The following is a 144179-nucleotide window of genomic DNA, read 5'->3' on the forward strand; positions in this document are numbered from 1 at the left end:
TAGTGACCGATTCTTCTGTCGTTTACTTCACCTTTATGCATAAAATGCTTATATAGCTCTTTATTTTTTCAGTTTGAGATATTAGTTTTTTATTTCCACACAAGAAGTATAAGGCTTTCTCACACACAGCCTCCATCCTAAACACACACATAGGCAAACTTCCTGACTGTCATCCCTCCTACTATGGTGAAATTGGGGTTAGATCAATATTCGGTGGTTACATTACCAAGACTGTGTAAACACTATTGACCACTGGACCGTGCAGCACACTAAGAGTAGGTTTCCTTTCCTCTACAACTTTTCCCTAGAGTTAATAATAGAAGAGTCTTTACATTTTCTTAGCTTTCTCTATTCTTATCAGTAATCCTTAAATTCTTCCCCCATGTGCATAAATCTTCTCTTAATATTTTCAAACACATTAAGCTCTCTGTCAATTAATCTTCTTAGTGATAGTCTCTCTCAAGCCTTTTGATGTTGTCTTGTTGCTTACCTACTGCAGTGGGAAAAAGACGTACTCAAAATTTAAAATAAGGTTTTGATGATGCTGAGAACTGCAATTCAGGAATGAGGAAGTGGTGATTACCAGCCAGTAGTTGGGCACTTACAAATCCAGGTTCCTTAACCCATCAAGATCACAGTTCTTTTTACACACGAGTACAGTGTAAAACTCTCTCCAAAAATTGCTTCATGGTCAGCAAGAGTGTCAACCTGTGACACTCAGGTAAGAGCAAATGAGATATAATGTCATAAAACAACAGGTGGGAGAATGGACCTTAGAGACATAAGTTACTTCAAAAGGCAGTGAATTAGTTACCCTTTGCTGTGTAACAAACCACCCCATAATTTTAAAATAATTAATGATCTAACAACAAGAATTATCTCACAGTCTCTGGGGGTCAAGAATTCAGGAGCAGCTTAGCTGGGTCATTCTGGTTCAAGGTTTCTCTCAAGGCTGCCATCAGGATGTCAGCAGAGTCTGTAGCCATCTGAAGGGTTGACTAGAGCTGGAGGATTTGATTTCGAGACAGGCCATTCACATGGCTATTGGTAGGAAATTTCAATTTCTCACCACGTGGGCTTCTCCTGAGGCTGCTCCATCACCCTCACAACCAGGCAACTGAATTCCACCAGAGAGAGAAATCCAGGAGAGAGAGAGAAAGGAGGCTGCAACACCTTTTTATGACCTAGGTTCTGAAGACACTTGATATCATCACTTCCACCTTTTTCCCATTCGTTAGAAATGAGTCACTAAGTCCAGCTCACAATCAAGTAAGGGAATTCATCTCTATCTCTTGAAGGAAGGAGTTTCAAAGAATCTATGGACAATGTTTTAAAAACGCCACATGCTATTTGAAAGATGTTGCAGTGATTTTCCGGTAAAATATTAAGAATGCATAATTTTGTTGTTTTTAACTTTCTTCCTTTCTAACCCTTGACTAACCCAGATAGGGCTAATCTTATAATCAGGGGTTAATTTTACCATCGTTTTTGTCTTCTCCTCTCACTATCCTCTTAGAGATTCTCTTCTCCTCTATCTTCTATGGGATCCTTTGTTTCCTTGATCCTATGACTTTCCTTTCTCGTTGTCCTCCCTCTTCTGAAAGAATGCATACCTTAGTAGCTTCATGAAAAAGAGTGAATAGGGGATAAAATTTGTGAAAACATGATCATCTAGCTTCCAGATATTTTTCAGAAGTTCAGTGCCATTTGATTTTGGATTCTTGGTCTATTATTTCTCTCTGGAAAACTTTAGGATCTTCTTATCCCCATTGTTCCAAAATTGCACCATGATGCATCTCACTGTGGCTCTGTGTCCTTCTACTGTGCTGATCACCTGATAAACTCTTCAATCTAGAAATCCATCTTCCATTTGGTGAAAACATTGAATTATTTCTTTGATGATTTCTTATCCTATTCTATCCATTTTCCCTGCTTTCTGCTAGGCTCTTATTAGTAGGATGTTAGATCTCCTAGACTAGTTCTCTCTCTCTCTCTCTGTTTTTTTTTAACTTTTCTCTCTTTTCCATCTCTTTATATTAATATTTTACATCTTGGGAGATTTCCTCAAGTTTATCTTCCAAACCTTCTATTGCATTTTTAATTTCTGCTATCATGTTAATTTTCAAGAACTCTTTTGTCCTTTAAATGTTTTTAAATACAATTCTATTCTCATTTCATACATGTCATGTCTCCTGTTACATCTCTAAACTCATTATTGGTCATTTTTTTAAAGTTTTCTTAAAAGTACATAGTGTCTGTTTCCTCCAAGTAACTTTTTCCATTTGTTTTGGCCTCTCTCTCATACTTTTTTCAAATCTCTGGAGCTCCTTGGTTATCCACCCATATTGGATAAAATATGAACTTTAGTGGAGCTTGTAGATTATGGGCTTCAACATAGAATAATAAATTGAGGGACTTATTATATTACTTTTTATCTTAATAAACACTTTACTTTAGAATAGCTTTAGATTTATAGACCCGGCAAACCATTAATTTGTTTTCTCCTCTTCTGCATCGTTTTATGAGGATTCATTGGGAGTGGGGTACAGATTGGAGTAAGGAATTTTTTTCCAAAGATTCCAACTTGGTGATTTTGCAGCTAGGATTTCAAGTCCATCAAAGTACATTATTTCTTCTCCAGTTTCACTTTGTCTCAGCCCTGCTGGACTGGTCTAGACCTGGCTTTGACATCTAGTTTCAGAGTTAAATACCCTACTTTCTGACTCTCTCAAGAGTTGGATAGCAACTGAGTTAGAGAGTTGGGAAAGGCAGGCAGCTATGGGAAGGATCCTTAACAGCTTGGCTTCTGGACAGTCTTCTGCCTTATGGGGCTGTGACAGGGGAGTGTTAATAGTTTCTGCTGGTCTTTCCTGGAGCCAGATACCTCCCGTGAAACACAGGGAGCATCTGCAAGGTGAGGCCTGTTTGCTTGGATGCTCTCCTGAGTCTGTCCTTGTACGGTGCAGAATGTTTTGTGGTGGTGGCTCTTCTGGACCCAGGCTTCAGTCTGCAAGCAGGCGGGCTGGCAGTGGGCAGGATAATATCCACGGGCAGCTGGTGGGCTTTGCTTTGGGCCCCAAGCACATTCTCTGTTTAAGGGAAAGGGGTCTGTGATCTCCTTGGCTCTGGGTGTGAACGGGCAATGGGTGTGAATGCTTATGGCCTCTGCTGGATGTGCTTTTTCAATGAGATCATTCCAGAATTACATTCCTGTGAAATATTTCACTAGGATAAATCTAGGATGTGAAGCTAGATTTGTGTGAGAGCCCTGGCACTAAAACTCAGGGCTCAGAGAGGGGCAGGAATGATAACTGAGACAAGCAGCTCTTCTTTAGAAGGAAGGGAAGGCAGAAGGAGAGAGAAAATGGTTGTTAATTTCGCATCTTAAACTGGTGAACCGTAAGCACCCCAGGAAGTCAGAACTGCCACTCAGACCGTGGAGAGGGCAGCTGTGATGTTAGTTGCCCCAGCTGCCTGCCACCCCCGAGCAGTATGGCAAGTTGGGGAATTTAAACGTGAACCTCGAAATGTGTCATTTTATTGAGGTCTCTTCTCTTGGGCAGTCATATTTGCTAGATATGACCCTTCTGACCTACTGCTTGAAGAATGTGAGCCTGAATGCCAGCATTCTGGGAGCCAGGTTGGGGAAAATAAAATTCAATATGTATATTTTAACTTTTATTTCACTTTGTTCAATATAGTATTCCTGCCTTCAACTATCCTGTTGTCTCAGATCAGAATTTTTTGAAAAACTCTATCTAGAGATTAAAACCCCCAGTTTTGCTAAGGTAGGGAGAAGCAGTTGCCCAGCTGCTTGGAATGGCAGCAGAGATCTGAGGGACCAGTTCTTCTTAAGCAAGCTTTCAACCGATCCTGCTTTTAACTCTGCTGCCAGACCCATTTCCAGAGGTGACTGTTGCTGCTAAATCCTGACCCTTTTGTACAGATTGTACGGTACAAATCATATTGCTTCTTATCTTTCTCCAGTTCTGGCTTGGGAGTCAGATTTCTCAGGCCTGGTAGTACAGTCACCGCTTACCACCTGCTTTCCAACTTCCAAAAAAAGTGTTGCCTTTTCCTCTCCTGTTCTCTGGTTGCTTTATGACATGAAAAAAGATCCTTTTATTTTGTTTGCTTGTGGTTGAATATGTACTTTCAAACCAACAATTTAAACCAGAAGTACCTCTTTGGGTAGACTTTCACGGCCAATGATCGCATTTATCAAGCACTCCTTAAGCAAGTATAAATTATTGAATCTCAAATTGGAGTGGGGATATAGAGAATGTGCAGTAAAGGTTTACATTTTTAGAAAATAAAATGCCTATTTTATAGAGAGAGATTCAGCACACATCTGCAGGGAGAGTTAGGCAGCTTCTAGCTGGGATAAATGTGCCTATGAGGCTGGAAGGGTTGTGGAATTTTGTTGGTATGTACAGTGGCAAGCAGATTTAAAGTTAAAGCATGTGGACTCAAAGTTAGTCTTCTTAGGTTGCATAGGAATTGAATAGAAAGCAGTTGTCTCATCAAGAGTTCTTGAGCAGAGCTGGGAGCTGAGAAAGGGGTTAGGATTGTTTTGATTTTTTAAGAGGAAAAACATCTGTTTTTTATTTTATGCACTGCCCTCTTTCCAAGTGCTTTTAAGTATCTTTAAAGATGCCTAGACACATGATGATCTGGTCTCCATGAAATAAACTATGGTTTAATGAATCCCCTATGTATCCATTTACTTGCTTGGCCATTGAAATGTTGCCCCACAGCTTGACCATGTCTCAGACTTGAGTTCATTCAAGTTGCTATTTTTGAATAGACTATGCGATTTGAGAATACCGTGAAGCAAGCCAAACAACAGTTGATTTTCCATCTGCCTCTGATTATCTGAGGTACTGCTTCCCAAACTGCATTCTGTAGAACATCAGTAACTCAAGTTGCTAGTGGATACGCCATGAAAAAAAACTTTTGGCTTTTAAATTTTGTTTCTCTATGATATGCAAGAAAAATATTAAATATATTTATATAACTGTTTTTCTTATGCTATAAACTGCCCTTAAGAAACGGAGTGCCATACACAAAAGACAAACAAATAACATAAAAAATCACGTGATTGACGAACACGTGGTTTTCAAGTCTAGAAATGATAGTGTATTTACCAAAACACAATCTCTGGTTACTGATATGTTATCATGGTCATGTACCCTGTGTCTTAAAATTTCAAAAAGTACTTGTGATACTTAAACTCTTTTTTCTTCTTAATGAAATAATAAATATATTTAATCTTTCTCACTAGTTTTTATCAGTTTTGTTGTTGTTTTGTGGCGTTTACAAGATAATTTTTTTTAAGTCTTCAGAAGTCATAAAATCATTCTGGGAAGAGAAAACACAAAATTTTAATATGATACAAACAGGTATCTGATCAAGTGCTACAGTGGGTTTGAGAGGTGAAGTCATGAGTTCAGAGAAGGAAGAGGTTGCTGTGGACTGACGGAGTTGGGGAATGCATTGAGGGGGAAGTATGATTTGAAATGGGGCTTGAAAGTTGGAAGATATTGTGTGATGGGAGATAGTCCTCCCTGGGTCTCTCATGCTTTTGCATGTCTTACTAGTATGCCAGGAATGCAAGACTCTGACTGCTTTTTACCAGGTCATTTCTCAGGGTTGTGTTTGCAGCAACCTGCCTTGAGAGAAAAAATCTCTCTCTCTTAGACAGAAAGCAGGCTTCATTACTACTTGCTATAAAATGGTGGTGCCCTAAGCTCAGTGTTCTCTCCAGCAACACAACACACACCGTGTGCAGGTATCCATCTTAGCTTTCTGTGTTGTTCCCCCTAGGACTTGGGGGCAAGGGGAACCAATGCAAACACAATGCTCATGCAGTCTGTTCTGCTGTGATTAATATAGATTTTGGTCACTGGCCCAGAAATTTCATCTCTTCTGCTAGCCTCCATGATACAGTAACAGGCTAACTATTAGCTTGTAAGTAGGATAAAATCAAATCCCAGTCAAGACATTGGGACAATGACTGAAAAGAGAACCAGTTGAGTGAAGAGGTAAGACTGAGCCTTTCACGCTGTTTAATGGGTGTGGTAGGATGTCAAAAGCCTGATTAACTCAGAGATTATATTTATATTGGGGAATATTAAAAAGTAAGGGTAGACAGGTGGGAGGGAGTGGAGGACAGGTAGATTTTAAAAGCTTTAAATGACGACGCTATGGACTGAATATCTGTGACTTTTCAAAATTCATATGTTGAATTGGTTTGTGTTGATCCACAATGAATGTCAAAATAAAACATCTGTGGATATTGAGCTCTTTGTGCCACTCACTGTTTAATACATGAGAAAAGGTGACCAGACACTGCGAACATACTGGGAAGAGTTCTGAGGAAGTTAGTCTCCATAGCAGTATTGGTTTGAATTAGATAGATTCTTAAGCTGCCACTGTTAAAAAAAATAAAAAAATAACATTGAAAACAACAATCACCATGCCCACAAAAGAAGTTGAATTCAAGAAAAGAACGCTCCAGAGAAAGAAGCTATTGCGGAGAAACCCTGAAATGGCACATCGGGGTGGGGCGGGGAGAATTCTTTAAGACAATGCTGATTACCATGTTCTAGAGCAGCACTGTTCAATAGGAACGTAACTCAAGGGACCTTCGTTGGGAGGCTCTGGGTATCCTGGGAGTTTATTACAGTTTTAGCAGGTTGACTTTTCAGTCCCTCCCTGATGAGTGGGATCCAACTCACTAGGAAGCCTTAAACTATTTCCTCTTTTGTGAAAATTCCTCCAAATATTCCTAGGCAGAATTTATTTTCTCTTTTCTCAAAACACCTTGCTTATGTTTCTAATTATCATGTATTTTATTCCCCTTCCTATAATGGTTAACTGTTTACTTATTTGCCTACCAATTCCTTGAGAGTTCCTTAAGAGTGTTATCTTATTTCTCTCCTTTTCTCCAATCCAGTTAGCCTACTGCCTTAACATAATAAAAATATATTATGTTTATTGAGCATTTTCCTGGCATTATCTCAATTGTGAGCAAAAATCATCTGGGTAAATAATATGATTACTCTACATTTTACAAATGCTGAAACCGAGATTTGGAGAGATGTTTAAGCTCATATCCTTAGTAGAGGCTGAGCCAGAACAACAACCCAGTACTGTAGACTGAATGTTTGTGTCCCTCCAAAATCCATATGTTGAAACCTAATCCCCAATGTGATGGTGTTTGGAGGTTGGGCCTTTGGGAGGTGATTAGGTCATGAGAGCAGAGCCCTCATGAATGGGATTAGTGCCCTTATGAAAGAGACCCCAGCTCTCTTGCCCCTTCCACCATGTAGGACACAGTGAGAAGATAGCCATCTGTGAACCAGGAAGTGGGCTGTCACCAGACACTGAATGTGCTGGTGCCTTGACCTTGGAGTTCCCAGCCTCCAGCACTGTGAGAAAGAAGTTTCAATTGCTCATACACCACCCATTTGTCTCCAGTGACTGAGCTCTTAATCATGATATTGTAAAGACTCCCACATACAGTAGTTATTCTCAGTATATGTTTGGATGTTTCTTGAATGACTGAAAATAAACATATTAAGATGTTGATGGTGAACATGAAGGCATAGGTTAAATGGAGCCCAAAACTTGACAAAGGGAATCACTGAAAAGTGAGCTTCAGAGTTTTAAAAGCAATCTGTGACTTTTGAATATACAACTTCATTTCTCACCACTATCAATTATTTTATCAAACCAAGTTTTCTTAAGTTAATATTCTCCTAGCAAAAAAAACTATCAAAAATGTACTTGAGGCACCATAAGAGAACTCATGTACACACACACACACACTCACACACACACACTCAGATACTTCCTATCTGACTTTAATTCCACAATAACATATTTCATTAGGTCTTAGGCATCGTTCCCCTAGTTCCAGGGCTATGGCCATCTACGGTCGAAAAGGGAGCATCACTTCTTTTTGAAGTCAGCATGTTCTTGCCTTCTGTTGATTATCCCTGAGGGCCAATGGTCTAACGCAGTTAGAATCATCTGATTCAGGTATTGTAGGGAACGTGTAAGGTGGTTATTCAGTTCATTCAGAGTAAAAGCCAAAGTCCTTACACTGGCCCAAAAGTCTTACATGATCTGCCCCTGCCTCCTTACCTCTCTGACCTCATGGCCTACTTTTGTCCCTTAGCTCACTACCCTCAGGTCACACTGTCTAAGCTCTCACCCCTTCAAGTCTTTGCTAAAATTCACTCTTCAATGAGAGAAACAGCCCTCCAATCTCCAGCATTTCTAATACATCTTAGAAAGTTCTTTTTTTTCTTTCCTTCTTAGAATTCTTGTTCCCCTTACATGTCCAATTATTTACTTATTTATTATCCTTACTGTTTATTATCTCTCTTTCCCCTAGAATGCAAGCTCCAAAAGGTCAGGGTCTTTGCTGTTTGGTTTACCGATGTATCCCAAGTACCTAAAATATGCCCGAAACAAAGCAGGCACTCAATAAATATTTGTTGGTTTAAGTGAATGATATAATAATGAAATCTTATAAGTCAAAAGGAAAAAGACAGAAAACCCAAATATTAAAAATAGGCAAAAGGCTTGGATAGGTACTTCATAAAAGAGGGTATCCAATATCCTAGCAAATATATATGCTTACATATATGACTACTAAACATATGAAAAGGTGCCAAAGCCTTTAATGATGGGGGAAATGCTAGTTAAAACCACAATGATAGAGTTACCATCTGCTCCTGCAATCCCACTCCTGGGCATATATCCAGAGAAAGCTTTAATTCGAAAAGATACATGCACTCCAATGTTCATAGCAGCACTATTTACAATAGCAAAGACATGGAAGCAACATAAATGTCCATCAACAGATAAATGGATAAAGAAGATGTGGTGTATATATATATATATATATATATATATATATATATATATATATACACAATGTAATATTACTCAGCCATAAAAAAGAATGAAATAATGTCGTTTGCAGCAACATGGATGGACTTAGAGATTATCATACTGAGTGAGATAAGCCAGACAGGGAAAGGCAAATATATGATATCACTTATATGTGGAATCTATAATATGACACAAATGAACTTATTTATAAAACAGAAAGAGACTCACAGACAGAAAACAAACTTATGGTTACCAAAGGGGATAGTGGGGTGGGGGGGAGAGATAAATTAGGAGTTTGGAATTAATATATATATACACACTATAAAATACACTATACACTATGAAATGAAAAGAAAAAAAAACATAATGAGAAATACCATTACTTACTCACCTGAGTGACAGAAGTAAATAATTGGAAATATCGAGTGTTGCAAAAGTGAGAAGCACTGAAAACTCTCACAGCAGTGTAAATGGGTACAACCATAAGGGCAAATATTTCACAATATCTAGCAAACTGGTATATGTACATGCCCTCGTGTTTCATCTGTTCCTAGGAGCACACCCTGAAAAAAAACCAGCACGTGTATACCAGAATATAAGTACATGAATATTCACTCCAGCATTGCTCATAAGAGCCAGAAACTAGGAAAAACTCAAATACCCATCAGCAGTTAAATGGATAACTAGATTGTGGATATTCATGCAGTGGAATACTATACAGCAAGCAAAATAAATAAGTTGTTCTAGACACAATATGGATGAATCTCTCAAACAAAATCAAACAAGAACGTGATAAAAACAATTCTTAGAAGATAATTTCATTCATAGAAAAGTTCAAAAACAGACAAAACTAGACATTAACAGTTTAGAAATGCACATGCACATGTAGGTGGTAAAACTATAAATAAAAGTAAGGAAATGACCAACACCCCGACTTCTACAGGGAGAAAGTTGGAATTGTGAAGGGGCACATGGGCCAGGATTTGGGGGTGCTAGAAATGTACTATTTCTTTCCCCTCTGTGATGGTTACGTAGACGTTTGCTTTGTAATTATTCTTTGTATATAAATGTTTCATATACTCCTCTCTATGTTTGATTTCTCACAATTTTTAAATGACAATAAATTGCCTGATCTTGTAGAATTTTTCTTTCACTTGGAAGTTTTTATGTTCTCTTCCTATGACAAAGGGTCTTGACAGACCATATCCCTTTTTTTTTTTTTTTTTTTCTTTTTTTGGCCGTGCCATGGGGCTGGCGGGATCTTAGTTCCCCAACCAGTGATCGAACCTGTGCCCCCTGCAGTGGAAGCGCAGAGTCCTAACCATTGGACCACCAGGGAAGTCCCCATATCCCTTTTTTGATATATGTGCCTTTCCTTAGATAAGAATATAATATAATCAATCCCACAGTCCTTACATTGAAATTTATAAGAGATATTTCATAATTAGGTAATGAAGAGGAAGAGACAAAATAAGACAACTAAAGGCTTAGCTTTCAGGGCAGGCCCAGTGTTGGACACACGGTAGGCACACAGTGGGAGTTTGCTGCAGACAAGGTAGGCAGTGGCAGCTGTTGCTGGGTTGACTCAGACAGGGAGCCTTTCTTCATCTTCTATCGTAGGAAGAGTTGTTTACAGTAGGCCACCTGGTAGATAAGATGCAAGATATTGCAAAATTTGGGGATTCCCAGATGTTTTTCAACCAGAGACATTTGCGTATGAGGCTAGTTCTATTTTCAGATGCTTTCCTCAGGACTTTCTTCTTTAATCAGTTTACGGAGCATTGACTACTGTCCACGGCTTTGGATGGAGCAAAGAGAACATGCCTAATCTTACGCTCTGTAAATTGTATCACCTTGCCAGTACTCAATACATATGGAATCATCTCTTAGAACAATATGGCTCTTTTTCAGCAAATACTAATAGCAGATGCTGTGTCTGAATCTCTTCTAAGGTTAAGGCTTTAGAGCAGCATAAAGCCAGGGTGATTACGAAGAATCATTTGGTAAGCCAGCAAAAAACTATACATTGAGTATAAAAATGTTTTTTGAGCCCACGACATGGTCTGTTTGGGGCCAGGGTCAGAGGAGTGATGTATCCTGCGAAATAGTGGTGACCGTGTTCCCACCATGAAATAACTGTGCTGTGTCCTGATCTCACTGTGTTTGTTCAAAGTGGTCTTAGCTATCAGTAGTTGCCAAGTTTCTGAAGGACATGAAAATTCCTGGGGGTCACTAAGGACATCTGTATCTTTTCTGCTCACAAGGGCACATGGGTTTCAAAGGGGAAAAAAATCTAACCCAGTAATAAAAACAGCCAAGTGGCCACTTTGAACTACATGATCCAGAGAGGAGCAGTCCCCTAGCTTCAGTTCTACCATGTGACCTTGGCCTAGCAATGTGACTTCTCTAACCTTCGATTCCTTAGTTAAGTGTGAGTGATATGTTTCATGGGTATTCCACAAACTCCTGAAAATAAAATGAAGTGAAAGATGCAAAACCTCTTTATTGACTGTAAAGCCCTACACCAGTAGTAAGGGTTCTTTTTAATCATTTCTAATTATACTCTTAATATTTATTATTTATTATTTTAAAATCCAAAGATCAAAAGTGCATGAGGTTCAAAAGAATCCCCTGACCCATTATTATTCCTCAGAATTGACCAAATCTGAAAATTTTGTGCCTATCTTTATATACTTTATGAATGTGTGCATATATATGTGTGCATGTGTGTGTGTATTTTTTTTAACAAAAAAGGAATCATATCCTACTAATCAGTAGAATATTATGCAGTAATTTTTCAGGAGGTAAATTGTTATGTATATTTACATGGAACTATGATATTTTATATGAAAAATGTGCAGAGCCACATTTATAGTATGAGATAATGTTTGTCTAGACATGGAGTATACAGCTTCCTCTGGGAAGAACATATTGCAAAGGAATGAGGTGATTTCACTTTTTCTTTCACACATTTCTCCATCATCATTTTTTATCTTAAGCATATATACTTTCACAATAATATTAAAGACTGTGCAAGAGAAAGTGGAGCATAAGTCAATAAAATGGAACATGAGACTATTGAAGACAGTATTATACATAAGTATAAATGGTAGGCCAGAAAAAAAAATTTTGAAGAGAAGAATATACTAAAGAAATTTTAAAATAAAGGAAGCAAAAATGAAAGTAAGCAGGATATGATTTTCAAAATTATTCATTAGGGAATAGAAAAGAACTGATCATGCAGTTTCTCTGCCAACTTTCTTGCAATATATGACTCTCAATAACAGGATATTCAGCTCTACTGACCAGTACTTTTTAATGGCCCCTATGCAACAAAGGGCAAATATAAGCAGGAGCAAGCATCTGCCAAAAGAGGAAGAAGGGCTAAATATGATCTGTGCTCAGTTGTTTTACAAAGTTTTCATAAGTCATTTTTTTAAATGCACAGAACAGCCATAATTTGGAAGATGGACAGGAATGTCAATCTAAGATCCCCTGAAAAGTCCTGGCATTATCAAGCAACAGAATTTTATCTATAGATATTTTTGTTCTCAAAAAAATCCTTGCATCCTTTCCATCAACAAATCCTGTCAAAGTCTACCTTGAATCTATCTTCTTTTTCTGTCTTCATCACCATCAACCAGGTTCAAGTTCACTCCCACCTATTTCCCCTGCAGTAGCCTCCTGATTAATCTCTCCGTTGCCACCCTGGCTCTCCCTCTTCCCCCTGCCATTCCTTTTCCCACAAGAAAAGCAGATCAATCTTCTGAGATGTTCATAGGATGAAAACCAAAATCCTTTGCATGACTTCGAGGGGCTGTACGAGCTGTCCCTTTCACATTTTCTCCAGTCACCTTTAAGGCTTCTGACTGTACTAAGATCTTCCTCACCTCAGTCTTTGTACATACTGTTCTGCAAACTGAAATGCTCTTCTCTGACTCTACAGATTTCAGTTTCTCACAGACCTCCCCAATCCCCTCCTCCTCAATCTAAATCAGCTCACAATTTGTATTTCTATATTTATTTGTATGGTGTAGGCTTTACCTGACTTCCCCAGTCCGTTGAAGCTGTGTAATGACCATATGTGGGTTCATAATACTATCCTTTCTACCTTTGTGTATATTTGAAATTTACCACAATAAACAGCTTTAAAAATTTCCTTCTGATCCTACAAACTAAATACAGGTTATGCCTGCAATTATCATAGTTTTTCAAATTTTGTTTTAAAAAAAATGTACTTCCCTTTTCATGATGATTTTTTTTGTATTTTGTTTTAGTAGCCATAAAATGCCAGTATTTTAAAGTTCCAAACAATGTGCTGTCTGCATGAAAGTGAATTTGAAATTAACATCAGATACCCTAAAAGCAAGGTCTGAAGTTCAATTGTTCTTTTGCTGTTTTTGCTGCTAAATTCTTTTATTTGAAAGCAGCATTATTTTTCAGTGAAAAAGACCCTAGGCTAGGGATATAAAAATTCTGATTTAGTTCCAGCTTGTCACTTTGAGTGAACCATTTAACCTTGCTTCCTTTTTTTTTTATAATATAATAAAGAGATAAAGTTCTAAATTTTTATTTGATTTAATATGCTATGTTTCCATAATTTGGAAGACCAAAAAAAAAAAAGAGTCATAAACAATACCAATGTTTATTTTTTTTAATGAATCAATAACTCAAAAGAACTTTTTTCCTATTCATAAGGTCATACGTCTGGAGTGCTGTTGATATCAGATGAATCTACAAAGCCAAGAACAGGAACCACTGCATCTTCTTTGGAAGATCTGATACTTCGATTCTTCTCTTTTCTGTTCACATATTTGTGCAAAATGCTGTAGTACTGTTCCTTTGGATTGAAAGTATATAGTGATGAAATTTGCTGCCAGTCTTTTATGCTTGGAGTGTTGTATTCCTTTGGATGTGAACACTCAAAGAAACACTTGATATTTTCTTTTGCCAGTTCGGTTGCGTGTTCTGTGGCTTGACTTTTAAGGATCCGCTGCTCCTGTTCCAAATAGATTTTCCAAAATTTCAGCTGCAGGAAGCTAACTGGAGATAGGCATCGGGTGATGGATGTGAAAATCAGGAGGACAATGATAACAACTGCTATCAAGGCCCAGCCCAACACCTTAGGAAAACACAACAAAGTAGCAATTTAGTCACATTTTTTTCTTAGAAATTTTTAAATCCTCAGATAAAGTTTGAACTACTCAGAGTTACGATGATGAACAAGCAACAGTTTTAGGTCTTAATCCCTTAAGAGAAAGAAGTGGCAGTAACCTCTCGAACCCCTCAGTACAAGTGCTCATTTGACAAGACAGTCATTTTCCAAGGCATGTCAGGGGCCCAAGGAGGAGTTTATATGTCGAATCCCTGGAACTCAAAACGTGGAATTTCAGAAAATCCAATGAAACAAACATTCATTTCCAAGAACCTCTTAGCTTTACAAGCCCAGAAGTAGTGTGGGGTGATGGCTTTAGAGCCAGGCAGACCCATTTTAACTGTAACAATTCTGACTGGACAAACAACTTGACCTGGACTCGGTGTATTCGCTGTAAAGACAAAAGAGAATAATAAAGGAAGTAAAGGACCCAGCACAGTGACTGGTACAGAGTGGATGCCTGACACTATACGAGTGCCCAAGTGCCTTTCTCCCTTTCATTAGTTATCCTCAATATTTTGTAATAACCTATAAGGGAAGAGACTCTTCAGAAGAATACACACACACGTGTAACTGAATCTCTGTGCTGTACACCTGAAACTAACACGATATTGTAAATCAACTGTACTTCAATTTAAAAAAGAAAAGAAAAGCAAAAGCACCGAGATAGAAAGGAAGGAAGGAAGGGGGTTAGGGGAAAGGAAGAAGAAAGAAAGGAAGGAAAGGAAGGAGGGAGGGAAGAAAGAAAGAAAGAAGGAAAGAAAGAAAGAAAGAGAGAGGAAGGGAGGGAGGGAGGAGGAAGGAAGGAATGCCTATCGGCTCATGAGAAGCCAACAACCATTCTAGTTAGTCTTCGGATGTCGTATGTCTGGAGAAAGGGCACGCATTTCTACCTCCCCCATTCATCCCCGTAGAAGCCCGTCCCTCTCCGATCCCCACAGCGCGTCCAGCGCGGGCGCCCGACCTGCGACTGGGCCTTGAGATCCTGCTGCAGGTCCTGCACGTCGGGCGCCTGGACCTGATGACAGGGCACCAGCGGCAGCTGGGCCGCGCAGCCGGGGCTGCGGCCGAAGCACAGGCGCCGCGCCACGAAGGCGCTCCCGCTAGCGGCGCACTCGTAGAAGGAGCCCCCGAGCAGCGCCACGGCCACCCAGGTGAGCGGCGCGACCGCAGCGACAGCGCTGAGCTGCGCGCACACCAGGGCCCCGCGCAGCGCTGCGCCGCAGTCAGTGCGCGCGCCCGGCGCGCAGCAGCCGGTCAGCAGGCGCCAGGTGCGCGCGCTCAGCACGTAGCCCAGGAGGAAGAGCGCCAGCGCCGGCACCAGCAGGAAGACCAGGCCGTAGGGCAGGTTCCAGGCGGCGCTGCACGGGCACTGGAACACCGCGGTGGAGAAGATGCGCTCCCCGCCCGCCGTCAGCAGGCTCACCAGGCCGTAACCCAGCGCATTGCGGTGCTTGAGGAGCAGGTCCAGCACCGCCCGAAACTTCTCCATGGGTCTCCTACCCCAGGGCGCCGTGGACGGGCCCGTGTGCTTCTGCCTCTTCGCTGCCCGGCTCCTCGAATGATCTGGGGAGGGTCTGGGGTCGGGTTTTCCCTGCTCTGCTAAGCCGCGCCTTCCAAAAAAGAAAGAGGTCTTCTGTGGGCTTCCTGAGCTTTCGCTTTCTTATTTCAACCAGATTAGGTATGGCAGACTCAAACACACACACCACTGACCTCCCCAGTACCCATCCCTTTCCAGAAGCGGAGGTACTGGTGACCCTTAGCCCTCAATTCAGGAACTCTGAGGGAAGATAGGCCCTGTTCCATTGTGTTTTGTTTCCTCCTAACTGACAAGGGAACTTTCCTTCCCCTTAATGACCCTATGCAGTCACCAAATGAAAAGAATACTTTTTACTTGGGTAAACGGGGAAAAACACCAGCTTTTTCTCCATGGCAGCCACCCTGGCTCCTAAACCCACTCCCAGGCAGACCAAACAATTACAAAAAACGAAACAAAACCAAAAAACGAAACAAAACTGATTATTTAGAGGAAACATTATTCAAGGGCAAATTTCCAGTTTCTCTTTCATAAACTAAATCGTGGCAAAGCCCCGCTCAAATTCCAGTACGTCCATGACGTCTGTCTCCTTTCTGTTCCCCTTCTGGACAGAACTGCCACTGTCCTCTCCTCTGCCTGGTCTCCTGCAGGACATTAGCCTGAATAGACGGTATTGACTTCTGCCTCTTTTTTTTTTTTTTCCTCGCAGGTGGGTCCTAACACTGGCAGTACGTGGAGAAAATTGTCGAATCCTTACTCAGTGACCACCAAGTTGATCAGCAGAGGAGAGCGGTACATAGTTGCTCAAAAAACACTAGTTGAACCAAAAAATTTCAATCTGCAGCCACACCTAGCTAACAGTATTTCCTCTACTTTCGGTGTTCTCAAAGCAGCATTTCTCGGACACAAGGTAAAACCACTTCTGTGAAACTGAGCCTTACTCCGTGCGGCTCTAGAGTGAGGTGAGGTGTACTTGAAAGAACATGGGCGTGAAGTCAGGTGCATTGTGTGTGTGTATGTGTGTGTTTAATAAGTTAGCTCCCCCTAGACTCATCATGCTCATTTGTAAAAGCAGAATATAGTGCTCACTTTTCAAGATTGTTGAGACAAGTAAATTGCGTAGCATCTGTAAAGCACTTTTACACACAGGGTGTGCCTATTAATGAATGCTCAGTGTGAGGGATTACCTCTCACCTTGCAACTTCAGGAGGAGACAACAGACAACTGTGTTGTACATTATTTAAGAATCCAAATGAATGCTCTATTTTAGATCAAGGATTGTATTCAGTGACTCAATGATCCTCCACGACCTTCAGAGGATCCGTGTGCCCTTAGCTGTCCATTTCACTTCAAGGAGGGTGTCTGGATACAGAGTCTGTGGGGGCAGGTCGCAGTCAACTGGTTGCCACTCAAGCCCATCCCCTAGGTTTGCCTTATTTATCTGGGAAGAACAGGTAGCCCACAGAGCCGAATGAACTGTTAGAGATGGGGCAGGAAACATGTTACTCTTTTCTTAGTTCAACTTGCCTCCTGAGCTCCCTCCCACCACCAGTGCCTGGCACAAAACCACCTGGCACTGGGATGAATAGCTGCTCTCTCTGTGTGAGTGTTCAGAAGCTGTCCTCAGATCAAGGTCCTTTCTGTCATGCTAGACAGTTGGGGCCCTCTTCTCTGGAGCTGGACCAGGTACTGCCAGGCTTCCTGTAAACTTGCATCAAAGTTGCATGTTTGAGGCAAATCACTTCTGCTATGACTATCATCTCTGTAAGCCCACATCTGCAAAAAATCTTCCTTCCCTTTTCCTGTGGGTGACCCTCTGCCACCCTACTCCTCTGAGGTGTTGCCTCCTTTTCCACGCTTTCCACATAACCGTCATGAACAAATTCCACTATATCACAACCTTTGTGCAGATGGCTTTATCCAAATCTCCCTTAATTGTAACCTAACTCAAACATACCCTTCCATTCTCTTGCATGAGATTTATTTATTCTCCCACATTTCTCAGAACAAGAGGGAGGGCTGGCATTCCCCCACTACTACATCCAAACCTGGGCTTTTTCCATCACTTCTAACAGTTTATTCTCCATCAGGGCTCAAGCTGTTCAGCATGACCTCCTCCGTCACCTCAGTCCTGCTATCTGTTTTCATTCCCTTCATTTATTAAGACATTTGCATCTGGCGACAGCCTTCCTCTTCTTCCTGGCCGCTGTCAAGGATTTGGTTTCATTTGTATTTAGTTACTATCCTGACTAGAGTAATTCGTTTGTTAACCAATTTATTAATTAGTTCATTTGTTCATTCAGTCATTCATTTAAAGGTTTAATAAGCACCCAGAATATGCTAGGTACCTATAAAAGTGCCTGGTGTTATTGGGTACAACAAGGAACAAGACCAAGAGATGCCCTGCTTTCATTGAGCTTATGTTCTAGTGGAGAGGATATAGACGATGAGGGGGAATGTCCTCAGGTTATGCAGATAATTAAAATACAATCATGTGGTACAGAGTGTCCTGAGAAAGCCTCTATGAGGAGAGGACATTTAAGCAGAAGCGGGAATGACAAAGGCTCTGGGTGTAAAGGAGCTTAGTATTCTGCGGTTAGAAAGACAGCCGGAGTGACGAGAGCATTGAGAGTGAGAAGGAAGGTGGCGCATCACGAGGGCAGAGCTGCAGGTGGAAGGTCAGGTTTAGGGGCTTTATAGACCAGAGTATGCGGTTTATGATCCTGCCCCCAGAAACTCATTACAGACTGAGCTGCATCCTCACCTACTATCCTGTCAGCTTGTGTCTCTAAACACCACCTCCTGGGGATGCCACCACTGTGCTCCCCCCGATCACAGATCTCCCAGATAAGACGGTCCTTCTGTACTTATTCCAGGTTTCCATAACTATTAGAGTCCAGCTGCGGCCCGCCAGCCGGAATTTCCTCCCAGCCCCTGATTTGAGTCTAGCGCCCGGACACCCACCCCTACCACCTCTGGAGCAGTGGGTGGTTCTAGTTCTGGGTCTATTGAAGATTGTCCAGCCCTTTATACCCGGCTCTGTTCTGAGAGGACATTGCTCAGAAGTTCAGCCCTTAGTGCAAATAGAGTAACATAGTCATTCAAGAAGAGTCAAGAATTTTCTCTGAGAGTACACTAAATAATATTTGGAAGAACTTTACACTTTTGAAAACCTATAATTTTTTTTTTTTTTGAAAACCTATAATTTAACACCAGTTTACTTTAGCTTTTAAGAAATGAGTGAGAGACTCTCATGTTAAACACAGCGAAAAACCAATGGTTATGGGTTTGGTTTTGTTTTGTTGAACTGTAGTACTTTGTTTCTCAACACTGTTATTATCGGTGTCAGAAATGGGTTTCAGAAACCACAAAACATTTCTTGGAAAAGAAAGCAAGAGAAAGTCTTGAAAGGAAGTGTACATTCACACTGTGAATCTGAAAGTTCCTTGCAGTCATCCTCAAGTGAGCTGGGTGTCAAACATTAGTCTCTGTAGTTCTCATGAGAACTTAGACTAGTTGTATGGTCCTGCTTGGAATACAACTGCTAGATTCCAGCGGTCAATCCTGGTCCCAGGACCCACGAGAGTAAAATCAAATTAAGGTTCATATATCTTTTAAGTATCTGCAATATGCAAGGCACAACTTTGGATGCCAAAATAACACGTAAATTTAGAACATCTGACATTCTGAATCTTAAGAGTATACCTTTCTGCATGCTGTAATTTGTGGAATATACTGTTTATGTTAAGTAATGTATTTGAGAGTCTGGGACCTGTTAATATAATAAGATTTTTGAATGTTTATAAAAGTTCTTCCTCTGGAAGTATAAAGCGGAAAGAAGGAAAGTTCAGACTTTTCCTTAGCACAGCAGTGTCATTTGCTAAGTGGTAGTCCCATAACATTTCAAGTAACCTTTTAATAGATTAGTTTCCCCTTTTCTGAGCATGAATTTCCTAAACCTATCACAAAATTTTAAGTATTCCGTGATTCCCACCCCCCAAATTTTTTTTCTTATGGTAGATGATTATTTTAACTCTGAGAACCTAGATGTGGCCTGTCTTTGTTGTCACCACCATCATCATCATCTGATACCATAAAAGGCTATTAAAGGTCCTAGTTTTCCTTCCATGGTTCTTAAGACCTGTATCTATTAGGAATCTTGATAAACACACATTAGGGCTTCCCTGGTAGCGCAGTGGTTGAGAATCTGCCTGCCAATGCAGGGGACACGGGTTCGAGCCCTGGTCTGGGAAGATCCCACGTGCCGCGGATCAGCTGCGCCCGTGAGCCACAACTACTGAGCCTGCGCGTCTGGAGCCTGTGCTCCGCAACAAGAGAGGCCGCGATAGTGAGAGGCCTCGCATGGCGATGAAGAGTGGCCCCTGCTTGCCGCAACTAGCGAAAGCCCTCGCACAGAAACGAAGACCCAACACAGCCAAAAGTAAATAAATAAATAAATTTATTAAAAAAAAAAAAAAACACGCATGAAATTGTGTTTTCCCATCGATTCAGATAGTCATTTTAGAGGTGATTTTAACATGGGATAGAGCTTCACTGCCAATGACCATTTATACTTTGCTTCATCACAAGCCTAGTTCCCCTGAACTCAAATTTCGTTTGCTAGTTTATGAACTATGACCAAAGATTTGGATTTCCAAAGATAATAATAATGAATAACAAATAAGATTAAAGGATTAGGATAAAGAAAATGAAAATAACTTAATAGGAGAAAATTTGTGTTTCTTCAAATTATAAACGTGACTATTGCAAAATCTCAAAAATTTAAATCAACTCATTGGCGAAGTTAAACTGTTGTGAAAGATCTTCCCTAAAAGAATAAATCACATGAAATATGCTGCATATTTAAAACATTCACAATCAGATAAGGTTCAGTTGTAGAGAACTATATATATAAATTATGGGCATCTACGCAATAGAATACAAAGCAGATCCGTATGACTGAGGTCGATCTGTATGTGCTGGTATGGTTGAAAAGACAGAGTAGACATGGTCATTGAAAAAGGCAAGCAAAAACACTGCATGTTACGCAATCCATTTGTGTAAAAATAAAGCAAAACATTTTAAGATATATATATATATATACAGTATTTGATTTTTTCACATGCATATGTTATTTCTACAATTAAAAAAAACTAATATAAAATGCCTTGATGTAATGAGAAAGTCTAAGGAGCAACTCTGGGAAGAGGCTTTTTCAGTCTCTTCTTTCTCTTTCTTTGCACACAGGGCTCATATCAAGGGCTGCTCCCTGAACCTAGAATCCTAATAACTCACCTCTTGTTGCCGAAAGTAATAAATCTTAGCGAGAAACTGTGTTTAAAGACTATGGAAGATAAAGAACCGTTTGAGAACTGAAAGGTGTCAAAAATCAATAGGAGGATAAGTGGAAAAGATGGGATCGGGATCTGGTGGCGTCTGCCCAAGGCCTGGGGGATACAGGATGGAAAGAGCCACCTGCCTCTTTCAGACAAGGCTCCAGCTGTGCTCTGTAGAGTCTTCTGTGTGCCCACTGTTGGAATAGAAACAAGGCCGAGGGGAAAGGTGGGTGGAGAGGAAAGGAGGTGGGTGAGAGGCTGAAACTCACTAATCTTCCCAAAAGAAACAAACCGAAAGTCCAAACCGGTCATGACATGGAGCTCACGGTCCAGAATATCTGGGTAGTGTGTGATAGTCTCCACATCGGGTCTTCATGTGGCCCCTCTTGGTCCCCAGACTATGAATTAACAGTAATAGATTAATCCGTTTGCCACAGACAATGCCTAGTGGAGGAACAGGGCCAGGACAACCACAGGAAACACTCCTTCCTGAAAGGGAAAAATGGACGTGAGCGGCAGGCACTGACTGACCTGTTACAATTCTGAATTACTCCTGGGCAAACACCACAGAGGTCCCTACCCTGGTGACTGCAAAACGTTCTTTGATTCTCATGACTTGACCCTCTGGAAGGTCTTCTGTTATCTTCCTTGGCTCGATACTACTTAATGCGCATTTGCCCTTCTTGGTGGCTGAGTAGTTTTCTTCATCCATGTGCTACTTGTACAACGTTGAAAGACCACAGGTGCAGTTGGGATTACGATTCCTTTGACTGTAAATGTCTCTCAGATTTTCATAAGCTTCTTGTCTTTTTTATTCAGTAAACTATATTTGCTCATACCTATACTCAGTTGTTTTCAAAACATGGTTCTCAGATCTGCTATATCCTTTTGCTTTCTTGCTCCATTCTCTCTCTAGGTAAAGATATAGGTATAGGTATAGGTATAGGTATAGGTATAGGTATAGGTATAGGTATAGGTATAGGTATAGGTATAGATATAATCTGTCTCTCTCTTGCCATTACAGGTACCCTGAGTAAACATTAGACTACAGTTTTCTGTAGAAAAATTGTACTTTGATCTTTGTCCTGGCTCTTTATCCAATTGAATATCTTAATTTTACCTTTGCCTTGAAGTTCCTTAATTCACTGAGAGGTATTACCAATAGGTGTGGAGACCATACTTTTAATTTGGCCTTTCCATGGGTTTATTTTAATGGACTTTGTCTTTTGAGGTTTCCTCAATTTCCTTCTTAGTGTTTGGAGTCTAAACTCATCAGGTTTTCCAGTTTTGTGAAATATCTCTATTCCTGTTCATTTCTGCTTACAAATCAACCAGTTCCTTTTTTAGCTTATAAAGCCTTGCCAAGACATAGCCAGTAGCAACCAACACACACTAGAAACATTGTTTTCCAATCTTTCTCCCTAGAGTCACATTTTTTGAAGCTACATAATCTTCCTTCCAAGTTAAGGCATGAGTCAGTTTTATCAACAACCACATAAGAAGAAATGCCATCTCTCCAGCCTCCATGATCAGTTTCCGTGCTTTCCATCCACCACTGGACTGCTAAGCTATTGCCACATATTTTAGGAAAGGAAGTGAAATGTCTTTAAAGATTCTAGTAATAAAATACAGAAAAATAGTTCTCTCCCTTTGGTTGCTGCCCACAGCTAAAGTACAAAGAAAATCCCTCCCTCAAGTAATTCACGTATGTGTGAGTATGGGAAGATGGTGGAGAAATGGGACAAGTAGTGAGGAAGACCAAAGGAGATTTTTATTATGGATTGCCCTGTTCCGGTATCAATATCTGGTCAGAACTAGTCACAAGGCTCTACCTAACTGCAAGGGAAAGAAGAAGTATGGTCCTCTCCCAGGACTTTGAGGAAAAGAGAACTGGACATGGGACGTGTCTACCATGTCTTCTATGACCATTCTTTTTTTTTTTTTTTCTGTGACCATTCTTTTTCAATTCCCCCATCCATCCCTTGACCTTTTTTAGCCTCATATTTGTTTTCTTATTTCATATGATAGTTTTATAGTCTTTTATTTGCTGCTTACTATGTCTTTCAATTTCCCCAACTAGATTATCCATTTCATGAGGGCAAGGACCATGTTTGATTTAATCCCTTTTTGGTCACACAGGTCTTAGCATAGTACCCAGGACATTATAGGTGTTCAATAAATATTTGTGGGACTAATGAGTGAATCAGTGAATGAATGAATGAATGAATAAGAAGCAGACTTGGATATTCTCTGTTCTTACCGCAGAGTCAACACCATGCCTGCTTTCTTCAGCTCAGAACTTGAGCCCTTCTGGGCATGCCACCCAGCTCAGAATAACGTAAAGCATCTTGAATTGCCAACCTTGTGATAGACAGTAGGTAAGTCTATCCAGACAAGAATAGGGCAATACCAGGGAGAGGACAAGGCCATCGGGCTGGTCCCGGTACAGCTGTAGGGCCACCTGGACACCCATTCCCACCCACTTTCATCAGCGTCACCAAACCACAGTGGGGGATGTTTGCTAGGGCCACAGGCCTTGGCAGAGCGGGGACTGTCCCGTGACTTCCTCCTGGCCTCCTTCCTGCCCGGCATAGCTTGTTTACTCAGCAGAGTTGTCTGGAATGTAGTGCTCAACTTCCCCACTATCTGCCCCATTTCTCGACCATCTTCCCATACCCATACATAACTGAATTACTTAGGGGAGAGATTTTTCTTTGTACTTTAGCTGTAGACAGCAACCAAAGGGAAATAACTGTTTTTCTATATTTTATTATTAGCTTCCATAAAGAGGTTTCACTTCCTTTCTTGGAAGCAATGAACTGAGCCTGAGTAGGTTTTGTTGACACCTAGACTCAGACTATTTGTGACTCTACTTTGGTATGCTACCTGACCTCCCCCAGTAGGGCTAGGCACCTGCAGTACTTCCCTTATTAAGTTAATCTAAGTTTGACTATTTATTACACTCTTCTGGCTCTCCTCCTAACTTGATGACTTCATCTGAGTCTCCTTCCCAGGCTCCTTCGCCTTCCAACCATTAATATTGGTGCTCACTAAAGTTCAATCCTTTCCACATAAACTTCTGAATAATCTCCTCTTGGTGCCACCACTGACTACCTGTGTGACCTTGGGCAAGCCAGTTGGCCTCTCTGTGCCTCAATTCTCTCATCTGTAAAATGAAAATAATATTACCTTGCCTGAGTGGGTTGTTGTTTAGATAGTGAGATGTTACAAGTAACATTCTTAGCACAATGCCTGGCACATAGTAAATGCTCAAAAAACGTTGTCAGTTATCCTTATTCTCCTTTCCCTTGGCTTTGACAGCCACCTGTATGTTACCATTTCCAAATTTTCATTTCCCGCTCCTCCTTTTCCTAAGTTCTAGATAGGCATTTCTGATTGCCTAGCGGATATTTTCACTTATATGTCCAGCAGTCACCTCAAACCCAGAACAGAACTCACTTTTCCCTAAAACTTATTTCTCCTCCAGAGTTTTGATGTCAGTTAAGGGTATCAGTCTTTCAAGCTAGAAAACTCAGGGTCAGCTGTGGATGCCACAATCCATCTTCTGTGCAGCTCAATTCTTCCTGAGGACCATTTCTCAAATTGGACCTCTCCATCCGCACTGAAAGTGGACAGACCCTTATTACCTCATCCCACTCTCTTTCTGCCACACAGTCATGAAAAAGGAATCTGAATATACCCTAGAAACTGTTATGCACATGTGAACAGGGAAGAAACATCTCATAGTAGTATTGTTTGCATTCTGCGAAAACTGGTTAAAAATGAAAGAACAAATATCCAACAACAGCAGACAAGATAAACTGTGAAATATTCAAACAATAGAATACTGTACAGCAATGTAAATAAATACTACTATAGCAACAATCAACAACAAGGATGACTCTTAAAAACATAATGTTGAGCAATAGAAATCAAACACAATATATTCAGTATGAGTCCATTCATAAAAAGTTCAGAAACAGACAAAACTAAACTTTACTTTCTGAGGATGTATACATAAGCGACAAAACTCTAGAGAAAAAGAAGTGATTAAGAATCACAAGAAAAGTGGTAATTGTCTTGGGGCCTTGACTGGGAGCTGTCTCAACCTTTGTCATACAATTTTTGTATTAAAAAATAAAGTGAGATAGTGTAAAGAACCCAGCACAGTACTTAGAACATTTTAGTTTCACAATTACACTTTGTAAAAGATTTTTCAACAGTGGTGACTCAGAGATGTGCTAGAGGGCGCTAAGGCACCATATTATAGGCTACTGTGCTCTATGGGGCCTTAACACTTAACTTGCTCTTCTAACCAAGAACCAAAGAAAGAACTGGAAGTTTAGTAAGCAAACTATCAGCCATCTTTATTTAATGAAATAAATTAATATAATTCAAAAATTTAAGTCTATAACTCACTTGAAATTATTCTGGGGAAGAACAGTCCAACAGCCAGACTGATGGCATTGTAAACCTTATTTCCCAACCTAGGGTTGATCCAACTAACAGTAGAAAAGTCAAAACAGGCAGTGATGATTTAGGTGATGCCCTCACCCACACTACAGTGAAGAAATGCCAAGCAAGGTGTTTCCTCAACTGCAAAGTGGGAGGGTTAGACTAGATCATCTTCAGGGTGCTTCTTAACTCTAACATTCTATAATACACAATTCTAGCTTATTAAACAGTCATGGTCTCCAAAAATACAAACACTCAACCAAGAAGTGACAAAATTCAATCAAATGTGAAAAACAAAGAATTTTTAAAATGTGCCGAAACAGAAGACAGAAGTTCCATTTTTTTCTTCCATGTAATGCTGGAGTTTAAAAAGTCAATGAGTGACAAACGACTGGATGTCTGAAAGATGTATTGTTTATGAAAGAAATATTCTGTAGCCTCTTCTGTATCTCCACACCTGTTAATAACTATTTCAGCCAAATCTTTGTCTTCTTTAGAAGAGGGTGATAAGTGGGCTTATTTTGTAGAAAGTATGAGCTGGCCAACAAAAAAACACTAGTTTTACAATGACTTCATTAATTTCAACCACCTGAAAAACCACAAACATCTATGACTAAGGGCAAAGTCCAGAAAACAATACTAAATTAAAGATGGATATGAATAAATTAGTAAATAATTTGTTTTTACCTTTATGACGCTCTTCTGTTTTGAAAACGTCAAAATAACTCACAGTTTGAGTGCAGGATGAGACTAGAAACTAAAAACAGAAGTCTGATTTTGCTCTAATGGTGTATCTTACACTCTGTAAGCTGTCCTGAAGGATCCTAAACTCTGACGGAGTTGTAGTAATTTCTAAATTACAGGGATGTCCTTTAGTCTATCTTATTTTAAAAAATCTATTTTGACAAGAAAAATTTGCTTACTCTCTTCAGTTTCACAAGATTAAAGTTAAAAAATTGCTATATCAAAATAGGTTTGATATAACTATGCTGATAACTCAATTAATAGTTTAAATGATTATAATGTGGCATTTTGAACATTCCAAATAATTAAAGGCAAATGTTGGACTTCCCTGGTGGCACAGTGGTTAAGAATCCGCCTGCCAACGCAGGGGACACGGATTCGATCCCTGGTCCGGGAAGATCTCACATGCCGCGGAGCAACTAAGCCCGTGAGCCACAACTACTGAGCCTGCAATCTAGATCCCACAAGTCACAACTACTGAGCCCACGTGCTGCAACTACTGAAGCCCGTGCGCCTAGAGCCCACGCTCCGCAACAAGAGAAGCCACCGCAGTGAGAAGCCCTTGCCAGAGTCTTTTTGAGGAAGTCTGGTGTATTCCGGGGTGCCAAGGTGTGACTCTCCACGTGTGTAGGTGTGGCTGTAAAGCCAGCTGAATAAGCCACCCTCCCAGCCACACTGCCTGCCCACATTCCCTGCACCCACGCTGCACTGTCCTGTGTTCTTTAGGAAGTCAGCTGTGCTGGCGTAGCCTTGCTTGCTGGATTGCACTCAAAAGGCATCCTCATGGGTAACTGCTGAAGCTTAGCAACAGTCTGTTGATAACTGGTGGTTTACAACATCCCACACAAATGGTGTGTTATTTTAAGTTGTGCTTTGGCATCTGGGCTTTCTATCCCACAGGGGACCGCCACATGTGTAACAGCCATATAGCAGCTGTATGTGTATCTTGTTAACATCTGTCTTTTTTATGTACCCTGTCCTGAACATTGATTTTTTTAGGGCTACCACATAGCCCAGAGGTGACAATGTTGAAACAGCTCTAGGATCTAGTGTGTGGGAGGTGAGTGATGTCAGCTCATTGTAAGAGCTGGAGCTTTGTATGTTAAGGTCTTTTGGGGCCACAGTCTTCTGTGCTCCATTCATGTATTCAGTCAGTCAATTCATCAAGTATTTTTTGAATACCATGTATGTGCCAGGTACTGTGTAAGAACCATGTGCATACAATAAGCAAGAGAGTGTAGTCCAAGGAATGTAGCCCCCAAGGAGTGTAGTCCAGTGGGGAAGACAGGTGGAGTAGCGACTTTTATAATCTCTTTATATCTCCTAAGTGGGTAGGTATTGCCCTACCCAAGGGCAATATTCAGTAATAGCAATGTTTTAAATTGTTATTGCAATTTATATTCAACTTTGATAAAAAGTTCTGTGACTTCATCTTTCAAAATAATCACATTTTCCTCTCTTCAATTCTTTTTGTATTAAGAAGAGAGCTTTAAATATGGACTATATAAAGGGCTCCAAGAATTCTCCTCAGAGCTCTAATAAATGGCATGGGTCCATCCTTCCGTCAGTAAAACAAATTCCTTAGAGAGTGGGGTGAAGGAGCTAAGAAATCAAGAGTATCTGCCCAGAAACGCAATAAATGGGAATTTCTTTTATTTTACCGGTTGTCTCTTATCCTGGACAAAATTTTAGAAGTGGTAAATAATAAATGCTGAAAAATGGAGAAAAAGGAAAAGTAGGGAAAATTGACAAGATGTTCCCTTCAGACAGAAAGGTATTTCCAGTACCGTTGTTACTATTTCTTTGAAAGAAAAAGAAGGTACCTAAACCACCGAAAACTTTTTTGTTCAGAAAATAATTCCTAAATATATACTAAAATCACTTTTCATTGTTTAATTTGGAAAGTGATGGGCTGACTGAAATGTTTTTAGAAGCTCTTGCTTTAAGAAAATCTACCTTAAACCAAAGCCTCAAAGGCCCCTCCCAAATCATTTGTGTTTCCTTTGAGATTCACCACGAAAATCATATGATTCTTCTACAGCACAGACTTCCCAATAAAACATGGAAAAGAAGCAGCACTTTTACTTTTCCCATGTGGAAGGTATTCCAACTGCCTGGATTACTCAAAATGCTCATACAATTGGTGTTGTTTTAAAAAATTAAGTGGAGGGGGAAGAAAGGAGCACCTCCTCTGCACCCCCGTTTACCTTCCCAGTTTTGTTTCCCACCACCATTCCATTACACACCCTACACTCCAGCCACACGTCTAGGTGAAGTCCCTGAAACAGGCAGGCTGAAAATAGAAATGGCAGGAAGATTTGGACAATTTTCTGTTTATTAAGGGACAGTCAGGTGATTGGGTCAGAGCCAAGTCAGGCAATCTGCTCTTCTACAGTAAATGAGACTCAGAGACACAGTATCCTGAGGGCCCCTTGATTAATCATCTTTTGACCAACATGCTCCCACAAAATAGACACTCCTTTGGTCACATGTTTTGCCTATGAGCTGGGCCTTAAATATTCCCCCTCTGGACTTAGTCAAGGGAGCTGATTATCTCCTATCTAGACTATTCCCCACAGAACTTATCACTACTTGACCTAGTGTATTTTTGTTGAGTTTGTTGCTCTTTGCCCCTCCCATCCACCCACTCACTCATATCATAAACTACATGAGGACCAGGTTTTGTGTTGTTGTTGTTCTCTACCAAATCTCCAGTTCCTAAAACAGTACCTGGCACATAGTAGGTGCTCAATAAACACACGTTACTGTCATTCTTGTTATTTGTCAGCTCACCTGAACAGTGATGTGGGGCTTCTAGTTAAACATATTGGATTCAATATATGAATTATTTCTGATCCTTCCTGAAACTCTACTAAATCCACTAAAGGGATTTTAAAAATGAAAAAGAGAATGGGAGTGGGGACATCAGTAGAGCCTATTCTGACCACCCTATTTAAAATTACACCCTCCCCTTCTCAATCTCCTTATCCCATCTTTCCCTTCCCTTCATAGCACCTATTAGCTTTTAATAGATTATATAATTTACTTATGAATTATGCTAATTCGTCAGACCCATCCCTAGAATGTAAGCACCAAGAAGGCAGGATCTTAATTTTTTTATTCACTAATGTAGTATTCCAAGCACCAGAACAGTGCCTCGCACTTAGTGGGTACTCAAAAAATATTTTCAGAATGAATGAATGGAGAATAGAACAAGACCATGGAAGCTGAGAGTAGATGGTTGAATGGTAACTAAACAGGAGGCTGAAATACAAGCCAGCAAGAAAATGGGATTGCAGTTGACAGAAACAAGCCAGTTCACTCAGCAGAACCACAAGGATGTTCAGGAATTGGCAGTAGGTGCCTGTGAGAGTGGGAATGCATGCGAGTGGAAAATGGAACCACAGCAAGCAGAATGCACCTGGACTCCAGCAGAAGATGAGGCTTCGACTCCCTGGAGAGACTGAGAAGAGGGATTCTGGTTTAAAGACACAGCACAACGGAGTGGAGGCACTGTAATTAGAGGATAGGTGTCTACTTACGAAACAGTGAGACTTTTAGCCCCTTTCTCCACTTGACTTTGAGAACACAAGCAGTTAGACCTATTAAACAACTCCCTTCTCCAGCATCCCTCCGCTGAACTAAGCAGGGAGATGACAGACTTTCTCCGGTTAAAATTTCTGTCCAAGAGAAAACTCGGTAACAGACTTCTCAATGGCTACACTACAAACTGGAGAGTCATAGAGCCATGCCTTCACATCTCTGAGGAAAAGTTATTTCCAGACTAAAATTGTTGGCAAAATGATCAATCAAGTGGAGAGAATAAACTTTTTTTTTTCAGAAATGGAAGGAGGCAAGATTTTACTCCCCATGCGTCCTTTCTTGGGATTCTTGGGGAGGGTATGCTCCATCAAAAAGAGACACTGATGAAGCAAAAGGAAAGCATGGGGTCCAGGAAACAAAAGATTCACACAGAAAAGTGGTATAGAGAATCCTTAGAATGATGGAGAAAGGAGATTTGAAGACAACCATCATGCAAGGATGGCCCCAAGAACAAAAAGAACTGCCAAATTACACAGATGTGATTGGACAGAGGGAGGAGATTCATACTTACATTGGAAAGTTTGGGGATAAAATGAGGTTGCTTGACAACTAAGGAAATGAAGAAAATAATCATTAACTCTGGGGAAACCAAAGTTGTTTATGAAAGTAAGAAAGTACATTTTATGGCTAGCTTTTGAGTCATACTTACATAGTTTTAACATATAAATACTGAATAGTGACTTAGCCAAAAATTATGATAGCCCTGTTAGAAGGAAGGCGGTGAATGAAACAGGTATGAAGAAAGGGGAGATGGAAAAAAGAGATAAATCCTCTTTTCATTGGTAGGAAGTTTTAGACCTTAACATAAACAAGGATGTAATAGACCCAAGGGCTAAGATAGTCAGAAATTGGTTACTTCTGGGAAGCACGAATCAAGAGTGAAAAGGGAGAGGGCAGGAGGTTTTTCAAAATATGAGCCTTCTAGTACTGTTTTACTTTTCCAATCATGTATGTTTATAACTTACACAAAACAAAAACAAAAAAGAAACCCCCAAACAAAGAGAAACTGCACAGCCAAGAAAAAGAACAGGAAAGTCATAATGTAACTTTATCAACTTTTATTCTTCACATGGCAACTACATCTTGCTTAATAGAGTTTGAACCTATCAAAATTGATGACTACAATTGAAATATTTAGACCATGTGTTGGAATGCATGATTTCCTTGTCAGTACTTCACTGATGTTACATAGCGTAAAGCATGTATCTAGCTGAAACATTGCTGGCAAAATGGTTCATCTTTGCCAGTAGGCTAAATAAGCTGCAGAAACTGACCTCTTCTCAACGCGAGCCTGAAGAGGAAAAATCAAGCCAATGGGCTTTGCCAACAGAAATGAAGTAAGCACAAGAATAAGCAGATAAAAGCCCCCTTTGCTTGAGTCTGTTTCCTCACCTGCAGATTTTGGAGGCTCCATCAGATCATCTCAAGTTCCTGTTTTTAGCGCTAAACTTCAAGTTAGACCTTCACACACATCCCCAGCCCCTTTTATTTCCTGAATTAATCTAAGACACAGACGACCATGTCCTAGTTTTCCTAGAACAGTCTTGGGATCTGTTACTTGCTTCTCCTTTAACTCTCAAAAGTGCCCAGTTAATCTTGTTTTATATTTCTAAGGAAAAACATGCATTTACTTTCTAACTTAAAAATATAACATTTCATGACTTGCTTTCTCTTAAAAATCTGGAGAAATTTCCAATTCCTTTGTGGTGGTTTGTGAACTACCAAGAATTTTTTAAAAGCAGATTAAGGTGTAATATAAATTTTTCCTCTAAAAAATTATTGTGTGCATAATATCCTTTTAAAACTATTCTCTAGTAACCCTGGAACATTTGGTACTTCCTAAAAACTATGACTAAAATCTTTGTGGAAGAATTAAGTGATATAATAGATTCTATTTATTAAAACAGTCTGAGAATTGAGAATGTCTTCCACTTGACTTTAACAATTATAACAATGATCTCAATACTGTTCTCTCAGCAAATGATAGGTCTCATCCATCATCATGGCTGTTAAGAGGCTAATCAGTTATCCACTAGGGAATATGGCCCTCCCACTGCACAGACAAGCTCTATTTGCTAATGATTCCCAAATTTTCTTTAAGATGAGGACTAACGTCCTGCCAATCCCCCAGACAAAAGCTCCCATGTTATCCAATGAACTTGAAACACTCCCTTCACAGTGAGCAGCACTGAACAGATTCCATAATTAATTACTCAGTTTCAAGAGAGACTTAACATTGCTTGCTTTTCTGGAAGATACAAAGAATTCCTTAGTTTTATTCAAATATGAACTATCCCTGATATAAAACATGTCTCATTATGAAGAGCAGTGATTTGTCTCAGCATTCTTTTTCCTTACTTAACCACTTAAGTCACTGACTGTGGAAATTTTTAAAATTGAAATAAATACAAGGTCCACTTAGAAGGAAAATAAACCCATCAAATAATTTTGTTTTAAAGGTATGCGATTACCATATTTTTAAAAGCTGCTTTGAAAATGAGCTAATGTGTTATACTAGGATCATGCTATGGGGACTAATTTATTGTCTGCCCTCACCTAGTGAAAACAAAAGGAAAGCTGGATTTGGCGCTCGCTTGCACTTTTCATCTTTATGAGAAAGTATGCCTGAGTTTTTGGGTCTGAGATCAGGTTTGCCTGGTAGCCTCAAAGAGCAATTTACCTTTTTTTTCAAAATTTGCTTTTGATCATTTCAGACAATTCATCCTTTCTGAATGAGAAAGACTAGAAGAGAGGAATGTCGAATGAGGTTAAGTAAACGGAGAATCTGTCACATAAAGCAAGTTTAAAGCCCCGTAACAGCATCCATGCAGGACAAACGGAAGCATTATTCTTTTGAAAACATTATTCTTTTAAACAGTGTGTAATGACATCCTCCCCAGAGACTTCTTCCATAAAAGAAAAAAAAATACTTCCTCAGAAGTCATCTTCTAGATTCCCAGCATAATGAGTGAAGCACAGTGAAAAGTCAGACTTGTGTTTTTTTATGTAAGAAGGTTCAAAATTAGAACTGCAAAAAGGGGCTCATAAGTTTCTGAATGTTTTTGTTTTCTGTCACTTACCGGTATTTCCATGAACCAAAAGGACAAGTGAAAGGAAAAGATTGCCATTATTACCTTAGACCTGTATCAGGGAATGTGTTCTCATTACAAACTGGAGCCAAACATATTTTCTGTTTTCAAGGGAGAAATACATAAAAGTCAAATATGCTAAATGTACGATAATTCACTCTTAAGTTCCTTTTAAGTATATCATTTTCTTATGCTGAAATATCAATCTGTGGAATGTGTTTCCAGTACTCTGTGCTGCTGTTACCTCCTGAGGACTTAACTGAAAATAAATATGAAAATTTTATGTTTTAAAAGTTTGGTATTACTTAAATATCAGAATTTGGTTTTGTTTTAAATGTTCAAAATATGTTTAAAAAACAAAAAGGTAAATAAGCAGAGAAATTACTTCTTTCAATTCCAACTCTACGTTGTTTAATTAACGCATGTTCAAATAAACAGTTTTTCTTAAAAGATTTCAAAATTGTTGAATACATGTTGAATGTAAAGGAAAAAAGAAGAAAGACACTATAGAAAAATCACAATTATGATGTTTATTTAGCAAAATAAATTGAAGAAAGTTTTCTATTAAAAAAAGTAAGAATCATATCCAAATTTTAGCTTCCCCATCTTCTTTGGTACTGAAATCAATGTTCAGCATATATTTATTTTGAAGTTAGTCATTGGGTCTATAACAGTTTTCCATAGAAGGAAAATAGAAAATTAAGTTACCTGTAATTGTCTCGTTTATTGAATAACCAATGGGTGTGTAAAAGCAGTCAATTATGTGTATGCTGAAACCAACATCATCAAGGAAATTCATTCATAGATATATGTTTTCCACTGGAAACATATCTCAAATTTTTCAATAATCTTCTACCATCACTTTACTATGTTATCTGAATAGTAACCCAATGTACAGATGCTGTTATTCACTTAACTCATGAATTACTCTCTAAGGAAGGTGACACCACCACACCAGGACTTATTAACATTTATTTTCAACATGACTACACCATTAAAAAATTTTTTCTGTATTTCTTAGAATTGTGTGCTTCAGTCTTTTCATAAAATAGTATCTGGAGATCGCTAATAGCATTAAATTAATATTAATAAAATCCAATTCTATCTAAGTCTTTTTCTCTTAAGAAGAAATATTACTTAAAACCAGACATTTTGTTCTTTTGAGAGTAGTATTATATGGACGGCTAATTCAGCCAAGCCACTTCCAGAAACACCATGTGACAACCAAGCTACTCTTATTCCTTTGATAAATTCTTTGCCTTTACCCATACTGATTTCTCCACGTCCCTGCTTTCTTGTGTGAAAGTACCTTCCCCTTAATTTGTTAAAAGAATCTGAGAAAAAAAATCCAGTAACAAACGGGGGCAATGATATTTTTTTTTTGCACAGACTTGTGACCACAAAATGATCAAGCAATTTATAGCTTCAGTGCTAACACTGGGATTGGGAACAAGAAGAGTACAACCATAATAAAATACAGCTATCTATTAGAAGGACTGCATAAAGACATCTTTGGCCATGTAGGCTCTGGGCCCTCTGGAAATAAGTCAGTTGCATTGCCAACATGACAAAGAAAATAGCGATGTTCAGAATCAGGAACAGCCTGGTATACGAAGCAGACAGTGCTGGGGCTCTGCTGCGAGTTGTCGTCACCATCCGAGCCTGTCCAAACCGGCCTTTCATCAAATCACCATTTTTGTGTTTCTCATATGTTACATCTGCAAAATCTAAAAGGTCTTTCATTTCTTCATCTTCATCTATGGGCAGCTCTTTCTGTGCCAAAATCTGAGCTTTCTGTCGAATCTTCTTCTCATTGACTTCAATCTGTGCAAAAATATCAGGGACGGCATCCACAAATTTATAGCGCTTGCCTCCCCTTCGGTTTTTCTTGGACTTGCTTTGCTGCTGCTGCTGCTGCTGTGATATGGCAAAAATCCTGTCGATGGCCTCCTCGGTCTGTCTCTTATCTGAAAATCTCAGCAGGCGCTCAGCAGTCTTCCTAAAGCTGGCTGTGTTCCGGACTCGGGACAGGATCTGCTTCTCCAGCAGCTGGAACACTGGCTTAAAATGCTGCAGGTTCTGTTCCACAATAGCGGCGTAGTCCTTCACCTCAGGGACCACGGTGCTCTTGACGGCTGAACTCCGGTCAAACAGAATTTTCTGACGGTCGGCAATGACCTGTGCCAAGGCCAACTGTTCTGTAGTCTCACCTGTCCACAGGTAAGTGGCGTAGGCATGCTCGCTGGTGGCTATGAACACATCCAGTTGCTGAGAGTCTCCGTGGATGCTGAAGCTCTGGACATCTACGGAGGGCCCTATGAAGAGGTAAGCTGCCCTGGTGATGGGACTTCGGAGGTGTGTGGTGACATTCACATAGTTGGTCCCGTTGTAGGGATAGCCCCGAGGGTATGTCACTGAAGCAAAGGTTCCTTTCTCACTGTAGCCGGTATCATCCATCCAGTACATTTTATAGAGACCATCTCGCTGCCTGATGAAAGCCCCATGGACCCCATCTACCACTGTCTCCTCAAAAGAAAAATCCACATTGTGGAAGAAGCTTGCTGCCGTCTCCAAGGGGCTGTCCTCTCCCAGGTGTATCTGATCCACAAGGAGGAGAAGCTGTGGATGCAGGAGCATCAGATTCCTCTGAACGTTCTTCAGACGGAGCTGGGGGTTATAAGCGCCCACACCCTCTCCTCGGATGAAAACCACCCCATTTTTCTCCACTGCAGCAACCACTCTCCCCTGACAGCTAGCTGCCAGGTCATGCTTGTATTTAGACCATTTTGATGAACAGTCTTCTGTGACCTGACCTTCCCAGGGAGAAAAGCAGCTCTTGGACACAGCTGGGGAAAACATCAAAACATTGTTGAAGAAGGTATACTTTGGCCCATAGAGAGCTTCAGTAATGAAAGGCACACCGTTGGGAGCAAAAGTAAAGGAGTTTTGATCAGGATGTTCATGGCCTGCGTTAAAATTTCTCCAGCCTTTGATCCAGTCTTTGTATTTGTTTCTGTGGACAATGTCATATATTGCACGTCCCCCAAGTTTTCCTGACTTGAAGGAAAGGAAAGATCTATTGATTTCTGCAGGCAGTGCACTTCCATAAGTCACAACACCCCAGTCTTCAAAATAATGCAATGCTGGGGTGCCAAAATCTGGAGGGGGGACAGATTTCAAGCTGGCATCATACCTGAAAGAATCAATTTTTTAAAATTAAATGGTTTTCCGATAGAAGTGAAAGGAACACAGCAGAGCTGCGAGGCCACACGGCAACGTGGCTGGAGGAAACAACGTAAAAACGCCACCCAGAGCGCTGGCAGCGTAGACTGTATTAGGGGCATTTCTGAAAACGCCCACGTATAATCAGCATGTGTAGGGGCATGCCCTTGGTGAATGGGAGAGGAGTGGGTCTTTGCAACTGTGAAGGGTTTGAGCCGGAAATGACAGCTACTGATAGTCACTACGTGGACCCTCTTCACTTAATGATTTCAGAACTGCCACCCAAATGACTGGGGCTCATAGAATTAAGCAGCTCATCCAAACCTCTAGTTGAGGGTCTCCTATTCTAGGAAACCACACGGTAAGATTTGGACTCTAGCAATCCTTGAGTGCTGAGAAAGCACTGTTCTGCAAACAACTGATATTATTGAAAGTTTGGTAGAGTACTTTTTTCCCCCTCTAAAAAAATAAATTTAAATAGAGTCAAATTTCACATATTAGATAAAATTTATTGCCAATACCATATCTAAGAATATGAATGGATGAAATTCAGGAAATGATCTAACAGTGGAGGGTTTATGATCATGCCACCCGCTGCCTAGCCCGATTCCAAGGTTTGGTTTTGTTTTAATCTGCAGATGATGTCATGCTTTTTTTGATATGTTTCTTATTTTAATTTATGATGTTTATCAAAGTAAGATAATAATTCACATTAAACTTTCACCATGATTAAGAACACAGGTTTTGATTCAGGAAGGCTCCAAAAATAATAATGAAGATGACTGTTCACTTTTGGTGATCTGAGACAACAGCCTTGACAGGTTCATATGATTTGCTGCTCAAGGGAAGAAAGGCTCTAAGATACTTTTTCTCTAAAGTGAATCAGTCACCTATGGTAGAGTTAATCTTATTGATATTTATTTGATTTGAGCTGTTTTGTCTTTTGTTCTGGAGTCTCAGTTACGGACATCAGCAATTGTCTCTCTGCTTCAGTCTAGTACAGTGTTGGCTTAATTATGATGATTTAACAAATCCAGAAACGAGTGGAACTGGCCATCCTCCTCTCAGGTTTTGGTCAGTTTTCATATTCACATAAAGGCACTTTCTGAATCAACTTAGACTTAGCATTAATCTGACTCCTATAATCAGCTTTATAGAACGCTCTTGTTTATTTACGGGTAAGTGAAAAACACTATTAAGTAATTACTTCAAATACCTAAAAGGAGCCAAGAATGGTTGCATGTTAATATATGCAGTTCATCTGTGAAGATAGTTTTTAAAAATGCTGGTTAAATTATGACAGTTACCACTTTACTAACGTTTTTTTTCCCTTCTTAATTGTTTAATTTTTTTTTTTGTAAATGAAAAGAAGCAATCAAACCACGGAAGCTTACTTTGGAGTTGAATGCAAATTTCAATAGCTTGAAAAGACATCAGGGATTAATGATTAACCAGTTCCCTGTAATTTTTATTTTAATTTATTGGATGCCAAAAATGTATTTGGCAGTACTTTAAAAAGGAGACCCTGGCTTCTCCTTCTAGGCTTAAAAGATTAAGGCAAAAAAATTACATGGTTCTTTTATTATCAAAGTAAAACTGTCAAATACTGTCAACCACTTTTAAGTAGTTTTGAAAATTTAGCAACAGCTTTGCTATTAGAAGATTATAATGCTCCATTTACCAAAACAAAACATTTTACTACTTTTTTTTTTTTGGTGTGATTATCAGAATAACTCAGTCTAAATTTCGTGGTTTTTCTCTTTATATGATTTCAAAAATGATGTAAACCAAAACATGCATATCTAGGAAATAGTGTGAGCCTAGGATTCTAATACACGAAAAGCAAAAACTGCAAACAGTAATTAGATCTTAAATGGAAGGAAATGTTTCTAACAGAATTTCAAAACTGTGATATGAATTTAATTGAAGCTGCGAGTATGTAGGTGGCATGGAGAAAGTGTTAAAAAGTAGATTAGTTTTTCTTTTTTAATGCAAAAAAATTAGCACACTATACCCCTGGGTACAATTTCTCTTTAAAGCCAGTACAAGGTAGCATACCAGAGAAATTCTGTGTGAAGCGTACACCAGCGCTGCCCTTTGGAAGGCGTCCCTGGACCTTCCATCACACGGTTCCTTCTGATCTGGTCAGCCAACCAGTTACCACTGCCGTTACGCATGACAAATTTATCCAGGAACACTAATTGGCTTTCTGGACCATAAAACCAGTTGTAATTTGAGTCTGCAATAGCCACAGTTCTTTGAAACCCTGGGGAAAGAAGTTTGACAGAATTAAGATAAGTTTAAAACTGCCTACTTCCATAAAGGCCCAAAGAATGATTCTCAATCCTGGTTCCAAATTAGACTCAATTGTGTACCTTGGATAAAAATAAGGAAGAAAAATCCACCATGCCCTCGCTCTACCCCAGGCCAGTTAATCAGAATCCTTCTAAAAGTCTTCCACAAACTTGTGTGCAAGTCTGTCATGTGGCAACTTGTCTTTGGTAATGGAAACAACTATTAAGGCTTACGTTTGTTGCCTACCTTCCTCATTTTCTAATGTCCACGCTACGTGCAAATATAATTGCATGGATACATGGGAGATCTATCCTCTTGTGCATGGTGAGTCCCTGAACCTGGAATCAGCACTAGCTTTCCCACCAACTCATCCCACATCCCAGACCAAGATAATAACATAAGGTGCTTCAATTTGGCATCCAATACAGCAGAAATTATAAGGTTTAGGGGAGAAACTGAGTTTCTATAGGAAGAAAATGAAACAATTCCAGAGAAGGTCCTGCCTGTATGTACTATCAGAAGTTGAAGAAAAGAGAGAAAATGTAAAGATCATACTGGAAGAGGTCAGAAAAACAAAACTAGGTAAGACCAGATAATGCTCCAGGCATTCTTGAAAAAGAAGAATGGGAGAAAATTCTGGGTCAGACAGGATTAATCGTTACTACAATAGCCATTATAGAGAAAATAAAAAAGAAATGTTGTTGAGAACAGACTGACTTAACACAGAATCCCTTCTAAAAATGCCTGCATGACCATATTTATATGATTTACAGCTAATGTTTTTGATTCTAGCAGTTTAGTAAACTCTCGTCCAAGTAAATCTTACTATAAAATGTGATTTTCTGAATCTTCTACTAACCTGTATCTTAAAAGCAGATGGGCTGTTTTATTACTCTGAATCCCCTGCCTATTATAGTGCCTGGCACATAAATGTTCAATAAAGGTTGTTTTACTAATTGACACAAATACATGATTTCTCCTCTTAGAGGTGCTCATATTGTCTTTTCCACTTTAGGAAGTAGCCACATACATAGTTCACAGCAAACCCAAGCCCTGATGTGGCTGGCTGTTAGAACTCAGATCAAATTACAAAGCACTGAGACCTCTTAAAGGCCCTTGCTTTAGATGGCCTTTGTTTACCAAGATAAACTAAAGATAAAAGAGGCCTCTCCCACATGCTTAAGGATAACCAAAACAATAGGGTTCCGCATGTGAGTCTAAACTAAATCTTAACATGGTTCTTTTGCTCTGCAGTATTTTTTTGATAACTAATCCAATAATGGAGATTCTATCCAATCCATGTGTATATAACCAGAGCAAAAAGATTTAAAAACTGGATTGTTTGCTGTAGGTCTAGGATCATTCAACTAAAAAATTGCATTTCACTGAGGGAAAACCCACCCTGATGAAAATTTACCTCCTAAACCTTTTCTAACACGATAGTCCTGTTTAGAAATAAGGAGAGTTATAGGCTGTCCTAGAAATGAATAAACTCTTTATATATATATGTGTGTGTGCGTGCGTGTGTGTGTGTGTGTGTGTGAGCCAGTTCTCTTAAAAGGCTAAGCTACCTAGCAACAAGAAATTAGAAGTTTCATAGAAATTCATTTTTTTCTTTTTTTAAAAAAAATTTTCAGCCATGTTGCGTGGCATGTGGGTCTTAGTTCCCCAACCAGGGACTGAACCCACGCCCCCTGTAGTGGTAGAGCGGAGTCTTAACCACTGAACCACCGGGGAAGTCCCAGAAATTCATTTTTTGGTTTGCTTTCTATACCTTATACCATTTATTTCCATAAAATATTTTGAGTATTAACACATTATTGACCAGGGGATTTCTGCAGAAACTAACGCCTGTGCCTGTAATACGTCTCTGGTCAAAAATGTGTTAAGAGAATACTAAACCCCCAATTTAAATATGTAGATGTAATCTTTCTTTTGAATCATGTTTGTATAGTTTGGAACAAAAAATTTAAAACTAAAAAAGTAAAATAGGATCAATTAGGGATCACACATAAAGGAAAATTAATATGTAATCATAAGTATTTTTGTTTTGTTTAGATTCATGAAAATGAGTTTGTATATGTGCCCAAGTTTGTACACATACAAAAATAAAAGTACTGTGGAGGCTACACATTATATTTGATCTGTTAAGCTCTAAGCTTTATAATACCTAAATCACAAATCTTCACATTAACTCTCCAAATATTCCTGGCAATATACAACTCTTGAATTATTCTTTGATTAAAAAAAAATCCCTTTAACCTCAATATGGCTCAAATCCCACGTTTCTTTTCTTGGTCTAGTCCATCTTCATAATCAGAAAAAATTACAGTAGTTTAATGTTTTCCCACTTCTAAGTCCTCACTGTACCTGGCAGGATGGTTCTATACATAAATGCAAAGTGTTGTTTAAGCCATGGGTGGCCAAAGTGGTTGATGTCAAAGTGCCTCTGAACAAGAAACATATACTGGAAGAGTGATCTAGTGGTGTAGCTGCCATATGCAACTCCTTCATAGAGGGAGCCGTCTGTCACCTCTCGGAGCAAGACAAGAGACTTCTCCATGATGGTCAGAACTTGTTTGGTCCATAAGTAAGCTTCTTGAAGATACCCTGAAAGATGGAAACAATGACTAAGGCTGTAACAAACTAAAAACAAAAATATGGCCAAATAAAACCCTCTGAGTTATCTGACCAGTTTATACTGCAAATTGCATTTTGTAAAACTCTCACTTATCAACATTATAAATAACATCCTGCTAGCCCAGGTTTATGATGAGTCCATGATCTAAGTTAAGAAGTTCTTGAATACAGGTCATTTATTAATTAAAGACAAACCTTTCAATAAGTATCAGCCATTTCATAATCTTTAATAAACTGAAACCACACCACATCTAAGATTACAAATTGCACATACTTTATGTCTGCAAGAAAGGATCTGTACATTGAGACTTCTACTCAGTTTTTCTAGAAAACACTGTTTGAAAATATTTTTGAAGTTTTCCGCTTCACAAAAACTGTCACCATTATTTTACAGAATTTTTAATGAGCTGCAAATACTATAAATGCTAAATGAATAGTCTCCAACGCGTCCTGTTCTTAGAAGACAATACCTCACCCTTTACGTGGTTTTAGATTCCACAGCATTGGAAAAGGCAGCACAGTGGGGTGGAGAGACCATTGGAGTGGCAATCTAAAGGTGACAAAAATCAACTGGGAGTCCCTAATCTGCCAAAAATGAGCCACATGATTTTGTTCAAGCACTTCTTCAACCTGCCACATTTTTCAATTTCCCCAGCTGAAAATTAAAGGTCTAAAATTTTTTCTAAAATCCTTTTGACTCGGAAATGCTATCTTCCTATAATTCTTGTGAGACCAGCGTTTAGGCAACAGTAACAATTCCTCACATTTCATAACATTTATAATTTACACAGCACCGAACATAATCTTACTTAATCCTTTTAACAACTCAATTATGCATTATTACCCCAAAATTACAGAAAGGTTGACTTGTCCTCTGGCACATGACTAAAGAACTTCGATCTGAACCTAGGTCTTTAGATTTAAGGTTTGTTTTGTTTGCTTGTATTTAAAATACACAACCCCTAAGGATAAAATTAAGCCCACTGCCTCCTAATGAGTGGCCTTTTGTTGTATCACTCCCATAGACGTGTGTGTGATCATTCATGCTGAACCCTCTACCACAGTCTACTAGGTGTGCTGGGTATGGGGGCTTCCAGAGGCCCAGGTACCTCCAGGTACCTCCCAGCCTAAATCCAAGGTTCCAGGCTAAGTAAGACCAACCTCTCATCCCATGGGGGTGCAGCACCATTCTCAGGCTCTGCTGTGCAGAGGTTACTGTTAATTGTACACTGGCTCCTTCTCCCATCCAGCTCCACACCTGACCTGCCAGCCTTCTGGATAGTTTTCAATTTCCATTAGTCATTAGAGTTTAAAATCCCAATCATCCTCATCTTTTTTCTCTCTGTATCCTCCATCTCCAATCAGATACCAATGTGACTGATGTTTACAATTAGAACTGCTACTCACTGCTCCCCAGATATTACCTGATTTTCCTTATAAAAACCCTATTCATGAGACGAGGCAATGTCTACCTTTGTAAACTTCAAATCTGTCAATACGAGGTACCAATATCGTTGTTACTGATGCTCTGCCCTGTATTTTTTTCCATCATCCATACACCTTGCCTGGAATGTTCATTATTTTCAGTTATCCATATCCTACCCATCCTTCAAAGTTCCATGAACCATCTCAAACTCACCTAAAGAAACTTGTTCTCCTGAATTCAAACTTAATACACTCGTTTGATATGTAATCATAACTTCACTATCCCCCTTATTTCATTCCGTGGTAATATTATAAATATGGTGTAGTCATTTAAACATTTCACACCTGTCTTCCTTCCAACTGATTTGTAAACTGCATACGTGTGATCCTGCGGGCCCTGTATCCTAAGCCTTAGACAGGGTTAGCAGAACAGATGAAAAATCCTAACTCTCTCACTGCTGAAATTTCATTTGAGTCCAGTAGGAGCTACACCTGACTAAGCTACCTCAGTCAGTATCTACAAGGCTGCTCTGAGAACATGAAATTATTGGCACAGCGTGGCCGAGGTAGCTCCTAAAGTTAGAGCAAAGCTGGGGCTGTAAGTCTAATTATTAACTGAGATGTGCAGGACCAGAGATTTCACTCCTTCTTTTGTCCCATCTTCCTAGAAATGTGTGAGCTGCTTATGGAATGGCTCTGGGAGAGTGCATCCCAGAGCAACCCATAACTTTACTCAGAAAACAAAGGCATGTGAAAACTCCTGCCAGAAGAAAATTCAAATTTTGACCCAATTCGAGCCAGTATTGTAGGTGCCTGCTTAATATCTGGAACAATTTTATCGACTGTGAAGAATGAAGAAATAAGCTCTATTCCTGTTGGTAAAGAACTAAACATTTATCTAAGGAAATAAAACTGTACTAGACTAAAACTCAAAGCCCCAAGCTGCAATCCAGTTCACTCCAAGGTTCTTTCCACCAATTCATGATGCTGTCTTTCCACAGGCCTGTGGATTTATAAATGGTTTGATGGTAGGTGTTCACATGGCTTACCTCTTGACTTTTAAAATTTCATTTGTTTTTGTGAGAGTGGGGGGGCAAAGGGAGCTAGCATGAAAATTGACCCTCTTAATCAAGCTTTCCTTGAGTTACTAAAATTGAATTTCTATTCTGAGAGAGGTAACAAAATATAGTGGAAAGATAATGAAGTTTGAGTTTGGCTAGAACTGGGTCCAAATCCCAGCTACCTTATATGGTTGATGTGAGAATTAAATAAAATATGGACAAGGATTAGCACATGCCATATGCTCAATTAATTGTAGTTTCTTTTCTTCTAAGACCTAATTAAAAGTGATGGTTCATATGACAAGGGAGAAAGCTAGGCTTGGGTAAAATCTGATGCTGGATAATGTGCAAAATGCTTACTAATTCTTATGGGGAATATAATCAAGAGTTAAACTCTTTTAGATTTGCCAGTTACGAGTATATATTTAATTCTAATAACTCACTGTGATCTTAGGGTTGTTTTTCTTAAACATAATCTTATTTAGTCATTTATAGACTTCCACAGGAGTTGTAATTAAGTCAGAATTACAAGAACAAAGAAAATGCAGTATTAGCAATTACGTAATACAATAAGGTAAAGCAGCTATACGATCCACAAAAGGCAATTCCAAATTTGACCTGAATGATGTAGACTGATTGTTTTAAAGTCTTCAGAGGGACAAAAAAAGTAGTGCTGTAATGATACACACCTGTGTATGAGGACTATTCAGTTCATATAATAAACCATCTGTTCAGCTTTCAAAAACTCTATCCAGGCTGGCTGCCTTCACTGTCAAAAATCTTTGGAAAAAGGAAGAGTCACCACTGATCCTGTGCTGTAAGGATATGGCTTGGGACAATCAAACGTCATACTCAAGTAACCTTCAGGCTAATATAACAAGCAGAAATGAGGAAAGAGATGTCTCTCCGCTCTTCAAGAGGTGTCCCAGATGTTACTTCATCTTATGGGCTTAGTTAGGATCCAAGCATGAACATAGACTTAGACTAGTTATATAAATGCTTTGCTCACAACATGGTAACTACAACTGATGTTAGCTCAGGCATCCCCTCGGTGTGTCCATACGCACCTTGATTCATCAGGACTAGGCTTCCGGTGAGCAAGGCCATGCAGTTGGTGGGCTGATGATTGTGCAGGTATTGAAATCCCCATCCTCTCCTGTATGAAGTTTCATACATATATCCCGAGGCATTGGCAATCACTTCAAGAAACCTCTCCTGTTGTGTCTTGCTCAGGTAGTTGTACAAGAAGTCATAGGCAGTGGCAAAACCAACGAGGGAGTGAGCAAGCGGGACTTCATCCCAAGGAGCATCTTTCACCAACCTATAAAGGAAAAGAAGCCCATGCAAATGAGTGCCACCAGGCTCACAGCCCTCATCACACTTTTAAAGTGTCTATTTCTCAGAACTAAAGGACACAAGTGAAGATACAATCTAAAAGGTTTAATGACACAAAAGATAGATTTCCCTCCACATAAGACACAAGCATAAAGTCTGTCTAATGTGACAATTACAGAGTTAACACTTTTCTCTCTCCAGCTTCTGGCAACATCAAGATGTTGCGATTTTTTTACTTTTGACTTTTTTCTTTACTCTTCATGAGAGGTAGAAGAATATATTCAAAGAGATAGAAAGCACATAACATGTCGTGGCAGAGCAAAATTCTCTGGAGTACCCGTTAACTAGTGCTTGCCCTCCCCTTTCTACCTGCAGTAGGGTCTCAGTTCTGTTCTATGGCTGCTGTGCTGAAACTGTCCAACATGTACGTATATCCTATCTTATTTCCCACGGGCTGGTCAAGCTGAAGGTACCACGGTGTACAGTTTGGGACCTCTCAATCTAGACAGACCCACTTGGTCAATGCCATGATGAGGAGAGTGGCTAAAACGCTGGTGTAAGGGAGTAAAATGAGCTGATTCCAACTCAGATTTCTGTGTCTCATTTTTTCTCATAGAATGAACTGCACTGCCTTTAAGGTTCTTCAAGTACTTTTCAGGGAAGTCTATAAAAGCTGATCTGTGAAGTATTAAAACTGTCATTTTCTAGGAAACCAAATTTCTGCTTGACTTGCTATATAATTCTGCAAGTACATGAATAGAGTGTGGCCTGCGTTACACAGGAAGCTAAAAAGGATCTTTCACAATCACAGTTCTAGGGAATTATCCAGAAAACCCTCCCTATCTGTTCAGGATGTATTTGAGTAATCTCTAAAAGAGGGAAACAAATGAAGGGTGTGCTGTACTTGCGGGAGGTGGAAGAAAGCTCTCAATTAGGGATTAAACTAAAGCTTAACATTTCTATGCCAGAGCCTCTTTTTGGCAAACTAGTGAAGCCTCAGCCTCTTTCTCACTGTTTTAAAATTCATAACATATAATACATAGGGGTACCAGGAAAGGTATTACTTTGAAATATAACTATCAGTACAGATATTTTTAAAAATTGTGATATATGTGCTTCTTTATTAAGGCATTAAAATACAAGATTTAATGGCAGGGATAGTAACTAAGATAATGTATAAGTAGTGATGAGCATAAATAATATTTTGAGATGTACACAGTAACTGAATGTGACATGAAAATATCTGTGACAAAGTTACAGGTTCTCCTGATATTGCTATAGTCAGTTATCCAGATTTATGATTTAGAAGAGATGCTAAAATTTCAGTTAGAGTTAGTGAAAATTAAGATGCAATATTTCTCCCATACAAACCCCACAGACCCTAGGTTAAGAATACTTAAAATGTTCTGAGAGACTACCTCTTCTAGACTGTGCTCCTCTTTCAGGAGTTTATATTAAAGACCTGATCTTCTTAGTAAGGCCTTCTCTGCTCACTCTGTCAGAACTTCAGCATTACTCCCCAACTCACAGTATTTCATTTGCCTTCCTCACTTTTTTGTCCTCTTAGCGTTTAAGTATGTATATGTATATGCATATGTATATGTATATGTTTACATACATGTATCCCTAAGTATGTATATGTATATGCATATGTATATGTATATGTTTACATATATGTATCCCCTACTAGAATTGAAGTTCTACAAGGGCAGGGTTATCTTTTCTTCTCTGTTGTATTCACTATTGGATCCCCAATCCTACAACAGTGTCTGGCACACAGGAGACTTTCAATAAATATTTTGGGGAAGAAAGAAAAAAATGAAGGAACAAGCCTATAAAACTAGGCTACACTGTTGACAATGAATATGTGATGATTAAGAAATCAGGAATTTGGAAGAATCCCTTGGTATTTAACAATAACTTCAGTGTTTGGTTAGCTGTGCTAGTGATACAGCCTGGTGCTAAAATGACTAAAATTGATGAGCTTCTTAACCAGTTGGCCACAGACAAAGCTGCCTTGCCAGTCAGCTGGTCAATGTGTGTACTGGTTGTAAACAGACTATGAAGAGTGTGAATTAATTCCCTACTTCTAGGAAAAAAAACAACTCAGACTGCAAGCTCACTGCCAGGGAGTTAGAAACACAATCTTCACTGACTTATAGTGATTGGGGAGGCAGGCAGAGACTCCAAGGCATTTTTTCCCCAGCCCTGTGTCTCTGCACCATGTCACCTATAAATGACAGCACATACACGTAACCACGATAAAGCTGGCATCAATGAGCTGCTACCATCTACTGAGCCCTGACACGTCTGATACACCAATGAACTTATTTTTTATAGATAAAAGAACATTTAATATAATTGTTCTTCAGGAAATATTACTACGCAATTTGTGAGAAAATTTCCAAGTTCCCACGTATAGTTGCTTACTCCAAGCAGTTTCCAATTCAACAAAATCCTAGCACACTGATTAAAAAAAAAAAAAAAAGAGTTCCTGGTACCATCAGGTGCATCACTATATCATTATGAAATCTGATCTGTAATAGCTACATTTCTAAGAGGTTACCTAGATTCTTTACCAATACATTCTTACCCAGCTTCATCTTCAGATACAGAGAGTAATTATGGAGGAGACTATATTTTACTGTCATGGAAACCAAAGGAAATTTGCTTCTAGCTCATGAATAGCAGCAAAGGAACTATCGTAGTCAATGTGATCCTAACTAGCCGTTACTAAAACTACTAAAGAAGCATGTTAAGTGGTGAATCACAAAAAAAGATACAGGTATATTACTTTAAAATGTATATCTCAGAAATAACTAATTTTCTTGTCAACTGCATTATTATGAACTTTCATCAAATCTTTAACTGTGGTCATTTTTAAGTCTTTTGTCATTTACAGACAGTTCTGGGTGTACTCTGATGCTTTTGCAAATATGTTCTTATAAAAGGGTTTCATCTTCAAGAAATTCATGGAAAAGACTCTGACAAGTACAGGTTTCTGGTAACTGACTGTACTGCTGAACTGAACGAATAAGCATTTTCAGAACTCTAATGAAAAACTGATGAACTCATAAAAGTGCTAACAAAAGATCAAGACGAAAAAAAAATTAATTACATGGGACTGAGTGAACTGATGAGGATGAGTATAATTTTTGTGACTTTCTGTCTGAATTATTAAAAAAAAAATCCCACAAGGACTCAGAGGCAAAGAATATACAAATCAATTTTCACTGCAAAGTAAAGGAGCTGTTACAGTGGAGGATTACTGGACTGAATGTCAATATTATGACATAGTATGAATGTGTTTCATGTTTGGTAATTGCAATCATTGTTGCTTTTGTTGTGGTCATCCATGTACAATGCTTGGTGTCAGTCTATCTCTTATAAAAAATAAAATACAGTGTGTGTGTGTGAAAAAAAAAATGATCATAAAAAAAAGATACAGGTGTTAATTTATGAATTTTATTTCAGCTTAAAATATTTACATGTACATATTTACCAATCTTTTGAAGGGGAGCTAAAAGCCTTGTCTTTGAATGTGGGTCTACGGATCAGTGTCATTGTTTTTCCCTGCAAAGAACACATATAACACATCATCACAATTTCCAGCCTTGGTTTCTTTAATATAGGAAGAAATTAAAGATACTTGTGAAGGAATATAGAATCCTTCCAGACTTTTATGAGTTTTTCCCTAAACTTTTACTAATTTCATCCACATTAAATTATGACAGCAATTTTGTATAGTAAGTCACTCCAAAGCATTTAAGTTGGTTTTGGAAATATTAATTCTTTTTTATAAACTAACACTTATTCTATTTGTATATTATTATTAAAATTGTGTGATTACAGGTATTAGTGAAAGTGGCATAAACTGGTTTGAGAACAAATACAACTGACATTTGCTAAGCACATAATTCTACGGGTGGCAACAGAAATTAATGGACACAGCCTTGACATTCAGCAGTCTCTGAGAGCTGCTGCCAGTTATACAAGGAATGGAGGTTAATTTCATTGGCAAGTCAGTTAAGAGGTGGTTAGTTAAGAAAATTAACTAAGTTAAGAGGAGGTTAGTTAGGAAAATTTTTACTGTATTCCTCTTTTTATAAGCTATACTTTCCACTGTTTAGAGAGCTGTACTTAAATTAAGGTCCATGGACCCCTGGGGTCTCTGAGACTCTTTCAGGGGATCCATGACTAAAAATTATCCTCATAATAATATAAAGATGTTATATGTTGATATTTGCACTGATGGTGCAAAAGTACTAGTGGGTTAAAAATGTTGGCATCTTAGCACGAATCCGGGCAGGGGCACTGAACTGCTCTAGTAATCCTTGTATGATTCTGCATACTGCCGTGCACTCTAAGTTTAAAAAAAAAAAAAAAAGCCAGTTTCACTTAAGAATATCCTTGATAAAGTGGTAAAAATGATTAATTTTATAAAATCTCAAACTTTTTAGTTTATATCTTTCTAATACCCCATATGATGAAATGGGAAGTTATGTAAAAAGCACTATCCGTAGCAAAGTAAATAACTATCATGAGGAGAAGAAATTGTGCATTTAGTTGAGAGCTGAACTAGCTCCTTGCTTTTTCATGAAACATCGTTTTTACGTGAGAGAATGACCAACTGACAAATTACAGTTTTTTAGACTTGTGTATTTTAAGTGGAAGTCTTTTTGAAACAAGGAAGCCTGCCAGTTGAAGAAAAACTGAAAGGTTTTGTTGACAATGACAAAATTTGAGCTTTCAAGCAAAAAAAAAAAAAAAAAAAAGAATTTTGGAAAAATTGTATTGCTACCATGAGCTTAAAAGTTTACCAATACTTTAAGACTTTTCTGATGAGGTCAGTGATAACAAGTGTGATTTATTTTTATATTATATAACTAAATGCATCAACATTTGAAAGATGGGAATAACTCAGCGAATAAACATTCAAATAGAAAAGGCATATTACAAAACCATACAAAGATAAAAGATTCATTATAAGTGCAAAACATACTAATGGATTTTTTACCAATTAAAATATATGAGGAATTTTATTAACTAACATGGTTTCAGATTCCACATTGAAACTAACTTTTATAATCCAGATTCCACATAGAACTAACTTTTACAAAACTACCACTTGTCAAGTTCTAGTACAGTAGCAAAGAAAACTGTCATAATTATCTGAAAAGACTCTTCAAATACTCCTCCCTTTTCAGTCAGATGTCTGTGTGAAGCTGGATTTTCTTCATATTTTCAACTTAAACACTACATTGCAACAAACTGAATACAGAAGAAGAGATGCAAGATTTGCAAAAGTATAAAACAATGATCTCCTTCACACTAAATATTTTGTCTCCAAAAATCTAGTTATTTTTTGCCTAAAAATATGTTATCTGTTAATATGAAATGGATTTTTCAAGAGGATGAATAAATATTTTTAAAGTTTTCAAAAAAAAAAAGTTTTCTTCGTTTTAATTTCTAGTATGGTAAATTTCAATAGGTATAGCCCACATAAACAAAGCTCTTTGATGTCTGATGTCCTCATTAAATTTTAAGAGTGTGAAAGAGTTCTGAGTCCAAAACATTTAAAATCTGCTGCCTAGAGTATTTCCAAAGGTGAATTTAAGTGAATTTATGTGAAACAGAATGATGTGAACATAGAAAGGAACTATTAATTGCCTGGGTTGGGGTGCATGGTATTGGTGGGGAAAGGCATAGGGCTTATCATGATGTGCTATTTCCATAAATCAAGTTGTGACTGTAAAAGGAAGAGACATAAAAACCTTTCCAAAATTTAGTAGCTTCACTAATCAGAATTTTTATAACAATTTCATATGGATAGACTGCTTCCATTATCATAAATGCTTTTGAACTACTATGTACAGAGTACAAAAGTAGGCAATCTAAGGAGTCTATTACTTAAAAATTGACAGCTTACTTGATGAAATGACTAATAAAAAAATCTAACAACAATGTTGGCATCCATTTTTATTTGCATAGATTTGTTTTAAATGATCAAATAATTATATTCAAATTTTTTCCATATAGTGTTAGTAGATATTTTGTAGAAAATTATTATCTGTGAAAAGATTAATACTTAGGTATCTAAGATTAATCTTAGGTATTAAGAGGTTCACAGAATAGTCTATGTATAATATTGTTTAAATTTTTATACTATTTCATTTATACAAATACTGTTAAAATAAATACTTGGAATAACAGAAGTTCTGTATTTAAAATCTAAGAGGTGTCAAGAGGTCACTGATATTTAAATATTTAAATGAATCAACGATATACAAAAAAAAAAAATACTGGAAACAATGGGACAACTCGTAACTCCCTTTATAATGTTATTATGGTTATTAGTCCTGTTTTTGAGCACATTTTACAGCTTGACAATTTTATACCAGGATTTTCATATGTAACTGTATTTTGAAGGTCATGATTTGATCCATGGTATAAGCAAGTCTATGTGTTTTCAAAAGTACGTTTAAATGAGGCTCCACTGTTTGTTAAACGTTTCCAAAAAGTAGAACTCAAAACAATCCTTCTTTTTCTCATTTTGAGCTAACATACAGTTTTATAACCCTATAAAATATTTACATACTAAATTCATAAAGTAGAAGATTCATATTTCAAAATCTGGTTTATTTTAGACACTAGATGTTTATGTATAAATATAAATTTAAGAGAAAATGAAATAAGCCTTAAAGGAATTAAGAATTTAAACGTACAGTGCAGTGATGAGCTCTTTAGAAATTCCCAGATGTAACTTTACAGGGCAGAGCAGCACCAACTTCACATTTGCCGGCTTCGCTGCAGCTGTGTCTACTGCACGTAAGCTACACCTCTGCCTACAGCACGTACTTGTTCACACCACCAAAATATGCCAATATAAGGTCAGTTCTATTCTTAAAATGTAAATCAATCTATTCATTCTAAAAGAGTCCTGAAGACAGTAACCTGACAGAAAGTCATTCAGTTTTTCAACCAAATACCTTTGTGTGCTTGGAAACAACCTCCAGTAAGTTAGGAGAGTCATGTGTTACCACTGCTTTTAAAAATATGACTCATGGCAATTGTGATTCATCTTTTTTCCCCTCTGTAAGTTAAACATAAAAACTAGCCATAAATGTTAAATGTCAGTAATAGGTTAAATTTTGTAAGTAATTCCTGTAACATTTAGCCAAAGGAAGTGGATTTCTAACCCGTGTGGCCTTGCCTGTGAAGCACAGTGGGACCCTGAGAGTGATTTGCCAAGAAGAGCAGAGTAAGCCTGGAATATAGAGAAACTTGATCTAGGGGCCTCTGAGTGGGTAAGCAAGCTATCCAAGGGGCATGTTAAACTCAACTCTGGCCTGGTTTATAGTCCATATTCCAAATGTTTGATCAGGTGGCTAAGGGGTGGCATTTGCATCATGAAGCAAAATAAACTATTTATAGTTGGGAGGAAAGAGAAAAGTTATATTTCATATTAATTAAGCACAGCGTGTGTGCCAAGCCCTTTACATACTTTATTTCATTTAATCTTCAAAATTCACATTAGATGTTACAGCCCCATTTCACAGATTGTAAAAGCGGTATTTGGATAGGAAAATTACTCGTTGAAGATCACGTAGCTAAGTTAAATAGTGGAGCCAAGAATGGAATCCAGGACTACCTGAATCTAGAATTTTTACTTCTTCCTGGTGAGGGAAAGCACTGTGCTTTTAAAGAAAGTCACCAACTTTGCAATAAGAACCCAGCCAGAAGAAAGGGCTAGTCAGCAAACCTACCAAGAGCTAGGCAGAAGGGCACTTATGCTGAAATACAACACAGGGTTCCAAAGCCCTGCCATGTTCATGATACCAAGAGAAACAAGGCATGAGGTGTGGGAAAAGGGGCAGACATGAGGAGAGATATCATGATACTATGCTCACAAGGTTGCTCAGGGCCCACCCAAGGAACATGTGATTCCAACCATGTAGCATTCCTGAAACAATTCTTCCTTCTCCCCACAGACCTCTGGTGAGTGTGAAGCTCCTAATGTACTGCTCCAGGTCCAGCTGGTCCAGGGGCTGGTGGGCCTGAACCTGCATGCTGAGAACGTTCAGCTCCTAAAGCTAGCCAGGGCTACAGACACAGAAACAGACAATGAGCTTTCCTTTTTGAACATCTACTTTGCTCCCTACTAGAGAACAACTGCTAAAAGGATAACAGAACGATAGAATGGGAATTGATTGTATATTAAGACATCTTCAGGGAAAATGACTTATCGACCATGAACTATAAAAGATCATTTTCTTCCACAATCTTCATTTCCATATTCAAGAAATCACTGGATTCAATATAGAGCACTACCACTTAATTTCATTTTAAAGCTATAAATTTAATATTCCAAATATTAAATTATAAAATACAAAAATTTAGGTCAGTTTGGCCCTACTCAAGAATACTGAGGAGTCAATTATGCAAAAGCAGAAACTAAAAAGAAATATTCTTTTTTACTTAAAAAAGTATTCTAGATGGCTTATAGAGAAAATGAATTCGTCTGAGTGTCAAAATATACACCAAGCTAATGTAGTAGTGTTGTTAAATGGGAAACGGCACTGCCATGTCATTATTCCAGTGTTTAATTCACTGACACAAAGTCCTTTTATCCAAATATCCAAGTATGCTATCCAAGTACGCTGTTTCATTCTATTTAAATGGAATCAAACAGCATTCAAAATTGTAATCCTTTTTTGCTGGCCAAGTGTGTTTTGGGCTAGTGTCCAGCCTGAAAAGGTAAGAGGGAGAAGCACAATAATTAAGATGATTCAAATTTGATAAGAAGACCTCTGTTTTGTAAGAAAGGCAGAGCTCCAAGGACTAGAGTTTAAAACAGGCTCACCTATCAAATTCTAATAATAAATTACGAAAGAATCTGTTATAATGGAGAAATTCTGAGACTTGAAAAGGTGGTAGGAGAGAATACCCCAGATTTCCTGCATTGTTCAGAAAAGCTTAATCAAATGATTTTTGGCCTTTTAAAAAAGTAGCTTGGTATTTTATAGGTTTAACATGCTTTATATTTATATATGTAAAATGTTTCTAAATGTTCAGTTGAGGACTTCCCTGGTGGTCCAGTGGTTAAGACTCCATGCTTCCAATACAAGGAAGGGGGCACGGGTTGGATCCCTGGTTGGGAAAGTTCCACATGCCATGTGGTACAGCCAAATGAATGAATGAATGAACGAATAAATAAATAAATAAATAAATAAAAGTTCAGTTGAACAATTCATAGATGTCATCACTTCAGTCAATGACTATGCAAGCATCCAGTGATCATGTGAGAAACAACGCCTAGAAGTAGTCGATTTGATTTTAAGAAAAAATTAAACATGCAAGAAGAGCCAGGGAAGTCAATGAAAAGAAAAACAATGATGGAGGGTGGCTAGCTCTGCCAGAGAAGAAAACATACTATAAACCTTCGCTAATCAGAATACAGTGGTACTGACATATGAATAGATAGACATACCAATGGAATGAAACAAAATTCAGAAACAGGTACAAAACATATGGAAACTCGGTATGTGATAAAGGTGGCATCAAAAATCAATAGGGAAAAGAAGTACCCTCTAACAAGTTATACTGGAACAACTAGATAGTCATTTGAAAAAAGGAGAAAATTGGATCCAAACCTCATAGAATACAAGAAAATAAACTCTAAATTAATTAGGCATCTAAATGTAAAGTATGAGATAAAAAATCTTAAAAGAAAGCATGGATGAATTCCTTTGTGACCTGGAGAAGGGAAAGCCTTTCCAACTATGATTCAAAAACAAGAAGCAATAGAAGAAAAGACTGATCATTTTGGCCATATAAAGCTTAAAAGAAAAAATAAGACAAAACCTTTTGCATAGGGGGAAAAAAAAGACCACAAGTAAACATGAATAAACTGGGGAAAAATATTTGTATCATATACCCTGAATACAGTTAGACTTATCCTAACATACCAAAGGCTCATAAAATTTAAGAAAAAGATCAAAATCTCATTGGAAAAATGAGCAAGTGACAAACAAGACAGTTAACAAAAAAAAAAGGGCAAACATCCCTCATTCAAAATTCTCATCTCCACTTATTATAAAAGAAATTTAAATCAAATTACAACTGATCTAACATTTGAATCATTAAAAATCTCACATATGACAAATACTCTAGTCAAAGCTGTGGAGAAATAGGCACACTCTTAAAATGCTTTTAGGGGTGCAGAGTAGTATAAGTCCTAAGGGGTAGAGTTTGGTAACATTTAACAAATTTTATAAACATTTTATATTTTGACCCAGTAATACCACTTATAGTAATCTACCCCAAAGACACATGTCCACAAATAAAAAACCATATGTGCATAAGGTTATTTATCATGCCATTATTTGTAATATGATTCTGACATGGTACACTGTGAACCATGTAAATATTTCAGATATTTAAAATTAAATATAAGTCAGAAATAAATATTGAGATGAAATTATGTTTCAGATTTGATGCAATATAAAATGAACAAATAGGAGAATATGTTCCAAACCAAAGAAAAAGATAAATCTCTAGAAATCAACCTTAACAAAATGGAGATGAGTGATTTATCTGATAGAGAGTTCAAAATAACAGTCATAAAGATGCTCACCAAAGTCAGGAGAGCAATGCATGAACAGAGGGAGCACTTCAACAAAGAGACAGAAAATATCAAAAAGTACTGAGCATTGCATTGTCATAGCACTGAAAAATTCAATAACTGAACTAAATTCAATAGAAGTATTCAACAGCAGACTAGATCAAGTGGAAAAAAGGATCAGTGAACTTAAAGAGAGAGCAGTGGAATTCATCCAATCAGAAGAGCAAAAAGGAAAAAGAATAAAAAAGAGTGAAGATAGCTTAAGGGACTTATGGGACACCATAAGAAGACCAATATACACATTATAGGGGTACCAGAAGAAGAAGAGAGAGGAAGGGAGAGAAGCTTATGCAAAGATATAATGCCTGAAAACTTTCCTAACCTGAGGAGAAAGAAACAGACCCCCAGATACAGGTAGCCCAGAGTATCAAAAAAGATGCCTCTAAAGAGACCCACAGCAAGACACATTATTAAATTTTCAAAAATTAAAGACAAAGAGAATCTTAAAAATAGAAAGATAGGGACCTCCCTGGTGGCACAGTGGTTAAGAATCTGCCTGCCAATGCAGGGGACACAGGTTCGAGCCCTGGTCTGGGAAGATCCCACATGCCGCGGAGCAACGAAGGCCGTGCACCACAACTACTGAGCCTGCACTCTAGAGCCCACGAGCTGTAACTACTGAGCCTGCATGCCACAACTACTGAAGCCCACACGCCTAGACCCCATGCTCCACAACAAGAGAAGCCACCGCAATGAGAAGCCCGCGCACCGCAACAAAGAGTAGCCCCCACTCACCACAACTAGAGAAAGTCCACTCGCAGCAATGTGAAGACCCAACACAGCCATAAATAAATAAATAAATAAATTTATAAATAAATAAAATTTAAAAAAAAAGATAAAAGCCACTTATTATGTACAAGGGAACTCCCATAATACTATCAGCAGATTTTTCAGAAGAAACCTTGGGGACCAGAAGGAAGTGGGACGATATACTCAAATTGTTGAAAGAAGAAAACTGCCAATCAAGAATAATCAACCAAGTAAAACTGTCCCTCAGAATTGAAGGAGAGTTAAAGAGTTTTCCAGATAAACATATGCTGAAGAAGTTTATGACCACTAACTGGCCTTAGAAGAAATGTTAAAGGGAGTTCTTCAAACTGAAATGAAAGGATGCCAATTAGTAACGTGAGAACATATGAAAGTATAAAACTCACCGGTAAAGGTAAATATACACTTAAACGCAGAATACTCTAATATTGTAATGGTGGTGGGTAAATCACTTATAACTCTAGTATAAAGGTAAAAGAAGACAGTATTAAAAAATAACTATACAATAATTTTTAATAGATACACAATGTAAGAAGACATCCACGTTTTCAAAATTTCCTGCTCATCAATACTTCCTCTGGAAACCAGTGAAGAATTTCTCCACCCAAATTAAGATATATACCAAAAAGAAGACAACATGAGATTCATGTTGCAGAGGGGACCCACCCCATGAGAGAAAAGAAGAGTAAGTCAACAGCCACACCGTAGATCTAGATTATAACCAGTCAAAGGCTTTGGCAGGTTCCTCTTCAAGAAGATGAATTGTTAAGAATGTCTTATTAAGAACATCTTGTTTGAATGGATTAAGAGACTTACATAACTGAGTGAGAGTCTGGTTGGTAATTAGTGATAAATGTATAGGAAACTAAGCAAATAGAGCAAAAAGGCTGTTATTAATCCTAGAGATAACAAAAAGTTGCACACAAACTGAAAGTAATCATAGTATATGACACAGTTCAGCTGTCAACAGCTTTTGCCTCCTTAAAGTATGCAAACACAACATTCATTCAATCAAAATCACAACATATCTATATTGGAAGGCTGGAGGGACAAGCAGTTTGTATGTGTTGGTGGTGGATGGTACGTGTGAGAGGTAGATGAGTGATGCATCTACAAGTCAAGGAATGCCAAGGGTTGCCTACAACCACCTGAAGCTAGGGGAGTGGCATGAGACAGTTTTTCCTTGGAGCCTCCAGAAGGAACAGAGACCCTGCTGACACCCTGGTTGCAGATTTCTAGCCTCCAGAACTGTGAGAGAATCAACTTCTGTTTGCTTTAAGCCACCTAGTCTGTGTTACTTTGTTACGGCTGCCCTAGCAATAATACACCGACCTTCAAGAATCTGACTTGTCAAAAAAAAAAAAAAATCTGACTTGTCCTCACTGCCATCTTGTATGCACCACCTTCCTGCTGCTGCCTGAACACGTGGTGACTCCCATTTATTTTAAAGAAATCCTCTAAGATTTTGACACCACCACATGCAAAAGGGCAGAGAATTACCTGCGACAGTAAGTTTAAAAAGTGAGGGATACTTTAACAACGGCAAAAACGGTAATCAAATTGCTAAATCTTGCCACCCTGATGTTAGGAAGATACCAAAACCAAAATAAGGCCGACCTTAAGGTGCTAGGATACATGAAACAGTATTTTACTTTCTATTATGGTTTCCTCAGTAAGGTTAATATTTACCCAAGATTCCCACTTTTTAATGCTTTATCAGAATTTCTCTCTTTTACAATATGCTATTTCAAGGTTTTGCTGAAGTTGCCTTTTTAAAACAGTGAATGAACTGTTCTTGATTTTATTCTGGGTGCCAACTGGAAATAACGTGCTGCAGAATTTATTCCACTCAGCCCTGGAAACCTGAAATGTAATCATTAATCACAGACACATACTGTTTCCTAATGAAAAAACGACGCTTCCTAATATATTTTAGGAACAAGAACACTGAACACTAGAATTATGGAATAAGGAAGCCACCTCAAAGAGTGAAGCAGTCCCCTCACTGGAGATATTCAAGAAGAGGGTTATTAAGAAGGGATTCTCTGAAAAGGAATCATGTGTTTATCACAATGTTAGGCAGAGTTTTCAAATTATAAATAACAAGCTATTAATAGATTGTGGCATGAATTAAGGGGTTGTGACAAGCATATTTTTAGTGGAATTTAATGGCATGGAATAGGAAATAGCAGAGTGCAAAGCATGACTTAAATGCAAGGGCTGATTCACACAACTTCTACTTATATATTTACATATGTAGAGTTAATAGAGTTAAAGTTATGTGTATATTGGGTTGTGATGTAAACTTTATTTCTTACTGTGGGTCACAGTCAAAAAAGGTTTGAAAGCCACTGTCTTAGAGGGTAAATGTGCCACCAAACAAGCGGCCCATCAGATGCATCCTGTAGGCAGAGAGGACCCAGGCCCAGGGCCTGCTCCAGTGCGTGGAGCTAGGTTGAGACTGGGTTGCCCCAAACACTTTCCAGCAGAGGATCTGGAGCCCACCATGAGGGAAAATCCATCATGAGTTCATTAGGAAGGAACCCAGGCCACCAGAGAAGTTCAGAATGTTCAAAGAGGCCAGTAGACAGTGTATGACAGAGGCAGATGTGAAACACCAAATGGGTCCACACAGTCAATTCAAGATGAAAAGTAATTTGTCACTGTGTAGAAAAAGAACAAGAAAACATTTCTCATCCCCCAAAACATTTGTTTGGCTTTGAAGCCATTTATTTTCAAGAGAGGCAATGAAATAATACCTATGAACAGCACCTTGTACCAATAATGTTTATTTTATTTCATGTCCTGGGGACACAGTTTTAAAGAGTACTTCTTAATTTGGCAACGAAGTGGAAAAAGTCAGTTTAGGATTTTTCTTTGTGAATCATAAAAAATTTGGAGGATGTGCTATTTGCCATAAAATAGAATTAAGGGATAAAGTAAATTTAGATGAAATGAGCCAAACTTGTGAGCTATCTTCAACATGCCATGGGCATTAAATACTTCCCCGAGTTTTCGATCTAGAGTTATCTGTCATATGGAAAATAAAAGCTGACCCCACCCCAAACGCTGAATGTAATCACATCTTCTTTAACCAAGTGACAGGCTATGATAGAAAAGCAAAGAGTAAAAGATTCAAACTGGCTTTAGTAATAGTGTAAAATCTTTCCCATGTCAACTTCTCCAAAGAAGGTAAAATAGTAAGCTCCATATGGTTTTTCAAAATTATGGCCCAAAGTTTAGGGCAGAAAGATATTAAAGTTAATATAAAATTTTAGCAATATGTGTGGATTTATTCTTAACTCTCCCTTTCCTTAGATTTTTTTTCTTGGAATAGTGTATTCCCTGTAATTGAATCACAGAAATGAACTAAAAATTGCACATTAAATTGTTACAAACCCAAATTGCCATCCACACCTCATCAAGAATTTTTTTTTTTTTTCAACTTAAGAAGAAATAGCATGATTCTCTCAAGCTGATACTTTCCTCCTGGAGTGATGCCTACATGATGTTTCATTTTGGCTTCACATCCAGAAAGTCATTTGAGGACACCCAAGTGGCTCTTTTAGCACTTTACCTTTTCTTCTCACTCTTCTTGTTGTTATTCATTTATTTGTTGTGATAAGCTTACTTTAATTAAATCTGACCTTCTTTGAACTTTCCTTCTACATTTTCCTATCATCCACAGAAACTACGTCTGTTGTACTTGAAAGCATATTTTATACTGGATAAATTTTGTTTTTCCTGGTGATGACATTTTTTAAAGTCACAGTACACTTCTAGCAAACAGGAGGTAGCTAAAAATAATGCTGGAGAGACATGAATTCAACATCTCCTCTTGGGTCCACAGGCACTTCAAACTCAGTCGATCCAAAACCAAACCCTTTATTAGTACTCTCCAAGAGTTCCAAGTGTTGCGACCTCATTGAAAGGTCCCATGCCTCTCAGCATCCCATAAAAGAAAGTTCTTAGTCTTTCTTGTCCTCAAATATCATTGTCAAGTCTTATTTTGGGTCAGCCAAAAAGTTCATTTGGGTGTTTTCCATAAGATCTTATGGAAAAACCCGAACAAACTTTTTGGCCGACCCAGTACACGCTAATCCTTAAAACTTTCTGGAACCCATCATTTCTTTGCATTCTCAGAGCCCCTATTCCAGGCTGTCATCTGGATAAACACAAAAGGCCTAACTGGTCTTCCTGGTTTGACCTCTGCAATCTACTCTCCACATATGACCAGAGATTCTTCCTAAAACACCAATCCGTCACATGGAGAAACCAGCAGCCACTTTGCGTCTCCTGATGAGGGAACAGCCACCACCTATGCTTGTGTCAAAGTGATCAAAACTGAGCTGGAGCAAGCCTCAGCACCCAGCTGTCAGTTCCTAGGAAATGCCACGGGTGGAGGAACTCACTGAGCTGCATCTTGAGCCTGCAATCAACAACATCCAGACTGTGGGAAGCTGAGCAGGTCAAAGGGCCCAGATTCTTCCACAGATAAATTGTAACAAAAATAAAGGGATGGAGGGGAAACTGCAGATAAAAAAGACTTTAAAAAACATTTTAAAAATGAGCAAGACTAAACTTGTGCCTAGGGATGCACACTTGAATGAACTATAAAGAAACACAAGGACGTGACCGATGACCCTGGAAGTCAGGGTAGTCTTTGTAGGGACACAAGGAGCTGTGATTGGGACGAGGCTTACAAGGGGCTTCCCGTGGTGGCTGGCAACATTCTATTTCTGGAGCTGTGCTGTGGTTACCAGGGCGTTTGCTTTAAAATACTTTACTAAGCCACACGTTTGTTCGTATGGTGCTCTACTTTTATTTTACAATGAAAAAGTTAAACACACACACACACACACACACACACACACGCACAAATCTGACCATGTTGCTGCCCTGTTAAAACCCTTCAATGGCCTCATAGTTCTCGTAAGAAAAAGTCCAAACTCCTTCACGTGGCGGACAAGGCCTTGCGGCATCTGGCTCTCTACTCAAAGCCTCAATGCTTACTTGTCTCCTCCCTACATTAAATTTTCAGTTCCTCAAAAGCATTCTGCTTCCTTCTGTCACGGCCTCTGAACTTCAGTTATTTCTGCTTGGAACAATCAAACATGCTCTCTTTCCCCTTCACTGGGCTGATTCCTATTTGTCCTTCAGGCCCCAGGAGGAAAGCCTTCCCAGCGCTCCAATGTTGGGCATCCTGAAGTACCTCTCTGTCTTCCCATTACACACTATACTTTCTCAATCACAGCCTTTATCATCTGCATTAATATAGTCTATTAGTTCATATTTTCCATAGATCAACAACAAGATGTATTAACTTGCCCTCAAAGTTTTATATCCCAATACCTAGCACAATGCCTAGACAAAAACCAAGTCCCATGCTTCATAACACCCTTCTCTTTACTATTTAATTCTTAGCGTGCCTCAGATCACATGGGGGACTTGTTCTTTGGCCTACTCCAAATGATCGTGATTCACTGAGTCTGGGCCAGGCCCAGGAATCTGTGTTTTTAAGAATACCTATATGATTCTGATGAAAGAACCATACTTTGAGAAAGTGTCCCATATCCAATCAATCTGTTTGTAGATTCTCTGTCCTACATCTCTCTCTTTTTTAATTTTTTGGCCGCACCGTGCACCATGCGGGACCTTAGTTCCCCGACCAGGGATCGAACCTGTGGCCCCTGCAGTGGAAGCATGGAATCTTAACCACTGGACCGCCAAGGAAGTCCTGCCCTAAATGTCTCAGATTCATTCCTTCTTTTCCCCACTCTCACTGACTTAACTGTGGTCTTCATTTCCCCCCTAGACTAAAAAAAGCTTCCACCTAGTTCCCCTCCTCCTGATTCCTCTCCTCCAAGCCATCCACACACAAAGCTTCTAAACACAGGCTTATGTGGGAAACACAATCATCTGGCCCCTGACTATGGTTCCTCCTGCTGTCCTAAGCCAGCATGTTGACACTGGAAAGAAAAAGGCAGGATGGATGAGAGAGACTGTGTTAAACGTGGCTAAAACACGTTCTCTTGATGGATACAGCAGAAGGAAATGAAGAAGTAAAATGCCATTCTGAAGGTAACTAAGGTAAAAAGAACTACGCAGCTTTACAAGAGACTCCATGGACATACTCATGTCACTACTATTCTCCAGTAGTTATATATATCTCTCTATATAGCATTAGTAAGAACTTAATGTCAGCAAGGCCCTATGTCTTTAGTGGTATTAGAACTAAATACGTATCTCACTTAACAGACAAAGGCAACTTTTAAAAAACAATTATAAAGCATTATTGGAATAGAATACAGATATATATGCAGCACTTGCTAACTAACATCTTCCCTCAAGATACAGGGCAAGGAAGGCACAAAATTTAAACAACATGCTTAGCAAGTTGGGTTTTTTTTTTTTTAATTTTATTTATTTTTTTATACAGCAGGTTCTTATTAGTCATCAATTTTATACACATCAGTGTATACATGTCAATCTCAATCACCCAATTCATCACACCACCATCCCCACCCCCCCGCGGCTTTCCCCCCTTGGTGTCCATATGTTTGTTCTCTACATCTGTGTCTCAATTTCTGCCCTGCAAACCAGTTCATCCATACCATTTTTCTATGTTCCACATATATGCGTTAATATACGATATTTGTTTTTCTCTTTCTGACTTACTTCACTCTGTATGACAGTCTCTAGATCCATCCACGTATCAACAAATGACTTAATTTTGTTCCTTTTTATGGCTGAGTAATATGTAAGAGCCAGACTGTAAAGTCGGTGTGGAACTTACTACATTCATATCTTTGCGGTATACATGGGGTGAGGGGCACAGGCTTAGAATCCCATCAGAAGGGGGATGAGGGTGCCTCTGGCCTTAAGCAGACCTCCCTCAGACAACTCTGCAAGCCCACGCTGCATGTTTTATTAAAAAGGCAACAAGTGACACTAGAGGAACAGGATAGGAGAGAGCATTGCTCATCATGGAGACAGCTGAGGGTTGCACCAGTACTGCATGTTAGACTCAAACAACAAACAGATCCCACAAGAAAACTAACGTTGCATTTCTTTCCAGCTGTGTATGTCTAGAGGTGTTATAAGTCTCACATTTGTTGTTAGAAAGAAGCGTTATTAAAACTATTTTATCCTCACTCAATTTGAAATAGATGGAGAGGAGTTTGCTTGGTGTGTATGAAAACCTGCACTGAGATGCTCAGCTAACCCACACACCTGACCTGGCCTCTCCCTGAGCAACTCCTCACCTGCTGTCTCCTGACACCAATCCTTGCCCAGTGTCTTCCTCTGCAACGATGCTGGCAACAACCTGTTTATTAAATGGCGTAAAAGAAGGAAATTCCCAACAGCCAGGTTCCTAACACATGTGTTTCTGTAAATATTGAAGAATCTGAACATCATAAAAAGCCTTGCTGTCATCAGTTTTAGCCTTCTGTTTCCAAGGATCTGCAGCAGGGTAAAAGCAGTAACTTTCTTCAGATCACAGAATGAAAGGAACAGAGAGAAAAAGAGGCAGAAAGAGGAGGGGGAAGGGCAGAAGGAAGAGAAAGCATGAAGGAGAAAAAGCCAGGGGAATTGGGGGCTGGGTTTTCGGAGAGCCTGCATTTGTTTCACGGGGCCACTGGATTTGCTGCCTTGAATCCAGTGGATTCCGGGTGCACTCTGGGCTACGCCTCCCGGTCTTCACCAATGTAGAGTCAGGAGAGGAAAACCTGATCTTTTTGCTCCCGGTGCTGTGGCTCCACATGTTGGGGCCCAGCTACATCCTCCCCCACTTTGATTCCCAGCCTTGACATGCAATTTAGAGAAATAAGAAGCCTGTGAAACAGCTGTAGGGAACTGCATTTGGAGTTCCCAGCACGCCACGCTGAGAAACATGGGCGCACTCTTCATTTTGGAACGTACAGGAATGAAACTGATTGGTTCATTTCGATCTGCCAGGGGCTTTTCTTTCTCCTTTTTTCCCCTTACTTTATTGTTTTTTTAATATTTTATTTTGCAAATGGGCCCTCACATGTCACTCTCCAGAAGTTTGCAATCCACAGGCAAGGGAATTAATACAAGGCCTGTTGCGAATAAAATTATAATTACTTCTCTGTCCAAAAGTTCAACTTTCTTTGTTTCCCTCATCAGTTCTGAATTCCTGTAGTTGACTGGCACCAACGCAAGAGTGAAGTAATTTCTTTCCTCTGTGATTTATTTTCTGATGATAAGTAAGCAAAAATACTATAAAGAAAGGGAAAAGAATGATGCAAAATGAGTACTTCTCAAAAACACAACTCCAGAGTGAAAGTAGGTAAAATGGAGTCCTGTGTGTCAAGAAACTTAAGAATAAAGCTACATGGTCATATCTATTTCTGTGTAATAAAAATAAACTTTTTAGTAAAACTATGTGTCAGGAACATAATGCTAAGAGCTTTACATGCATTATCTCATTTAATCCTTGGAACAACATATTTGCATGGGAAGAATCATCCACATTTTAAAGATAAAGAAAATGAGGTTTACCGAGGTTAAAAAAAACCTGCTAAAGCCTAATAAAATAGCAGAGTCAAGACGCAAGTGCACCTCTGCCTCCAAGGACTGCTATGCTAGGCCCCTTCTCCAGGCTTTACAAGGTTTAGACAAAAGCCTTGAAAAGCCCACTGCTCAGAAATGCACGTTGGATAACTATGTGCTGTCAACAGAGGTTGAACAACAAATCTTTTCTGTTACAATCACTGTTCAATGCATTCATCTCTTCATAGTAAGTGAGATATGGTCAACTTACTTTTATCTTTCTTAAGTGATTCAGGTGTGTAGTGTTTTCCAGTAATCATTTGAGTGAGTTTTTAGCTATATAGAAGATCACTGTAAGAACAGGCAGAGCAGTATAATACCCAAGCTCACAGAACCCATCAATCATGAGCTCAGCTGAGATACACAGTGTATAAAGAGGCTGCCCGATAGATACATGGTCATTTCATTTTTCTGCATATTCAAAATTCGACTGAAGGACTAAGCTAGACTAGGAAAAAAAGTGGCCTGCGGCTAAACCGTCCATCCCTTCTACCTCCACCCCGGTTTTAGTGAATTTCACTTTGGAGCATCTCCAAGGATGCTAGAGCATTCATTCATTGGGCAGAAATCTACCTGATACTGTGTTAAGTGCTGAGGGACACATGCATGAGCAAAACAGACCTGGTCCTGCCCTCAGTCTAGTCTAACATAAAAAAGCCAGCACTGTGCAATTCATCACACATGCAATGGAAGGATGTTCATGAAACTATTGTGCAGGTTCCTCATGAAAACTCCAGGAGAAATTTCTTTCTGATCCTTGGGTCAAGAGTAGTAGTTCTGTAGAGAAGCTGATCTACTTTTAATCCCATGGACACTCTATACTTCAAAACTAATTGAGCCTACTTTCTTTGCTGTTAAAAAAATTCAGGGCCCACCTGTGGCCCACTCACCCATGGGACATAAGATGCATTTCAGTAACTGTCTCATTGCTAGTCTAGCTGATGTCCCTTATCTTTTTCTTTCCTCCTTTCTTTCTCAGATATTTCTTATTTGAATATTGTTTTTTGTTTCCTTAATCTTTGGGGAAAAAGGTATAGTAGAAAAAAGTAAAAATAAATAAAAATATACACACGTATGAAAATTTTAGGAAAGTAGAGCAATGTCTGCTGACTCCAAAAACTCCAAAAATTTGACATTTTGGAAATCTCTTCAATCTTGACTAAGAACTGTTTTTATTATTTTCCCACCTTAAAGTTTAAGCTCTTGGGGAAAAAAAGCTGATGGACAATTTTTAGTTATTTGGAATCCAATAATGTTCTCTTTTTAATTATGTGAGGACTGAATGCAGAAAGCAACTATTTATAAATGAGAATACCCCCATGTGCCAACTGACGTATACAGAACTTGCTCTGGTGACTAGGTGATACTGTATTAAAAAAATGAATTGACTTTAAGTGTAATAAAATGCATTTTCTATTGTTACCAGCTCTAGATTTATGACCTCAGCTCATTAAGCTTTCTTAAAGAAGTTGTCTGATTAAGTTCTAATCACGCTTTTATATAACACAGAGCCAACTATAACCCAAATCCTAGCTTTCATCAGGAAGATGAGATCTATAGGGGACTTAATTCAAAGGTCAGAGACATTATTGGTGATGCTGAAAATAATTTGCCATTTTTTATACAGGTTAAAATAATATCTTTTTAAATTTGATTTTTAGAACTAAGAACAATTAAATTACTCTGTTACTTTTACTGTTATGAAGGATGTTATGAAGAATGCATGACATTAACAGAAGGCAGAAGAACAAAGGAGAGAGCTTCTGAGAGAGAATATGGGCATCTCCGCAAAAGCAGATACAGTATGTAGACATGTCTCATCTTTCTGTGGTGCCCAATCATCTGGGTACTCGCTGACACACAGAATTATAATGTCAAAAGAAGAAAGTTTTGCATGTTGTTATTTTTCAATCACCACCATCATCATTATCAATCTATGAGATTCCTTTTCCACTTTGTAGTACATTATATCAGATGAACACATAAGATCAGTATATCATTAGATAATATTTTCCACTTAAGTTTTCCAATGGCCCTAGACTCTAAAATAAGTGAATCTACAGGTGTGACCTTTTAGCTCTTTACTTACAAACTACTCAAGTGGTATATGTACAACTGATTCACTTTGCTGTACACCTGAAACTAACACAACACTATAAATAACTATACTACAATAAAAATTAAAAGAAAAAAACCCAAAAAACCCCCAAAATACTCAAATGAAATGAATCACATTAATAAATCTGTATGCATGTATATCTCAGATGTACTTCTTTTGAATACCAGACAAAAGACACATCACTGTTACTTTCCCCTAAGCCGTCATGACTGGTGTTACCATCAGATTCTTATATGCCAAAAAAAGGGCCCAGGGGAGCATTGCTGAAAGTTTTAATGGAATAAAGCCAAAGGAATATGTTATGAGTTAAACAGATGTTCTAGTTTTGAAAGCAATTTGGACAAAGATAAGTAAAATCGCCAAATAAATCCCAAACAAATACTATTTCCTTACAGCCTACATACACTAAATTATAAACTAAAGGATCTAAGTACTAAGCAAATATCAGTAACAATAATTATCATTATTCTCATTATTCTTATTTATTGAAGGCTTACAATTTGATAGGAACTGTGCTAAATACTTTACATTATCTCATTTAATCCTCAAATCTTTAAGTCATGAATAAAAACTAATAAGATACTTCAATAAAAATTATTTTAAAAATTTTTTAAATTTAAAAATAAATAAATAAATAAATTTAAAAATCCAGATAGTCTTGAATTCTGCTTAATTGAAAAACAAAAAACTAATGAACCCCTACTATTAAGTGATCCTTACACTTAATTCTGAGCAGAGAATATAGCCCTAGCTTAGGTTTCAAATACCCAATGTTTGCAGCCCTTACCCTAGGTGCAAATTTTAAACTTACTGGGCTATTTTTTTCATCACTGAATCCCCAGCACCTAGCATGGTACATGACATACAACAGATGCTCAATAAATGTTTGTTAATTGAATAAGTGAGTGGACACAATTTAGTCACTGGTTTTCAAAGGTGTAGAAAGGATCCTCACGGAATATGGCAAATGTATTAAGTCTGGTGAAGCCATTGTAGGAAGCTTTTTAAATTAATTAATTAATCAAATTAATTGATTAATTAATCAATATTAATTATTGCTCTCTTTTTTAATTACAAAATAATGGCTATATTTCACTGCACTGTACAATATATCCTTGCTGATTATTTATTTTATACATAGTATTTTTTTAAAAAAACATCTTTATTGGAGTATAATTGCTTTACAACAGTGTGTCAGTTTCTGCTTTATAACAAAGTGAATCAGTTATACATATATGTATGTCCCCATATCTCTTCCCTCTTGCATCTCCCTCCCTCCCTCCCTCCCACCCTCCCTATCCCACCCCTCTAGGTGGTCACAAAGCACCGAGCTGATCTCTCTGTGCTATGCGGCTGCTTCCCACTAGCTATCTATTTTATGTTTGGTAGTGTATATATGTCCATGCCACTCTCTCACTTTGTCCCAGCTTACCCTTCCCCCTCCCTGTATCCTCAAGTCCATTCTCTAGTAGGTCTAGTAGGTCTGCATCTTTATAAATAAGAGTCAGTCTTTTATTTTCCTCTGAAACCAAATATAGGTGAACTATGTCCTAAGACGATGACAATGACCACAATACACTTCTCTGGGCACAGTGGGGACATATGATTTTGTTGATTTAAATAGGAACAGTTGAACTACCAAAACATTTAGCAGTGTTCTAAGTTGTCAGAAAGTGATTGATTATATTCAACTACAATTTAATAAAAATTTAAGGGTCTAGGGGTTGGGTGTCGTTGCTCTTAAAAAGTTAAAATTTCCATAAAATCATTTAAAAGTACAACCTAGTAACAGTACTTGCCAAGACAAAAATGTTCCAGTAGCTCGACTTTTTATGCTAGGATCATTTCTGGAACTAGAAACCAGATGTAAAGGTAAATTCTCAATTTCTGACCTTCATCTTCTAAGAGGTCTAGGGAAAGAAGTCAACTGTTCAGCTCTATTAAATCACAGACTGGCTTTTGGATTACTGGATAACGGCATAGAGGTATACCTATTTTTATCAATACTGCCATGAACAAAGTACTAGTCCTCTAATAAGTTCCTACACAACTCCACAACCAGTAATTCTGAACTTGTAGAACCTATGAAAATGATCATTTTTATTTATTTTCCTCATCATAGGAGTCTAATCCTCTCTAATGACAGCATTCATTTAAGTTGGTATTTATATGCCTGAATGTTTTATATCATCATAATACAATTGCACTGGTCCTGTGAATTCTCTTAATGCAATTGTATTTGTACTAAAAAAATCTCCATTAAAAAGTGGTACTTCACAGTTAGCTACTCTTTCATGAAGTGAAACAGATGGCTCTCTGGAACATTTTCATCCGTATCTTATTCTGTCAAATTTCACTTATCTATCTAAAACAAAAAGGACTTTAAAAGTACCCTTATAGACAACAAAGGTTTTCTTCCCTAAAGTAAATATGGCTGCCACTTTTTAACTAACTGTACAATGTCAAGTGAGTAATTGTAACACTTGATAATAGAAACTTATAAGTCAAATATCCAATTTTCATACATCTTTATTTTCTTTCTTGGTGTCAGGAGTAGAATGAGGTTAGTCAACAACAGAAACTATGGCATACACGGCTCAGCTTTGAAACAAATCAAATAAAAAGGTTCTTTCCAACCTAAAATATTGTAAGCTTCAAAATGATTATACATACCTCATAACAAGCCTTAAAAAAATAAGCTCTGATACGGATTTAATGTCAACTCTTCCAAAATCTTTTTCGTTTAGAAATTCCAGAAACTCCTTCAAATTCTATAAGCAAACAACATTCTTTACCATATTGGCAGAAATTTAGGAAGTATTAAATTTACTTACCATACTGGGAGAATTCAGGAAGCTTGCAAGCTACCATCTATTCACCCTTATGATATCTGAGATGTAACTCTTCACAACATTAAATGCATCACTGATTTTTCTAAGCATTTAAAAATGAGCTCTCTCCAACCCTATGACAAGTATCAGCCTACGTAATTTTAAAAGGATATTTCATACAGTTTGTAATTTTTTTTAGTGTAATTGGACCATGTGTATTAAAACACAGTTTAAATAAGAATACCCACAGAATCCCTAGTTTAATTAATTCATCCCATACCTTTTGGAAGCAGGTAGACACATTAATTATACACAAATAAAATAAATTTAAGCTAATCAAGAAGAGACAGGAAGTTTGTTCTCAAATCTTGAACTTCTGAAAGTAAATTATTACATAATTAGAATTCCTCACACAATTATACCACAACATTGGTTTTCCTACAGGTTTGGGCAATTTGCTGGTTACTGGATAAGATCTTATTTATAAATTGTCAGTTACTCCTATCACACTTACTTTTGGCTCCTAATTGTCCTAAAATGCAAAGAAATCTTAATTGGCGGAAATCTCTTGCTGGCGAAAGGTTTTAACCACTTGGGGGTCAATCAGAACCTAAGGCCTGATGATGGTAATACAAGGCTGTTAAACAAGGGGGAAAGAAATCTCAACAATCAAGATGATACTATTTACTCAATGCAGCAAATTATTTTTTCTGTGGTTAGGTTCTACCTAAATATTTGTCTTCTAACTTTAAACATGGAAGTTACTACGTCTTTTGAAACTAGGGACCATTCGTAAGCCACTAACAACACAAATAACAAGTATCCTTTCCCCTTCACTCACACACACACACACACACACACACACACACACACACACACACACACAAGTATGTGAAAATCTGGCCTCTGAGAATTCATTGACTATGAATTCATTTTTTTAAATTGCAGAGTTTAATACAGTAAGAAGAAAAAGACAAAAATCTACCAACTAGGCTGAGCTGCCATCCTCTCCATGTAGTCTTTGGCCATATCTCGGGCTTCAATGTTCTCAGGATACAGCACGCAGAACATGGCCAAGGCCCCCAAGTTGTTGCCGTAAATTTCATTCCAGCGGGCGCTGTACTCCTTGGGATCCCAGGGAGGGAGGTACTCCAAGGGGCTGGACAGCATGGTGTGCACGGCCTCAGTGAGCCGGGCGGCAATGTGCTCGTGGGAGCTGGCAGCCCTGAGCTGGAGCTTGGCCACCTCTGCCCTGGAGAAGTACAGCATTGGATGGCTGTCGTAGTTGGCATTCATAAAGGGAATCATGACTTCTGGGTTCTCGTCGGTGACGTAGGCTGACACAAAGCAAAATAAATATATGAAAAACACACTGGGAGCCCCCCGTGTGTGAGTCCTCATCGTGGCATCAGATCTCCAAATCTCCAAGGCAGCCAAACCATCTTCGAAAGATCCTACAGGACGGAAAAGAGAAGAGGAGGATATGTCAACCAGGGGACCATGGTGAAGTAGGAAATACGTGGTAGGTAGTGACCTTGCTTACTATGAAAATTAAGCTTATGAATTTTTAGACTATTCAAAAATACAGCAAAAATTTGAACTAGGAAGAAACTAATCATTTAATTAAGTCATAAATTAATTACACATGATAACAACAGACATATTCATTGTGGAAAACAGAAACTTTGGACTTGGGAAAACAGTATAATATCTGCTCGAGTAGAGAAGAAAAACTCTTGTTGGCATTCTTCTCACATTTTATCACACAAAAAACGTTTTGATTTTATGGTATTTTTGGACATTAATATGAAAACCACAGTAACCAAAAGCTTGTGATGAAATATCGTCTGGGAATCTGAATGGACGTTAGGGGAAAAAAAAAATAAGAAAATCCTGTCTTAATACAGCCTCCTTCACTCTAAGTTCTCCCCTCTTCTCAGCATTCTGCATTCTGAACCAGGGATTAGGATCAATACATCTATATGAATGTGAGCAGACAAAACATTATGAGTAAGGCTAAATATTCTCTTTGTGTCAGCAGAAGGTGGGGACAACAAAAGCAGGGTAAACATCTGCTAAGCCCATGTGTTCCCTGGGCTGACATCGGCAGGCGTGCAGGGCAAGATCAGACACGGGGCTGCGGGGACTAGAGACTGACATGCCTTCATTCAGAAAATAAAATTCCAGAATTAAAAGGCTGAAAGAACACGTGTGCACTTTCCCCTTATTATTTGAAACTACTGTCTACTTTTTCATTTTGCATTCGGGATTTTGGTGTCATTCAGTAAGTCAGACATTTAAACCAAGCTCACAAATTTTCTTAACTGCTTAACTTTCTTGAAAATCCTTTTTTTCAGTGGCAGCTTTGCTCACAGGTTAGCAAGAATGTCTTTCAAAGTAGGAACATTAAAAAAAAAAAAAAGAAAGAAAGAAAGAAAACCCTCAGCCTGGTCTATGTCCCACATCTGGGATAAAGCAGGCATAAAATCCCCCAGAGGAAAGTCAGGGAATTCTTAAAATTCCTCAGAGGGGAAAGGTTATAGAAAGCAGACCAGAAAAAGACAGTTTTATGTAAATAATGAACAGTAGTTTTCAATTATTCAACGGAGAAACTGATGGAGAAAAATCAACCTCTCCAGCTGAACACAAACTATTTTTCCAAGGAAAATCTGCCTCATCACATTCAGAAGAAAGAAAACTAAGGATTTAACACACATTGGAGAACAATCCGTGTTCTCAACTTGGTCTACCTGCAAGAGAAAGGCAACATGGCATCACTTGTAGATGCTGCCATAATCTCTAGTATTCTTTGTATTTCTGAACATGCTTTAGACTACATATATAAAACTCAGTGGCAGTGATTTTGTGAAGCAGTTTAGATTTACTTCAAGAGTAGAACCTGTAATGAATAAAAACAATTAACATAGCCATGCTAAATAAAACATATAAAATAGAAATAACTCTTGGACTCTACCCGTATTGTGTCTAGCACCCAAATCTTCAAGGCAACTGGCTGCCTCCTTCAAGGTCAGAGAGCTGGCCCAGAGTCTTCTGTGGTTATGTCTGAGGAGGAGTGTGGTCTCTGGCAACACAGAGACATGGCTGAGTCTGAAGTAATGCTCAGTCTCCACTGCCCCCACCCTGAGGTCTATTTTTTGCTCTTTTCAGAGAACAAGTGTGCTAATTTTTTTTTTTTTAAGCCTGCATATATTAAATCCCCAAAGGTCTAAGACTGGATGCAGCCATCAATGCAATTAGCACTGTGGGGTGGGGGGGGGGGGTTGTAGGCACCCAGACTGAGGATGGCTTGGAAGTTTCTCCTTTAACTGACCTCTACGTGCATACAATAGAACTGAAGATCTTCTCTCAACTACTGGGTTTTTTGTTTGTTTGTTTGCTTGTTTGTTTTCCTTGTTTAAAAGGCTTTTAATATAAAGCAAATAATTTTTTGCCACATTGCCCAAACTTTTCATTATCAAATTGGCTGAGGCTTCTCAACGATTATCATTTCACAACAATATCTCCATTTTCACCTTCTTTAAATGAACTGGCCCAACAGATGTACCATTAAAACAGAGCTTCACCCTCAACATATGTTTAAGTTTGTATTCAAACAGTATGAAGAAAACAGGATCAGGGAATTCAGCCATAAAAGTGAATGGATTACTGATACATGCTACATCATGGATGCAACTAAGTGAAAGAAGTCAGACATGAAAGGCCACATATTGTATGGTTCCATTTATACGAAATGTCCAGCAGTGGCAAATCCATAGACACAGAAAATATTATACATTAGTGGTTGCCAGGGGTTTGGAAGAGAGGGAAATAGGGAATGACTGCTTAAAATGGGTGTAGGTTTCCTTTTGGAGTGATGAAAATGTTTTGCGTCAACTACTGGTTTTTAAGTGTGTAGCTCAAGTTCTAGGTGGGTAAGGGGGTGGCGTGGGTTATGGATGGATGGGTTGGAAGCTATGTGGAAACTAGAATCTCCATCTCAGATTCTGTACACACATTCCCTAAAAGGGGCTAAGGCTGATTTGTTTTATTCTCTTTCTCCTGCCTTATGCATATCACCCTCCTATCCAGGTCTGGAGTCACTGAGATAGAGATGCCTGCTCCACAGTGACCCTCCCAGTGCAGGACTGACTCAAGCTATGATCACAGCCACTTCTGCCACATTGCTTCCTGTTACATAGGACGCGCCTGAGGCTATTTAAACAAGAAGCGCTGCTCCTGAAGCACAGACCTCATTAAGATGTTGTTTTGGGAACCATGCCATCTCAATATGCCAACTGTTACCGAAGGTTCCCTAGTTACTGCTTCATAGTCACGTGAGGGTGTCAGGGCAGAAAGGCCTGAGTTACCGCACATTTAAAACATTCTTGTTGGAATACATGTGGGCCAGTGCAGAACCCACACAAATTCTGCTGAACAATCATCTACGAAGAATGAGAAGAGAAGACCATGGCACTCGAAGTGGCACAAATTGTGCTGCTTTCCTCATAGCATACACACAACAAGCCCAGCCTCCACTCTCTGTAAGTTCTTAATGCCTTTGCTGATCTACCTGAAGAGTTAACATCTCCTGTATTTGGCGGGTACCTGTACCACATCGGACTGTTTCAGCTGTTTATGCCACACCTCACAGAAGAGGGGACCACAGCTTCCTCCTTGCATCACAGGGATTAGCAGTGTGTGCCTGGCATGTAAAAGGCAGCTCACAGACGCTGGCTGAACTTGTGGGCCTAGGAGCTGATAGAGTGGATCTCATCACTGAAATGAGCAAGGAGAAACCTTATTCCTCCTTATTTGAAGCCAAAGCAAGTTTAGAATTTTTGAGAAAAAGTTTCTGCCAGGAAACGAACGGAGAAAAATACTCACGAGGCCTAGAAACTTCTGTAGCCAAAAACATATTCACTAGGTTTTGTTTGTTTTTCTTTTTTAACATCTTTATTGGAATATAATTGCTTTACAACAGTGTGTTAGTTTCGGCTTTATAACAAAGTGAATCAGATATACATATACATATATCCCCATATCTCCTCCCTCTTGCGTCTCCCTCCCACCCTCCCTATCCCACCCCTCTAGGTGGTCACAAAGCACCAAGCTGACCTCCCTGTGCTATGCGGCTGCTTCCCACTAGCTATTTATTTCATATTTGGTAGTATATATAAGTCCATGCAACTCTCTCACTGTGTCCCAGCTTATCCTTCCCCCTCCCTGTGTCAAGTCCATTCTCTATGTCTGCGTCTTTATTCCTGTCCTGCCCCTAGGTTCCTCAGAACCATTTTTTTTTTTTAGATTCCATATAGATGTGTTAGCATACGGTATTTGTTTTTCTCTTTCTGACTTACTTCACTCTGTATGACAGACTCTAGGTCCATCCACCTCACTAAAAATAACTCAATTTTGTTTCTTTTTATGGCTGAGTAATATTCTATTGTATATATGTGCCACATCTTCTTTATCCATTCATCTGTCAACGGACACTTAGGTTGCTTCCATGTCCTGGCAATTGTAAATAGAGCTGCAATGAACACTGTGGTACATGACTCTTTTTGAATTATGGTTTTCTCAGGGTATATGCCCAGTAGTGGGATTGCCGGGTCATAGGGTAGTTCTATTTTTAGTTTTTTAAGGACCTGCATACTATTCTCCATAGTGCCTGTATCAATTTACATTCCTACCAACAGTGCAAGAGGGTCCCCTTTTCTCCACACCCTCTCCAGCATTTATTGTTTGTAGATTTTTGGATGATGGCCATTCTGACTGGTGTGAGGTGACACCTCATTGTAGTTTTGATTTGCATTTCTCTAATGATTAGTGATGTTGAGCATCCTTTCATGTGTTTGTTGCCAATGTGTATATCTTCTTTGGAGAAATGTCTATTTAGGTCTTCGGCCCATTTTTGGATTGGGTTGTTCGTTTTTTTGTTATTGAGCTGCATGAGCTGCTTGTAAATCTTGGAGATTAATCCTTTGTCAGTTGCTTCATTTGCAAATATTTTCTCCCATTCTGAGGGTTGTCTTTTCGTCTTGTTTATGGTTTCCTTTGCTGTGCAAAAGCTTTTAAGTTTCATTAGATCCCATTTGTTTATTTTTGTTTTTATTTCCATTTCTCTAAATGGAGGAGGGTCAAAAGGATGTTGCTGTGATTTATGTCATACAGTGTTCTGCCTATGTTTTCCTCTAAGAGTTTTATAGTGTCTGGCCTTACATTTAGGTCTTTTTTTTTTTTTTTATAGGAAATTTGCATGGGGCAGCTTAATTTTTTTTTAATTAATTAATTAATTTATTTTATTTATGGCTGTGTTGGGTCTTCATTTCTGTGCGAGGGCTCTCCCCAGCTGTGGCAAGCTGGGGCCACTCTTCATCACGGTGCGTGGGCCTCTCACTATTGCGGCCTCTCCTGTTGCGGAGCACAGGCTCCAGACGCGCAGGCTCAGTAATTGTGGCTCACGGGCCCAGTCGCTCCGCGGCATGTGGGATCGTCCCAGACCAGGGCTCGAACCCGTGTCCCCTGCATTGGCAGGCAGATTCTCAACCACTGCACCACAGGGAAGCCCTACATTTAGGTCTTTAATCCATTTGGAGTTTATTTTTGTGTATGGTGTTAGGGAGTGTTCTAATTTCATTCCTTTACATGTAGCTGTCCAGTTTTCCCAGCACCGCTTATTGAAGAGGCTGTCTTTTCTTCATTGTATATTCTTGCCTCCTTTATCAAAAATAAGGTGACCATATGTGCATGGGTTTATCTCTGGGCTTTCTATCCTGTTCCATTGATCTATATTTCTGTTTTTGGGACAGTACCATACTGTCTTGATTACTGTAGCTTTGTAGTATAGTCTGACACCCAGGAGCCTGATACCTCCAGCTCCGTTTTTCTTTCTCAAGATTGCTTTGGCTATTCAGGGTTTTTTGTGTTTCCATACAAATTGTAAATTTTTTGTTCTAGTTCTGTGAAAAATGCCATTGGTAGTTTCATAGGGGTTGCATTGAATCTGTAGATTGCTTTGGGTAGCATAGTCATTTTCACAATGTGGATTCTTCCAATCCAAGAACATGGTATGTCTCTCCATCTGTTGGTATCATCTTTAATTTCTTTCATCAGTGTCTTATAGTTTTCTGCATACAGGTCTTTTGCCTCCTTAGGTAGGTTTATTCCTAGGTATTTTATTCTTTTTGTTGCAATGGTAAGTGGGAGTGTTTCCTTAATTTCTCTTTCAGATTTTTCATCATTAGTGTATAGGAACGCAAGAGATTTCTGTGCATTAATTAATTTGGTATCCTGCTACTTTACCAAATTCATTGATCAGCTCTAGGAGTTTTCTGGTAGCATCTTTAGGATTGTCTATGTATAGTATCATGTCATCTGCAAACAGTGACAGCTTTACTTTTCTTTTCCGATTTGGATTCCTTTTATTTCTTTTTCTTATCTGATTGCTGTGGCTAAAACTTCCAAAACTATGTTGAATAATAGTGGTGAGAGTGGACAACCTTGTCTTGTTCCTGATCTTAGTGGAAATGGTTTCGGTTTTTCACCATTGAGAATGATGTTAGCTGTGGGTTTGTCATATATGGCCTTTATTATATTGAGGTAAGTTCCCTCTATGCCTACTTTCTGGAGGGTTTTTATCATAAATGGGTGCTGAATTTTGTTGAGAGTTTTTTCTGCATCTGTTGAGATGATCATATGGTTTTTCTCCTTCAATTTGTTAATACGGTTTATCACATTGATTGATTTGCATATTATTCACTAGGTTTTCAAAAAAAAAAATGAAAGAGGTAAACAAATTAAACTTAACTAAAGTCTAACCCAAACTTGCTTTAGCCTGATCACCCAGAGGGAGACCTAATTCCCATCTACCATCTTAAATCTGTCTAGGAAATTTCATCAAAAAGCCCCTATATCCAGGCTTTGGGTTTGGGTTTCCCCTTTAACCTTCTACCTTCGGCATTCTGTATATCCTCTCTGTAAAGAGAAGAGCTAAAATTAGGTGGACAAAGCAACTGACAGAGGAATAATCTCCAAAATATACAAGCAGCTCATGCAGCTCAATATCAAAAAAACAAACAACCCAATCAAAAAATGGGCAGAAGACCTAAATAGACATTTCTCCAAAGAAGACACACAGATGGCCAACAAACACATGAAAAGATGCTCAACATCACTAATCATTAGAGAAATGCAAATAAAAATCACAATGAGGTAGTACCTCACGCCAGTCAGAATGGCCATCATCAAAAAAATCTACAAACAATAAATGCTGGAGAGGGTGTCGAGAAAAGGGAACCCTCTTGTACTCCTGGTGGGAATGTAAAGTGATACAGCCGCTATGGAGAACAGTATGGAGGATCCTTAAAAAACTAAAAATAGAATGACCATATGACTCAGCAATCCCACTACTGGGCATATACCCTGAGAAAGCCATAATTCAAAAAGATACATGTACCCCAATGTTCACTGCAACACTTTTTACAAGAGCCAGGACATGGAAGCAACCTAAATGTCCATCGACAGATGAATGGATAAAGAAGATGTCCTACATAGATACAATGGAATATTACTCAGCCATAAAAAGGAATGAAATTGGGTCATTTGTAGTGATGTGGATGAACCTAGAGTCTGTCATACAGAGTGAAGTAAGTCAGAAAGAGAAAAACAAATATTGTATATTAACGCATATATATGGAATCTAGAAAAATGGTACTGATGAACCTATTTGCAGGGCAGGAAAAAAGGCACAGACGTAGAGAACGGACTTGTGGACACGGGGGGAAGGGGAGGGTGGGATGAATTGAGAGAGTAGCATTGACATATATGCACAACTATGTGTAGTGGGAAGCTGCTGTATAGCACAGGGAGCTCAGCTTGGTGCTCTGTGATGACCTAGAGGGGTGGGATGGTTGGGTGGGGGAGTCGGGGGGGATTGGAGGGGGAGTCGGGGGGGTATTGGCGGGGTGGGAGGGCGGCTCAAGAGGGAGGGGATATATGTATACATATAGCTGATTCATTTTGTTGTACAGCAGAAACTAGCACAACATTGTAAAGCAAATATACTCCAATAAAAAAAATTAGGTGGACAGGTTTTATGCTAATTTTATGTACTTATTTCAATGCACATTAGAAAAAACTATCACATCAAACCTGAGATTTCAACAGATAAATTTCCTGTTTAAAATACATTTAAGTTTAAAAGTAATTTAAAAAGAAAAGTAAATGGATAAAGCAAAAACCGTTGAAGGTGGTGCCTGAATGACTAAAGTTAGGAAGATGCTGAAAATGGTGAGTGAAACAATGGCCATTAAAGGCTAATGAGTTTACCAAAATGACCAACCCTGACTCTCCGGCTCCCCCTACCACAACACACACACACACACACACACACACACACACACACACACCTTGCACAAATTAAGTCTGTACTTTCAGATGTCTGCAGATGATCTCTCAAGCCATTCTCCCCCTAGTTCGTTGTGCTGCAAACACAGCAGAGTGCTGCCACCTCCCTTAAAACTTTAAGCTGCCCTTGGGCCAGTTCAAGAGCATGGAACTCTCAATACGGCAAAATCGTGAGCTCCCCATAGCAGCTGCCTAAGAGTACCCAGTTTACCCATAATTCAATTCTCAGGATGGTTCTGAATGACCTTATTAAGCCTCATTTCCCCTAACAGTCTTTCTCTTCTCTTCTCCACTAGTTTTCCTAATCCAGTTTTCCTTCTTATTTTTTGGTCTCACTCTACACAGCTCAGAAAGCAAAACATTCCTAAATTTTGACCTAATCAATGAATACAGTATAGTCGAGATAATTCAGATAGCAATTTAATCACTTCTCTGCTTGCATGCCCTACATATATCTGCAACAGCTCAACTGGCATTACGCTAAGGCCAAGCCAAATAATGCAAAAAGGACTTAACAAACTGCCTGAATTCCAATTATCTTAAGTAGGTCCTCACAAAGCAACAATAAGCCTAAGGTTGTTTTGCTTTAATTCTGGCTCCAACAAGCCACTACAGCTATTATGATTGCTGACACACAGAGAAATTTTGTGTGAAACGCTCTTCACGTATTTGATCTTTCCCTTTACAATAACTCAATGTGGTAAAGCAGTATTAAGAGTTAATCTAACAACATCTTAGCATAAACTTCAGAGTCAGAAAAACAACCTCAGTCTCCTAAACCCTAAACCAAGGTTCTTTCCTTTAGCCAAATTGTTAACATTCAACAACATTAAAGGTTCCATTTTTGTCATCCTTACACAAAGAAAGCACAGAAAGAGTATGCTGAGAAGGATCAAGAACTGAAAGCTATACGAGTACATCGAGTTTCAAAAATGAAATGGGTTTCCAAATAGTCTGGGCGATTTATAAATGAAACATACAGTAGTACAAAAGTTCTTTCAATTCCTCTGGCTTTAGAAATATACAAAGTATAAGGATAGAAGTAAGAAATCACCCTATAGAAAGTAAACCATGTCCCAAATTAAGATGGATTAAAAAACCCCTTAAAATACGCGCCAAGTCTAAGGAGCACAGCATTATGATTAACATTATGGGCGTGGAGTTGGGCAGGCATGAGTATAAGTCCCAGCTCTGCTGTCTACTAGTTTTGATCAACTGAGTTCTGCTCTCGGAACCCCCATTCTCTCATCCGTAAAATGGTCCCAACTTCCTGAGGCAAAATAAATATTATGTGATGCACTCAGCATAGAACCTGACATGAAGAGCTTCATAAATATTTGTCATTTTTAATAAATGGGAAGAAGTTTCAGACATGCAAGATGATATTAACCTACCCATAAAATATTTTATTTGAAAGAAACTAAATATTATAGTAAAAGAATAAGAACTAAAGGTATCCACTGACTAGGGCAAGGTCATGCCACGTGTTAGAGACTTAGCTGAAACTAGAACACAAGGCTCCTGACTCTTTAAGGTATCATTCACAGTAAGCTCCACACTCACTAGACAGGAAAGCATATGACCCTTGAAATTTTTCAAGAATTTGTTGGGGGTTTTGCCCCCAAAGAAAAGCATAAACATTAAATAAACTATTATCTGAATTTGATTGCTTTCCAAGGCCAGTTATTTATTCTTGGTATACAAAAGGTGACTGCTGCTTACTGTATTCTTTGGAAAGAAAGGCCCAGTGATACAGTAAGTGCTGGGAAAAACAATCTCTGGCTGGGGAGCTGTTTCCTAGGAACAAGTTCATATTACGGAAGGAGTACATGAGTACTTGGAGGACATCTGCTGCCATTGCCAGAGATGATGATTTAACCTCAGTCCAGGCTCTGGTCTTGGGTCAGTCTATGTCATCAGCATCTCAGCTGATCATCCTAGGAGATGCTATCTGATGTTATAAAACTAAAACCCTCCTCCCCCCACATATATAAAACCAGAATGTCAGTGCACTCATTTATGAGAAATACAACTATCAAGCAGATTAGGAAATATTTTCTGGCTTCATTAGAAAAATACACAGGAAGTAAAATTATTAGATAATTGCCTGGTGTACAAGGAATCAGAACAAAGGCAGTGGGAAGGGCCCTGGGCCTGGAGCAACTCAACGAGTCGAGATCACCACCATAGCTGCCCTTGAAAGGAGTCTGTGTTGTCAGCATGTCACAAATGCCCCTGGGACATCATTAAAAATCAATGTCTAAAAATTGAATTGTAGTGAATATTTAGGAAAGAAGAGCAAAATGTATGCCCCCCACAGCTCCTGCCACCACCTCCACCAAGCTCAGCCCAACACCAGCTGTTATGGTTTGCCCAACCCAATGGATAGGCCCGGTAGTTAATAATATGACTAGGACAGCTAACCCTTCCACACTAGACCTGGATGTGCCCTTATCCATGAAGGGTTGAAACAGTCCAGCAGACCAGACAACTGAACGCCCCTGACACCGTACCCTCTGCCCTGGAAAATGTGCAGACCCTGCAGCAGTTAGCAACTACAACTCCTTCTTCTTCATGCTTCCAGTGAAACCCAAGTTCCCTCCCTCTATAGGCCTCCAATCAGGGTTTAGGCAAACCAATGGCCTAAGAGCACTAGTACATCCCAGCAGAGATACTTATTTTCTTCTCTGATCTATTTTAGGATTTAACTCTCAAAGAAACCTAATTCCAAGTATTTGAGAAACATCTTGTCATGGTCTCACACATACTACTTCCCTGTTTCCATATATTTTAAGTAACGGAATATACATGTGTTTAAAGTCCTCCTCACTTTTCTATTTCAATTTTATTAAAGGTATCATTAGGATAATTTTAATTATTTTTCCTCAATATCAAAATAAAGCCTTATATGTCCTTGGTAAATTTTTGTAGTGAAATGAATCTAACATTATTCTTAAATGTGTCAAATGTTAAGAAAACATATGGTTTTGGTACTATGCAATCATTCCCTAAAATTATACTCCCTGACGTGTAAAGCCTATGGACTCTGCCAAAAAAGAAAATTTTAAAAACCAAGGGCTCTTAATCAAAATGAAAGTTCTTTTTACTGAAGGCTTATTGTTTCCTTATTTAAGGGTGAAACGAAATACATCTCCCCCAAAAAAGTCATTTCCAAACAAAAGTCCACAATATGAAATTATAACATACGGAAGCCCAAAGAATTTACACACACTACTGAGGGAGTAATTATAACCCTGAACCCACACAGCAAAACCACACTGTGTATAATAATGGTGTTCACCACCTTTACACTCAACACCGGAGAAACTTTAGGTTAAGTTTTTAAGTTAAGTGCAGCTCTGTGTAGTCAAAGAACATTTCTACATTGTCCCCAGGAAAGTTGTGAAGATACCACATTTTCTCATAATATAATCTGAAGCTCACTTTTTTTCTACACCAACAACGATAACAGTATGACTTCTTTATATGAGAATAATTAATCTAAATTATGTTTTAAATGGTCAGAGATATTTTCTGGTGTCAAGTCTGAAGGCTCCATCTCCCACACACCAGACACTATCAACACTTGAATGAATAACTTAGTGGCTATCAAACTGAAGGCATAATTTAGGAGGAGAGTTTTGCCTGGTGCTCATTCCTACAAAACTAAAAACCATTAAGATCCAGCTTTTGAGAGAGTGGTTGTCCCACAGAAAGCAGAGAGGAAGTAAAATCCGTATCATTTTCATGGAGGCAGAGAGAGCAGGGTAGAGGTGGGGGGAAGGTCTACAAAGTCACTGATGAGACCAGTGGAGTACTGAATTTTGCCTGCAAAAAGGCTCAAAGACAAAATGAAATGGTTATACTTTATAAGACAAGCTATGAGTAAATTCTAGTTTATTTAGCAGTCTAACAATTGCATATCTTCTGAACGGTACTTCTTTGTTACAATTTTAATCAATTTTCTTAATGATGACATCGGACGATAATATCCTATTGTCTGAATTTTTTACTCTTATATTATTTTCAGACTAATTTAATGAGTGTATTTCTTTTTTGGTATTCTGAATCTTTTAAAAAGTAGTAACTTATGTGTATTAAGTTTTCCACTGCCTTGTTTTCCAGAATTGGAATATCAGTTCCCTATCGATATTGGGGGTAAGAGTTTCTTGTAAATATTAATTAACTCAGCTATGTATTGAGCAGCCATTAAATCCAGGAACTATATACTAGGCATGAGGATACAAAATGAAAATTCTTTCTTAGTCCAAAGCAATTTATTTAACTTATTGTACCTGGTCCCAAAAGACAAATAGCAATATTTTTATTTTTATTTTTTCAAAATTTTTCTAAATAGTGAGTAATGAAAGATTTTTCTAGAAGAGTCTGAAAAATCAGCTCTGGTTTTCTCAGCAATCACTTTAACCATGAAAACACTCTTTCCTGGCATTACTGACTAAAAATATAAAGCATGAAAAGATGAATAAAGATAATGAAGCCAAGAGCTAAATATAACCTTATACAGTTTCAAATAACAGTTAAACTAAACCACGAAATGCCCATGGAAACTAAAGTAAAATTTTTCTTCCTGCCATAGATTCATGAGGGCAGACCAGTGAGGTGGTTAGGAGCGCTGGCTCAGGGGTCAGAGTGGCTTTTTTCACCACTGTATGACTTTGGACAAGCTAACTCTCTAAACCTACTCCCTTACTTAAAATGAAGATAAAAATGGTATTTGTCTCACAGACTGCTTGGGGGATTAAATGACATAACACCTATAAAGTACTTAACGCTTTCTGGTAAGTGTTCCCCCAAATGCTGGTTCTCATCATTCACCTCTGAACCTGATTAGCAATTGAGGGCACAAGCTGGAGCCAGACTTCCAGAGTTTGAAACCCAGCACCACCACATTCTTAGCTATGTTCCTGTTTCCTCCTCTGTAAAACGGATAAAATAATACCTTCCTCACAGGGTTTCTGTGATCTTAAATTAGCTTCAAGCATTAAAAGGGTGCCTGGGATTTAGAAAGAGTTCAACAAATGCTAGCCGTTGTCATCACCTTGTCAACGAGAACACCAAAGTCAGTCCACATAAGAGGAAGTGTGCCATGACACCACGAAGAAGTGCTCACAAACTATCACTCACAGAAAGTTATTTTTAAAATAGGTACAATGCACCGGGTACTCAGAACCTTGCAGATTCTTCAAGAGCCTAAAAATATCAAATACTCTGACAGATATAAAGTATTTGATGCCAAGAAGTTGGTCCTTCTTCCTGCACAACTGCACATTTGTAACTTTCAAGGCTACACATTCCATGTAACTGAACACATCTGAGGAGAAGTTTCCACATTTAATACTATTTCTTCACCAACCAAATTTTATATACAGAGATAAAGCTTACTGATACACCATACTGATATATATGTGTTTACACAGTCAGAAAAATATCCTAAACATAGAAACAACAGTCTTGGTGAAATTTAAAGATGAAAAAATTACTTCTGAACTTAAAATTTTTAAAATCTTATGTTTGATTGAAATATATTTTCTACTTCCCATAAATGATATCATACATTAGTTTTCAGTTGGTACTGTAATTCTTTCAATTTGTGAATATAAGTGCCTTTAATTCTGTAACCAAATCTCCCTTTGATTCTGAGATATGTTGACTTCTTTTCTTACCAGTTGTGATGGTTAATTTTATGTGTCAACTTGACTGGCCAAAGAGTGCCCAGATACTTGGTTAAACATTATTTCTGGTTGTGTCTGTGAAAAGGTTTCCTGAAGAGGTTAGCGTTAGAAGCAGTAGCCTGAGTAAAGCAGATTGCTCTGATATGGGTGAGCCTCATTCAATCCATTGAGGGTCTGAATAGAACAAAAAGGCGGAGGAAGGGAGAGTTCCCCCCCTCCTTTCTCTCTCTCTCTCTCTCCCTCCCACCCCTCTCCTCCTTTCTCCCTCTTTCTTTGCCTGACTGATGAGCTGGGACATCATCCCCTCCTGCCCTTAGATTGGGACTTACACCACCAACTTTCCTGGGTTCCAGCTTGCAGACAGTAGATCGGCCTCCATAGTTTCATGAGTCAATTCCTCTGCCTCAACTTCAACTTCCAGGCTACGTTCCTCCTTTCCACCTCTTTCCTGATCCCAATCAATACCATATAATTGCAGGTCAGTTCCTCTATTCTCCTAGCCCAGCATCTGCAAACTTATGTGGGATGTGTCATGACATCAATTATACATTTTCAGGCAAAGTACCACAAAACACGTTTTAACCTCTCATCTATAATCTACTCTGGTTCACTCATTTACAAATTTAGCTAAAACTATGTATACTTGGGGTATGTCCTTATATCATCCCCTCCAGCATCAGGTCCTGTAAATTTACCCTCTAATGATAATGACTCTAAGAAGCACTAATACCATGTTCAAAGCCCTACCAAGCTATGCCGGAAAGGCATTAACTCAAAACCTACACATTTCCAAGAAAGGCCTGTCTTCAGGACTAACCCTTGTCTGGCTCATGGGAGATGAGCTCTGAGCCCTTGTAATATTCTATGTGATAAGAGGGTTTTTTTGCATGCCTGAGGCCTTGGGCCATGTGGTACCAGTATGATCAGATAGTTTATACTAACAATGTGATTCATGACAAACTCGTGTCTTTGCTCTGGGGGGCTAGAATCTGAATATCTGAAGTCATTCATATAGGCGCTACGTGTTTACACGACTGAACCCCAATAAAAGCCCTGGACACCAAGGCTCGGGTGAGCCTCCCTGGCTGGCAAAGCTTTGCACGTGTTGTCACACATTGTTGGTGGGAGTGCAACTTCATTAGGACAGGATACTGGAAGCCAGTGCCTGTCTCTCCCAGACTTAGCCCCATGCACCTTTCCCCTTTGCTGATTTCAATCTCTATCCGTTGGCTGTTTTAAACTATAACCTGATTTTAACAGTTTTTTGAGTCCTTCTAGTGAATCACTGAGCCCAACACTGGTCTTGGGGACTCCCTGATCTCCTTTTAGTTCAGTCATCTAAATTCCTGTTAGAATTCTGAGAGTCTCGTCATAACTCTTTGTCCCATTAGACAAGAAAATGTCATGATACTTTTCACCAAATCTTTTTCTTTACTCAACTTCTATTATTTTTCCATCTTCAACCCAGCAAAATGACTCTGTCCAAGGATGTTGCTGTTAAAGCAAAGGACACAGCAGGATATACTGGACTCAGAAACTGCTTAAAAGCTTTAGATATTGTCTAAAAATGAAATACATGATGTTAGGCAAAAAGCTTAAAAGCCTTTCATTGGAAAGTAATTTGCTGGCATTAAACATACAATTCCAGTTCATTTGATTAAAATTAAACTTTCATTTATTGCATGGGTACATATGGAGTGATGCTTTTATCACAACACACAAGCTCTTTTTCATTTCTTACTTATATTCAAGCATTCTTCCATTTTTTAATCTTCAAATACTCACCAATGATAAATTTTACTTTTTTTGTTGTTGCCTTTCACATTCTCAAACATTTTTATGTGTACTTTTGTTGATTCTAATTTTTATCTCAGATCATAGTTCTTTAGAATCAAAATCCCTGAGTACTTTCCAAATGTCCTCCTATGAATCATAATCAAAACTCAGAATACCACAGACTTGGTTTGTCAAACAATGACACAGAGATGTAATTAACCCAAAGATGCAGGCACTGCCGTCTCAGACTTCCCCATCTCAGTCTCAGTTACTGGCAACCAATCAGGCCCAAACTACCCCTCCTTCCCTACCCTGCTCTGTCTCCATATTCAAACCATCAGCAAATTAGGTTGGCTCCATTCTCAAAATACATCCAGAATCCAGCTATTTTTGCCACCACCATAACAGCCTAAGCCACATCATGCCTTGCCCAAATTATTGCAATAGCTTCCAAACTAGTCTCCCTGCCTTCACCCTCATCTCCAGTAGACATCCTCAACATGGGAACCAGAGCCATCATGTTCAACCATAACTCAGATTATGTCACCACTCTGTTTAAAACCCTCCAGTGGTTTCCCATCTCATTCAGAGTCACCACCAAAGTACCGACAATAGCTCTCAAGTCATTACATGGCCTGGCTGTGTTATCTCTGCCTTCACATCCTACAGCTCTCCCCACTCTTTCCCCATTCTAGCCAGGTGGCCTCTTTGCTATTCTTATACACACGGGGTGTGCTCCCTCCTCAGCACCTGTGTGCTTGTTCTTTCTGCCTGGCATGCTTCCCCCAGACATCCACATAGCTTGCTCCCTCACCTCCTTTACGTATTTGCTCAACTGCCCCTTTCTCAGTGAGGCTGGACGTGACCATCTTATTTAAGTTACATTCTTACCACGCACGACCACCACCGTTCCCTAACTCCCTCCGGGGTTTTATTTTTCTTCATGGCACTTACAACCCTTTAATCTATCACACAATTTACTTATTTCTTTTGTGTGCCTGGCTCCCCCTTCTAGATTGTAAGCTCCGTGAGGGCACTTTGCTTTCTGCTATATCCCCAACATCTAAGAGTGCCCAGCACTTAAGAAACAGAATATTTATTGAATAGATGAATTTAATGAATGTGTTAAGATGTAAACCTTTAAATATTCAGAGATAACTATACATATAGTTAGATAGCTATATAACTACATAAAAAGAAGCAATAAAAATCTTTTGTGTACCAAGATAAACATTTTAGAGGTAAACTATACTACAATGCTTGAACCTTTGAAGCTTGCTGAGGGCGATTCTTATGGAGTTTACTGAGAGCTGCCCCCTGCCCAGTGCCCTCCCAACCCTTGCTTAGGCACAAAGCTCCACGTCCACCCTCAGGTGCGGCTGGCTCCTGTATCCCCGAGCCTGCCATGCCCTTGTCAATGTGCCTGGCCCGCCTCTGACCACAATCCACTCCCTGAGCATCCCTTGCTGTTTCCCAGCATTCCATGAGTGGTTTTCATGGGTTTTCTCAGGGTCTTTCCTAAATGCCACCTCAAAACTTTCAGCCCCTCTTGCACAGGATTAGACATCCCGTCCCTCCCCTCTCTCCTCAAGCCCAGACTGGCCAGGCCTCCCTTTCTGCGGGATAACTATTTCGGGGCTAAGACTTTTACTGAGGTTCTTCTGTTTTCAAATTTAAAGTGATTCCCTTCATGTCCCCACTTTTAACCACATTCCCAAAGATTATCATCATTATTTAACGGTTTGGTTTAAGCGTTTTATTAGTGCTATTATTTGGAAATTTTTTAAAAATCCTCTGTACTGCCAACATTTCTTTTATGTAGAGATGCCAAAATAATAAGGATACTTTCCAATGAATTATTCTTCCTTTCACACCTACACTATTCCTATTATCCTGTGCTAAAAACTTCTTATGATGAGCTTTTATATATCTGTCTATAAAATGTTACTAGTTGAGAAACAATTTTTAAGGAAAAGCTTTACTAGACTGCTGGAGACCATGTATGCTGTGCAGAACAAGACAATAATTTCTGAACTGATGGTCACAGATCCACAGGCCAAAAAACATGCTCCTGCCAGAAGCACCCCAATTCAGAGCCTGAAATGCCAGATATTTAATATTTGTGTCTGTGTGTATATTCAAGGTCATGAACGTTTAACTTGGTGTCTATATCCTCACATTGGTGAATTAACTAGATTTTTTTTCTGTCTTTAGCATCCTACTCTGGTAGTGTTAGCCCCATTCTTTGCATGTCCTCATCTAGGAATATACCTCTCATATCTACCCTACCTATTTCACCCCATCTCTGCTCATGGCCAGATTTTACCTCGCTATTCTTTTGGTCAAACCCGACGGACTTCTCTTCATCCATGCTGGAGAAAAGTCCTTTTCTACTAATCTTGTCTTAGACTTTCTTCTCGTGTCTTGTCCTAAATGAACATGGTGATGAGATGACCACCTGTCGGGTGATTCCTGAGTTAAATGGGGCAAGGGAGGGTGCAGAGATCACTTAAGATGCTTCTAAATTAAAGATTTTGTGAAGTAACTTTGACTCTTACAGTGATACATCCTCTGTTGTGCTCTCCCATGGAGACCGAATGCCATTCTCCCCAAGCCATAAGCAAGATGGGAGCTAGCCTCTTCCATTCCTGGGGCCACCTTAGTTCTCTCAGTGACTCGCCAGGGGTGACTCTCCTGGCACTTTCATCACTTGCAATCACTATCTGTCTCTGTACTCTTTTTAATCTTCACAGCTCATTTTTATTGTTTGGGGATATTTCTAACTCCCTCAGTGATTCGGGAACCTCAATCATATTTGCCCTTTCTACCTCGATCCCTACTATAAACCTGGGAGGCATCAACTTCTATCTTACATCACTCAGATGCATATCTACCCACTTATTCATTTCCAGCTAACTCCTCAGTAAAATCTTTACTGTGAAACTTTAGATTTTTGCCTCTTTCCAAAAGCACTCCGTTCTTCCTTTATCACCTATACTTTGGGACGGTGACATATCATCCACATTTACAGAGAAAACTGAAATTATCCAGTACAAGTATAATGTCCCTAAACTTCTCTTAATGTCTTTATCTCTAATCCTAAATGGAAAGAAGTCACAGAAAGTCCATGCTGAAAAGAAAGAAGAAACACAAAAGATCCTTTCAGGACACGGGGAGTACACCAATATCCCGAGGCCGACCACGACATGTCCATTGCTGTGGCTGTTCAGGGAACAGTGCAGGTCCATACAAAGAGGAGACAGAAGAGCCGTGGACAGCTCATTGATTATTTCTCATATAAACCCACAGATGCCTCCTCTTTTCTACAATCCTTTTGACACACCATGGCATACTGTGGTAGGCTCAAAAGATGTAACTTGATATCTGTAATGGGTTAAATTGGGTCCTGCAAAAATTCATATGTTGGAGTCATAATACCCAATACACCAAAATGTGACCTTATTTGGAAACAGGGTCATTGCAGATATAATTAAGATATAATAATTATAATTAAGTTAAGATGAAATCTTACTGGAGTAGGATGGGCTCCTAATCCGACTGTTTTCTTTATGAAAAGGGGAAATTTAGAGACAGAAACACATACACAGGGAGAATGCCATGTCAAGATAAAGCTAGAGATCAGGGTGAAGCATCTACAAGCCAAGAAATACCAAAGATCGACAGAAACCACCAGAAGCTGGGAGAGAGGCATGGAACTGATTCTCCTTCATGGAAGGAACCAATCCTGCTGACAAGCTGCTTTTGGACTTCTAGTCTCCAGAACTGTGAGACAATAAATTTCTGTTGTGTAAGCCACCCAGTTTGAGGCACTTTGTTACAGCAGCCCTAACAAAATATACATAGTCCTAGCTCTACAATTTTCTCATTTCTAAAGTAGGGATCGTAATTCTTATTATATCTACACCAAAGGCTGCTATAAACAATAAACACATATAGTGCTTACCAAGTCCTAGGAACTATGCTAAGTACTTCATATGGGTTAACTCATTTAATCTTCACCACAGCGCCATAATATAGATACTAGTATCATCCCCTTTTCACAGCTGAGGAAACTGAGGCACAGACATAATAAGTAAGGTCACACAGAAAGTGAAGGAGCCAAGATATAAACCTAGGCAGTCTGCTAATATTACCCATGATATAACTATCTTTGTAAACCATAAAGTTCCTCCCAAATTAATCACCATCATCATATCACTTTCTTACTCAAGAGCCTCTCTACACACAGCAAAATGAACAATTTTCTCCTCCAAGAGCTCCCACAGTCTAGCTCTGGCCCACCTTTTCAACATTATCATTCATTTCCTCCCTACACAAACTCTCCCTTCACACTTATCTGTTCATCCTTGCTTGAGCACAACTCATATTTTTGTCCTTGATTCCCTCTGTTACTCTCTCTGGGGGTTCCCTCTACGGGCTCCACTTCAACTGCATACCTTTCTCAAAGAACACAGTGCTATCTATGAGGCTTTCCCTAGCAACTCCATCCATAAGTGGTCTCCCCTATGGCCCCATATATGCATTGCTCAATACTCTTTGGGAATTCAGGGATGATGTCAACCAAGAAAGTGCTTATGCCATCGTATAACATGGCAAAAGAAAGAAAATATTAACACAAACCACTAAAGAAAAAGGAAGTAAGGGAATTCCTTGGTGGTCCAGTGGTTAGGGCTCCGTATTTTCATTGCAGGGGGCATGGGTTCGATCCCTGGTCTGGGAACTCATATCCCACAAGCCAAAAAATCAAAGAAAGAAAAAGGAGTAAGTTTGCATGAGAATTACAAAGTACTACTTAAATTTACAGAAGTTAATACTTCTGGCTGAGTTGAAGAAGGAAGGATGCACTGAGGAGGTGGTATCTGAATTGGGCCCTAAAAAGGAGTCAATATGCATACTGAGTTACTTGAAGGTACTTGTTATCTTCTTTTCTCACATTTATTGTTTCAGTCCTCTCTGGCTCCAAAAGGGATTTGAGGCAGATCTCACCTGCTCAAGTATAAGCTGGTGGAAGGCAGGGGTCTTAGTCTTCTTTGTCTTCCCTATGGTGTCATGCACCAATGATTACATGCAACACAGGCCTTCAAAAGTAGTTGTGGAAAAGAATGAAAGAGTATACAAAGAAGGTAAGGATGAAAGGAGAGAGAATGTCATAAAAGGAGACAAGTGAATTTCCATGATTTTTCTAAGAAGTTCTCCTTGACCTGGCAGCCACCCCATTCCTTTGCTCACTCCTCTTCCTGTGCCTTTGCTGAGCTGGCGGGCTCTGCTTGCAACGCTTTCTCCCCTCCCCTTTTTGGCATAAAATCCTCTGAGGCCCAATTCACTCTCCCCTTCCTAGCTGAGTATTCTCTGCCCACGTAAGCCTCACAGACGTCTTCCTTCCTGCAATCCTGCTGCATGCATTTGTCTCTGTTCAACACTTAATTGTTCTCATAAAGTTTCATATTCAGTTATCCTCCAACCAGATTTTATAGCTCCTGAAGGCTGGAAACCATGTCATATTTCTTTTGCATACCGCCCCTCTTTGCCTCCACCCAGATGTCCCCTCAAACACAGAAGTACCTGGCAAGTACTTGCTGAATGACTAAATCCTTTCAGTATTTCTATTGCTAAAGTAGAACGTTCTTTCATCTGACTTTCCAGGTTCAAAAGTACATTGAAAAAAGTTATATATCAAAGCATTCATTTCTGGTAACACAGATTATCTTTTCTATAACTTGCAATCACTGAACCAAACTTCAGTGGCTTCACCAACAAGAAAAAAGGATGTAAACACACAAAGAAGGGTCTGTTACATAACCACCCTAATACTTCTAGCTCCACTCAACTTCTTTAGGCACAGAATTTATCATTTTATGGCAATTTAGTAGTATAAATACTGCCAACACATTTCTTCCCCAAGAAAGAGATACTGAAAGTGGTCCAACTTATCCTAAAACTTGCCAGATTAAATTTCACAAGTAGAGTTGAAACGGAATTTTTAAAGTTCCCACAGCAGATACTCAAATACCATTTGTAAATTTGAATTTTATACAGAATAACTCTATGCAAGTCACAGGAAATCTAAAAACTGTAATGGTGAAAATCTAGCAGAGCATGTGGTAAACAAGATGAATCTAATCTGAACAATACTGGTTTCCTTAGAAAAAAAGGTGGATCTTAAAATTTCACACTAGAGTTTAAGAAAGGATAAATTGAACTACTGCATAAAAATAACAGATCGATTCTTATCTTGCTCTCTACTCCTCCTGGGTTCTCATTAGAACCAACAGGCTCTTACTTGTAAAAGACTTACCGTAAAGACAGAGGAAGAAAAGAAATTAACCTCACAACTAAGGGAGACACCAAAAGACACTTTTACCGAAGTTAACTCTGCAGGCTTTTCAGTGATTCCAAGAACCAGTTTCCTTTGAGAAAGGTAATTGTGAAAAACATTTCAAAATTGCTTTAAAACAATGGGCTGTGAAACTAAGTAGAAACATTTAATTCCAGTTGCCAAAGACACTGACATTGTTGGGCTCCACTTCTTGGCATCCCCCAAACCCACTGACCCAATATTGGCTAAGTGTGCATTTTCCAATACCTTTTGCGGCATCGATATGAGCCTGCTTTTAAGATGATTACATCTTAAGTCCTGCCTAATTTTATTACTGAGAAAAAACACAACTGGTCTGAAACCACGAATTAATTCTACTAGATCGCAGTATGTCAAAGGGACAAAGGAGCCAACTGAAAGAGTACCCAACGTCCAAAGCTGAAACAATTTGAGCAACAAAATAAATAATAAAATAGTTCTGGATTACAACCCAAAGTATAAAAACAATATCCATGAGTCCATACTGATATAAAAATCATTGAATAAATAAATACATAAGGGAGAAAAGACAAATCTTTTGTGCGTAGGAATTCCAAATGTTCGGTGTAGATACCCTGCCCTTTCAGAAGTGGAGCGTGACCTCCCCCTCCTTAAGTGTGGACTGTGCATAGTGACTTCCTCCCAAAATGGACAAGGGGGAAAAGAATAACTTTACAGTGAGAAACCTGACAAACGCTATTTCAGCCGGGTGATCAAGGTCAACATCAGCCATGATGAGTCATATTTATGATCTGTACCCTTGATATGATGTGATGAAAATGGCACTTTACTTTTATGTTCTTCCTCCCCCAAACCTAAAACCCCAGTATTATAATGAGAAAAATACTAGACAAATCCCACTCGAGAGACATTATAAAAATGCCTGACCAGTCCTTAAAATTGTCAAGGTCTTCAAACACAAGGAAAGTCTGAGAAACTTTCACAGAAAAAAGGAGCCTGAGAAGACATGACTTTGTAAGGTGTCCTGGGTGAGATCCTGGAACAGAAATGGGATATTAGGTAAAAGATAAGAAAATTTGAATATAATTTGGTTTGGGGTTTTTTTAACATTTCCTTATTTTCTGCCACTGCAAGATGCTCCAGAATCACCTTGTATATTTCCTGCCCAGTCCTACAATCAGCCATTTCTCTAAGGACCCCTGGTTACTTTTGTGAAGAATGATTTTAAAAACCAAGAACTGAGCGCTAGGTGTGCTCATTACCACCAGGGTATCATTGCTGTTTGGCCTTTGCAGCTGACAGAGTGAGGAAATACATGCGTGTATACTAAACCATGTATATATAATACATGTATCTACAAACAATTCTAAATTTAACCATCTGTACTGATATTAAGCTAAACATGAGTTCACACTTATGTCTCCAGCTCTAATCCATTACCGCAAGGATCCTTCTGGCCTCCTCACCTTCCTCTTCTGTAAACTCCTACTTCACTGTAGAAAAACTGGCTCACTATAGAAAAAAATTTTTCTGTTTCTTTAATTTTGTATCTATATGAGATTCTGGATGTTCACTAAACTTATTTCATGAGGTAAGTCAAATCATTATGCTGTACACCTTTAACTTTTATACAGTGCTGTATGTCAATTATATCTCAACAAAACTGGAGGGGGAAAAAAAAAATTCTACTAGAGAGTCTATCTTCCTGAACAAAAATGAAGCAAAGTTCACATTGTTTCTATAAATGCTATTATTATTTTTAACCAAAATACTGCTATAAGAAGTTTGGAATATGAGAGAAGTTTCCAGACTCTCTCTGACATGGGCAACCTCTATGTTTTGACCACATGGCTAATGAATGCCCCCATACATTCAGGTGACCACTGTTGCCAGTCTAGTTCTACTAGAAAAAAATGGGGTAGAGAAAAGTAAAAGATATTACTGAAAGTCCAAATGGAACATCATAGTCTGATGCCAAGACCTTTTTAAAGATTTTCTAAAATAAAAAAGAAATGTGGAGAAAAGTGACCTGTTTGGGGAGAAAACAGATTAAGCATAGAGGAGAGGAGTTTTCAGACACTGTAATGTGTACCTGTATGAAAGGTTGAAGCAATCTTATATAGAATCAATATTTAACCAGTTAGCAAATACTTTGCTCTAATAAATAAAAATGCTAAGTAGAAACTATAAAGACAACTTGCATTTCAAACACTGAAACTGACCATTTCTTCTACATTCATGTAATTAAGTCATTTTTAACTTCTAAGATTTTTAAATCCAGATGAGCAGAGGTCATAAAATTAGAACCCCAGAAGATAAATGCTAACATCCCTTCTGGACAACCTCACTTAAACCTCTCTAAACAGAGAAGAACTCAAAGGCCTCCTTCATAAATCCATTCTAAAGGTTAAAACATTCAGAAAAACTTCCCTGTATTTAGCATAAATCCCTCTTGATGCCTGCACTACGGCGATTTCCTCTTCTTTTCTTCAGGGAAGATGGAAAACAGCTGTTCAACATTCCCTTTCAGGCTCCTTTTTCCTTCCTGCCAGGCCCATTCCCCCCATGGGAGCAGTGTAAACACTGCAGGTGATTCCTAAGTCCAGCTGGCCCCTGCCCGATTATCCACGGGGCTGGTGAGCCTGGCCCCATCCATACCTCCTAGGATGATTATCATTCAACTGCCAAGGCCCCAAGAAGAGCTCTTAACCAGAATTTGTGGAATTCCAGAAATCCATTACTTATAGTCTGTCCTCAGATATAGCCAAACAACAAAAACAGCACTGTGTCAAGAAGAAAAGCTGACAGTCACAACTGTAAAGAAGGTAAGCGGTGCGATCCTGCAGCCAGGCCACCTTTACTACTGCTCTACCTGGTGTCAGGGTGTTGAGTGCACCTTGGCGTGAAACATTTTTAAATTACTTGATGATTTTTATCATGCAATTCTTGAGTTTCTTGTCACTGACGTAACTTTCTGGATGTAAGCTAACTTTAGAAATGCAATAACCCTTTCAATACTTCAACGTAAAGGACTACTCTAAATGAAGGTGTCAATTTGTAGTCTGTTATTTCTTTACATGAGTAATCTCTACCAGATTCACAACATAATCTACAGATTACTACATTTTACACTAAGACTTATATAACCAACCTAATGTTGTTATCTCCCACTTCAGGAATTGCTAACAAATATCCCCATTTTTCTTGCAATAGCAATTAGACCCCCACAGTAAAGCCAGTATACTGCCTGTGTACTTCATCAATAAAAATATTACAGACCCACAAGCTTGGTGAGCCCATTTCCTTTACAAATTCCTTTTAAGAGTATGAAATGCTGACTCAACTTTGTTGTGGTATAACATCTGCACACATTAAATGCCTATTGCTTAGTAGCTAAGTTTGTTACACATGAGAAAAACATAAAATCCTTTATTTAATCAACAAATTGACAACCCTATGGCATCTGTGTATGCAATGAATATTTCAAATGGAAAGATTTAAATGACAGCTTTTTAAATGAGTGTGGACCTACTCAATTTCTACTGAAAGATCATGTACACGAATTTAAACACACACAAGGAATTTTACTATGATTATCCTACTGTTTTCCACATTAACTGGGGAGAAGAGAGGCACTATTAATTCCATAAATAATACCAAAAAATGTTTCTGGCATGCAGACACATATATACCCTCAGTTGCAAACTCTCTCTGACTCTGTCTAGGACAAAGCAGATGGCCACCTACAATGGATACGTCACATATGTGTAATTGAGAGTTAACTGCATACATGTCTTTCGCTATATTTTTAAAAACAGGACTACACTTACCTAATGGTTATAACTATTCTCACATATAAAATGCCAAAACAAATCATGCTTATTATCAGGATGTTTATAGCTTCTACATATTACTAAAGAGGCAAATTCTGTTCTTTCAGAAATTACCTACTAACATTTGATGACAACACTTATCAAGATCATGTTTATGGAACACCCCAAGGGAGTCGAGACAAATAGAAGGAAATTCAGTGGTAATCTTAAAGCACATCAAAATTCATAGTGTTATTTGGAATTAAGGACTGAACTCCATTCAAGAAATAAACAGATGGCCTCAACAATCTTTTCTTCTCTTCCCAAAGTAAAATCATTCCCTTTTATTTTCTGTGATAGTCAACAGACTCTCTGAATATTCTACCTCCTGCAGGTTTATACCCTTCTGGGCATCTGACAGAGGATCTGAAATCCACACCCTCAGCAGGCTGGAGCTTGCTGAGACAAGCAGAAGGAAGCAACACAATTGGTAAAGCACCCAAAAACGTGAAGCCAGCTAATGAGAGCTGAGCAATGAGCCTAGGGTTTTGTGGGAATTAGAAGGAGCCCCAGGATGGAATCCTGACGAGGATGAGAAGAGATAGGCAGAGTGAGAGGAGAGAGCTGTGGGAAGAGGGCCTGTAAATAGCCAGTTTACAGAAGCCTGGGAAGCACATAAGCATTCCAGGGAGCTGACAGTTCAGGGACAGTAATGAGTAGTAAGCGGGATAATAAATTAGATCTGTAGTAAAGTGAAATGTAAGAGTCTTTAACAACATGAATGTGGAGTCATAAAGGAGAAAAGTAGAATTACATACGCCATTTAGGTTAATCTCATGTTTAAGGTAGACCACTAATTACTTGCAAATGAGAGACAACAGGTCTTCCCTGGTGGCGCAGTGGTTGAGAATCTGTCTGCCAAAGTAGGGGACACGGGTTCGAGCCCTGGTCCAGGAAGATCCCACGTGCCGCGGAGCAACTAAGCCCGTGAGCCACAACTACTGAGCCTGCGCTCTAGAGCCCGCATGCCGCAGCTACTGAAGCCCGCACGCCTAGAGTCCGTGCTCCGCAACAAAGAGAAGCCACTGCAATGAGAAGCCTGCGCACTGCAATAGAGCTGCCCCTGCTCGCCACGACTAGAGACAGCCCGCGCGCAATAGGGAAGACCCAATGCAGCCAAAAATAAAATAAATTAAAAAAAAAAATGAGGGACAAGTCTCTTACTTTCACGGTATTTCCATTTCTACACCCCTAAAATGAGGATAAGACACCTGCTCTACATCACTCTCCATTTCCACTAGACTATAATATCAGATTAGAATTATTTGAAAAAATATTAAATTACTAGGCAGTTTTAAAATGCAAGCATTCATGTAGCTGTATGATCTATCAAGGACTCTTCCTTCAATTGTCTAAATGTATGTGAATTCATAAGTAAGAGTTTATTAACGCTAGTGTCTCCTCTTAATCGCGTCCACAATACTTTCTAATTTTCTTTCCAGTATGATTCTTCCCTGCAATATCTCTCCACCATCCCCTAACCAAACCACTCTTCCATATGCACTAGAAGTTGTGAAACAATAAAGTTAGATGGGTCAGAACTTGGGACTACATTTATTAACTAACATATATAAAAAGATTTTCTTTAAAGAAAAATTGCTTCAATTAAAAATATTATCCACTTAATGCAAAGTTCGATTTTTAACATCTTTCTTGGAGTATAATTGCTTTACAATGTTGTGTTAGTTTCTGCTGTATACCAAAGTGAATCAGCTATATGTATACATATATCCCCATATCCCCTCCCTCTTGCGTCTCCCTCCCACCCTCCCTATCCCACCCCTCTAGGTGGTCACAAAGCACCAAGCTGATCTCCCTGTCCCATGCAGCTGCTTCCCACTAGCTATCTATTTTACATTTGGTAGTGTATAGGTGTCAATGCTTCTCTTTAATTTTATCCCAGCTTACCCTTCCCCCTCCCCGTGTCCTCAAGTCCATTCTCTACCTCTGCGTCTTTATTCCTGTCCTGCCCCTAGGTTCATCACAACCTTTTTTTTTTTTTGCAAAGTTTAATTTTTAAAACATAATTTCCTATTAGAGTTGGGCATTAGAGTTGGCAAGACTTTTTGAAATTCATCCATTTCTAATTATTGCTATCACCAAATAGAAGCATGGATCAGTGCCTCTGGAATCTAGGACTTTAATCTCTATTTCCATTCTGCCCTTAATTAATCATATGAATTTTACTGGAAAATAATTTCTTTTTGGTACTCTGGGCTTATACGCTTGCCTAATTCCCATGTTGGGCACTGACTCAGGTTTAGAGGATTACATTGTGTCATCTAAACACCTACTGGTAATTTGGTGACCACCAAAGAGTTTTATTCTACAAATCACTGTAGGTGAAGATAATGTAATTCCAAGATAAGAAAACCCTAAGGCATTTTATAATATAGTAATAAGAACTGTCCTGCCCTCCGCTTGGACCCATTATTTCAGAAGGGTTGCTGGACATGGAATCTCTGCCTTACCCACTCCTTCGTAATAGTAAAGATCCAGCCCCTCTCAGTAAATGGAATAAAAGTATCCACTATAATGATGGAGTTCCCTCGACCAGACATTCTTGATCTCCTCAAAGGCCTGCCACAAACATATCCCAGGACAATAACAGTATTTCTTTTTTTTTTTTTTAAATGGAGGAGGGTGAAAAAAGGATAAGAAAATGTGTTATATCTAGGACTCAAACATGCTAATGACAAGTAATACTTAATACATGCTGCAAATACAAAATACTAGTCCTTTAGTAGTTTCTTTACCCCTTTAGAACACAAAGGTTACTGATATATTAAAACCCAAATTTAAATGTATCTTTCTTTATTCCTGTCCATTCATTTGTTGAAATCATAATAGAGTAGATATCATGTAATTTCTTTCAAGAACATGTAATTTCTTTCATGCCTTAGTGTAATCCAAGGCAAGTAGGAATAAATACCAAAATATTCTGCTACAAATAATATCAAGAAATGTATAACCAAATATTTTTTTGTTTAATTGCAGAATGCATTTTCATCTATAACCTTAAAACACTTTTTCAGAGATTAAAAAAAATCTTTATAATGAGGTATTGGGAAGGGCAGGGCAACATCTGTGAAGTTAAGAACTTTCCCTCCTGGATGACCACCAGATCAAGGCTGCACTGTGGGATATTGGACCGGAAAACAAATATCATTGAAAACCTGTAATTAGCTAATTTGTGGACTAATTTTATAAACACTAAAGTAGATGCACACACAAATGTTAGGTATTATGATGGTCCTGACCTCATGTGGCAAACCTAGCTAACTTCTTACCCAGTGTCTTTCCATAACCAGGCCCCTAACCTCAGATGGAGGAACTTTAAACAGCTTCTACCCAGCAGGACCAGGAAGGTGCTAATAATCCCCTCAGTGACAAAGGCCTAAACCATATTCTGTGGCAAATTTCCCTCTTTATCCACATTTCTTTTTTTTGAGAATTCCGTTTTACTTGGTAACTGTACTATCGATACTTTTTAACCTGAATGTAAAAATGTACTATGTAGGCCACTGTATTTAATGAAAACTAGACGACACTGATACTGACATCATATACCAATTAATGAAAAATGATGTTTCCCAAGCCCAAACTCTCAGGTGCTGCTTATTTATGGTTTCTCCCTTTCTACCTTAAGAGCTTGGGGAGAGCCAGGGCAGTTTCTTATATCCCTCTGTATGTCTCCTAAGTAACCAGCACTGTCTTGCACTTATTGCTGAACCCACACAGAGGGGTCACTAGATGATGGAGGCATCAAATTCAATATTTTCTCTTCTCCATTTTTACTAGAACACATCTTACCTGCACACTTCATAAAAGGACATGTATCTGTATGGGACCTTGTAGTACACGACACACAAATACTCAGATAATCCTGTATTTTATTTCTTCCATGCACATTACGAACAATTTGGGGATCCCAAAATTGTCAGAATATTCTATAAAATATTGCACATAATATTTCATTTCATACGGTTTATCATTTATTGATAAATTTTTAAAAACTGAAGAAAAGGAAATTCCTGAAAGGTTAAGTCTATAATGTGAAAAATAAAATATTGAAAAAAAAAAAAAACTGTTTTGAAACTATTTCTCAGTGAGAACCTCCCTTCTCAAATTTAATGTAACATTAACTAAACCATGACTAATGAAAAAATGTTTTAAAAAACTTTGTAACACGGAGATTCCCAGAAATTAAAAGTGGCATTTCCTGATCTAAGGAATTCCAGGTAAATGAGGCTCACCTACTTTTTTTTAAGCAATGGATTCGGTTTCAGCTCTAATGCCCGCCAGCCTAAGCAGAGGCTGATGCCTCAAATGAGCAATGAAAATGAGGACGTTCTTGGGTCACAAACTTAGCTCAGATTCCAGCCGCAACAGATCTTGAGCCCATGTGGCATTGCTCACAGAGCTTCCCAGCCTGTGAGTCAAGTACGCCCCAGCCCCACCCTACCACCAGGGGCTGCCAGGGAGTGAGGTTTACCAACAATTTCTCCAAGTGTCGGCGGAGCCGGGCGGCTCTGGAATCCAGCGTCTGGGGGAGGCTCGGGACGTGCCTGCCCGGCTTCCACAATCGCAGAGGCGGGCTGCCAGCGCCAGGATCGGCACCCACGACCACTACCACCCCAATTAACGGGGAGATGCAGGGAAGGGAGGGCGCGAAGCTGTGCCAGGCTACCGGGCAGAGGGAAGCTGGAGCCCCCCGGCCGTCCAGGAAATCGCTGTTGGGCCGGCCGGACCCGACGCACCGAAAGTGATCTGAGTTCTTATGGTGCGCCCGGCTCTGCGCTGGGCGCTCGAGGGCTGGGAAGGGACTCAAAGCTGCCCCGCCGCCGGGGAAACCCACGGCTCCGGCTTCACGCCTCGCGCGCCCTCCAGGAGCCCAGAGGAACCGGGCTCGGGCGCGCAGCTCGCGGCGCTCGGCGCCCGGCGGGGGACGTGGCTCTTCGCCTGCCTCCCGCCGGCGCCCGGCCACCCGCCCGAAACTCCGGAATAAAGTTGCGCCGCGCGGGGCCCAGAGCGGCGCCCGCCGCGCGCCCCTGCCCACCACTCGCGCGCCCCTCCGCTTACCGCTCCCCGCCGCGGCTTCGTCCTCTCGGGCGTCGCCTCCCAGCTTGGGCCCAGGCTCCGGAACCCCTTCCCGGCCCCCCTCACTCCAGGGCGCCCGGGCCCCCGGCGCCCTCGGAGCCGAGCCCTCAGCGCGCCCGCCGCGCCATGGGTGCGGGTGGGCGCCGCGCCACAGGATGCGCCGCTGCAGCCTCGGGCGGCGCTACTACGAGCCGGGCCGGCGCGGGCGGGTGGGGTGTGGGCGAAAGGGGAGGAGGGCGGGACGCGGCGGGCGCTGAGGCTCAGCTGCAGGGAGGAGGAAACCGCAACGTCACCAGCGCCCCGGGAGGCGAGGACGGGGAGGGAGAAACGGGGACCCCTTCCCGCCGCCGGACCCCGACCTCCGGCCCGCGCCGCTTTCTCTTCCTCCTCCTCTCCCGGGACTCGCGGCTCTCGGCCTTCCCCTCCGCTCGGGCCCCGACTCCACGCACCCCTACCCTGCCAGGCCTCTTTGGCTTCAACTTGCTCTAGTTTCTAATGACCCCACGCGCTTCGGGTTCAACTCTAGAATCGCCCCCAGGCGAAGGGTACTTTTGGAGGCCCGAGGGGAGGGGCTGACGCTTCCATAGAGCTCCGGGAGAGGGAACCGTTTTCCTCCAACGTTGAGAACTTGACTACCGAGGCTGTTACCCACTCCCCTCGCCTTTTCCAAAATTGTTACCCCTCCGTTTCTCCCGAATTCGGTTTTACTCTCTTCTCAGACAGCAGGGTGGAAATCACCTATTTAGAAGCAGTCCTCGCCTTAACCGTACTAACAAAACACAGTAAAGCCAAAAGCACTGAACCCTGCAAACTGAACGGATGTTAATCAAAGGTAAAGGGTCAGGAACAGAACATTTGATACATACAACGCACAAGAGGAAATTTAATTTACCTTATCTCCTAGGCCTCGGTGGACGAGGGAGAGAAAGAGAGAGAGAGGGAGACCCCCCCCCCTCATCCGTCTGAGTTTTTCAGGTGGAGGATTTGCAACCTTAGTAGCCACAGCCCCTTTGGAGAAGTTTCCTGCCTTCTCTTCAAGCAGCCATTGCACACAGCTTGATCCAACCTGGCCTCAGGAAAGTGGCAGATAAGACCAGGGCCGTCACCGCAGGGCTTCCTCAGCCTTGGCTTGTAATTAACCTGCCAGAGCTGGGCGGTACAGAAGTGACAGATGTTCATCCATTCTTTAGCACTAGAGGTGTTTTACCTGAGAGCAGTGCTTTTCTCCCTTGCTTCTCCCGTGCTTTGTTTGAGCTCTGAAGGGCCACCTCCAACCATTTTCCCGTCCTCAGAGCATCTCAAGACCTACAGAGTAGTTTCCCTCAGGCCACGTTAGAAAGAAATGTGGATGTCGACTTTTATGCTTCTTTTTTTCAGAAATTGCATTTGGAGAGAAATTCCTTACAAAATGGTCAAGAGGAAGTGGTTTTGTTAAAATATTTTAAATGTTCACTCAAGTAAACCACTAATTTGCATAAACTTCCAGATGTTTTAGAGGTGGACTGTGGAGGAGATAAGGGGCTCTAGAACTTAAAACTAGTTTAATCTGGTTTAAATCCTCATTTTGCAATTTACTACGAGGGTCCTTGGAAAACTAACCTCAGAGCCTCCGTTTTCTCATCTGTAATGTAGAGATATAATACCTCCATCGAACAGTTATAGAGAGGATACAGTAAAAATATCGAATATTTGAGTTACTACATGCCAGATACCGTGCTAAGAGATTTACATATATTAATTCAATTATTAGAGAAGATTCATTGTGAAAGTGTCTAGCTGTAGTATGTAACCCGTAAGTGTTCATTTACACTTACCTTCCCAAATTTGGAAGAGACCTTAGTAAAAGCATCTGGTTTGATTTACTTAACCTCTAGATAAGTAGTCCTCTAACTCAGTGGTTCTCCAACCTAGAACATTAAATCAGCAGGGGAGCTTTGATAAAATACTTTTTAATGGGGACCCCACACCAGACCAATAAATCAGAATCTCTAGGGCTAACATGTAAGCATCAGCATTTTAAAATCTCTTCCCAGGTGATCAGAATGTGCAACCAGGATTAAGAAATCTTCAAAGGAGACAGTACCCACTGTCTTTTATTCCCCTTTGCCCCCAGTTTTGCTGTAAATTGACCTGGAAATCTGCTTCTGAATAACATCCACCTCTTGCAAATGGCCCCCCAGATAGTAGGACTCAAAAGATCTGCAATCCTGCCCTCTGGGGTCTTCTAGGATGCATTTAGCATTAATTCCACAGGAGAGTGCTTCAATTTGTCTGGATACCTACCAACTCCATCAGCTTTTCCTCATCTTTTCTGAAAGCCCTTGGAAGGTGGTTTACTTTGCCATTGTTCCTCTCAAAATCTGATCCCCAAAATTGAGTTCAAGGTTTTGTTCAAATAACACAGATGTTTAATGGCTTTGTTCTAATTACTGTATTTCCCCCAAGTAAATCCTAGGAACTATTATGGCAGCAATATTACCCTATTGACTACTATGTTACAATCTACTAAAACTCTGAAGTAGTAACGTCTTTTTCACACCCACTCCAAAACACTTCTTCCCAAGCCACACCCATTATAGTTTGTTCAACACTTAGCACAATAAAATTTAATAGAATCACATGTTAAGTTAGGCCTCTTCTTTTAGCTTATTGACATGTTATGTATCACTGATGTAATTGAGTAATTCTACGTCCCAGCTTCACGTGTTCTGCAAGTTCAGTCTGTATGCCATGTCAACATTCAAATTCTCATTCTCAGATGCCTTCCACTGCTGACACTGAATTAGCATGCTGTTGATGAATATTCTCATCAGTTGAGGAACCTCATGTTACTTAATCATATGTTCCTCCCTTGTCCCAGAGCAGCTAATGCACATGGGTACATGACATCTTTGTAGAAATTAAAAGAAAGTACACCATCATTTCCCAGGCTGAGGAATTAGGGAAAAGTGACCTCTTCCCCCAGATACAGCCCCAAACAGCAGATGTGCTTTGTCTATTAGATGTCCTTGCTATATGGTGTTACAACATAGTCCAAAAAAGGAAATGACTACTTGTGAATTCTTGTTAACTTCTGAATTTCTTCCTTTTCTAAGTGCCCAGATATTACCTTAATCATAGGTTTATTCATTTTGCTCGGGATCTGTGACAAGCTCCTTGTCTTGGTTTCAGGAATCAAGCTGCTTCTTTTTTTGAAAACTGGAACTCCATTTGTTCATCCCCAGTCTTTTAGTGTTCACCTCTGATGCTGATTCTAGATGAAAGTCCTTATTTGTAAACTCCCCTTGCTGAGATGTAATTTTTCTAGGCAAGAGAAGTTAAGCTTTAGAGAGCTAGGTTTTCTTACAAGTTCTTCAACTATCTCAGTCTTCAATTAACTATTGCAAAGTACATTTTACTCTTTCAAGTTGAAGGGTTATTTTTTCCATGATAGGGAAGAAAAAAGGGAGTTAGTTCTGGTTTATCATCCATTTACCTTAAGTAGGGATATCCCTTCTATGATCTTACAAAATGTATTTTTGTTGTTGTTTTCCTTAGTTTATTTTTGGCTCTAGCCTAATGAACCCCAATCTTACAGGGCTGTTACGAGTATATGGTCTCTGTTCTCTTGTTTAAGTCATTAAACTCAAATTTGCCCTTTAGGTTTTACTAACCAGCCAGCTGGTCCATGACTGTATACCTGCTTCAGTCCTTGAATTGAATCATTGAATCCTTCAATGCCTTTTTTTTCCCCCTCAGACCAAATTAGTCTATTCACAAAACCACCTTACCCTACGTCTAAAAGATATATCCTCGAGTCACCAAAGAGGTGTGATCATTTTGGTTTGCTCAAACCCTATTGCCCTATACTTGTACTAACTTCCTCAGTGGTAATATCCTTCAGCTTCCCCTTCCATCTCCGGGCATTCAGCCCTGGCCAGACATCCACCACCAACTTCTCCAACCTTCCTTTCTCAGGCCTGTCACCTCCCTGACTCTTCCAGTGCTGACCTGCTCCTTGCCACTGCCTAGACTGTTCTGGTGCTACTGCTTCATCTCCAGATGATTCAAGCTTCCTGAACTTATCATTAATACAAAAGGAAACATTTACCTACATTCTTAATCATAATTGAGTTGCAACCCTCCACCCTCAGTCACAGTTTGAGGCATTTACATATAATTCTTCAGATACATATTTCCTGGCCTCACAATCTTTTAACAGATCATTAAGTGTGCCAGGCACTTCCATCTGTGTCTCACTTTATCCTCACAGGCACTGATGTCAGTATTACTATGTTCATTTGACTGATGAGGAAACAGAGGCTCAGGAAGTTGAAGCGAATTTCCCAAGATGTAATGGCTCAGACCACATATGATTAAGTTTTCTGTTATCAAATCCAGGCTCTTTCCACTAAACCACTTGGCCCATACTAACTTTTCATATCTAAAGCCCCACTTACAGTCTGAGTGTCCTGGTCTCAGATGAAAGTTACCCTCCATTCATGCTCCATTGACTTTTGAAATTGATGATTTTTACATATCCCCTGACTTACCTTCAACTACTGTTGGGCTGCACCCTGCAGGCCTGCAAGCCTTGTAGTTGCCCAGCCTGGAGACCAAAGAAAGAGCTTGGAAACAGTGACAGAGACATCTATGGTTTATTGGACAGGGGATCTTAAGCAAAATGTCCTGGAGGGACACCCCACTGCCTACAGCAGACAACAATCTTCTCTACTCAAGGGAGGAAGCTACTATTTATAGGTGGAATTGACATCAAGGGGGGGCTCATCAGTTACAGGGACTAATTAAGCCCTATAATTAGGAGGTTGGAGAGTTGTATGAGAGAAGCAGGGGCTGGTCCAGCAGGAGATGTACAGGGAGCCAGAGAACAGCCACCTTGAATGGCCTAACCATACAACTACCCAAGGTGTCCCTTACACCTACCAAACTATAGCACTATTCTCTGAAATTACAAAAATGATTATTAATTTTTGCCACATGAATGGATAAAATTAGAAGTTTGTTCTTTACTCAGAGTTATGGAATGGCTCAAAATTTTAAGCATTTAGTATTTTTCTTAAACATGGCTTTTGAGAATTGTAAAGAAATGTGGACATCACTGAGGAATTTAGAAAACAAATATTTATTGAGGTGTTTTTAATTGGGTGATTCAGGTGCTTGGGTAGTACTTAATTCTCCTCTTTTTACCAAACTCTGGCTTTTTCCAGAAAAGTACAACTAGGGAAGAATTGTGTTAAGAAGTTTCTGAGGACAGGTTCATGGCCCAGGAATCTGATTGACAAATGTCCGTGTGTTGTTATGGTCTGTTATTTCAAGAAATAGCCCAACTTCTCTCTTCATGCACCCCACCCACAGCCCTGCTGAAAGTAGTTGAGTTCATGCCAGGTTTGCACTAGTTTGGAAGCCAAACCTTATGAGACTTTATACTCATGTATTCGGGAGGCCATCAGGAGTTATTCAGTCAGCATTCTGTAGTAGTAACTCTAACCCTAAGGCAGCATATTAGCGTCACCTGGGGGAGTACCTAAAACACGCCAATGCTCAGGCTTACTCTCAGAAATTCTTATTTAATTCTTTCTAGGATGAAGTCCAGACATCCCATATTCTTTTTAAGATGCCAGATGATTCCAGTATGTAGCCAGAGTTAGAACCAATACTCCATAGCAGTGGTTCCCAAACTTTGCTGTACTTTAGAACAACCTGGGGGGCTTTTAGAACTTCTGATGCCCAGGCTGTGGCCTGTACCAATCAAAGCATAATAACAGGGTGTTTAAAGCCCTGTGATTCCAATGTATAGAAAGCTTGGGAACCACTGGTCTACAGGAGTATTACTCAATGGGCACTTGAATCAAATGAAGCATTAGATTTAGACGATAGGTTTATTTGCCACACTTGTACTGGTTTAATAACGATATAAAATATTGTGAAGATCGGTTTTCATTTATATCAGTTCACTAATATATTTATTTCTAAATACTTTTGTTGGATATGCAGTTTGGGGAAGTATTACTTGATTTCAGTAATGGCTGAACTAGTGAAGTTGCTTTCAGATTATAAGGTTTCATTTCACATTTCCGCTGCCCAAGTATTATAAATAATGAATTCCAACAGCCAGGCTATTCAGACTTTTTCTTCTACTGGTGAGATTAACTGTATCAGGCAATGAAAATCTTGTCTGCTTTGCATTTATAGTATCTTTTAGATAAGGAATAATTGACAGTTTGCTGATATGAAACCTAAGTATGTGATCCAATGGCATTTTTCAATATCTTTTTCTAACCTAATTCCAAATAATACAGACTGTTTCTTCTTCTGTGTTTTAATTTTTATGAAATTTTAAAATGGTGCAATTTTTGAGTGGCCATTTTTACTCTTTGTGGACAAATGGAAACAAAATTTAAAAGCCCAAGTACAGTCTAACAGAAAAACAGCATTCCTTAGAGGCACTTATGATCTATGAAGAAAGGTAAAAAGAAACTTGGAATAATACCAACCCTTTCCTTTTAGAAAGAAACTGAGGTTAACATAGGTGGTGATTGTTGCAGTTCCTGCTGCTAATTACTGGTAGAGATGGGAAGAGAAATTAGTCCTCTTGGTTCCTAGCCAAGCTTCCTTTCTCCCACTTCTCCATGCTGCATCACTGGCCAAGAAAGTACAACTAACTTCTTTTGAGATTCTCATATTTTACATGAACTGTGGCAATTTATTTAAAAATGTCAAGATGCATTTTTTTCCATTAACAAAAGGCCAATGTATAAGGAGAAATAAGCCTTATTTTAGGGAAAATCAAATGCCTACTCAAAATGTACACGGGATAGCACGTTTCCTTTATCATTGTTAAACTTGACGGTGTATATTACTTGTGATATAATTTTCCACCGAGTTATGAGCAAAGTAAACTCAGCACCACATACTTACCAAACCAAGCTCCTGTCCTTGAGGTGAAATTTCAGTAAACTTCTACCCATCTTGGTCATTTATCCTCATTTATACCTGGGATTTTTAAGGCATTCAAAAGTCTTAAATTTTCATCTTTTTATTGCATGAATCAGTTTTCTAAGTTTCCTGCTGTTATACAAGAAGCATAATGCTAGATAGCAGTGTTTCTGTTCATGGTGAGCAAATTAATATTGTGGTGTGAAGGTCAGCCACATGTATGCTCATACACATGTATATGTATATATATAAAATATCACTTTCTATTCAGTCTTTAAGCATGTTACAACAAATAACAACAGTTATGAAGCAGACGTAGGGAACAGACTACAACATTCTTGGATTGTACTATAATGGAAAAGGCACTTAAAATGAATCTGCCAGAATTAAACAAATTTTAATGCTGTTTGGGGAAAAATGAATGGGTTAATACTGGAAACTGAGAGTGCTGGGTTCTAGGACTGTGTCTTTCAAATACCAGCTGTGTGAAGAAATTCTTTTTTTTCTCCTATAAATTTGCAAAATTCAGCAATAGCATACATGACAACTTGGGCAAATCACTTAACCTGTTTGAGTCTCAGCGTCCTAGTCATAAGTTGAAGAAACTGGTCTCGATCTGTGGTTCTCAATCCTGTCTATACACTAAAATCACCCAGGAAATGATAAAAAATGATGACGCCCTGCACTACCTCAGACAAATTAAAAAAGTTTCTGGGGTATGTGGCCTAGACTAGTGGTACTCAAAATGTGGTCCAGGGACTGCTAGCATGAGCATTACTTGGTATATTAGTCAGCTTGGGCCGCCACCAGAGACTGGGTGGCTTAAACAACAGAAATTTCTTTCTCAAAGTTCTGAAGCCTGGAGAGTCCAATATCAAAGTGCCAGCTGATTTGGTTTCTGGTGAGAGCTCTCTTCCTGTCTCCTGTCTTCTTGCTGTAACCTCACATAGCCTTTCCTTGGTGCATGCACATGTAGAGAGAGAAACAGCTCTCTTTCTCTCTTCCTCTTCTTTTAAGACCACCAGTCCTATTGGATTATCACCCCACCCTTACGACTTCATGTAACTTTACCTCCTAAAAGCCCTGTCTCCAAATACAGTCATATCGAGGGTTAGGGCTTCAACACATAAATTAGGGTTGGCGAGGGAGAAACAATTCAGTACATAGAACTTGGGATTTTTTTTAATTTTTAAAATTATTTTATTGGCGTATAGTTGATTTACAATGTTGTGTTAGTTTCAGTTGTACAGCAAAGTGAATCTGTTATACATATACATATATCCACTCTATTTTAGATTCTTCTCCCATACAGGCCATTACACAGTATTGAGTAGATTTCCCTGTGCTATACAGTAGATCTTTATTAGTTACCTATTTTATATATATCAATAGTAGTGTGTATGTGTCAATCCCAATCTTCCAATTTATCCCTCCCCCCCCATCCCCCAGTGACCATGGGATTGTTTTAAATGTCAGCTCCAAGCCCAGCCTCTGGGAGCACGGACCAGGAATCCATGTTTTAACCAACTCTACAGGTGGTTCTTATGCACAGTGAGTTTGAGGATTACTGGCCTAGACCACTTGTTCTTACACTAGGCTGCACAGTGAATCACCGGGGGAATTTTTAAACATTTCATGCCTGGGGCCCAATCCCGGAAATTTCGATTTGTTTTACAGGATGCTCACCCTAAGCAAGTTTTAAAGCCCTGCAGGCGACTCCAATCTGAGAACCTCTGCTGTAGAAGATCTCTAAGGGTCTTTTCAGTTCTAAAGTGGTGTGGATTTTAATACAATGACATATACCCATATATATGATATATGTAATACACATAATCTAGATAATGTACATCAAAATGAGGGTGATCAGATAGCTCTTTCTATTTTGTAGTTTCAGATACAAACACATTTGTTAGTCTCTTTTCATTAATCACTTGATTATATGATGCAACAAACAGGAACTTTTTTGAGAACTGCTATGTTGATAGTACTATTTTGCTAGATATATGGCTCTTTATTCTTCATAAAAATCAAAGATCTATTTGATGGTCAAATGTCTTTCCACTGTATAAAACTAAATGAGGGTTTGGATAGTAGCCAGATGTTTATGAGATATTTTAAAAGAATCTTACAAATTTAGAGTCCAGGGGTAATTCTAAAAAAAACAAACATAATGTGATTATTTTGTAAATCTCAAAAAGTTTATTCAACCATATAAATAAAGGAAATATGGGTATTTCTTAGTATTAAAACTTATATTCAAATATAAGTTTATATATATAAACATATATAATTTTAAAATCTCTTTTGATACCAGGATATAAATGGCTCTAGGATAAAAATTGTATGCCATTTACCCCCAAAATGTACAGTAATAGCTGTAGAAAAGTGACATTTTAAAATATCTCAAATCACCAGAGCTCTGGCCAGTGAATTTAATTGTAATACTGTCAGCACAAAAGTTAGCACATAAAAGTAGAAAAACACAACCCCCTAAAATGTTGTCATTTCTCTTCAGGTAATGAATTATTTAAAAACTTCAAATTCATCAGAGAGGAACAAGTAACTAACGAATCAAAACTAATAATCTTTCTAATAATATTGGGGTTTAATAGAAAAGTTATAAAGAATAGTATTTGAGCACTTGGCTTAATTATAATTCTGTTCTGATGAGGCCAAGGGGGCAACATTTTCAAACATATGGACATGTTAAATATCCATACTAATGCGCACAAAGCACCTGGGGGAATTAACACTAAATTGGTACATCTACTCAAAAATTTGTGCTCTGTTAAAAGTGGGATAATGGTGTCACCTTTGTTTACAAGTCCTTCAAAAATTAGCTTTCAAATATTTTCTGCATCTTTCAACAAGTAAAAACATTAACAGGAAAACTACAAATGAAATATTAGAAAACATGTCAAGATGTAACTTCCTTTCCACATGCAGATACATGACAGTATTCCTTCTCTATAGGCAAGTTTATAAGTAAAACATAATTTGCTGGAGAATTGTTTGAAAACAATGCTGCCATATGACTTTTGCTTTTATTGGATACCAGTAAGAAGGACCATGACCTAGCAATTTAACCTAAGAGATCTTGCCTCACAAGTCAAGAGATACCACTTTATGAAAAAAGCAAACTAAACCAACACTTAGAACCACAGATGAGCTGAGATTAACAAATGCTTGCAGTGAAAAGGAAGTATTATAGAGTTCTGATTTGTAATAATAGTGCAAAACTCCCAGCTGTTTCCACTTAACCACATCACCTGTTATCTATACTGTATTGAAATAAAAGATCTGTAATACAGAGTTTCTATTCTGAGTGTGAAAGAATAGTACTAACTTTTGTATGTCCGTGATCTGTCAGATGTCATTCTCTGGAAGCCAAAAAGCTTCTGAACTTCATAGTTCAGGATTAAACTGTATTTGCTAAGTATTAAAATAGTATTTGCTATATATAGGAAGTGAAATATATGAATATAGTAGCTTAGCCAAAATTATAGACAGGAAAAAAGATGTATTTAAATTTGATCATGATGGTTGACAATGACTACTGAAATCCATAAAATTCTGGTAATAATGGTTGTTAAATTGTATTTTATTACTAAGAATCTGGGTAAAATACACTGTTCACTTTCAGTGAGGAAATTGATAAAATGCCACTCTAAACATAAATTTTTTGTTTTTATTGAAAGAAGCGTTGTCAGTTAGAACTATATGTTTTTTCTTAGTTCAGAAATATATAAGAAAGTCTTATTTGCCAGCTTTACCAGGAACTGACAGCAGTGTCTGTGTCTTCCTTTCCCCAATAAGCAGAATAGTTCTAATGAAGGATAAGCCAGAAAATATAAATTATTTTTGGCCTCTATCTTTGTAGGTGACCTTTGTTGCTTAGACATTGAGATGACAAATGACAGCTCTATTATTCTGGATTGACAATCAAAGAAGTGCCAGATTCTATACCCAGAGTGGATGACTGAAGTGTCAAAATTGCATAGGGAAGCAATATTTCACATGATAGCTACTCCTTTAGAAATTATGCTCTGCATTTCATATCATTATAAAGTTTTCACTTTAAATTTCTGTTTCTGGTTTGGTGTTCCAATTGCTCAGAAGTTTAAACAAGTCTCATTGGCTATTGACCTCCAAGTACATTCATGAAGTATGATACATGAAAGACTGAACAGGTGCCTGATTCTTCCACAACCTCTTTCATTTAATGCACCATTGACAGCCAGTGCCCACCAAGACAAAGGCTTTAAGGAGCTGACATTTTACCAGCCTCTTCTGCTGGATGGCATCAGTGAGGAGGAACAGGAGCTGCATCTGGCCCAGAGAGCTTGGAGCCAGGATTCAAAGGCCTCTAATAATTTTTCTAGATGTCTTTAAGAGTTAGTATTAATCATTTTTAATGTCCCTACACACAGTTTTAAAAGGCCAAAAAAAAAAGTCCCCAAAACTCCCCCCCCAAAAAATCCAACATGGAGCTCTGGGAGGAAGAAGTTATAAAAAAGGAGGACATCATCATATACGCAAACTCACAGGAAGTGTTCCCTATTTAGTCTACTAAGAAATCATAAGAATTGTCACAGAATCTAATAATCTATTTCTGACAGTTCCCACAAAACAGATTTTCTTCAAAACTCTTTTTTAACTAAAAATAATATAGATAGAGAGATGACAGAAAAGAGATGATAGATAATAGACAGCTAGGTAGATAGATGATAAAGATATAGAAATAGATATGTATAAAACAAAGTTTCAGAAACCAATGTTTACATTTTTTATTTTAGTCGATTTCATTAAAAAAGAAAGATTTTGATTGCTAAATAGATTTCAAAACTCACTAATGGATTGCAACTTGCAGCTTAAAAACATTGCACTGGGGTTACTGTGTATGTGTAGAGAGAGATTGTTCATGTTTAGTTTCAAAGTTTAAGGATGTAGACCTCTAAGAAATATGAAACTGAAACTGTGGCTTCTGCATTCTTTCTAACCTACGTAAATCTGGAAGATGTCTTGATGCTTTAAATAGAGAAGTAGAGACAACTCTGCTTAAAAACAGATACCTTGTGACGTTGAGAAGCCTGCTCGTAGTAGCAGAAGAAGGAAACAGTGGTAACATAGATAAGGTTTAAAGCAATACACTACCTTTGAGATTTTCCAAGGGTCACATAGATATTTTAACAGGAAGAGTGTGTGTTTTTGAGGTACATCAAGAAAATTTGCGATTGTTAGAGCTGTAAGTCACCAGAGTTTTCCCACGCCTTAGAAGTCATCAGTTCATCAAGGAGAAAGTCCACCTGGATGATCATAAGTCATCAATTCCTGCCACTGGGAAGAAGGCTTCCAAGGGCTGCACATCCCAGACCACACCCACCATATTCCCTCACTACCTCATCTCAGATTTTTTATTACTAAAGAATAGCTCTTCCCCTCAACAAAGCTAGAGACTTTCAAAAACTCTTTCCACCTCCTCCATTTATAAATAATTGTATGGTAGCATACATACCAGCATAGGCTGCAGCCTGCTGTTGCAGATGGTGTTGATACTGTAAGCTCTAAACATGTCATCTATTGATTATTACTTTTATTTCTTTTCACAGAGTGACTATCTCTATGGTCAGAAAGAATCAGCAGCAGTGAAAGACATCTATAAGTCATGAGGAAACTAGGGCCATAAAAAGAAATTTTTGCTGCCCTGGATACAGGGCTTTGGAGTCAGGGAAGGAGAACTTGCCTGCTTTCTGCCAGCAGCAAGGCTTCAACTAAATAGTAATGGACTGAAGTTAGAAATCATGTTGTGACCTAGTTCTAAGAAATTCTAAAACCAGATTTATTTACCTAGCTTTATTTTCCTGGGGCATTTTAATTTATCAGTGACTTGGGTTAATTACTCTATAAATTCTACACTTGACAGCTCAGCTTAAACCTAAGGAATCCAGAAGAAAATACATCAAAATGCAAAGACATCAGCCAGGTGTTTCTCTGTGTCTTCAGACTCTGACACACACATACACACATCTTGGAACATGTACGTACATGGACCTCAACCAGCTTGGAATCATCTGGGAAAGTGGGTCCCTGGAATGCACCATTCGGAGCAGCAAATATTCCTATTGCAGGGCAATGGATTCTAGAAATATTTTGGATGCTACCTATTAACATTATTTGTTTAAATTTCTCAAATAATTTATTAACAGATGAGAAAGAAGGAAAAATATTTTTTAGCTTAAAAAGAAGTCTTATCTAAGCAAGGCTATGTTGATGTCATTAAAAAAAACAAAACAAAAAAAACCCTTGTTTTTATGGCTAAAGGGCAGAAGCCAAGGAGTGGCTCACCACCCATCAGCACTTGATCCTTCTGAAGAGTGAACTACTACTGGAGAAGGAACATTGTTTTGTGGATGCCAGAGAAAATCAAGATGTAGTAAACTTTGGGGGAAAAAATTATTAATGAATTTCAAAGGTTCACACTTCTCAATTAGTTAGAAGGGTTTGTTTTTTTTGCTTTTTTTTTTTTGTTGTTGGTTTGGGTTTTTTGTTTCTGTTTTTCCCAGCCATGCTTTGGAAAGATATCAAGACTTTACTAAAACCACAGCTCCCTGTGGAGTCAAAGCTAGTAATTAATGTGAGATGATGAAAAGGGGAGACATTGACTTAAGGCCCAAATATGGCTTTTTAGTAATGAATTTGGAAGTACCAGCTATGCAGACAGGATCTGGTGAGCAGAGACTGCAGCAGGGGCTGAGGGTAGTAAGCCTTTTCATGCCCCAGTAGTGTAGGAACCCTGAAACACTCAGTGTGGCAACTGCAGCCAAACACAGGCAGCATGGGAGGGAAAAGCTACCGCTCAATGGAGATCCAGTTATGTACCTCCTGGCTCTACCACCAAGTCAGGGACCTGAATAAGTCACAGCACCCGCCTTGGGGCCAGTATCCTCATTTATGAAATGAAAGGTTGTATCATCTACAAGATTCCTTGAAGTTTAGAATTTTATGACTCAAAATTCCTGAGCTGTGGTACAGATGCCTTCCAGATAAGGACAGTCCAGAAGAAATCTAATGCAAGCCACATATGTAATTTTAAATGTTTAGTAACTACATTAAAATATATGAAAAGAAACAGGTGAAATAAGGTTTTATAAAATTTTTACTTAACCCAATATGTCCGAAATACTGTTATTTCAACATGCCTTTGAAATCTCAAATAGCCATGTAACTTCAAGTGCTCAATAACCCCATGTTGGGAGTAGCTGCCATCTACCATTTTGGACAACACAGCTATAGACAGTAGTGTAAATTTTACAAGATAGGAAGGAAAAGGGGCTACATTTCTCTTTGATGCTCTGAGTCATGGTTCCAAAGCCTGGCTATTCACCAAGATTACTACAGGAACTTAAAAAAATATTTCTGAGCTCATCCCATTCCTTGAGCATGGGTCATATCTTTAAAAATCTCACTAGATAAACCTGATGTGCAACCAGTACATTCCAGTCTGCAGAGCAGTGTTTAAAACCTCTTCACTGACCTAACTGAGGCTTCCTGCTGTTCAGAGGTAGGTGGAATAAGGGAAGCAGTGATCACGTGGTTAGCGGCCCCTCCAGAGACTCTCCAGAGAGGGAGCATGAGGGCTATCTTCTGTCTCCTGTGTGAGCTGGAAGATTTCAACACTAATCCTGACAGCATAGGGTGCTTTCAGTTATTGAGGGCAATTTAACTTTTTCAAGTTAAAATGTATTAAAAAAAAAAACAACAGTGAGCTGATGTTGCAAAACCAAGGCGGCCAGATGCTATTCTGCCAGGACGTGTCCAGCTGTTGACTTGATGGAGCTGCAGCTGTGGTTATCGATCTATTTTTGAGCTGCTTAACATTTGTTTGTAGACTGGTTGCCCTCAATCTAAGACATTATCACCTTCATATGTCTTCAACTGAGTGATAACAGAGTAGTTGGGAGAACTTATCAAAGTGAAGAGTCCCATAATACTTCCATTTTACTGACAGAAAAAAAAAATGGGTATACATATTAGAAGTCTCCCTTCTAGACTTCCAAAATCATTTAAGCATGGACAAAGGAGGCTACTAGGGAATTTTCAGAAAACATACAAGTTGAAATTAGGTTGAATGAGCCCTAGCTAATGTTATTCCAAAGGAAAAGCAAAGGGGTCTCAAGTGCATCAATAGATGAGGGTATCTGTGGCCTAAATGGAGCAGATGATTTAAAAGTATCAGCCAAAAAACAATAGGTGAGACCAAAATGGTGATGTAGGAGAATACAGCCTCCATCCCACCACAAAAATCAACAATTAGACAGCTATCCACACACAAAAACAGCTCTGGGAGAGCTCTGGAGTCCACTTAAGAAACCCTAACAGCACAGTGGAATGAAACACCTAAGAATAACAGCACCAGAAGAGAACAAAGACAGCTTCACTTTGCCTGTTACCATCCCATCCCCTGGCTGGCATTGCTCAGCACCAAGAGTGAACTTCCCAGCTAGAAGGAGTTCCCTTTGTCAGGAAAGGAACAGCTGAGTGAGCAACTTGCTTACCCAGCCTTTTGGAACACTATACAAAGGTCCCACTTTGGTCCCCCCTACCTAGACAGGCAAAGTTGAGACAAACAGAGACAGCTAGGAACAAGGAAAAAAGCAGAGGCTACCAACAGCAGCTATGCAGTAGAAGCAATTGCAGTTACAGTGACCTGATACGCAGACAAACCCAGCAGATTTTGCCACTGAAGAAACTAATGGCCAGCACAGTCACAACAGACCCCCTGCAGATTTCACTAGCTTTCACGCAACAGATGAAAGGTGTTCTCATTCATTGACGCCGGTCACCTGAGTCCCTCCCTACTACCTCCCTGCCCCACCCCGACCAGAGCCCAGAAAGAAACCAGCAACCAGCCTAGGCCTCTGCAACTCGTGAGTACAAGATTCCCACAGCTGCCCCCACTGCCATGTGCACATTCAAGTCTAGCCCCTCCAGCCATGCGCTTTCACCCACTGGCCTGATGCCCATCACAAACCTCCTGAAGGGTGCATACCTAGCGGGAAATTTGGAGACACAGAAGAACATGCTAACAGCCAGGGCCCCTGCAGATTCCAGTGAACCTGTCATTGGCTCCTGGCCCCCACCACTACACTATGTGTGTGTTTGCAGCCAACCCTTACCACTACACAGGTACCTGCAGCTGGCCCCCACAGCTGAGTGTGTGCACACCACCAGTTCCAGCCGCCCTGCTGCCTGCCCTGGTCCCTAGCCACTGGACCTAGAAGTACCACTGAGGACCCCAATAGCCCTTGCAGCCACTGTGTGCCTCCTGCAGTACTCACCAAGCACCACACCATTGTCAGTGATGTGGACCCCAGCAGCCTGAGCCAAAGAGATATCATCTCCCCCTAAGAACCCAGTGCTGTTACACACCCTCATGCTTGGCACCCTGTACCACTAGACCTGGGACCAGAGTACACTTCAGTGTGCCCCCACCCATAGATGAAAGTCTTCCCTAATGAAGTCAGCCCATAAAACACAGATAAAGTCAGCCTTTCTTCAAACACAGACACCTACCCAAGGCTACAGGGAACACAAAGAATTAGGGAAACATGACTTCACCAAAGGAATACAGTAAAAGCTCTAATAACTGGCCCCAACGAAATGGAGATCCAGGGATTGCCCAACAAAGAATTCAAAATAATTATCCTACAGACGCTCAGAGAACTATAAGGCAACACAAATAAACAATTTAACAATATCAGGAAAACAATACAAGAACAAAATGAGAAGTTCAACAGAGAGAGAGAAACATAAAAAAGAACCAAACAGAGATTTTGGAGCTGACGAATACAATGATTGAACTGAAGAACTGAATAGAGAACTTTACAGCAGCCTTGATTGAAAAGAAGAGAGAATCAATGAGTTAGAAGACAGATCAACTGAAATTATTCAATCTTAGGAGAAAAAGAGAAAAGAATAAATAGGAATGAAGAAAGCCTATGGGATTTATAGGACACCATTCCAAGAAACAACGTTCATATCATTGGAGTCCCAGAAAGAGAAGAGAGGGAGAAAGGGGTAGAAAGCTTACTTAAAGAAATAATGACTGAGAACTTCCCAAACCTGGGGAGAGATTTGGACATCTAAGTTCATGAAGCTAATAGTTCACACCAAAATTTCAATCTAAAATGATCTTCTCCAAGACACATTTTAACCATCTAAAATCAAAGGCAAAGAGAGATTTTAAAAGCCCAGCTAGGGAAAAAAATTTTCTCTCATATAAGGGAACCCCCATAAGGTTATTAGCGATTTCTTAGCGGAGATCTTGCAGACCGGGGAGAAATGGAGGATATTTTCAAAGTGCTGAAAGAAAGAAATTGCCAACCAAGAATACTTTACCCAACAAAGCTGTCCTTTAGAAATGAAGGCAAGATAAAGACTTTTCCTAACAAACAAAAGCTGAGGGAGTTTATCTCCACTTGCAAGAAATGCTGAGAGTTTATAACCACTTGAAAGAAATGCTGAAACAAGTGGATACACAATATAAAAGTAATTTCTATTATAGGTAAACTATAATATCAAAAACATAAAAGGGTGGAATAAAAGGGTAGAGTTGTTCTATGCAATAAATGTTAAGTTGTTATTAGCATAAAATAGACTGTTATATCTATAAGCTGTTTTATGTAAGCCTTACGGTAACCACAAAGCAAAAACTTATAGTAGATTCACAAAAGGTAAGGAGAAGAGTATCAAAGCATACCACTATGGAAAATTGTCAATTCATAAAGGAAGGCAGCAAAAGAGGAAGAAAGGAACAGGGAACTAGAAAACACCAGAAAACAGTTAATAAGATGGCATTAGTAAGTCTTTACCTATCAGTAATTACTCTAACTATAAATGGAATGAATTCTCCAATCAAAAGACATTAATGGATTAAAAAAACAAGACCCAACATCTTGCTTACGAAAGACTCACTTCAGCTTTTTAACACACGTAGGCTCAAAGTGAAAGAATGAAAAAATATATCTCATGTAAATGGACACCAAAAGAAAGCAGGGATAGCTATATTTATATCATACAAAATAGACTTTAAGACAAACATGATAACAAGAGACAAAGGTCATTATATAATGATAAGGGGGTCAAGTCATCAAGAAGATATAACAGTTATAAATACATATGCACCCAACATTGGAGCACCTAAATATATTAAGCAAATACTAACAGATCTGACAGGAGAAATAGACAATACAATAATAGTAGGGGACTTTAATACCACACATTCAACAATGCATAGATCATCCAGGTAGAAAATCAACCAGGAAACATGGGATGTGAAACATACTTTAGGGCAAATAGACCTAATAGATATATACAGAACACTACATCCAACAGCACCAGAATACACTTCTCAAGTGCACACAGAACATTCTCCAGGATAGATCATATGATAAGTCACAAAACAAGTCTTAGCAAATTGAAGAAAACTGAAATCATACCAAGTATCTTTCCTGACCACCATGGTATGAAATTAGAAATGAATAACAGGAGGAAAGCTAGAAATTCACAAATATGTGGAAATTAATCAAAACACCCTTGAACAACCAATGGGTCAAAGAAAAAAATCAAAAGAGGAATTTAAAAATATCTTGAAACAAACTAAAATTGAAACACAACATATCAAAACCTAAGGAATGCTGAAAAGGCAAGTCTAACCTATATTAAGAAAAAAGAAAAAAATCTCAAATAAACAAGCTAACTTTGTACCTCCAGGAACTAGAAAAAAAAGAACAAACTAAGCCCAATTTTAGCAGAAGGAAGGAAATAACCAATGATCAGAGCAGAAATAAGAATAGAAAAACAATAGAAAAGATCAATGAAATAGATTGAATTTTTGAAAAGATAAGATGGACAAACTAGACTAAAAACTAAACTAAGAAAGCAGTCTAAGAAGGTAGACTAACTGAAGAGAGAGAGAGAGAGAGAGAGAGAGAGAGAGAGAGAGAAGACTTAAAGGATTAAATCAGACCTGAAATAGGAGACATTACAATTGATACTACAGAAATATAAAGGATCGTAAGAGACTACTGTGAACAATTACATGCCCCCAAACTGGATAACCTAGGAGAAATGGATAAATTCCTAGAAACATAAAACCTACCAAAACTGAATCATGAAGATATAGAAATCTGAACAAATTAATGAGTAAGAAGTTTGAATCAGTAATCAAAAACCTCCCAACAAAGAAAAGCCCAGGACCAGCTGGTTTCACTGGTGAATGATACCAAACATTTAAAAAAGAATTAATGCCAGAAAAATATTATCCTTCCTGAGGTGAAAAGAGTGAGTTTCTTGAGCTGCTTCCCATTCTGACAGAGTTCTAACTGAAGTTCTTGTAAGGCCTTATTGTACAGCAATTCCATAAGCTTCACGGTTCCCTTATTGTGCAAACCTTCCATCCACTCTCTTAAAATAACTTACCCCTTTTGAGATAGCAATGAGAGTGGCAACTCTGTTTCTTGCAACTGAAAGAGCCTGACTTGAGGACGAAAACTGGCCTGCAGAGCAGCTGTAAGGTCTACATGAGGTTATGTGTCTAAGACCAAAGCAGCACATAGCACACAAAATGCTTTCAATCAATACATAAAAATTTACTCATTGGTTGGAAATAAAAACGTTTTCCAATCTCCTTAATTTTTTTAAAAAAGGATCTTGATAATTAAATTTATATAGTCTAGGTCAACATTTACTTAATGAATCTCCAATCCTTGCCTCACTTCTCAAGGACAAATATGAGGAAGACTGTTCCTGTGTAGACTGCACTAAATACTATGTTCATTCTTTTTAAGAGAAGGACTATATATAAGAAAATATTACCTCTACATATTGCTGTAAATATAGGTTTATATTTAAAAGCTATCTGAAGTCTAGATTCTAGAAAATGATGTTACATCACTTTTTAAAAGCAGATAACCATTATGATTCAGTGTCTGAAGGCTGCTTCCATATACTCTCAAACCTTTTCTAAGAATCTAAGAAAACATATCACTATGTTTAGATTGACTCTAAGACTTTTTAAACTTAAAATGATAATTATCAAATTATTTTACATTAGCCATTAAAGTTCACAAAAAGCAAACATCTTGATAGAGAAGCTCTCATCAAAGGAGAAAAATTATAAAATAAGCCCCACATCTACCCGAGTTCCTCTATGTCACAACGGCAATTGTCCTATGGATAGAGACAATCAGATCTATGTTCAAGTAACAGCTGTACAATTTATTTGCTCTATAAGCTCAGGAAAATTACTTAGCACCCCCCAAATCTCAGTTTTCTGGGGATATTAATGCCCATCTTGCAAGGTTATAAGGATGAATGTAAAGTGTTGGACACAATGCCAGACAGAGTAAATGCTCAAAGGTAGCTATTATTATTAATGGAACAAAGTCTATTTAAAGATTTTACTGATAAACATTTATAAGATTTTTCTGGAAATTAAGAAGGCCTTCATGAAGAAAGATATTTATTCCCAGTAACTATCCATGACATAAACGGGTTAATTTGGACTACTACAAAGGAAAATATCCCCAAATTTTCCATTAAATATTACCTAACACACATTTACACACATGATTCAACACCCCCCCCCCACACACACACCCTTAGTAGTCTTTCCATTTCTCAAGAGGAAAAGTAGAACATAAAGTTCCTTCTGCTTAAACACAAATTAAAGGTCATTGTCAGATCATTTGTAAAAATATCCAGCAGTGTTTATACAAAGACAAACCCACAGAGATATACACTTCCATGTACACACATACACACAAACACATTTACTTGTATGTATACTTGAACCATAAATTAGTAAAGACCTAGGTTTTAGTGCTTAGATAAATGAATAAGGTGGTGGGGAAGCCCAAACACTTATGATGACCACAAGACTCATGCCTCTTTTATTCTTAATCGTTCCCGATGAACTTGTCTGACAAACACATTCCACAATCCCACAGATTATTCTGGAGAAGGGGAGAGAGAGAGAGAGAAGGGAGGGAGAGGAGGGAACAGGGAGAAGGGAGGAGGAGGAAGAGAATCGAGGGAGGGAGGGAGGAAGGGATGAAGGAAGAAAGAACAGAGGAAAGGAAGGAGGAAAGAAAGGAAGATTCCATGTGTAGGGCATGTGTGTGGGTTGGCTTGGCAAGCCAGGTCAGTTTTGGGAAGCCAACTTTTTTGCCCACCCAAAGCTTGCCCAGACTTGCCCTAAGGTTATGTTGTAAAACGGCTAGTGATTTCTCCTCCAGGCATGTTACTGGAATGAGTGAAGTCCCAGACCTGACTAACATTTTCTTCTTGGCCCTCTTACTTCTTCAGCACAAACATCTGGGCTGTGGTGGTTTGCAGTGTGCTCCTCAAAGAATCCCAAAGTTCCTGCTTTTTGTTTCTCAATTTCCTACTACCCAGTTCCAAAGCTAGTGACCTCTATCCTGTCTAGCACTAACCCCGTAGATTTTTAAGTCCTTTTGCCTTTCAGAACCACCATTCCTGGCACAGCTACCTCCATGCAGAGCCTAGAAATTAGGATCAATGACCCATGCCAATTTAGTGCCTATTGAGAGATTCTTCTAGGGCAGGTACTTTATCATCTGAGGCAGCCCTGTGTTTGGGGAACCTTTATGATTGAGCGAAGAAATGGTTCTAACTGGTCATTTTAGTTGAACTTATCCTTGGACATAGTAACAGGGTAAGGTAAGGTCTGAAAAAACTGGTTGTGCGGGGGCTTCCCTGGTGGCGCAGTGGTTGAGAATCTGCCTGCCAATGCAGGGGACGCGGGTTCGGGCCCTGGTCTGGGAAGATCCCACATGCCGCGGAGCAACTGGGCCCGTGAGCCACAACTACTGAGCCTGCGCGTCTGGAGCCTGTGCTCCGCAACAAGAGAGGCCGCGTTAGTGAGAGGCCCGCGCACTGCAATGAAGAGTGGCCCCCGCTCGCCGCAACTAGAGAAAGCCCTCGCACAGAAACGAAGACCCAACACAGCCATAAATAAATTTAAATAAATAAATAAATTTAAATGAATAAATGAATAAATTAAAAAAAAAACCAACTGGTTGTGCCTAGGAAGCTATGTGTAGATAGATAATGCGTAGTTAGATAATAGCCGACTCACACAAAGTAACATTCAGCAAGGCACCACTGTATATTGATACTGATTCCAAGAATATATAAACACCTAAAATCATGAAATGTTACAGCTAGACATCTAGTTTGACCCTTTTGTTTTACATATTTATGGACAGAATTGAGGTCTGGAGATTCTAACTAACTTTTCCCAGATGATGGGCAGAGACTGGAATGAGCTTTGGTTACGGTCCAGTGGAAACTAGTTGTAACCAAGGAGGTTACACACAATTAGTAAAGGTTTAATGATGGGACTTAAAGTTCTCATAAACTAAAAAGCAGCACTCTGGAATAGGAGAACTGCAGTCACTAGAAAGGTGTGTGATAAAATGTAAGAGACAACTCTCCAGGTTCTACCAGAGTTGAGACAAACATTCAAGACCTTTATCTCATTCATAGCTTACCAGGGAGCTTTCTAATTACAAACTCAAATCTCTAAAGCCCTGAGATTCGGAGTACACTTGATGACAGAGAGGACTATTTTAATCAGCAAAGACTGATCATTTGAATTAAATTGATAAACCTGTTTCTAAAATTATACACTTGAGGACACTGGATTCATGAAAAATTAATCCAAGATGGTCAATAACCCTTATTCTTTTTCTCTTTTTGTGGAACATTATTAAAAATTTCAGTATATATGTAGCTATTTCATAAGGAGGTAAAAATAATGAAGCTATTAATAAAGAACAAACATTACTATAATAAAATTGTAGTAGAACGTAGCTGTGATATACTTAGCCAATAAGAATAATAATATTATAATCAGCTATAAAAATGGTTCTTAGAAATTTAAATGTTAATAAGGTTACCAACTTAACACTTTTCTTAAATAAAAAAATAAAAGTTTTAAAATGTGATATGAAGTATCAGATTTATTTTTATCTTCTACTATACTCAAAACACACTGTTTTCTCCCACAGGTACTAGCAAGGGTTACTCTGTTGCTGCCAGGAGATCTGGGTATGGAACAGCCAAACTGAGATCAGACGACTATTCGGTTAAAATAAGGGTTCTAAGACTGTGGATTCATGAGACTGGGGATTCAGCAAGGAGAAAACATTCACATCTCTGTTACAGGAAAGTTATTAATGGTGTTGACTATTTGGAAGAAAAAAGAAAGACAAAAAAACCCAAAATTCATGCTCAATCACAGCAAATGTTCTACTAACCACTATGTAAAAACAAACTATAGTATCGGTAATATTAGCCAATTTGAGTAGCTTTTAACACAGGAATAAACATTCTTTTCTAAGAATGTAAGTTCCGTGTAAAATAATACAACACAGAACAGAGACTGGGATGTTTCGTGGGGCTTTCAGGGCTTTCTTTCTTTCCTTTTTTTGAACAGAAGGTATGCCAGGAAAATCATTATATAATAAAATAGTCTATCTTCATCATGTCTAAAGTCATGAAAAACACCCATATATCGCTCTACCTTTTTTCTTTACTTGGAGGCTGACAGTAGTGTACGTGTTCAGTGAAAATACACATGTGGAACGTAACTCCTCTTTGAGAATTACCATGACAACGGTGAGGACTTGCCTGTTTACAGAGCCCTATACTTCGCTGTTTAAGGACAGTCTTAAATATCATAATCACCAATTTAATACAGTGTAATACCTGACTGGATTCTTTGCTCTCTCTCAAAGAGGAGACAATTGTGTCAGTGGATATTTTTATGATTAATGGGCTAATGATGGTCTGTTTAACACTTTTCCCTGAGAAAATGTGGGAGAAGTCAAGACCCTGCAAGTTCTAAAAGTGATTGGCTTATCCAGGCTTCTCTGAAGTAAGCTTTTGTGATATGAAAAAGAGATTCAAGTTTCTTTCTCTGAAGAATGAGTTCTGATATAATTATGCTTCTTTAAAAGAAGTTTATTGCCAGGAATTCCCTGGCGGTCCACTGGTTAGGGCTCTGTGCTTCCACTGCAGGGGGCCTGGGTTCGACCTCTGGTCAGGGAACTAAGATCCCACAAGATGCATGGCGCGGCCAAAAAAAAAGTTTATTGCCACAGAAGTTAGAGAGTAGAAGGTTTCTGCTCTGTGAGGAAGTAAGTATATTGACACTACATTGACCTTCATGCTAGTCCTCAGCTAATCCCCTTGAACAGTTTTTATTAAGGCATTTGAAATGGCCTGATCACTTTACAATTTTCTTATTATCCTATTTCTTTAGGACACATTAAATCACTTTGAAATAGAGAAAAAGTAAATTATAAAACTTTAAAATGAAACAGATTTGGGTGACTTAATCTCTTAAAGTTTATGAGCTCAGAGTAATCTTTTAAAAATTTTATTCATGTAAACATGAAACAGAACTAATATATACTCCATTCTTCTTAAGGCAATAAATAGGTGTTGGAGCTTCTAGTTATGAACACGTGAGGAGACTGATAAAGCCTCTCTCCAAAAAGCTCTATGGTTATAGAGCTCGATAAAATCGACAAAAACAATCATTGTAGCAGCACTCTGAAAACGGACCAAAGGCATACAACAATCTGTGAAGTGTTTGTTTGAAAAACTGCTGAACTTAGAGTAAGAATAATTAGAGTCTGTGCCATTCTATCCTAAAGCTGCTCCCACCCTGCCCTGCTCGCCTGTTCCTCCCCTGCCTCCCACTCTGCCCTCAGTAAGAACAGAAGTTTTGTAGAGGCAGGGCAGCTATAAGGACTGGCCGCCTGTCAACCTGGAGTGGTGGCAGACAACCCCTCCCAGCAGCACTCTTAGTGAAAGTGATGATTTCACTTAGGTGGGTGAACAAAGAAAGCTAAGAGCTCTACCAGTCTGAGCTTGTGGTCATGGTTGAGGCACATTCTTGGCTGTGTATATGTGGTGACTAGAGTGGACCAAAGATAGTCACCCACTCTTAGCCAACCCTGGAGCTGTGTGCATGCACAGAGGAGATAAGAAAAGGCCCAGTGTAAAGTAAAAGCTGGAGCTGGAGCAGACTTGGGAACAGCCTGAACTTTGAATGAGCTCCCCTACACACACAGAGGTTCACTGGCAGAGGACAGAAGTCTTACTGGCTTAAGGTGTTGAACACAACCTCTGTCCAGTCACTCAGCCATTTAGACAAAAGGACATCCTAAGGAAACCAGGCTTAGAATAAAAATAACTGTATGTGTGTGTATGTTTGGGGGGGGGTGTAGATATACTATATACATATATATATAACTCTGCTCAGTTTTAAAATATATATATACATACATAGATATATATGATATATATAATGTATAGATACATATAGATATACATGTATATCTATATTTGTATACATATATCTATATATTTTTTAAACTGAGCAGAGACATCAGCACACGCAAATGGCAGAGGAGAAAATTTTCACAAATTTAGCCCAGGCAAGTTACTAAACAAGCAAACAAAAATCCACAGCAAAAATAACCTTCAGAAGTAAAAAAATAATCAGAATCCAGACTCATTGAGATATATTGTCTAATACATCCAGTTATGTAGGGCTCTGTGGCACCATGGATAGCACATTGGACTTCTAATATGTCCAGTTTTCAACAAAATGATTATGAGATGTGCAAAGAAACAAGAGTGTGTGCCCTATATTCAGGAAATAAAGCAATCAATAAAAACATTCTCTGATTGTCACCAAATGTTGAATTTTGCAAACAAAAAATACAAAACACTTATTCTAAAAAGCAGCTATTTAGTTCAAAGAACTGAAGTAAACTATGATTAAGAGTTAAAGGAAAGTATGATAGCAATGAATCAACAAATAGAAATTCTCAGTAGGGTGACAGAAATTAGAAAAAAAGAACGAAATGCATATATTCTGGATTTGAAAACTAAAATAAAAAATTCACTAGAAGGGCTCAATAGCAGATTTAATATGGCACAAGAAAGAATCAGTGACAGATTGGTAGAAACTATCCCAACTGAAGAACAGAGACCTGTGGGACAACATCAAGTGTACCATCATCCAAGTAGTGGGAGTTCCACATAAAGAGGAGAAAGAGAAGAGAGCAGAAAAATATTTGAAAAAAATAATAACTGAAAACATAACAAATTTGAGTAAAAACATTAATCTGCATATCCAAGAGTCTCAATCAACCCCAGGTAGATAAACCTTCGGCATGAAGCTCTCCTCCCTGGTTTTTTGTGGTTGTGTACTCTCATGGGTCCCCTCACACCTCCATGACTATTCCTCTTGTGTACTTGTCTTTCTCAATCCTTTTTGTCTCAGTGAATGTATTTTAAAATCCCATGCAACTCATCTTTCTATACTACACACTCTCACATAGAAATTCTATCCATTTTCAAAAACTATCAGTAAAGAGACTTTCAAAACTTGTAACTTCTTTATTTCCACTGCTTGGTTAAATACCTCTTCTTGGGTATTTCACTATCTCCCTAACTGCAGAATGGATATTCTTCTGTTGTTCCATATTTCTATAACATTATTAGCACTAAGAGTGGGCAACAGGCAACCTGAAACCTCAGTTACCTTTGACTTTCCATCTCCCCCAATTTACTCAGTTGTTAAATCCTACCAATTCTACTGACACTTGTCTCCTTCCTAGTCATTTCCACTACTACTTCCTTAGTTAAGGATTTCATTACTTTCTCACCCAGATTGATCCTACAGCAATAACTGGCTTTCACGACACTGTTCTCTTCTCTTTAATCCATCCAAAACACAGTAGTCAGATTATTATTTCTAAACCATAGCTCTGATCATTTCACTCCATGTTAAAACAACAAAATGATGGTTTCCCATGGCTCACAAAATAATATCTGAGTTTGTTAACAGAACATTCCTTTCAAAACTATATTTACCACCTCCTTTCACCAACCTCCAATTGCAGTTCTGAAAAAAAAATTTTGGAGACTGTTTTCAATTCAACTGAAATAAACCATGAATTTTAAAAGAGAAAAAGGAAAGTTTATTTTTGAAAAAAACATGAAAAAAGATTATTATTTGTGGGTGGGTGCATGTTCCCTGACAACTTGTAAATGTTCTAAGTTTTAACATTATGTAAGTTCTTGGAAGCGTAGAGTAGCCACATCAGCTATGGGAGAGGAAAAGTTTGGGACACGTGGCCATGGGATACGGTGAACAGATGGATGGGGCTGGGGTGGAGGATCCCATCCTGGGCTTTTTCAGCCAGTTATAGACAAGAAGACCAACTAATTTATCTACTGACAGGAGCAAGTTACTAGTAAATGGATACAGATGAACAGAGATTCTAGCACAGGGTGCATGAGACAAATAAAGATTAGAGGAAACATTTCTGGAATACTCAGTTTTGTTATTTGTAATCATAGAGGAATGTACAGTTCCAGATGGACCTGGGCAAAGATGTCTAGGAAAGCCCTCAGAGGTCCAGACACCCTTGACAAGGGGAAGCTGGAGAATCTTGATTAACTGGCAAGAAGCTGCTTTGTTTTATAAACATGCTGCTGCGTGTACAGTACTTTGCTGGAAAGTGGAAAAAGCTTTCTATCACTCTACAGCTTTGTGAATAGAATAAGCTACATGGATTTTGCAAATTAGGTAACAAAAACCTTGCAGATGCTGGTTGGGTGTGGGTCAAATTGTTTAGCTAAGCTTTCCACTCTCTCTGTACTTATGCCAAAGGCAATATTTCGTTCAGTTTACGAATTATAATGATTTCTGAATTTATAGGACCAAAATTTAAAACATTTCGCTATGAAAGGATGCATATTAATTAAAGATAAATAGAGCCAGAAAAGTAAGGTTAATCAGGACACAAAACAGAGGTGTGAAGAAAAACAAAGCTCTTGTTTTACAGAAAGGAACTGATGAAGTTTACTCTCTGTGGTTATTGTTGTTTCTCTTACCTGACAGGATTAATGTAATTATAAAATTTCTGCTGCAATTGCTGAAGATAATTGTCATGGTTATACCAAATTTTATTATGTCCCCCCAAATTGCTAAGGGTGTTATTGAATACAGGAGTAAAAAGTCTATATAAATCAGAGCAGACTTAACATATTTGATATCTTCAGAGCCACTTCTAAAAAAAAAAAAAAAAACAAATCACATGCGACATTTTAGCTTACAAATAGTGATTAAGAAGTATGTAAAACCATTTTACCATGGTGTATCTGAAATCTCAGACTTCATCAAAGCACAATTTTGTAAATCTTTAGCCTTTATTTGACCTCAGGACTCTCTAATCATCAGTAATACCAATGCTTTTCATTTTTTCCAGATTAATTCTGCAATAAGAGCATTTCCAATCTTAAATGATGAATAATGACACTGTTGAAAAATTTAGCTAAAGTAAATCCTGCACAAAACGTCTTTTCTTATATATGTTTTCCTCATATATATGAGGTACTGCATAGCATGTCAGTAGGGAGCAGGGGTTTTGGAGTCAATTTACTTAAATTTATGTACCAGCTCTACCGCTTATCAGCTGTGTGACATTGAGCAAATATTTATTGTGTGTGCCTCAGTTTTCTTATCTGTAAAACAGAGATAATGATAGTATTTACAGCTCATAGGGCTACTGCATTAACAAAGATAAAGTCTAAACTTCGACATTATCAATATATCACTATCATTAGCTTATTCTCTTTAGTCATAAATATTTATATGTATCACAGTCATTAATGTTTTTGCATCAAAGACTATGAACTTAGCCTAAAATACATACATATTTTGAGCACAATATAACGACACTAATAGAATTTGATGTTATTTTTTTCTTTAAAACATGCAAGTAAATACAGCAGACCACATGTCACTCAGGTATTTTAATATTAGTTTTAAAATAATGTTTCTTTCTTTCTTTCTTTTTTTAACATCTTTATTGGAGTATAATTGCTTTACAGTGTTGTGTTAGTTTCTGCTATACAACAAAGTGAATCAGCATATGCATACATATATCCCTATATCCCCTCCCTCTTGCATCTCGCTCCCACCCTCCTTATCCCACCCCTCTAGGTGGTCGCAAAGCACGGAGCTGATCTCCCTGTGCCATGCAGCTGTTTCCCACTAGCTATCTATTTTACATTTCGTAGTGTATATATATCAATGCTACTCTCTCACTTCGTCCCCATGTCCTCAAGTCCATTTTCGAGGTCTGTGTCTTTATTCCTGTCCTGTCCCTAGATTCATCAGAACCATTTCTTCTTTTTAGATTCCATATATATGTGTTAGCGTATGGTATTTGTTTTTCTCTTTCTGACTTACTTCACTATGTATGACAGACTCTAGGTCCTTCCACCTCACTACAAATAACTCAATTTCGTTTCTTTTTATGGCTGAGTAACATTCCATTGTATATATGTGCCACATCTTCTTTATCCATTCATCTGTCGACGGACACTTAGGTTGCTTCCATGTCCTAGCTATTGTAAATAGAGCCGCAATGAACACTGTGGTACATGACTCTTTTTGAATTATGGTTTTCTCAGGGTATATGCCCAGTAGTGGGATTGCTGGGTCGTATGGTAGTTCTATTTTTCGTTTTTTAAGGAACTTCCATACTGCTCTCCATAGTGACTGTATCAATTTACATTCCCACCAACAGTGCAAGAGGGTTCCCTTTTCTCCACACCCTCTCCAGCATTTATTGTTTGTAGATTTTTTGATGATGCCCATTATGACTGGTGTACGCGATACTTCATTGTAGTTTTGATTTGCATTTCTCTAATGATTAGTGATGCTGAGCATCTTTCCATGTGTTTGTGGGCAATCTGTACATCTTCTTTGGAGAAATGTCTATGTAGGTCTTCTGCCCATTTTTGGATTGGGGTATTTGTTTTTTTGATATTGAGCTGCATAAGCTGCTTGTATATTTTGGAGATTAATCCTCTATCAGTTTCTTCATTTGCAAATATTTTCTCCCATCTGAGGGTTGTCTTTTTCTCTTGTTTATGGTTTCCTTTGCTGTGCAAAAGCTTTTAAGTTTCATTAGGTCCCATTTGTTTATTTCCATTTTTCTAGGGGGTGGGTCAAAAAGGATCTTGCTGTGATTGATGTCATAGAGTGTTCTGCCTATGCTTTCCTCTAAGAGTTTTATACTGTCTGGCCTTACATTTAGGTCTTTAATCCATTTTGAGTTTATTTTTGTGTATGGTGTTAGGAAGTGTTCTAATTTCATTCTTTTACATGTAGCTGTCCAGTTTTCCCAGCACCACTTATTGAAGAGGCTGTTTTTTCTCCATTGTATATTCTTGCCTCCTTTATCAAAGATAAGGTGACCATATGTGCGTGGGTTTATCTCTGGGCTTTTTATCCTGTTCCATTGATCTATATTGCTGCTTTTGTGCCAGTACAATGATTCATCGTACTGGCAATCAATTACTTGATTACTGTAGCTTTGTAGTATAGTCTGAGATCCAGGAGCCAGATTCCTCCAGCTCCATTTGTCTTTCTCAACATTGGTTTGGCTATTCAGGGTCTTTTGTGTTTCCATACAAATCGTGAAATTTTTTGTTATAGTTCTGTGAAAAATGCCATTGGTAGTTTCATAGGGATTGCATTGAATCTGTAGATTGCTTTGGGTAGTATAGTCATTTTTCACAATGTTGATTCTTCCAATCCAAGAACATAGTATATCTCTCCATCTGTTTGTATCATCTTTAATTTGTTTCATCAGTGTCTTATAGTTTTCTGCATACAGGTCTTTTGTCTCCTTAAGTAGGTTTATTCCTAGGTATTTTATTCTTTTTGTTGCAAGTCATAAATGGGAGTGTTTCCTTAATTTCTCTTTCAGGTTTTTCATCATTAGTGTATAGGAATGCAAGAGAATTCTGTGCATTAACTTTGTATCCTGCTACTCTACCAAATTCATTGATTAGCTCCAGTAGTTTTCTGGTAGCATATTTAGGATTCTCTATGTATAGTATCATGTCACCTGCAAACAGTGACAGTTTTACTTCTTCTTTTCCGATTTGTATTCCTTTCATTTCTTTTTCTTCTCTGATTTCTGTGGCTAAAACTTTCAAAACTATGTTGAATAATAGTGGTGAGAGTGGGCAACCTTGTCTTGTTCCTGATCTTAGAGGAAATGATTTCAGTTTTTCACCATTGAAAATGATGTCGGCTGTGGGTTTGTCATATATGGCCTTTATTATGTTGAAGTAGGTTCCCTCTGTGCCTTCTTTCTGGAGAGTTTTTTCATAAATGGGTGTTGAAGTTTGTCAGAAGATTTTTCTGCATCTATTGAGATTATCATATGGTTTTTATTCTTCAATTTGTTAATATGGTGTATCACATTGATCAATTTGCATATATTGAAGATCCTTGCATTCCTGGGATAAACCCCACTTGATCATGGTGTATGATCCTTTTAATGTGCTGTTGGATTCTGTTTGCTAGTATTTTGTTGAGGATTTTTACATCTATGTTCATCAGAGATATTGCCTGTAATTTTCTTTTTTTGTGACATCTTTGTCTGGTTTTGGTATCAGGGTGATAGTGGCCTCGTAGAATGAGTTTGGGAGTGTTCCTCTCGTTGCTATATTTTGGAAGAGTTTGAGAAGGATAGGTGTTAGCTCTTCTTTAAATGTTTGATAGAATTCGCCTGTGAAGCCATCTGGTCCTGGGCTTTTGTTTGTTCGAAGATTTTTAATCACAGTTTCAATTTCAGTGCTTGTGATTGGTCTGTTTATATTTTCTATTTCTTCCTGGTTCAGTCTTGGAAGGTTTTGCTTTTCTAAGAATTTGTCCATTTCTTTCAGGTGGTCCATTTTATTGGCATATAGTTGCTTGTAGTAATCTCTCATGATCCTTTGTGTTTCTGCAGTGTCAGTTGTTATTTCTCCTTTTTCATTTCTAATTCTATTGATTTGAGTCTTCTCCCTTTTTTTCTTGATGAGTCTGGCTAATGGTTTATCAATTTTGTTTATATTCTCAAAGAACCAGTTTTTAGTTTTATTGATCTTTGCTATTGTTTCCTTCATTTCATTTTCATTTATTTCTGATCTGATCTTTATGATTTCTTTCCTTCTGCTAACTTTGGGGGTTTTTTGTTCTTCTTTCTCTAATTGCTTTAGGTGTAAGGTTAGGTTGTTTATTTGAGATTTTTCTTGTTTCTTGAGGTAAGACTGTATTGCTATAAACTTCCCTCTTAGAACTGCTTTTGCTGCATCCCATAGGTTTTGGGTCATCGTGTTTTCATTGTGATTTGTTTCTAGGTGTTTTCTGATTTCCTCTTTGATTTCTTCAGTGATCTCTTGGCTATTTAGTAGCGTATCATTTATCCTCCATGTGTTTGTAGTTTTTACAGTTTTTTTCCTGTAATTGATATCTAGTCTCATAGCGTTGTAGTCAGAAAAGATACTTGATATGATTTCAATTTTCTTAAATTTACCAAGGCTTGATTTGTGATCCAAGATATGGTCTATCCTGGAGAATGTTCCATGAGCACTTGAGAAGAAAGTGTATTCTGTTGTTTTTGGATGGAACGTCCTGTAAATATCAGTTAAGTTCATCTTGTTTAGTGTGTCATTTAAAGCTTGTGTTTCCTTATTTTCATTTTGGATGATCTGTCCATTGGTGAAAGTGGGGTGTTAAAGTCCCCTACTATTATTATGTTACTGTTGACTTTCCCTTTAATGGCTGTTAGCATTTGCCTTATGTATTGATGTGCTCCCATGTTGGGTGCATAAATATTTACAACTGTTATATCTTCTTCTTGGATTGATCCCTTGATCATTATGTAGTATTCTTCTTTGTCTCTTGTAATAGTCTTTATTTTAAAGTCTATTTTGTCTGATAAGAGAATTGCTACTCCAGCTTTCTTCTGATTTCCATTTGCATGGAATATATTTTTCCATTCCCTCACTTTCAGTCTGTACGTGTCCCTAGGTCTGAAGTGGGTCTCTTGTAGGCAGCATATATACGGGTCTTGTTTTTGTATCCATTTAGCCAGTCTATGTCTTTTGGTTGGAGCATTTAGTCCATTTACATTTAAGGTAATTATCAATATGTATGTTCCTATTACCATTTTCTTGTTTTGGGTTTGTTATTGTAGGTCCTTTCCTTGTGTTTCCTGCCTAGAGAAGTTCCTTTAGCATTTGTTGTAAAGCTGGTTTGGTGGTGCTGAATTCTCTTAACTTTTGCTTGTCTGTAAAAGTTTTAATTTCTCCGTCGAATCTGAATGAGATCCTTGCTGGGTAGAGTAATCTTGGTTGTAGGTTTTTCCCTTTCATCACTTTAAATATGTCCTGTCACTCCCTTCTGGCTTGCAGAGTTTCTGCTGAAAAATCAGCTGTTAACCTTATGGGGATTCCCTTGTATGTTATTTGTTGCTTTTCCCTTGCTGCTTTTAATATTTTTTCTTTGTATTTAATTTTTGATAGCTTGATTAATATGTGTCTCGGCATGTTTCTCTTTGGGTTTATGGGACTCTCTGTTCTTCCTGGACTTGACTGACTATTTCCTTTCCTATGTTAGGAAAGTTTTTGACTATATCTCTTCAAATATTTTCTCAGACCCTTTCTTTTTCTCTTCTTCTTCTGGGACCCCTATAATTTGAATGTTGGTGCATTTAATGTTGTCCCAGAGGTCTCTGAGACTGTCCTCAATTCTTTTCATTCTTTTTTCTTTATTCTGCTTCCTGGCAGTTATTTCCCCCATTTTATCTTCCAGCTCACTTATCCATTCTTCTGCCTCAGTTATTCTGTTATTGATTCCTTCTAGAGTATTTTTAATTTCATTTATTCTATTGTTCATCATTGTTTGTTTTCTCTTTAGTTCTTCTAGATCCTTGTTAAATGTTTCTTGTATTTTCTCCATTCTGTTTCTGAGATTTTGGATCATCTTTACTATCATTACTCTGAATTCTTTTTCAGGTAGGTTGCCTATTTCACCTTCATTTGTTTGATCTTGTAGGTTTTTACCTTGCTCCTTCATCTGTAACATATTTTTTTGTCATTTCATTTTTTTTTTTTTTTGATGGGTGGTGCTCTATTCCTGTCTTACTTGTTGTTTGGCTTGAGATGTCCAGCACTGGAGTTTTCAGGCAGTTAGATAGAGCTGGGTCTTGGTGCTGAGATGAGGACCTCTGGGAGGCCTCACTCCAACTGATATTCCCTGAGGTCTGAGGTTCTCTGTTAGTCCAGCAGTTTGGACTCGGAGCTCCCACCATAGGAGCTCGGGCCCGACCTCCAGCCTGGGAACCAAGATCCCGCAAGCTTCGTGGCGTGGTTAAAAAAAAAAAAAAAGAAGGAAGAAAGACAGAAAAAAGAGTAGTATAATACCAAAGAGTAAAAAACAAAATAAAATCAGAAAGATAAAAAATATATTAGGAAAAATAAAACTATAATTGAAACAACTGCAATAAGGTAAAATAAAACCACAGCAGAAAAAAGAAAAAAAAAAGGGCGGGGGCAACAAGCCAAAAAGAGAGATCACTAACAAACTATAAAGAATAAAATAAAATTAGAAAAATAAAAGATTTATTGGGAAAAAAAAAATATAAAAGAATCCACAGCAATGAATCAGCAAGGTAAAACAGAACCCCAATCTAAAAGAGGAAAAAAGAAAAAAAAAAAGCCTTGGTTATGAGGGCAGAGTTTAGGTGGGGGTGGAACTTAGGCAGGGGTGGCGTTTAGGGTGGGGCGGGACCTAGGCAGGTGGGGGGTGACGTTTGAGTGTGGGGCGGGGCCTAGGTGGGGCAACGTTCAAACGTGGGGTGGGGCCTCTGCTTAGGACCTGCATATAAGGGGAGAGGCAGCACGTGAAAGGACGGCCTCTGGAGTGTGGGGTTCCGGAGTTTGGAGGTAGGGCCCTGAGTGAGGGTGTAGGTGCAGGGCTTGGGTTCTGCGTGGCAGGAGGGAGGCTCCGAGGGCACAGGATTAGGCCCAGGATCCCAACAGGCTTCCCAGTGCCTAAGTGGACAGGGAAAGCACTGCCCCGTTCCCTTCCGTTCCTTTGCACCCCTGCCCCACCGTCTCCCCGTTTCTTTATTTTTAACACAACTTTTATAAATTATAACATTCAGATGAGCAAGATTTTGGCTAAAATTAATTCTATCACATCATTTAGCATCTTGTAGCTTGTATATCATCTCCCATTCAACTGTTTATATGTCTAGGTCATCATGAACCTTTTCAACAGGAATGTATTTTCTGTTCATATATGGCAAGATACCTGTTTTTAGATTTTTCTCCTATAAAGAGTTGACATCTGAATACAAATGTAGGACATACGCTGAACATAATTCTGAGAGAAATGTTTATGTGTAGGTGCACACAGAAGAGGAGAAGAAAACAAAACTTTCAGTAAACTCTCTGGGTATAGTTGGTGAAACTTAGGTAGTATATGAATGAATAGAGCAACAAGAAGTGGAATTATTTGTGAATCACTTCAAATGTAAAGATGAAGTAGAATCCTTTATCTTTCAGAACATGATTTAGCTTTAATTCTGCTAGAAGGTAGCAGAGTGATTTCAATCTTTCTTTAAAAGAAATAAAATGGGAATTTGCACATTCTGAGTCAAAGTGTCAAGGATAAAAGTTCATTCATTCATTCAACAGACATTTGTGTGATATGCTGGGAATATAAAGGCACAAAGATAAGAGATTTCCCTCAAAAATATTAGAATCTAATAATGAGAGACACATGTGTAAACAGATTAGTGCAATAATGTTCACTAAGTAAATACAATACACTAAAAGAAAGCAGCAAGGGTAGAGATCAACACAGCAAAGAAATGAACTTCTTTCACAGATCACAGTATTTTCTAAACTGCATTGTCTTATCTCTGGGTGAGGAGCAAAATGCATGAAATAATGTAATTAAAGTGATATTTTTAAATTTGTAAAAAGAGAAATTTATATATTTATTTTGAAAAAAAGAGAGGATAGCATTTTAAAAGGATGCTTTTATAGATATACTGAAAAGAATATGGCGTTGAGAGTTGGAAAGACCTGGTTTAGATGCTGGCTCTTCCACTTAGTAGATTTATAGATTTACTAAAGATCTTTAGCTTTCCTGAAGCTCACTTTTCTTTTTTGTAAACTAGATATGGCACTTGTCCTGAAGGACAGTTGAGACACAGCACAGGTCAGTGCTTGCCACTTGAATGCATGAATGATATAAATACATGTTAATTCCATTCTCTTTTTATGGACAATTTATCATTCTTTCATTTTAACAGTGAATGAGAATTCTTGTTGCTCCACATCCTCACCCATACTTGGGATTATCAGTATTTTTAATTTTAGCTATTCTGGAGGAAATCTAGTAATATTTAACTGTGGTTTTAATTTGCATTTAATTTAATTTAATATGCATTTGCCTGACTACTAAAGAAATTAAAGACATTTTCTTATGTTTACGGGCAATTGGGGTATCCTATTGTTGTGAAATGCCTGTTCTGGTCTCTTGCTTATTTTTCATTGGGTTGTTTTATATATTGATTTGTAGATGTTCTTTATATGTATGCTGGATACAAGACTCACATATGTAATATATTCTTCTACCTTATAATTTGACTACAGGTAATTAAAGGTGTCTTTTGATAAATGGAGGTTCTTAATTTTAACATGGTCTAATTATCAGTCTTTTCCTTTTATTGGTACTTTTCGTGTCCAGTTTAATATAGAGACAACTGATTTATTTCAAAGGTGCATCTCCTTCTAGACTCTGATTTGTGCCATTGATCTTTTTGTCTATTCTCACCCCAATACTACACTATCTTAATTATTACAGCCATACAATAAGTATTAATACCTAGTAGGAAAAATCCTCCTACTTTTATCCTCCTATTTGAAGAGTGTCTTGCCTGTACCCGGTCCTCTGAATTTTCATATATATATCTTTAGAATATTTTTAAAGTTCCTTTCTCTCTCTCCTCATATACACACACACATACAAATACACACACACTTAAGCACACATATGAACCTACTTGGATTTTTATTGGAACAACTTCATTAAACCTAAAGCTCAGTTTCAGGAAAATTAACATTTTTAAATGCTGAGTCTTCCAATATGTGAATGTGGCATCGGGCTACTTTAATTTTTTTTTTATGTCTCTCAGAAATGTTATGGGAAATGTTTTTTTCCCATAACTCTTTAATATTTATTGCTAGATTTTAAATATTTTTTGATACAATTATAAATTTTTTCAGTTTTATTTCCTACTGTTACTTGTCACAGAACTATAATTTTTAAAATCTACAGGTAGATATTAGAATTAAATGAGCTTAACAAAGACAACCTTGTTAAACTCATTTAATTCTAATATCTATCTGTAGAATCTTTGGGATTTTACTATATACACAATCATATCAAATAATAGCAGTTTTATTTGTTTCTTTTAGTTCTTTTTCTTTCCTTTCTACACTGATTAGGACCTCTAGTATAAGGCTGACCAGAAATGGTGATAATTCTCATACTTGTCTTATTCCTGATCTCAGAAGGAAAGCTTTCAATATTTCCATGGTGTCTGCTATTGGTGTTTTGTAGATAACCTCTATTAGATTAAAGAAATTTCCTTCTATTCTTAGTTTGCCAAAAGACATTTTTAATCATAAACAAATGCTGACTTTAATCAACTGCTTTTCTAGTAAGATGATCATATAATTTTTTCCTTTTATTCTTTTAATGTGGTAAATTCTACTGATTAGTTTTCTAATGTTAAACTAACATTGTGTAATTACAAGAAACTCAACTTATTTGTGACATATTATTGTTTGTACATGTTGTTTGGTTAGCTGAAATTAAGAATTTTGATATATATGTTCATGATTGAGGTTGCCCAGAAATTTCTTCTTCATAATTTCCTGTTCATGTTTTGATGTCAAGGTTATGCTGGCCTCATAAATTAAGTTGAAGAGTGTTACCTGTTTTTTTTCTGTTTTCTGGAAAAGCATAAAAGATGTTTATTCATTAAACATTTGCTAGAGTTAAATAGTGAAACTATTTGGACCTATATTGGAAGGTTTTAAATTAGAGATTCAACTTTTTTCAGTTGTTATGAGATATTCATAATTTCTATTTCTCCATGTCTAAATTTCAACAGGCTGCATTTTTTGTATTTTTTTCATCCTACTAAGCTTATATGAAATAGTTAAGACATGAAGCATACATTTATTAGAAATGTAATTATTACCAAAATCTACAGTGCATGAGAGCTGTATTTAAGGGTACTTCTATTTCTTATTAAAAGTTTGCCTTCTTAAAATGAACTGCTTTCTGGCATAATTTTCAAAAACAAAGTTGTGTTACTAAAAAGATCAAGAATGTGTTTTATTTCTTTTGAGTTAAAATGAAAAGATGGATGCAGTGGCACACCTAGTTTATTTGACACCTGAAAGGGACCATTTTTAACACCTCTCCCCCTAAAATATTTTCAGTAATAATCATGAAATAAAACAAACAAAAATTATTATGTCCAGAAAAGAAATGCAGTGACCATTTATTAAATTTTACATAAATAATATTGTCAATAAAAAATTAATAAATGCAAAAAAATAAAGTTTTAATAAGTTTAAGTACATTGATGTGTTTTTTGGAAAAAGGAGAAAAATATTCATACTTACATTTTGGTCCCCATGGTGATGGTGATGAATAACTCCACTGTGCTTTCTGCTATAAGCCTTCACTTCTGCAAATTTGTCAATGGCTTTGTCAAATTGATCTTCACATATTCATGGTCAATAGAATTGGTATGGCCTCACTCATAGTTGATTGAAGGACACTATTTTAATTTCAAATGTTTCTTTCACATGAAGAAATAGATACACAAGTAATTAGAAAAGCTTTAAAATAAAGATAAGTTTATCAGCGTTTCATAAAAATCCCATTTCATAGTAACTTCCAGAAACTGCAATACTGTCCATGTCTTTGTTCTTTGGGATCAGCTCTAGCAGCTTTCAAATGTTTCTGCAGTTGAAAAATTTCCACTAAAATACCTTCACCAGAAAATTCATCATAAATTTCTGTTATATTCAGTAAAATTCTCCGAAGTGTGTAATGGTTACGAATTATTTGAACTTGCTTAGGTTCAGTTCATATCTCTAACTGCTGTGGTACTATATAATCCTGTGTTTAAACATAGATTCAAACTAAACAATTATAGCACAGTGATTATGAAAATGAAAAAAACAGAACTTGGTTGCTTATTCTTGAAATAAACATGTGTAGCTGAGTCCATGTCCAGAGGAGTTAGGTTTATTTCCATGTAGACTACAATGTTTGTTAAAGAATAGGTAACCAAAGAAATGGTAATTCTCAGCTTACATATATATTATTAAATTTCAGTAATGGCAGCAGTTGTTTAGAACTTAGACCGACAAAAATTTTTTTTTCAGAGAGAAGTAGTATCATTGGCATTGCTTAGAATTGTCAGTGCATAGTGATAATAAAAAGCAGGCTGGCTTTTTATTATTATTATTTTATTTTATCCCTTTAAAATTTTCTACACACAAAGCACTCCCTTATTGCCTATACTAGGGGTGGACCACTTACATCATCCCATCTTTGGTACACCACAGGATGGATGAGAAAAATAATGAGGGAAACTGACAAGGAACATTTTTTTCCTTTTAACCAGCAGGCCAAATATGTTTTAGAATTAAGAGATTCCATGTAATTATAAGAGTAATAAAGTGGCTTGTTGTCCTATTTCTGGAAATACTCATAAATATACAAATTATATTTCCTTTTGCTCCTTCATTAGGCTTGTTTAAATCATTACACTGCCTCAATTTCTTATCTGCTATCACTGACAGTGAAGTAATAGAATTAATCTGACATAATGGGGTGGATAACCAACTAACATACTGAGATTAAAATTTTTGGTAAGGCAAACAAACCTCTGAAGTATTTGAGGTATTTCCTGGCCTTATCTGTCATTTTCAGAATCCTATTAAAAACTGAAGGGAGGTAAAATTATTCTGCTCAATATATGCACATCCTCTTGGATCTAGAGAGGAAATATCTGGGAAATTTAATTAAAAACTTGAGAATCATAATGTGAATCTCAATAGGCTGCAGCAAATGTTAAGTTGCTGGTTCACAGTTTAAAAAAGAAAAAATAACTTAAGATATGGTAAAATTCCAACATCCTAAGAATGTAGTATTGCATAAATTGTAGGAAACAAAATGAAAAACAGCATCAAATCATTTTGCAGTCAGAGTTTAACCAAAATGACTACACCTTTTCTGTGTTCTATGCTTTACTGACAAATTTTATTCAAAGAACTAAACTACATGTTTCTTCATAGTCACAAAATAAATAGAAGAAATGTCTATTTGGTGCTTCCTGTTTGGTTCTGTTAATGGACTAATGTTCCCTCCTGCTGTAGCAATTGAGGATGTTTGTATTCTTGACCCCTCCCACAGGGAAGCAGGAAAGAATCTGAACTCTGATGACTAGCTGTACTTCTGGCTTTGATATACTGCTCTGGCCTCCGTGAAGGAGGAACAGACTTGAACTTGTACTGAAAGAAGTGAAAATGCAATCAAGAGTCTGACTTTAGCAGTCGTGTCTCTAAGCTTCTTGTGTAAGAACATAATTTCTTAATAACACGCATAATGGTTTCAATTATCCTCAAAATTAGGCAGATAAAATATACAATAAGGCATTTTCTAAAAACTATGTAAAATGGCCAATGAGGTATGAAGCATATACCAATAATGGGTCCATTGATAACAAATAGAAATACTTACTGGGAGCATTCTGTAGTCAAGTATTATGAGAATGCTTTAAAGTTCTAAACTCTAAATACCCTGTAATCCCAGTGATTTGTATCCCTTGGACACCAGTTATGGTTCTTCCAGCAAATCATTTGTCCAAGATCCTGATGATAAAATCCATCTTCCTCGGATTCTACCTTTTCTGGAACCCCAACACCACACAAGATCATTCAGGGTCAGTTATAAGCTCTCCAGGTCACAGCTGGAAGCTTAAAAGTTTATTCTAACCCTGCCCCTTAACCTAACCCTCCTCTTTCTTACCTGTTTCACCTTGTGATGGAAGAAAGGGAGAAATCCATGAAACACCTATTTTAATTTTCTACTAGGAGATAATCTCCTGAAGTCTTTGATTCACCTCTTTTAGTACCTAAGAGCCAATAGATTACTCTTTGTGATGTGCTGGGTAACTAGGTAACTGAGGAAAACACAGTCTGTTCTGGAGAAGATGGCAGTATACCAGCTGAAGATACCTTTCCCTGACTTTTCCCTGTTCTTTCCTCTTCTTACTATCTGCACTGTAAACCCCTTTAGAATCCGCCAATCCATTTTCCCTGGAGTGATAAGGCCTACGTAGAAGGCCTGCATATTTGAAGATCATATAAATGACCTCCAACATGAGTCTCAAGGCTACAGTTTAGTAAATGTGAACTGTCATGAAAATCTAACTGCCTGACTGTCATCATTTTGAAGAGTTTACTTAGGGTTATATTTCTATTTGGCCTTTCCCTTTTTCCACTGGAGTGGATTTAGGAAAATATATTTATTTTCTCACCTGTCTAGTAATTTTTCTGCTTCATTTTGCTCTTATACCCTATTTCCCCCATTTAGATTTAGATATATTTTACTTTTCTTTCCATGAAGCCTCCATTCTAATTCATACCCCATAGCTCAGCAGTAAATTTTAGGGAGCACCCAATACCTTTACATTTGTCAAATGAAGAGAGAATGTAACAGTTTCCTTGGCCAAGCAACAGAGAGACAGAGTATGACTGTAGTGAGTCAGGATTTGGCCACCTCAGCATCAGCCAAAAGACACCTAGACTGCCATAGCACTAGATGAAAGTACACGGCAGAGAGTGGGACAGAGGGTCAAACAGTGTTATGTTGTCACCATTTAAATATTATCAACAAGATCTAAAGAAGTAAGAAGATCACAATAACTTCCAAAAGATTTCATCACTTTGGCACAAGCAGCTCCTAAGATATTCCAAACATAAAGGTTTTTCTTTCACAGAAAGAGCTGAAGAGAACCCTTACCTCAGATCTTCCTTTCTTCTGTGTAGGCTCTTGCTTCTCAGGCTTCTGCTTTCGTGTCCTCTGAGCTCCTTCAGGATGCGGACTCTCTCCCAGTTACTATAGTGATGGGCCAGGAAAATATCGGAATGCATGCTGTAAGTCAGACAACAAATTATAAATGGGTTGGCATTTGACAAGGCAGAACTGTA

The 144179-nt window shown here is 38.5% G+C and overlaps 2 protein-coding genes across 9 annotated transcripts; both read right to left on the reverse strand.

Annotated features, from left to right (window-relative positions):
• Positions 1-13466: 13466 nt before the first annotated feature.
• CALHM6 (calcium homeostasis modulator family member 6) lies at positions 13467-18756 on the reverse strand. The gene is made up of 2 exons (XM_082475739.1): positions 15027-18756; positions 13467-14029 (listed from the first exon to the last, which is right to left on the reverse strand). The coding sequence occupies exons 1-2, from the start codon at positions 15552-15554 to the stop codon at positions 13607-13609; spliced, it is 951 nt and encodes a 316-aa protein (XP_082331865.1). The 5' UTR covers positions 15555-18756; the 3' UTR covers positions 13467-13606.
• Positions 18757-33341: 14585 nt separating this feature from the next.
• Positions 33342-103332, reverse strand: DSE (dermatan sulfate epimerase). Of its 8 annotated transcripts, XM_082475736.1 has the most exons (7): positions 70769-70867; positions 69626-69723; positions 48307-48377; positions 44537-44790; positions 40714-40953; positions 38107-38314; positions 33342-36019 (listed from the first exon to the last, which is right to left on the reverse strand). In XM_082475736.1, the coding sequence occupies exons 3-7, from the start codon at positions 48366-48368 to the stop codon at positions 34258-34260; spliced, it is 2526 nt and encodes an 841-aa protein (XP_082331862.1). In that variant the 5' UTR covers positions 48369-48377; positions 69626-69723; positions 70769-70867; the 3' UTR covers positions 33342-34257. The 8 variants fall into 8 exon arrangements, with proteins under 8 accessions (XP_082331862.1, XP_082331858.1, XP_082331857.1 ...); XM_082475732.1 differs by lacking the exons at positions 48307-48377; positions 69626-69723 and adding an exon at positions 103174-103332 and having other exon boundaries at positions 70769-71237; XM_082475731.1 differs by lacking the exons at positions 48307-48377; positions 69626-69723 and adding an exon at positions 101949-102421 and having other exon boundaries at positions 70769-71237.
• Between the last annotated feature and the right edge of the window lie 40847 nt (positions 103333-144179).

This window comes from Balaenoptera physalus, assembly GCF_965194825.1.
Source record: "Balaenoptera physalus genome assembly, chromosome: 9".
Classification (NCBI taxonomy): Eukaryota; Metazoa; Chordata; class Mammalia; order Artiodactyla; family Balaenopteridae; genus Balaenoptera; species Balaenoptera physalus.

Excerpts from the sequence above, each read along its gene's own strand:
- CALHM6 (XM_082475739.1), bottom strand. The coding sequence starts at position 15,554 with ATGGAGAAGTTTCGGGCGGTGCTGGACCTGCTCCTCAAGCACCGCAAT. Across the intron at positions 14,030-15,026 it reads ATCTCAAGGCCCAGTCGCAG|GTGTTGGGCTGGGCCTTGAT; the intron begins GTCGGGCGCCCG and ends TGTTTTCCTAAG.
- DSE (XM_082475732.1), bottom strand. The coding sequence starts at position 71,184 with ATGAGGACTCACACACGGGGGGCTCCCAGTGTGTTTTTCATATATTTA. Across the intron at positions 44,791-70,768 it reads ATGGCAGCTCAGCCTAGTTG|GTTGGTGAAAGATGCTCCTT; the intron begins GTAGATTTTTGT and ends TTTCCTTTATAG. Across the intron at positions 40,954-44,536 it reads CCTAGTCCTGATGAATCAAG|GGTATCTTCAAGAAGCTTAC; the intron begins GTGCGTATGGAC and ends TCCATCTTTCAG.